Consider the following 130,085-nt stretch of genomic DNA (forward strand, 5'->3'; position numbering starts at 1 on the left):
CCTTCCAAGCTCATGCTACTAATGGACTTCTTGAAGTCTTGTTTTCTTTAGCTTTCCAAATCCTACAATTCAGCCCGATTGCATCTACCAACAAATGGCTCATTCCAATACTTTCCAACAGTACCAAAATCTCACTTGACACTCAAAATGGGTGTGGTAAGTATTTGAGCTAACAACCTCTTAAAGATCTAGAGATGGAGAGATAGGATTTGAGGAAACTACAAGGAAATGTGTAGGTGATTGTGAGTATAACAATCTCTAACTCTCAAGTGTATTTGCTAGGATTTTCTCTCTGAAAAGCACTCTTTACAGTTCATGGGTAATGAAAGTATTTATAATGTGGGTAAAGAATTTGGTAAAGCAACTTAACTTTTTGCCAAACAAAAAGTTTCATGGGTACTTTGTGGGATGGCTCTTCTCGTGAAACACTCGTGAACTTGACAGTTTAGCATGACTCTTTAGCTTCCAGTCATATGCTTCACACATGGCCTTTTTGCGGGTTGCTTCTCGTGAGCTAGTCGCGACTTCCACTGATTCACCTCTTGAACCTTGATTCTTCACTGATCTCTCACACTCATCCTTTACAAATAAACCCACATATATATAAGGAAAATGATTAAAGAAATTAAAATCAAATTTGGCACGGAATTAAAACCAACACAAGTTAGTTGGAAATCACAACTTTACAGATTAGACAATGCTCAAGGTGCTATAAGTCAAAATATAAGAAAAAGGAAGTTGCAGGTTCAAAAATTTAAAACATGCCAAGTTTGACCGATCGAGAACAAAGCTCGATCGATCGAGAGATGAGTTCTACAGAATTTTAATTTCAGCCCAACAGCCCATTGGCGTAGTAGTTGATTAGGGCTTCAAATTTATTTCACATAGTATTTAAAGGAAACCCTAAGACACGTTTTAAGAAGATTTTGGAGGTATTCATATGAGATCTAAAGGGTACTGTGCCTTTTCATTTCAAAGTCACTACCAAAATTCTATTTATTCATCTTTAGAACCGGTAGATCTGAAGTTGCAGCAACAAGATCATACATAGCTGATAATTTAAACATTCAATGGTGGTCTTGGAGTCTCAAACTAGAGAGTTTGTGTTGCTAAGCTTTTGAGTGGGTTCTCAAAGTTACAAATGTGAGAATTTGTGTTCAACAAATCCAAGATAGAAGAGTCCATGGAGTCGGAGCTGCATATGGTCGTGTTAGTAAGTTCTACAAGAAGTACCTTTAGATTTAGGATTTAAATCTACTGTAATCTTCTATTATGTCATAGTGGATTTGTTTATCTTGAGAATAGTTAAGTTAAATCATCTCCAGGATTTTACCTTGAAACAGTTGGTTTTATTGGATTTCTTAGGTAATCATATCGTTGTCTTATCTATTTTTCCGCATTGTATGATATGATCTATTACTATTTAAACTAGATCTCATAATTAACCTAAGTAAACACTTGGCTAATATATTAAATTAAACAATCTATTTTAAGGGTCTAAACAAACAAACAAATTTACACTTTATTAGCCCAAATGCAGACTATAGATGGGTGCTGAAACATAGTTTGAAACATCCAAAAATGTGAAGTCCAAAGTAAAACTTGTTAGGAAGGAAAGCATATCACAAGCTAAACTTAATGATAAAATTTAAAAACAACTACAGGCAAAGCCAGTTTTCCAACTAATTTGTGAAAGACAAAAGGCCTAAGGAAATTCCCAATAGTTACAAACAAGACTACAATTCCAACAAAAGTTGCGGTGCCTCTCCAAACATCACGGAAATATACAGTCCTCAAGGATGCAATATTTTTATTCCACCAGTTGCCATAGTGCTCATTAAGATCTTTAGCAACATCATGGTAGCAGGAATTTTTTTCCACAATTTCTTGGCCAAGTTTGTTAACCATTTGGGCAACTGCTTTATAGCTGCCTAACGAGTGAGCAATAATCTTTTTTTCAACAAGCAACTCCGCATCTTCTCTAGTGTTTATAAGAAAATCCAATAGCACAATATAATTGCAAATTTAAGCTTCAAATGGATAATGACACTGCTCGAGGGCCATGAGGTTCCGGAAAAGGTCTTCTGTTCCGTGATTTATCACAAAGCGTGGAACCACCAATCTAGTTTGCAGACAGTCCAAGCACCAAAAGCATTTTAAGCATGGTAAGCAATGCAAGAGCCATGAGCAATTGAATCTTGGAAAAATTTCTGAGAGATTTGGCTTCTCGACTTGAATGTCAAGTAAAACTTTATCTGCTTGATTTTCCTTACGTACCTGGAATTTCAATCCCCGTGTCCAACTTTGTTGCACTATGTAGATGTTCAATAATGCTTCCAGTTTCCAGGTTCCTGGGTAAGTAGAAATATCTCTGCAAATCAGTAAAATGTTTTACTTCCTTCTCAATGGGTTTTTTCTGGTCACCCGGAAAAAAGTAATTACAGGCAAGGTTAATAAAGGACTTATGAATGCTTGTAGACCTTCCAATGTGATGATGTAACTCGTCAAGAATGAAAAATGGAAGCTGATTCTCAAGTAATATCAAGTCATGCTTTATGCCTTCGTCTAGCCATGGTTTACTTAATATATAATCATCCTTTTCATATTCTTGCCTTGTAGCAGTCCTCAAGAAGAGCTCAATGATAAAGATAGAATCCAATAGAATCATTTTCACGAAAACTTTCTTTTCGGGCATATTGGTATTGACAAGTAATAAAATATATCATTCCCCACTACTCTTAGCAAAACTAAAAATGTATCTAGTATGAAATTGACTCTTTAGATATAAAAAACTAATTAAAAAAAATATTACTAATAATACATATTACAATTGCGTTTATAAAACAAAGTTTATAAAAATTAAAGTTGATAAAATACTATTTTAATTCAACTATGTTACAAGAAAAATTAATTGGATCAGCAATATTAAATTAAAAATAAAATATTAGCAAAATTTGAATACAAAGACTAAATTAGTAATTTTGTATCCTAAAAATCAAGAAAAATATATTTTAAATAATATATATATAGTTAAATAAATATTATTTAATTTATATTTAAATATTAAAAAAATGCTTCTCTTAAAGTTGTCCCCATGTGCCTTAAAGCACGTTGAGCAGGCCCTGATTTAGCCCGAGTTAGGGTGCGTCCGTGCGGGTCAATTAGCGAATCATTTAGTTCGTTTGTATGCAGTCAAATATTTGGGTCTAAAGCCCACTAATAAGATGAGAAATTTCAAGCACATAGGTTTTGGGACATCTATTTCTTGGGCTTTGTTTATGCCCCACCCAAACCTTACATTAAGTGGCACTTTTTTAACATGCTGGATCACGGAAGTTTGCCACTAAAATAATGTGCACGAATACAAATAATGTCTTCCACTGTTTGTGTTGTACATTTTGTGCATCAATCACAACTTATCGTGTGTTTGAATTTTTTTCATTTTATACTTTAATTATTTTACAAGGAATGTCAAACAAAGTATATAACAAGTTGTAATCAATGAAGTATATGGTGGAATACAAACAATTAGACAGGTAATTTGTAAAATAATGTTATAATCACAAACTATTTTATAAAATTTTTACAAATGTGACTAGTTTCTTATTGGTTTTCATTTAGATCCACCATTAATATTTTTTTTTTATTTACCAATAACCACTCATCACATCCGTGGTTTGTAAAATTGTTTGTAAAAAAGTTTGCATCTCTATCATTATTATAATTTGTATTATTGTTGGAGGATATAACTCTTTTAGAGGCTAAAACTTATTAGCCCAAATGCAGACTATGGATGGGTGCTGAAATAACCTTTGAAACATGCAATATGTAAAGTCAAAAGTAAAACTTGTTAGGAAAGAAAGGATATCACAAGCTAAACTTAATCACAGTTATTTTCAAAAACAACTACAACCAAAGACAGATTTCCAACTGATATTACAGTACCATAGTAAAGGAAACTTATTTGTGATAAGCAAAAGGCCTAAGGAAATTGCCGATAGTTACAAGCAGGACTATAATTCCAACGAAAGTTGCGCTGCCTCTCCAAATATCACGGAAATATACTGTTTTCAAGGATGCGATATTTTTATTCCACCAGTTTCCATAATGTTCATTAAGATCTTTAGCGAGCTGGAGGTAACACGAATTTTTTTCCAAAATTTCTTTGCCAAGTTTGTTAACCATTTTGGCAACTTCTTTATTGCTGCCTAGCGAGTGAACAATAATCTTTTTGTCAACAAGCAACTCCGCATCGCCTCTAGTGTTTATAAGAAAATCCAATAGCACGATATAATTGCATATGTAAGCTTCTTTTGGATAATGACACTGCTCCAGGGCCATGATGTTTCGGAAAATGTGTTCAGTTCCATGATTTATCTCAAAGGGTGGGATTACCAAGCTAGTTTGCATACGTTTCAAGCACCAAAAGCATTTCAAGCAAGGTAAGCAATGCAAGAGGCTTGAGCAATTGAAGCATGGAAAATTTTTCAAGGGATCCGGGTTCTCAATTTTAATGTCAAGCAAACGTCTATCTTCTACTTCTGATGGTTCTTCCTTCCACTTCTTGAAATTCAATCCTGCCGTGTCCAGCTTTGTTGCACTATACAGATGTGCAATAATATTGTCACTACTTTCCAATTTGGGTGAATAGTAGAAATATCTTTGCAAATCAGTGAAATGTTTTACTTCCTTCTCTTTGGGTATGATCTTGCAATTGTCATTGTGAAAAAAGTAATTACAGGCAAGGTTAATGAAGGACTTAGGAATGCTTGTAGACCTTTCAATGCGACGATGTAACTCGTCAAGAATGAAAAATGGAACCTGATTCTCAAGTAATATCAAGTCATGCTTTATGCCTTCCTCCAGCCATGGTTTACTTAATATATAATCATCCGTTTCACATTCTTGCCTTGCAGCAGTCCTCAAGAAGAGCTCAATGATAAAGATAGAATCCAATAGAAACATTTTCACGAAATCTTCCATTTCGGGTAAAGAGATCTCTTCTGCATAACAATGGCGGATATTCTTCTCTCTTTTCTCAATGATGTTTGCCAATTCCTTCTGGCCAATACGAGTTCTCTGGGAAAAGAATTCCTTGAAATATCTTAGTTTCAAACTTTCCATATTCTCCAGTTCCTTCTTGTGGTCCTGTTCCTTGTTGTTGTCCTGTTCCTTCTTCTTGTGATGAACAGGGCCTATTGAAATAAGCTTTGGAGTGTAGGCTTCTTTCTTTACCTCGCGCAGTTTGTTGGGGACCATGTAGATGCAACACTTGGAGTGCCGCCGGGTACGCCTGACATCTTTAACGTCAATGATAATCTCTGAGCATTCAACTTCTTTTCCATATGAACAATCAGCATCACTGCTAGACGAGGACATCTTTTTCTTATACCAGGTTCCTTTTTTCCTAATGATAAACAACAATCATTAGCATAAGAATAAAATCACTAAACGGTCTAAACCCAAACTTATTCCAAGAAGCACCATTTGGAATAGCTTCTATTATGACCATCAGAGTTTTTATTGCAAAAGATATGCAATCCTCTGTCTCACAATTGTAGGATATACAAACTATTAAACAGAGGATACATAATACAAATCCCCTGTCCTCCCTTTTGTATTTCATTTTATGTTCCACCAATCAAGGTATATTATATGTTTGATTATTATTATTTTATTTTAAACGTTTATTATTTAGTAAGGAAAATAGAACAAATAAATGATAAATTGTAATTGGTGAAACATAAAATATAATACAAAAGATGAAACAAAATTTGTATTTTGACAATACACATGTGAAACATGAGATAATGTAGCATTATGACAACTTGTCTAAGTTCCATCCCAACCCCAACCCCATATACATATCTTTTGTAGTTATCACATCATCATCCGAACACACAGACCAAGATTGAAAGATAAATGTTTAGGCAATTGAATTAAAATATACACATACATAGCCAAAGTACCTTTTATATAGGGGTGACAAATAACAGATTGAGTTCTACTTAGTTACGAAACTAGGAATCACTTAAATAGGCTAAGCTTAGGCAAGACACGGTACATGGCTTTAAAACTTAACATAAGTAATGCATATGATAGGGTAGAATGATGATGTTTTATTGGGCAAACAATGAGGAAAATAGCTTTCATGCAAACTCGATCTCTCTAATCATGGAATGTGTTACATGATTATGTAACCTATTTTTTACTAATCAATACAGATCCAAAGGGGTATATCAAACTTTCTAGAGGCCTAAGGTAAGGGACATGTATGTTCTTGTTGTGTCAACAAGCATCTTCAGGGTTAATTTAAAAAACAAATGAGAAGGTGAACTCTCTAGGGCGTTGCAATTAGTAGGTATGGACCAAAAATCTCACACCAATTCTTTATTGATGATAATATTCTCTCTTGCCGCCGGAACGAGGTAGAAAATACATGAGATTTCTATAGGACTATGAAGAAGCATTGGACCAGAAGATGAATAGAGACTAAACATTGACATTCTTCAGCAAGAACATTTAGAGGGACATCTGGGAGAAAATATAAGTTGAGTTTGGCATCTAATGAAGTAAAAGCCTGGACAAATACTTAGGCTTACCCACACTCATTTGCCACTCAAAAAGTTGAATATTTTTCAAAGATAAAAGAGCCCGTTTGAAAAAGTTAAGGGATGGAAAGATAAATTGCTATCACATACGCAATAGAATATTCTCATCAAAGCCATAGTTCAAGCAGTCTGTACATATGCCATGAGCTGTTTCAATCACTCTTAATTCTTTATGGTGATCAAAAATGTTTTGTGGTTTACAAGAAGGGTGAGAGGAAGATTCATTGAGCAAAAATGGAGTGCATAGCGTGCCTTGAAATGGAGAGGTCGAATGAAGTTTAAGGACCTAAGAGCTTTGAACTCAATATTCATGCTTTGTAGTGGTTAAATCACTAATTCTCTCAAAAGTATAAGCTATTGAGATATGATCAAATTTAATAATTTAACCACATATTTCTAACACTTCTCTTTATGTGTGAATTCAAACTCCCTTTTAATAAGTGAGGTCTAACAAGTAGGATTCAAATGGGAGGTAGAGGGGAGAAGACATAAATAGAAGTTAGGATTTCTTGCTTTGATATCATGTTAAATAACTGATTTCCCCAATAGTTTAACAGAAACCAAATGCATCCTGCGTGTGGAAAACCATCATTGAAGCTCAAGATATCATAGTCAAAGGATCAAGCTGCAGGAGAATCAGGAACGAAAATGATTTAAAATATGGGGGAGGGGTAGGGGGACAACTAACTACCAACACCCACGACCTATAGAGTTGCTCATGACAAGAGTCTTGTAACATAATTTGCACTATTTCATGCATAAAGTGTTTAGGAGTTTAAGGAGGAAATCATTCAAATTGCAAAATTAGAAGCATATTACAATTATCTAGAAAAATATATATATATTTGTCACATCTAATGGTATCTTTTTCTATCTTTTCCGAGAAATATAAAGATATATATATATATATATATATATTTTTTTTTTTTACAAGAAGCACAAGTCTGGGCCCTAAGAGCAACCGCCTCAGTCCGTGCAAAATTCTTGTCTATTTTGCAAAAAAAAAAAAACATACTTTTACTATTTTACACACTCATTTTTACAAAACACTCACGTCAGTTTATCTATTTTATCATCTATTTTATTTAAATAATAATATTTCCTTAATTTTTTATTATATCAAACAAACCACTACTCACATGACCCCACCCACCTTTTTCTTTCTTTGCTGTGAGAAGAAGACAGATGAGAGAGCAACATGACGGGAAGAGAGAAAAAAAAATTAAAAAAATCATTTACATATGAACAGTAACCATGCATATATGCATAGTTACTGTTTATTTGCAAAGTAGTTTTGTATATTTGCACATTTTTACTGGTATTGATGTGGGTGTTTTTTGAATTAAAATATGCAAAACTGAGCACTTTTTGTGTTTTGCAAATTTTTGCAACCACTGATGTGATTGCTCTAATAGATGATGTAGCAAGCATAGGATATAGTCATGAAATCCTTACCACATAAGGCAGAAACAATACTGAATACACCATAAACTCAAGATTACCGAATGGCAATCTGACTTGGGCTCAGACTCCACATAGGATTTTCATGGAAAAGAGCGCATGTCAAGTTACCATGGAGATAATGTATGGCGAAGACGAAGTTCGAAGTTTTAAAAGAAAGAGGGCGAGCAAAATGGCAAGCCCAACTATATATGTGAAAAACTTCACTTGGAATGTGCTAAAACTATGCAGAGAATATCAATTGAGCAAGTAGATCAGAATGAAAGATTCAGTTCATTAAATGGACTAATCTGTAAAATGTTCCCTTGTTCTATACAATGAAAACAGAGGCTACCATTAAGTTACATAAGTAACTAGCCATTAGAACATTAATAACAGCTTCTAACAAACTACTTATTTTCAATTGGACAAATTTTCCGGATAATTCAAAAATCTTTTTGGTTTTTATGAAATCAAGGTGATATTTGGAGTTTCTACTTAATTCTTATCTAGTTTTTTTCCTTCCTATATTCTAGGGTGTCGTGCCCATATACTATGTTAAAGAGGATATTTCACTTTACCTTCTTTATATTTAATCCTTAAATTATGAGAATGAATATTTTATCCCCTCTAAATTATTCCCTGTATAATACTTGCCTCCATAAATTATGAAAGTGTCCACTTAGCTCCTAAATTTTTAACTATGTACACTTAGCCCCCCATCCGATGGATAATAATTTAGTGATGTGAGCTTGTATTCTCATATTTTAAGGGAATAAGTGTATAAATAGTATAGTTTAGGAGAGTAAAATGTGTACTTTCATGATTTATGATAGAAGGTATAAAAAAGATGTATAGTAATAAGTGTACATTCTCATAGTAGATAAAGTAAGTGTAAAAAGGATACTGTTTAAGGGTGTAAATTGTAATTTCCTACATATCATATTAAATTATTGTGATACCCAAAAAAAAAAAAAAAGAAATTAACATTTTTCTTTTCCTTAATTGTATTTATCGTGTAAATTGAAATCAATCCTTTTAGTAAATAATGGAAAATAATTAAAGTGACTGAACTAATTGATATCCACACATATCTACCTCCAAAAAAAAAAAAAAAAAAAAAAAATCTCTTAAACCCTTTTATTATTATTATTATTTTTTTTTATTTTGTGTGTGTTTCCGCGGGGGGGGGAGGGAGAATAGCGTCTCCTAAATTAGAATTTTGAAATATGAACTCAATTACTTACTAAATTATAAAAAATAAACTAAATTATCAATTTTTGGTGAACTTTATACTGTAGAACAAAATTAAAGTGAAACGAAGGAGTAAAGAACCAGCCACCTGCAAATTTTATTTAAACAAAAATAAAGTGAAAGGATGGAGCAAAGAACCTGCAAATTGTACTTGAAAGAAAATGCTTCAGCCTTCTAAACTTGACTCCAAGAAACAGCAGAATATGATAGAGATCATGTCCAACGAAGCAAGGCTAAGACTATTTGAGTCTCTCACTTCTCACTCATAGCTTAAACTCACTCATCTAAGAAACAATCTTCTACTTCTGTACACTTCATATAGCAATTCTGAAAACCTTCTTGCCCTCCTATTTATTGAGTGAACCACCCCAACCCTTATTTTCTCTACGTCATAACCATGACGTCTTTTCTGACAAACATACAACTGTCGCATTTACTTGTCATTACTTTGTGCATTATTTTTATTTTATTTTTTTTTTTTTTTTGAGAAAGTACTTTGTGCATTATTGGTACCAACTAACAAGCACCATTGCCATTGCCATTGCCTTTTTTAATTCAGGGCAACAATTATTAAGGTTGTTACTATTCAACTTCACAAGCTGGCCTGTGAAAACAAACAGTCAAGATGAAGGACCACACACAAAGCAAACGTTGTCTTGACTTGTTTTTAGTCTTTGTGACCTGATTTTTTTTTTTTTTTTTTTAAAGTAAACATCACACGACCTTATTCACTTATATCTTAATCACACAGAATGGTAGCTAGAAGCAGGACCCGGGAGTGACCTATAAGAGAAATATACATGTCGCATTATGGATGCGTTTGGTTGGGGGCTAAAAAGTCAGTGATTAAAAATATGAAGGAGATTAAAAACTGGGTGATAGAAGAGACCTTAATTTTTGCTCATGATGTTTGGTTTCCAGGTTGAAAAGTTGAGGAATGGTAATTTTTTTTTTTTTTTTTTTTTATTGAGAAGAAAAATCAGATGATAAAAATTTATTTGCATACTCCTATTAGATTAAAAAAAAGTAATAAAATATTTTTATTAGAAAATTATGTGTGGATAAGAATTTCATTAACAAAAAAGCGAAGTATAAAAACCCACAAATGAGGAGGAAAAAAACCAAAACAGATGAACAAAAATTTTAAAAAAAAAAAAAAAAAAAAAAAAAACCAAAATGAGAAGCAACAGAGAAGGACAAAAATAGAAGAAGAAAATGACAAAAGTTAAAATAAAAACAAACATATATTTTATGCATAATTTTAAACTACAAAAACTAGCAATTTAAACAATTAATTGATAATATAACTATTAATCTTTAATTTTCTAGAAATTTTACAAGCACGAAAGATATAACAAAAAGATGTAATCCAATGGTGAAATTCTCAAAATTCATTTCCAATAAAAAGATATTGAGTAAGGTTATAGTTTTAGGCTACAACCAATTTTGTAACTAGACTTTGTCATTTTCTCTCCAATTTCCCCACCACCTAAAATTATCCCAACTAAACAGATCCTAAAAGATGCATGCACACATGAAATACACATTTAGTTTCACATGCTTGCAACATGATAGGCTATGTTGTGAGTGAATACGTACCATTGGTGCACCAAGACAGAATTATTGAAGTAATACCTTCAAAAAAAAAAAAAAAAAATTATTGAAGTAATTAGGTACTCACTCCACCTCCCCTTCCTCTACTATTTTTATTTATCTAAAAAAATCAACAAACGTAATCAGGTATACAAGTTGATGCAAAATTTATTGCGACAACAATTTGTTTTTTAATCCAATAGTTATAATAATGGGAGAAGGGCACGAGGGAAACAAAAAATGGTGTGAGACTCCAACAAAAAACAAAAACTTAGCATATTGGCAATTTCAAAACCAACTACAAGCAATGCCAAACTTACAACTAATTGATAATATCACTGTGGGGCCAGAGAATTTGTAATCCCAGCCCACTTTCCATTAGGGCCCAAGGCCCACGCCAAGGAGAGGTATTACCGAGGACATGCAACGAAAGTCCAAATGGCTTAGAGATATAGCCGATGACAATCCTGTCCTTGGCATCCCAAAACCTAGAAGGAAGGGACGGCAGGCCATCAAAGGCGGCCCCCAGAGCTCTCCCAGAAGAAAGGGCGAGTACATTGTAGGGGCAGTTCAAGGAAAACTGTCACCTCCGCATTGAATATGCCAACAAACGTCCTGGCTGACTTAATGGAGAAAGGACCCCTGAACAGTGCGGCGACGAAGAATAAGGGAAAGGCTGTCATTACTGCAATTAAATACTCTGTGCCTGACAGAGCCATACTCTTCAGTTTTTACAACCACCCCCAACTACTTTGGGTATAGGCTGATAAGACAAGTATCAGCCCTATAAAGCTGAACCTACACGTGGACGTTCGAGGGGAGAGAAAAGCTAATATAAAAAGGAAAATGATGTATCGCCAAAAAGGGGGGTAGCACAAAGGGATAATAAGAACATAAAACTCCTCGGACGAGGGATAAGAACCAGAGCCACTCAGGTCGTGCCGAGGAGAACGTTTTCTTGGACAAACTCAGTTCACCTCTATGCGACCATCATGAACACCATGACTAACAACTGTCTGATGACCAAGGTCTAGCCTTTTAGCCCACTCTTTACAAATTTATTGTTTGGGCCTTCAACGTTTGAACCCAATACACCAATTTGGGGTCGTTACAAATTAAGTCCTTACAATCACAATAAAAATAATTAAATATTAATCTTGAAGGAAAAAGGCCTAAGGAAATTCAAGATAGTTACAAGCAGGACTATCGTCCCTAAAAACTCGAATTTGTGTGAAAACATAAGAGCTGTTTAGACCCCCAAATTAAAATTACAACTTGGTTGATTTTACTTTAACTTAAACTAAGTGCGGAATAAAGTAAATGCGAGCGGATAAATAATATAACTACTCTAAACCATATTCATCAAATCACAACAGTAAAATGAAAACTAAAAGAGCAGGGAAGAATAATGCAAACACAAGATAACAAGCCGATGCGTTATCGAAGAGGAAACCAAAGAACTCGGCAAAAAACCTCTCTGCTGCCCTCTAAGCGGTAAATTGATCCACTAGAGAATAAGTTGGAGTATACGAATAATAAAAGATCCTCCAAGCCTAGTCTACCCCATGTACTCGAGCCCTTCAAGCTCCTACTACCAATTGACTTAACGAAGCCATGTCTTTTCTAACTCTCCGGATCATGCAATTCAGCCTGATTACATCAACCAAACAAATGGCTTATTCCAATGCTTCCCAGCAGTACCAAAACCTCACTTTACACTCAAGATGGGTGTGGTAAGTGTTTGAGCTATCAACCTTTCAAGGATTTGAAAATGGAGAGGTAGGAGTTGAGAAAAACTATAATAGATTATGTAGAAAATTGTGGGTATGACAATCTCCTACTCTCAAGGGTAATGACTAGGGTTTTCTCTTTGAAAAAACATTCATTAACATATGTGAGTGATGTGGGTATATATAGTGCGAGTAGAGATATGGTGTATCAAATATGACAAATTGGCAAAACAGAATATTTCGTGGGTATCTCGCGGGAAGGCCTTACTTGCGAGACACTCACGAAAACCAGCTGGCGCCATCTGTCATGACTTTTCACATTTCAATAATGTGCTAAGCTCATGCTTCACTTCGCGGGAAGGCTTCTCGTGAGCTACTTGCAAAAACTTCTTTGGCCTTCAATTTGCCTTGAGTTCTCGCACTTTCTCTCATACACAACCCTTACAATGAAATTCTACATGAAATACATGGTACAAAAGATTGAACAAAATTACAATTAAATTTGGCACAGAATTAAAGCCAACACAAAATAGTTGTAAATCACAACTTTACAGTTCCTATAAAAGTTGCAGTGCCTCTCCAAATATCACGAAAATATATTGTTCTCAAGGATCCCATATTACGATTACAATCGTTGGCATAGTACCTATGGAGACTTTTTGCCTCAGCTCGGCCAATAGCTTGCTTGTAACCGATTTTGGCTTGAATCCCACATCGAAAGAACCCCCCCCCCCGCGACCCTCCTAGTCGAAATCGATTCACTAGAGAATAAAGTTAGAGTACACGAATAACAACAAACCCTCCAAGCCTAGTCTATCCCATGTACTTGAGCCTTCCAAGCTCATGCTACTAATGGACTTCTTGAAGTCTTGTTTTCTTTAGCTTTCCAAATCCTACAATTCAACCCGATTGCATCTACCAACAAATGGCTCATTCCAATACTTTCCAACAGTACCAAAATCTCACTTGACACTCAAAATGGGTGTGGTAAGTATTTGAGCTAACAACCTCTTAAGGATCTAGAGATGGAGAGATAGGATTTGAGGAAACTACAAGGAAATGTGTAGATGATTGTGAGTATAACAATCTCTAACTCTCAAGTGTATTTGCTAGGATTTTCTCTCTGAAAAGCACTCTTTACAGTTCATGGGTAATGAGAGTATTTATAATGTGGGTAAAGAATTTGGTAAAGCAACTTAACTTTTTGCCAAACAAAAAGTTTCGTGGGTACTTTGTGGGATGGCTCTTCTCGTGAAACACTCGTGAACTTGACAGTCTAGCATGACTCTTTAGCTTCCAGTCATATGCTTCACACATGGCCTTTTTGCGGGTTGCTTCTCGTGAGCTAGTCGCGACTTCCACTGATTCACCTCTTGAACCTTGATTCTTCACTGATCTCTCACACTCATCCTTTACAAATAAACCCACATATATATAAGGAAAATGATTAAAGAAATTAAAATCAAATTTGGCACGAAATTAAAACCAACACAAGTTAGTTGGAAATCACAACTTTACGGATTAGACAATGCTCAAGGTGCTATAAGTCAAAATATAAGAAAAAGGAAGTTGCAGGTTCAAAAATTTAAAACATGCCAAGTTTGACCGATCGAGAACAAAGCTCGATCAATCGAGAGATGAGTTCTACAGAATTTTAATTTCCGCCCAACAGCCCATTGGCGTAGTAGTTGATTAGGGCTTCAAATTTATTTCACATAGTATTTAAAGGAAAACCTAAGACACGTTTTAAGAAGATTTTGGAGGTATTCATATGAGATCTAAAGGGTACTGTGCCTTTTCATTTCAAAGTCACTACCAAAATTCTATTTATTCATCTTTAGAACCGGTAGATCTGAAGTTGCTGCAACAAGATCATACATAGCTGATGATTTAAACATTCAATGGTGGTCTTGGAGTCTCAAACTAGAGAGTTTGTGTTGCTAAGCTTTTGAGTGGGTTCTCAAAGTTACAAACGTGAGAATTTGTGTTCAACAAATTCAAGATAAAAGAGTCCATGGAGTCGGAGCTGCATATGGTCGTGTTAGTAAGTTCTACAAGAAGTACCTTTAGATTTAGGATTTAAATCTACTGTAATCTTCCATTCTATCATAGTGGATTTGTTTATCTTGAGAATAGTTAGGTTAAATCATCTCTAGGATTTTACCTTGAAACAGTTGGTTTCATTGGATTTCTTAGGTAATCATATCGTTGTCTTATCTATTTTTCCGCATTGTATGATATGATCTATTACTATTTAAACTAGATCTCATAATTAACCTAAGTAAACACTTGGCTAATATATTAAATTAAACAATTTATTTTAAGGGTCTAAACAAACAAACAAATTGACACTTTATTAGCCCAAATGCAGACTATAGATGGGTGCTGAAACATAGTTTGAAACATCCCAAAATGTGAAGTCCAAAGTAAAACTTGTTAGGAAGGAAAGCATATCACAAGCTAAACTTAATGATAAAATTTAAAAACAACTATAGGCAAAGCCAGTTTTCCAACTAATTTGTGAAAGACAAAAGGCCTAAGGAAATTCCCAATAGTTACAAACAAGACTACAATTCCAACAAAAGTTGCGGTGCCTCTCCAAACATCACGGAAATATACAGTCCTCAAGGATGCAATATTTTTATTCCACCAGTTGCCATAGTGCTCATTAAGATCTTTAGCAACATCATGGTAGCAGGAATTTTTTTCCACAATTTCTTGGCCAAGTTTGTTAACCATTTGGGCAACTGCTTTATAGCTGCCTAACGAGTGAGCAATAATCTTTTTTTCAACAAGCAACTCCGCATCTTCTCTAGTGTTTATAAGAAAATCCAATAGCACAATATAATTGCAAATGTAAGCTTCAAATGGATAATGACACTGCTCGAGGGCCATGAGGTTCCGGAAAAGGTCTTCCGTTCCGTGATTTATCACAAAGCGTGGAACCACCAATCTAGTTTGCAGACAGTCCAAGCACCAAAAGCATTTTAAGCATGGTAAGCAATGCAAGAGCCATGAGCAATTGAATCTTGGAAAAATTTCTGAGAGATTTGGCTTCTCGACTTGAATGTCAAGTAAAACTTTATCTGCTTGATTTTCCTTACTTACCTGGAATTTCAATCCCGCTGTGTCCAACTTTGTTGCACTATGTAGATGTTCAATAATGCTTCCAGTTTCCAGGTTCCTGGGTAAGTAGAAATATCTCTGCAAATCAGTAAAATGTTTTACTTCCTTCTCAATGGGTTTTTTCTGGTCACCCGGAAAAAGGTAATTACAGACAAGGTTAATAAAGGACTTATGAATGCTTGTAGACCTTCCAATGTGATGATGTAACTCGTCAAGAATGAAAAATGGAAGCTGATTCTCAAGTAATATCAAGTCATGCTTTATGCCTTCGTCTAGCCATGGTTTACTTAATATATAATCATCCTTTTCATATTCTTGCCTTGTAGCAGTCCTCAAGAAGAGCTCAATGATAAAGATAGAATCCAATAGAATCATTTTCACGAAATCTTTCTTTTCGGGCATATTGGTATTGACAAGAAATAAAATATATCATTCCCCACTTCTCTTAGCAAACTAAAAAGGTATCCAGTATAAAATTGACTCTTTAGATATAGAAAATTAATTAAAAAAATATTACTAATAATACATGTTACAATTGCGTTTATAAAACAAAGTTTATAAAAATTAAAGTTGATAAAATTCTATTTTAGTTCAACTATATTACAAGAAAAATTAATTGGATTAGTAATATTAAATTAAAAATAAAATATTAGCAAAATTTGAATACAAAGACTTAATTAGTAATTTTGTATCCTAAAAATCAAGAAAAATAGATTTTAAATAATATATATATAGTTAAATAAATATTATTTAATTTATATTTAAATATTAAAAAAATGCTTCTCTTAAAGTTGTCCCCATGTGCCTTAAAGCACGTTGAGCAGGCCCTGATGTAGCCCGAGTTGGGGTGCGTCCGTGCGGGTCATCTAGCCAAGCTTAAGAATAGACCATCTCGCTTGACGGGTCAATTAGCGAATCATTTAGTTCGTTTGTATGCAGTCAAATATTTGGGTCTAAAGCCCACTAATAAGATGAGAAATTTTAAGCACATAGGTTTTGGGACATCTATTTCTTGGGCTTTGTTTATGCCCCACCCAAACCTTACATTAAGTGGCACTTTTTCAACATGCTGGATCACGGAAGTTTGCCACTAAAATAATGTGCACGAATACAAATAATGTCTTCCACTGTTTGTGTTGTACATTTTGTGCATCAATTACAACTTATCGTGTGTTTGAATTTTTTTCATTTTATACTTTAATTATTTTACAAGGAAAGTCAAACGAAGTATATAACAAGTTGTTATCAATGAAGTATACGGTGGAATACAAATAGTTAGACAGATAATTTGTAGAATAATGCTACAACTACAAATTGTTGATGTGACTATTTTTTTATTGGTTTTTATCTAGATCCATCATTAATATTATTTTTCATTTATCAATAACCACTTACCGTATCCGTAGTTTGTAAAAAAGTTTACATCTCTATCATTACTCTAATTTGTATTATTTTTGGAGGATATAACTCTTTTAGAGGCTAAAACTTATTAGCCCAAATGCAGACTATGGATGGGTGCTGAAATAACCTTTGAAACATGCAATATGTAAAGTCAAAAGTAAAACTTGTTAGGAAAGAAAGGATATCACAAACTAAACTTAATCACAGTTATTTTCAAAAACAACTACAACCAAAGACAGATTTCCAACTGATATTACAGTACCATAGTAAAGGAAACTTATTTGTGAAAGACAAAAGGCCTAAGGAAATTACCGACAGTTACAAGCAGGACTATAATTCCAACGAAAGTTGCGCTGCCTCTCCAAATATCACGGAAATATACCGTTTTCAAGGATGCGATATTTTTATTCCACCAGTTTTCATAATGTTCATTAAGATTTTTAGCGAGCTGAAGGTAACATGAATTTTTTTCCAAAATTTCTTTGCCAAGTTTGTTAACCATTTTGGCAACTTCTTTATTGCTGCCTAGCGAGTGAACAATAATCTTCTTGTCAACAAGCAACTCCGCATCGTCTCTAGTGTTTATAAGAAAATCCAATAGCACGATATAATTGCAAATGTAAGCTTCTTTTGGATAATGACACTGCTCCAAGGCCATGATGTTTCGGAAAATGTGTTCAGTTCCATGATTTATCTCAAAGGGTGGGATTACCAAGCTAGTTTGCATACGTTTCAAGCACCAAAAGCATTTCAAGCAAGGTAAGCAATGCAAGAGGCTTGAGCAATTGAAGCATGGAAAAATTTTCAAGGGATCCGGGTTCTCGATTTGAATGTCAAGCAAACGTCTATCTTCTAATTCTGATGGTTCTTCCTTCCACTTCTTGAAATTCAATCCTGCCGTGTCCAGCTTTGTTGCACTATACAGATGTGCAATAATATCGTTACTACTTTTCAATTTGGGTGAGTAGTAGAAATATCTTTGCAAATCAGTGAAATGTTTCACTTTATTCACGATGGAGAATTTCTTTTCACCGAAAAAGTACTTACAGGCAAGCTCAAGAAAGGAACTACGATCTTCTGGAAACACTCCAATGTGATGATATAACTGTTCAAGAATGAAAAATGGAAGCTGATTCTCAAGTAATATCAAGTCATGCTTTATGCCTTCCTCTAGCCATGGTTTACTTAATATATAATCATCCTTTTCATATCCTGACCTTGAAGCAGTCCTCAAGAAGAGCTCAATGATAAAGATAGAATCCAATAGAATCATTTTCACGAAAACAAAATCTTCCTTTCCGGGTAGAGAGATCTCTTCTGCATAACACTGGCGGATATTCTCTTCGTTTTTTATAATGATGTTTGCAAATTCCTTCTGGCCTTTCCAGGTCCTCCGGCAAAAGAATTCGTTGAAATATCTTAGTTTCAAACTTTCCATGTTCTCCTGTTCCTTCTTGTTGTCCACTTCATTCTTGTTATGATGATCCATGTGGTTCAGTTCCTTGTTGTGATGTACAGGGCCTATTGAAATAAGCTTCGGAGTGTAGGCTTCTTTCTTTACCTCGCGAAGTTTCTTGGGGACCATGTAGATGCAACACTCGGAGCACCGCTGGGCAGGCTTAGCATTTTCAACGTCAATGATAATCTCTGGGCATTCAGGTTCTTTTCCATGTGAAGAATTCGTATCACTGTCCATCTTTTTCAAATGCCAGGTTCTTTTTTCCTAGTAACAAACAAACAACAATCATTAGCGTAATAATACAATCACTAACCCCCAAACTTATTCCAAGAGGCATCATTTGCAACAGGTTCTATTATGACCATTAGATTTTTTTATTGGAAAAGATATATGCATGCATTCTCTCTCTCTGCATAATTGTGGGATTCACAAACCATCATAGGGAGGAGGATACATAATAAAAATACTTTGTCTCATTTTTTGTATTCAAATTTATGTTTTATCATTTATGGTATACCACATATTTGATTTTTTTTTTTTTTTTCATTTTAAACATTGATTATTTTATAAAGAAAGTCAAATAAATATATGAATAGCTGTGATTAATGAAACATAAAGTAGAATACAAAAGGTGGAACAAAGGATTTGAATTTGAGGATAAATGTATCTCATGCACGAGTTAATATAGCATTATGACAATTTCTCTAAGTTCCATCCCAATTCCAACCTTATATAAATATCTTCAAAATGACTTTTATTAGTCTTTTTCTTTTGCAGTTATCACATCATCATCCGAACACACAGACCAAGATTGAAAAATACATATTTAGGTAACTAATTAAATCGCACATGCGCTCACACACATATATGGCTAAAGTCCCTTTATATAGGGGCGACAATTAAATAGAAGATCGTGTTTTACTGACATACGAAACCAACAATAACCTAAATAGGCAAAGCTCAAGCAAGACAAGAGTACATGATCCTAAAACTAGACATTAGTAACGCATATGATAGGGTAGAATGATGATGTTTTATTGAGCAAACAATGAGGAAAATGGCCTTCCATGCAAAATGGATCTCTCTGATCAAGGAATGTGTTACGTGATTAAGTCTGTATCCTATTTTTTACTAGTCAATACTGAACCAAAGGGGTGCATCAAACTTTCTAAAGGTCTAAGACCGGCTGACAGGGTTAGTTTAAAAATCTCACACCTATTCTTTGCTAATGATAATATCCTCTTTTGCCATACAACCGTGGACGAGGTAGAAAATATAGGAGATTCTATAGGACTATGAAGAAGCATTGGGCCTGGAGGTGAATAGAGACAAAACTTCAATATTCTTCATCAGGAACATGTAGAGGGACATCCGGGAGAAAATACAAGCTGATTGAATTTGGTATCCAAGGAAGTAAAAGCCTGGGCAAATGCTTAGGCTTACCCGCACTCGTTTGCCACTCAAAAACTGATTTCTTTTCGAATATAAAAGAGCCTATTTGAAAAGGTTAAGGGGGGTGGAAATAGAATTTGCTATCAAATACGGAATAAGATATTCTCATCAAAGTTGTAGTTTATGTTGTTCTTACGTATGCTGTTGTGCAACAACGAAAGCTCTAACATCAATTATTACAATTTGAGGTTAACATAAATGCATTCACATAAACAAAAAATAAAAAATATCCATAAGAGACAACATTATTTAACATGGCTCAGCCAACTCCATGCCTACATCCTAAGGCAATACCGACAAAAATATCAATTATCAATGATATGAATTACAACAACATTAATTAATACTCACAACTCACACTAACAACACTCACAAAACTCACCAAAATAAAATCACAAACCCAAAGCCTGTATACACCCAATAACTCTCACACAGCACAAACTCAAACAAACTCTCAACACACAATCACGGTAATCTTTCAACACCAAAAATCTACCAAATCATTGAAGAAATTCACACATGCTCTTCTAGAAGTTTTTCGCATCTCCCCACATAAGAGGAACCTTATTAGACAAAAGCCTCCAAATTCTTTGCAACAATGCTTATTTATAAGGCTTCAATCATACTCCTTGGTGGACAAAGAATACCTATTACTTCTTTAGAAATACTTTTTCATTCTATGTCAATGAAAATCCTTGTCTTCCACACCAAGAAAAAACCTTTCCTTCTATGCCAGAAAATCTAAACCAAAAATAAATAGGGATTTGAGGCAATATTCAACATATACCATAAGTTGTTTCAATCACCCTAAATTCTCTATGACGAGCTAGTAATCAAAAACTTTTTGTGGGTTAGAAGAAGGGTGAGAGGAAGAGTTATTGGGCAAAATGGAGCACATATTGTGCATAGAAATGGAGAGGTGGCATGGGGTTTAAGAACCTAAGAGCTTTGAACGTAATTCATAGTTAGGGATTAAATAACTGATTCTCCCTAAAGTTTAATTATAGTAAATTTAATTAAACCACATACTTCTAACACTCCTCTTCATATGTTGACTCAAAACACCCTTTTAATAAGTGAGACTCAATGTCATATTTTAAATGAAAGGTAGAGTGGAATAGTCAAAAATAAAACTCAAGATCTCCTGCTCTGATACCATTTTGAATTACCAATTTTTCCAATAGGTTAAACTTTTGGTATAGGTGAATTCTGTAAAACACCTACACCTTACTATACTCCAAGCTCTCAAAGCTAGGTACTTCGCATCATGCTCCTTCATGGCAGTGTAACAAAATCCAAATGCATCCTATGAGTAGAGAAGCATCCTTGAAGCTCAAGATATCATAGTCAAAAGATCAAGCTGGGGAATCAAAAATGGAAAATCATTTAAAAATGTTGGGGAGAGGGGACAACTGACTACCAACACCCACAACCATAGAGTTGCTCACCACCACCGCCTTTGCTACATGAAGCACAAGTCAGTGCCCTAATAGATGATGCATCAAGGATATGATCTAGTCATGAAATCCTTGCCACACAAGGCAGAAACACGACTGAATACACCATAAACTCAAGATTACCGAATGAAAAATTGATTTGGGCTCAAACTCCACATAGGATTTTCATGGTAAAAAGAACATATCAAGTTACCATAAAAGTATGGAAAAGACCAAATTGAAGGTTTAAAAGGGACTGGGCGAGCAAAATGGTAAGCATGAGTTCCCAACTATGTGAAAAGCTTCACTTGGAGTGTGCTAAAACTATGCAAATAAGATCAATTGGGTAAGTACATCAGAATGAAAGATTGAGTTCGTTAAATGGACTAATCTGTTAAAAGTTCCTTTGTTTTATATATTGAAAACAGAGGCTACCATTAAGTTACATAACTGACTAGCCATTAGAACATTAATAACAGCCTCTAACAAACTCAAACAAACTGCACCAAGAACCCTAGGCAATTACAATCTAACACCTATACAATTAAAAGCATGTGAGACGCATATGACTTCTTAAGCTATTTACAATGTAAGATACTAGAAAAATGGACACAACCTGTAGCTTTTGTAGAGCTCCTCAAGAAATAGCTATCATACATCCCATGCGTAATAGTTTAGGAAAGTAAACTTATATTCTCATTGTTAGGTTTCGAGTTTGTAATGTTGGCAAACCATGACAAAAACTAAGTCTCATTAGTTTAGAATGGTCTACATTGAAATCCAAGACAAAAAATCTCAAATTCGAGATGAAAAAAATGAGTTACAATCTGTTTCATTCAATTGGTACTCGATCGATCGAAAGTCGCATATCAACAAAAAATCAGCAAACGCAAAAAGCCCATAATTTGACCATTTGAAACCCAAATAGCAAGCTGTTTTTTCTAGTAATTAAAAGACATTATAAGCTAACTCTAGAGAGGGTTTTTAGAGTTTTTTTAGATAGATTAGAGTGCATTTTGTGCCTCTTTTATATCTAGGGTTTTGTACCCAAAAAACTCTCTCATATCTTCTATTGGTATTATTTCTTGAAGAACTTCAAGATCCGATATTGTAAAAGTTGCTGCTTTCTCTAGTCATCAAAGGTGCTGATAATCTAAACCTTTAAGGGTGGTCTTGAAGTCACAAACAGAAAAGTTTATGTTTTTTTATCACAAGTGTGAGTGCTTGTGTTGCAAAGGCCTAATAGAGAAGGAGCCCGTGAATTCAGAGTTTGCACGTGGTTGTGTCAGTAAGTTCTACATGTGGTAGCAATAAGATGTTAGTGTTCTAAGTCTTATTGTAAACTTTGATTCTCTATAGTGGATTTGCTTTTTACTTTGAGGATAGCTAGGTTAAATTCTCCTCAGGTTTTTTACTGGTTTTGTTTTCCTAGATCATCATATCGTTTTGTTATTTATTTTTCCGTTACTTTGTATGATATGATTGTTTTGTTTTAACCTAGATCTGAATAATAAACCTAAGTATTCATTTGGTTAATTAATTAGGTTAAACAATCTAGTTTTCAGGGATCTAAAAACTAACACTCATAATTTATAAGTTAAGTGTAAAATGAATATAGTTTAGGAGAACAAAATGTGTGTTTTCATAATTTATATGAGGGAAGATCTAAAAGAGTGTATAATTTGGTAAGTATGCATTTTCAAAGTCTAAGGAGTAGGTGTAAAAAGGGAATAGTTTAAGGGGATAAAGTACAATTTTTTATATTAAAATATTAAATTAATGAGATACCCAAAAAAAAAAAAAAGTAACTTTTTTCTTCTCATAAATCATTTTTATCACCCATAGGGTCTGTTTGAATAGAATTTATTTTGCTGAAACTGAAAACTGAAAATACTGTAGCAAAATAATTTTTAAATGTGTAAATAATGCTGTAGGACCCATTTTAATGAAAAAGTTAATAAAAAGTGGAGTTTGTGAGTCCGTGAACAGTGCACAAATGCACTGTTCACAGTTGAAAAATCAACAAAACCGACTTTGAAAAAAAAAAAAAAAAAAAATCTGAAAACGCACAAAGTTGAAAACGTGGACGTGGACGTGCTATCCAAACTGCACCATAATTGAAGTCAGTCCTAATTTCTAGGGCAACAAGCCGACAATAATAAATTTTAGTAAATAATTGAAGTGACTGAACTAATTGATATCCACACAAATCTACCTCAAAAAAAAATAATAATAATAAAAAATAAAATAAAATAAAATACATCTCTTAAATCTTTTTTGTGTAGGGGTGGGGGGGAATAGCGTCTCCTAACTCCTAATATTTGTTAGAGGAAGTTTTTAGTTGAATAAAAAATCGACATTATAATATGGTTTTAAAACTCGGACCGTTCAATGAACCGAAAAAGAAAAAGATTTAAGGTTTTTAAAATTGGACCAGGATTGAACTGAAATTAAACCGTGATAACGTCATAATTAATTTAATAATTATTTAAAATATAAATAAATATATTAAATTAGTATAAGTGAAAAAAATCAACTAAAATAGTCCAAATAAATATAGAAATCTAATTTTCAAATGTCTTTTTTATATCATAACTTTCATAAGGCAAATAAAAAATATTAAATTTTAAGCAAAAATAAAATTTTTTTTTTTTTAATAAAACTCAATATTGTACTCTTTTAATCTTTTTATGGGAACTTATATCTAAATTATCTCAAGTTATGCTCAAGCTCATTTGAGTACCCAATAAATTGTTTTATGCCAAAGCCCATTTGAATATTCAACTAGTTATGAAAATTTTTAAAATAAAAAATAAACAGAAGCTAAAGGAGTGGACGAATAAAGCATTAAAAAATTGACTAAATAAAGAACAAAGCCAAGTAAAATTTTGAAAAGAGTGGTTGACAGTTGACACTTGACCGCATGTATTTAGTTAAATTTTCAAAATAAAAAAATAAACAAAAGCCAGAAGAGTGGCCAGCCAAACCATTCAAAAATTGATTAAACCCAATAAAATTTAAAAGAGAGTGGTTGACAGCTTGTATTTAATGGGAGACAGAATGCAAGTTGTCAATCATCTTCAAAGAGACCGGAAGACTCTAGAGTTTAAAGGAAAAACGCAGAAGGGAAAAAAACTGCAGAAACGACAAACGAAAAAAACGCAAAGAAATGCAAAAACAGCAGTCGGCAAAAACGCAGAGAGAGAGGGCGAGCTAGACTGAAAAGAAGAATAAGAACAAATAGTAGTGCGATCTCAATGTCTAAGGTTGAAGCTTCATCAATGGTTGAGCTGTAACTCTGTAAGTACCCAAAAAAAAAAAAAAAAAAAACTCTGAATCACTGAACCTGCAAGAACCGTGACAACCCGTGAGGTTGAACCACGGTTCACTGAGTTTTTCATGCCAGTTTTTGAAGTTAAAAAAAAACCGTTTTGATGAACAGTTTTGGTTAACACGGTCGAAACCTTACGTTAAAATTTTGAAATATGAACTCAATTACTTACTAAATTATAGTAAAAAAAATAAAAAATAAACTAAATTATCAATTTTTGGCGAACTTTATATTGTAGAACAAAATTACAGTGAAACGAAGGAGTAAAGAACCAGCCACCAGCAAATTTTATTTAAACAAAAATAAAGTGAAAGGATGGAGCAAATAACCTGCAAATTGTATTGGAAAGAAAATGCTTCAGCCTTCTAAACTTTACTCCAAGAAACAGCAGAATATGATAGAGATCATGTCCAACGAAGCAAGGCTAAGACTATTTGAGTCCCTCACTTCTCACTCATAGCTTAAACTCACTCATCTAAGAAACAATCTTCTACTTCTGTACACTTCATAGCAATTCTCAAAACCTTCTTGCCCTCATATTTATTGAGTGAACCCCCCAACCCTTATTTTCTCTACATCATAACCATGACGTCTTTTTTGACAAACATGCAACTGTCGCATTTACTTGTCATTACTTTGTGCATTATTGGTACCAACTAACAAGCACCATTGCCATTGCCTTTTTTCTCAGGGCAACAATTATTAAGGTTGTTACTATTCAACTTCACAAGCTGGCCTGTGAAAGCAAACAGTCAAGATGAAGGACCACACACAAAGCAAACGTTGTCTTGACTTGTTTTTAGTCTTTGTGACGAGAAATATGATCCACACACATGACCTGATTTTATTTTTTTTAAAGTAAACATCACACGACCTTATTCACTTACATCTTAATCACATAGAATGGTAGCTAGAAGCAGTACCCGGGTGTGACCTATAAGAGAAATATACATGTCGCATTACGGATGCGTTTGGTTGGGGGCCAAAAGGTTGGTGATTAAAAATATGAAGGAGATTAAAAAGTGGGTGATAGAAGAGACCTTCATTTTTGCTCATGATGTTTGGTTTCTGGATTGAAAAGTTGAGGAATAGTATTTTTTTTTTTTTATTAAAAAGAAAAATGAGATGATAAAAAATGTAGTTTGAGAAAATTTATTTGCATACTCCTGTTAGATTAAGAAAAAGCAATAAAATATTTTTATTTGAAAATTATGTGTGGATAAGCATTCCATTAACAAAAAAGCAAAGTATAAAAACCGGCAAATGAGGAGGAAAAAAACCAAAACAGATGAACAAAAATAAATATAAAAATTAAAAAACCCAAAATGAGAAGCAACAGAAAAGGACAAAAATGGAAGAAGAAAAAGACAAAAGTTAAAATAAAAACAAGCTTATATTTTACGCATAATTTTAAACCATAAAAACTAGCAATTTAAACAATTGATTGATAACATAACTATTAATTTTTAATTTTCTAGAAATTTTGCAAGCACGGAAGATATAACAAAAATATGTAATCCAATGGTGGAATTTCCAAAATTCACTTCTAATAAAAAGATATTTTGAGTAAGGTTATAGTATTAGGTTATAACTAATTTTGTAACTAAACTTTGTCATTTTTTTCTCCAATTTCCCCACCCTCTAAAATTATCCCAACTAAACAAATCCTAAGAGATGCATGCACACATGAAATACGCATTTAGTTTCACATGCCTGCAACATGACAGGCTCTATTGTGGGTGAATATGTACCATTGGTGCACCAAGTTAGAATTATTGAAGTAATGCTTAAAAAAAAAAAAAAAAAAAAAAAGAATTATTGAAGTAATTAGGTACTCACTCCACCTCCCCTTCCTCTACTATTTTTTCTTTATCTAAAAAAATCAACAAACGTAATCGGGTATACAAGTTAAAGCAAAATTTATTGGGACAACAATTTGTTTTTTAATCCAATAGTTATAATAATGGGAGAAAGGCACGAGGGAAACAAATTGTGAAGGATTTTCACAATTCGCTCCAATACTAATGGGCTTGGTCTGCAATTAAATGCTATAAATGATTTATGCCCCCTCATCCTTCACCAATTGGTCGTTGGGTGGATTGGTAAGGGACACGGTCCGACAAGTGGTATCAGAGCCCGGTCATAGGTTTGAGTCGTTGGAGCCGCATTGTGAGGGAGGGATTGTGAAGGATTTTCACAATTCGCTCCATTACCAATGGGCTTGGTCTGCAATCGAATTCTATAAAAGATTTGTGCCCCCTCATCCTTCACCAATTGGTTGTTGGATGGATTAGTAAGGCACACGGTCCTCTAACTCTTTGTGATGAGATGAAAACCATTATCAATAAATTTTTGTGGGGTTAGATGCAGGTTGAAAAAGAACAATTAATACACTAGTAAAAAAGAATGAATTTATCTAAATTGGGAGAACAAAAAATATAGAGAAAACCCAAAAATCTCATAAGTATAATTGTATAAGTAATAAAACCGAACATGTCAATTAAGGGAGTAGCAAGAATATGACTTTAAATAAAGCATAATGAAGTCAAAGAATACATATGAATTTTGAAACTAAAACTTTATTTGTTTATTGTGGAAGCACAGGTAAAAGGAAGATTCATTGAGAGAAATTGAGTACGTTGTGTGCACGAAATGGAGAGGTGGTGGCATGGGTTTTATGGACCTAAGATTTTTCATCCAACTCTCCTAGCAAAGCAGGGGCGTTGAATCCTAAACAACACCAATACCTTACTAAACCGAACTTTAATGCTAAGTACTTTGCATCGTATTGCTTCTTCATGCATGGAGGCGCAACTGAAACCAAATGCATCTTATGTGTGGAAAAGCATCCTAGAAGCCCGAGATATCATAGTCAAAGGATTCAGATGGAGACTTGAGAACAAAAGATCAATGAAAATATTGGGGGATTACAGGATACCAACACGGAAACACCCACAACCTACCGAGTTGGCTCACCAACCATAAGCTTTGCTACAAAAAGCACATGTCAGTGCCCTAATAAATGAAGCAACAAAGACGTGGAAATACGATCTTCATGAACTCCTTACCACACATGGAAAAGCCTCCTAGAAGCCAGGGATATCATAGTCAAAACTGAATATACTGTAAAGCTCAAGATTGTCGAATGACAAGTTGATTTGGGCTAAAGACTTCACATGGGATTTTCACGGTAAAAGGTTCGTATCAAGTTGTCATGGAGAAATATATGGTAAAGAGTAAAGACCAAACTGAATTGCCTAAAGACCCAATTGCTCAAGATTGACCCAAAAGCCAAGTCAAGGCCATTTGAAGGGCCCATCACCATTGATTGCTTATTTCGTGATCCAGAAAATTTAGTAGAGTCTAGAGGAACCGTTTCAATTAAATAAAGGCCTAGTTACCCAAGAATAGACAAAAGATGGAAAGAATTCAAAGAAACAAGTACAACCCGAAACTTCCCCTCCAAAAAACAAAAAAAAAAAGTACAACCCGAAACTAACCCATCACCATAGAGTAATTATTTTCATGACCCGACAAATTTAACAGGTTTCGGCTTAAAGACATAACCCAATAGGAGCTGTGAGAGAGAGGAGAAGCATATAATAGTTTCCTATGTAGCATAAAACCATGTAAAGGCATGCGGTGACTGGTACAACTGTACAAGAGCCAAGTGTCATCTTATTATCCAAAGTTTTTTTCTTTATCCATTAACACACTTAATAACCATCTGCTGTCATCTGCCACCAGCAGCCATTGGGTTCACCAAATGCAAGCCAACACTCTTACCTTTTTCTTAAATAGTGACTAAGGGGTCGTTTGAATATAACCTATTTTGTTGATAATGAAAATTAAAAATAATAATAATTTTTAAATATATAAATAATGTCGTAAAATTCATTTTTAATTAAAAGTAAGTAAAAAGTGAAATTTGTAGGTCTATAAATAGTGCACATATAAACTGTTCATGAAAGACTTGATCAACAAATGTGGCTGAAGATAAATAAATAAATAAAAAGAGAGGAAAACGCAAAAAGAGGAAAACGTTGACGCGCAGACGCGCTATCCAAACCTAACCTAAATGTGGCCAAAGTTTCCGATGAGAATTTGAGCCTTATGGGCTTGACCCATGGATTTCCACCTAAAAAGCAAGCATAAAAGAGCAGCAAACGCTCTGCAAAGGGTGAGCTGCAAATGCCAATGTTCCTACCACTCCAAAGGAACTTTCACACCCATTTGGGTTAGAAAGGTCCAATACTCATGCCCTAAAATTTAGCAACTCCAATATCGACTATATTTCATTTAGCAGCAAAATCTAGGTGCCATTCCTTTGGCTTCATCATCATTCCAAACCAAAATAATATGAAAATCACCTTTTGCTTGTACGAACTTGGCTACATAATTTGAAGATGAAACAAATAATTGTCAGCCACAAGTCCATTATTAGTTGCTAGATGCCGCACAAGAGTTTGAAGCATGGAATGGAAATATTATTTATAAAAACCAAACTTTAGATCTTTATTTCTTGGTTCTTTTTCTTTCCTTTTTTTAAGGGTGAAAATGATGAGGTGAGTTACGTTTTGTCTATAAGAGCATTAGCCGGTTTTTACAAAATATCTCCTTTTACCCTGAAAAGTTAACTTTATCATACAACTTTACAAAATACTCATCATTCTAACTTTTATATTCCTATACAACCTATTAAAATAATATATATGCATAATAAAATATATAATTCAAAACAATAAAAAATAATATTTTAATTTTGTGGTGAGCCAAGGAGAAAGAGAAAGATAAGATGTTTTTGAGGTGAATGAATAAAAAATATTATTTTAATTTTACAAGAGCAACAATAACATTATAAATTTAGAATGGTAATTAGAACAATTGCAAAACCGGGTACTGGGCAATTATTATGCTTTGACACTAAAATATAGCATATGAAAGACCGAGTACTGATACTCTTTAACATAAATTACCTTAAGTAAATAAAGCGACAATTTTCATATTACAAATGGTAAATTGATTTCGGCCTAACGCCTAGGCACAAATGGGTAAACTACAATTACCTCATAATAAACTTTACAAGCTAATTGAAGTTATTGAACTACTGATATCCACACATCTACCTTCCAAAGAAATAATAATAATAATCATGCGTTTTCTGATACTTGTTAAAGGAAATTAGTTGATTACAAAAACACTAAACCGACCTTGCAAGGCATGGAATTAGCTTGGTCTAGTGTTCTTGTGCACCAAACCCAGCCCTTACCCGCAGGGAATATTTTTAAAGTAATACAAAATATAAACTCAATTGAATTACAAAATATCAATTTTTAACTTTATCTTGAAGAACAGTAAAGTGAAAGGATGAAGTAAACAACCTGCAAATTTTATTTGAACAAAAATAAAGTGAAAGGATGGAGCAAAGAACCTGCAAACTTGATTTGGAAGAAAATGCTTTGTATACTTGATTCCAAGAAACAGCAGAAGCAAAAAACTAAGACTCTTTGATTCTCTCTCTCCTCATAGCTAAAACTCACTCATCAAAGAAAATATCTTGTACTTCTGTACACTGAATAGCAATTCTTAATGCTTTCTTGCCCTCTCATTTATTGTGTGATCCCTCTATCTCTCTCACTCAGGGGTAGCACAAAACACGTCATAGTTATGGCGTCATTCTCACAAACTTACAACCACCTCACCTGCCATTAATTTTTTATTTTGTAACAAGGACCATTGCTCTTGTCTTTTTTTCTGAAGACAAGAATGATATATATGGTCAGGGCCAGTCCTAGGCCTAGGCTAGGCAGTCGCCTAGACCAACGAGAAAAAGGCCCTAAATTTTGGGGCAAAAACTGAAATATATATATATATATATATATATTTATATATATATTTTAATATTTTTTTTGAGATATAAGAAAAAAAAAAAAATTTACATTTTTCTTCCACTTTTAAGTAATTCTAAAAAATTTAGTAACATTAAAAATAATACAATTTTAAATATATGGGGCTTATAAATATGTGTCACTAATTATAAGAAATAATTCAGATAGAAAAATGTTAAAAATACTATAAATTTTACTTCAAAATTTTTACAAATTAATATGATTTATGGACGTCAACAACCTATTAAATATATTTTTAAATTACTTTTTATGATTGATGATACATTTTTATAAGTCTCATATTGTTAAAATTTATAATATCTCTAACATCATTCATTCAAATATTTATTTATTATCTTCTTCAAATGTTACTAATTACATTTATTGCTATATTGTTTGTAAGTTTTTTTTGTAGTAAACTTTTTTATAACTTCAACATTTCTTCAACCAAAAAAAAAAAGCATATTACAAAATAAAAAAAAAAATGAATTTTTGTTATAAAAAAATTATGATAGTAAAAATTAATTAAAAATTATTTAAATAATAACCAAAAAAAAAAAACTCAATTTAAATATATCGTCTTGACTCAAAGTTTGTTTGGGCCGCCCCTGTATATGGTGTCTATTTCAGGTTTCAGCTTATAAGCTGGCTGGCCAAAATGGTCAAATATGAAGGGCCATGCTTTTTGGCTGATTATAAAGGGTCATACTTAAAAGATAACTTGCTTTTAGTTTTTATGTGATAAGAAGGGACAGGGGATCCACTCACACAGGACCTAATTTGTTTTTGGGTAACATCACTTGACCTGATTTACCCCATTTACTTCCAGCCTTTTTACACACATTGGTATAAGTGAAATACTTGTCGCATTCATAAAAGTAGACATGGCAAAACGGGCGGGTCGGGTCGGGTTCGGGTCGGGTCAATCGGGTCACAGGTCAAACGGGTCACGGGTCAAAAACGGGTCATTTTAAGCGGGTTGAAATCGGGTTCGGGTCAATCGGGTTGCGGGTCGGGTCGGGTTGGGTCGGGTTGACCCGTATTTTTCACATGAAATTTTTTATTTTTTTTATTTTTTATTTTTTATTTTTTTTATAAAGAAAACAATATGTATTTGCCATTTGGATAGTTATGCAACATATTACTTGATGTAAAATGCATTATTTTGAATTCACTACTTATATCAAGAATAAACTCAATTAAACTTATTAATATTTATTCAATAATTTTAAAATTATACAAATCCTAACATTGCTATCTAAAACAAAACAACACAAAGATAAGTAAAACAAATATACAAGTTTTATTTTTACACAATATCAACATTCCAAAAAAAAAAAAAATTACAAATGACTTATTGGATAACTCATTTGATAAAGAATAAAAACATATATGAAAGTTACAATTTTAAAAATTAATTTTATAATCTATTATCAATTGTGGTTGACACTCTATTTCAATTTGAGATATACATTAAAGTTTGATTGCTTACTTATTTATACCTAGTCTCTTTTATGAAGATCATATCATTGTTAAGCAGCACACATTCCAGGAAATATCATAATTTATTTTGAAAAGCTGTTTATTTTGAACATAAATTGTTAAAAAATAGATCTAAGCATTCATAATTTATGCTAATTTGATACTTTGGCTTTACTATTTTCACACTTGTGAATGTGTCTCACACATATCTACAATTTTAAATCTGTTTTTAACTTTATTGTAACCAGATTATCTTAGCATGTACTTTGCTATTTGATATCTAAAAATCTTTACTCATTACAGAATGCTCAACCATTTATTTTTCAATTAATTTGCATGCAGTTATGTAAATGTATCAATTGTTTCCTTAAAACTCATAATAAACAATTAAACTAATATTGTCTTAATTTCACTATTTTTTTTACCCAAAAAAAAAAAGTTTTAAAAAAATGGTTCGGGTTCGGGTCGGGTCGCGGGTCGGGTCGGGTTGACCCGCACAAAACACGGGTCGGGTCACGGGTCAACCCGTTTTTGCTTCGGGTCAAAAAAATCGGGTTCGGGTCGGGTATTTTTCGGGTCGGGTCGGGTCGGGTCAGAAAATTCTGACCCGTTTTGCCATGTCTACATAAAAGACGCATGCTCACATGAAACACACTTTTTCCTTTTTTTTTTTTTTCTTTTTTTTTTTTCGTGCAGATATTCTATATATATATATATATATATATATATATATTTTTATGTTCAAATTTCACAATATGCATTAACTTGGACATTAGTTTGAAACAGTTACATCTCTAAGCACTTGACATTCAATAATAGGTGAAGTATCCTCAACCCAAATTACACAATCGGTCATAAGCTTGGCATTTCTAGCCATAAGGTAAGCTGCTACATTGCCTATCCTATGAACATGGCTGACCCTTCACACATGGACATTATGCCCCCAGCGCTTAAATCCTTCTATTATCATCTGAATAGAGCTTCTTTTTAGAGGGGGGGGGGGGGGGGGGCGCTACTACCTGACAAGGCATTTGTCACCATTTGCACATCTCCTTCCAGCACAATACTCTTTAGCCCGAGGTCCACTGCTAGTAGCATACCTTCCTTAAAAGGCTTTTGCTTCCACTTCCAATGCCCCTAAAGGTAGTTCCAACTTCTTGCTCATCATAACCATGATTTGGCTCCTTTCGTTTCTAATTACAATCCCAATTCCACAGCTACCCGACTCCTTGAATACTGCCCCGTCTACATTTACTTTATACCAACCTTCACATGGAGGAGTCCATCTCCCTATTCTCAGGGGAGCTATCTATCTTGGGACAACATTCTCACGTGCTGAACTCATCAACAAACGCTTTAGCTTCAAGCACAATAGTCTTTGCTTGCTTGCATTTTCCTTCAAATTTTGTAGCATTTCTGTTTTTCCAAATGCACCAGGCTGTAGTAGCTAGACACTCCCAATCCAGTCCTCCCAAAACTTCCACACCATATCAATGAAATCGCGATGAGGATTACTGAACTTGGGCAATGAAAGCTTGGATTCCTTCTAAACAGCCCTAGCCAACTAACAATCCCAAAAAGCATGTCCTGATGATTCTACCTTCCCATACAGCACGCACTCATCCTTCTTGATAACTTTTCGGAGACTAAGGCAAAAATTTGTAGGAATGATGTTCTTACAAGCCCTCCACATAAAGTTTCTGACTTTACTTCAACAGTTTAACCCTCAAATAGTCTTCTAGAATTCCCTTCTCTTTCTCAAGTTTGACTCCTCACCCCCTCCAATTCTCCCTTTACTTTCCACTAGCCAATTGTAAGCTACATGGTAGGCACTTCTCACTGTAAAATTACCCCTCTGTGTCCAAGCCCATACCAAAGCATCATCCGGAAGACTATGGCTGATTGGGATGCTTAAAATAGCCTCCATTTCATAAGGTAAGAAACTATTTTTCACCAAATTTATATCCCAACCTCCTATTTCCCGATCTAGTAAATTTTCCACTAATTCACTTTCAAAATTTTGGGGCTGAGGACTTACCACTTTGAATGAGTTTGGGGTTGGAATCCACCTATCTGTCCGTATTCTTGCGCTTTGCCCATTCCCTATATTCCATCTCAAGCCTTGACCGAGGACCTCTCTCGCTACCACCAAGCTCCTCCACATATACGATGTTTTTTTACCTAACTGAGCCTCCATGAAATTGGTCTGCAAGAAGTACTTAGCTTTAAGCACTCTGCGAGCAAGAGATTCTGAGTTTTGGGTGATCTACCACCCCTATTTTGTAAGCATCGCTAAATTAAAGGCCTTAAGATCCTTAGAACCCATCCCCCCATCAGCTTTTGGTATACACATCTTCTCCCATGCTATCCATGCTAACTTCCTTTCCTTATCATGCTGTCCCCACCAAAAGTTTCTCATCATAGAGTTCAGTTCATTGCACAAGGAATCCAAGAGCTTGAAACAATTCATTGTATACGTTGGGGTAGCTTAGGCAGCTGCCTTTATAAGGATTTCATGGCCAGTCGTGGTCAACAACTTTCCTTTCCAACTTGCAATTTTTCAACCAACCTGATCCAGGATACGGTGGAAAGCTTTCTTCTTCCCCTTCCCCACTAAAGGGAGCAGCCCCAAGTATTTCACATGCTGGTGGAAGATCTAGGCCCCAAACATGTCTTTCACTTCTTCTTTAACCTCCACACTTGTGTTTTTACTGAAAAAGAGAGAATTCTTCTCTCTATTTAGCTTCTGCCCTGACTCTCTTTCATAATCCTTAAGGATTTTTGTGACTCTGAGTCCTTCCTCCGTAGAAGCATTGCAAAAAACTATACAATCATCCGCAAATAGCAAATGAGAAACCAATGGTGCTTGCCTACACACTGATATACCTTGAAGATTTCCCCCATTCTCATCCCTTCTAGCATGGTCAAAAGGCCCTCAGCACAAAAGAGGAAGAGATACGGAGAAATCGAGTCCCCTTGCTTAAGCCCTTGTGTTGGAACAATTCTGCCTTTTAATTCCCCATTTATTAACATTGAGTATGAAACCGTGGTCACACACATCATCATCAAGGAGATCCACCTTTCTTGGAAACCCAATTTACACATCATTGCCTCCAAATACGCCCATTCTACTTAGTCGTATGCCTTGTTCATGTCTAGCTTAATTGCCATCAGCCCCTTTTTTCCTTTCCTCCTCTGATTTATATGGTGCATTATTTCAAACGTTACAAGGATATTGGCTGTGATCTGTCTCCCTGGTACAAATGCGTTTTTGGCATCACTGATAACTTCTAGAAGGACTCCTTTCAACTTGTTAGCAAGCACTTTGGATACAATTTTATATATAACGTTACACAAGCTAATTGGCTGAAATTCCGTTATCTTTTGGGGGCATTTAACTTTGAGGATCAGACAAATATACGTACTATTAAGCCCATTTGGCATAATACTTGTTCGAAGAATCTGGAGGACATAATCAACAACCTGAGGACCAACAACATCCCAATATCTTTGATAAAATATAGGTGACATACTATCTGGTCCTAGAAACTTTGTTGGATGCATTTGCTTAAGGGCTCGCCATACCTCTTATTCTCTGAAATTCCTAAGCAGATCTTCATTCATTACATCTGACACCCTCCTGTCTATTGCACCAAGACGGACCCCGAAGTCTACTGGGTAGTTTGTGCTATAAATCTCCTTGAATTATAATTCTTTAACCGGTTTTTTTTTTTTTTCCTTTCTTTACTATAGGATATTGTATGTGTATTAAATTTATGGGCTATACAATAAAATGTAGCCTTCTAAGAGCATTCCCATCTGATAATTCCATCATATTCTATTTTACCATCTCAAAAAGTTACTTTATCAATTATACAATACCATTTTACAATACACTCAGCATCCCAACTTTTATTTTACCATATTACACATTAAAATAATATATCTATACAATAAAATAATATATCTACATAATAAATTAATATATTCTGAAGAGAGAGAGAGAGAATGAGCCAGTGGAGAGAGAAGGTAGATTTTTGTAGGTAGAATAAAATAATAATTTTCGGATTTAGAATGTTGCTACAGTATCATTGCAAATTTGCAATGGTACTGTAGCAAAATTGCAAATTTTTTTTAGCTTTAGCAGACCAATCGTTGATATTTTTTTGTGCTGAAATGATAAATCTTGGCAAAATATGGCATGACCATGCCAGCTGCGAATGCTCTAATAAACTATCCTTTTTAATCTTAAATTTGTAGTGCAGCAAACAAACAATAATATATTTATTGAACTATCTTATACCCTAAACACGCTTTCCAATGAAAAAAAATCATACGTCTCCTAATACTGTTTAAAAGGAAATTAGTTTTTTATAAAAAAATCAAGGTATATTAAGGTATGTGTTTTTAATTAAAACCCCAAAGTACATGATGCAAAGTACAAATATTAAGTCAGTTAAATTCTAAATTATCAAGTTTTGGCAAACTTTATCTTGTTGAAGAATGGAGAAAAAACCTGCAAATTTTGTTTGAACAAAAACAACAACAACAACAACAAACAGAATAAGCATAACAAACTTCACAACAATGACATTTTTCCGACAAACATACAACTATCTCACCTAGATGCCATTAATTTGTTCATTAATAATAGGGACCATAGCCATTGTCTGTTTTTGTTTTGCTGAAGAAAAGAATGATTAATCACTGACCACCTAAGGGGTGTGATTCAATGGTAGGAAGCTCTCGTTGCTGCATCACACACACTTGAGTGAGTTATGGGATTAGAGTAGTAACACGCCCCATTAATACTTAAGTGATACCCATGGTATTAATAATTCCCATCACGGGGCACAGGGACAATAGTGAATCCACACGGAGACCCCCTTATTTTAGTCAGCAAAAATAAAATATTTGAATAATGTTGTCACTTTCAAGTTTCAACTTCATAAGGTGGCCGGTGACAACAGTCAAATATGAAGGCGCACGCCCCATGAATGATTAATGTTGTCTAGACTGGCTTTTGGCCTTTGTGTAGTGACCTGAAGAAAACAGGATCGACTAACATATGAACTGATTTTTTGGGTAAACATCACAAAGAAAACGGGATCCACTCACACATGACCTGATATTTTTTGGTAAACATCACATGACTTGATTTACTTACATCCTATTCACAAAGAATGGCAGCTAGAAACAGGACCAGTCTCAATTATCTCACCTACTTTCCATTACCATTGTCTTTTTCTTTTTTTATGAAGACAAGAATGATGCAGTGCCACACGTCAAAATCTTGTAGTTGGTGGGTGGGATTGACTTGCTTCGTAGCTTGACTTGCTTTTAGACCTCTATGTGATAAGAAGTGAAACATGATTCCCTCACACATGACCTCATTTTTTTTTTTTTTTTTTTATTAACACATGATCTGGTTTACCTACATATTAATTTGTTCACATAGAATGGTAGAAAGAGGACCTGAGTCCGTCCAATAGAAGAAAGACTTGTCGCATTAATAAAAGGTGCATAATGCACACGTGAAAGATGCATTATGTTGTTGCACATGCCTGCCATGTGATGGGTTCTTTTGTGAATGACCATGCACCATAGTGCATAGGTGCACCAAATTAATATTATTAATTTTTTTTTTTGAGAAAATATTATTGAAGTAATTAGGTTCTCAACCCAATCTTCCCTTCCTCCACTACATGCATCTATTTATTAAAAAAAAAAATGTAATTAGGTACTCAATTTAATGCAAAATTTATTGTGAGGACAAGGTTTATTAACTTTATATATTTAGTTTTAATAATACAATAGTAAAAACAATGAAGAAAGGGATTTGAGCTATGATTCTTTTAATAAAAGTGAACAAATTATACTATCAAGTGACATGTTACTTTTCTTCTCAAAAGACTAAAAAAAAAAGAGGTTACATGTCACTTGGCTATAAGTCTCACTTTAGTCACAGTAGTTGACATCTTTCTTTTTGGGGGTTATTAAAATTTACAGCTTGGTAAAAGATAGGGCTATCCAAACTCAACTGATACTTGCCATATTGACAAATTTGTTAGAGCCTAATCTGCTTAATGTGGGGTGGCCTACTTCGAAATTTGACAACTTCCAGGTCGAGGATGGGTCATTACAAGAAAACTCAAATCCAACATATTTGACCAATCTCCCCCCTTAGACATCGTGATTCTTTGCCAATATGAAAGTTTCTCTATTTTCTTTCTCAAGATTCTAGCTAAATCTTGATTAGATCTGAAAATATTTCAATATATTTAAGAAATCTTGATAGATCTGGGGATCTTGGCCAAATTTGGTACTCTACCTTTTGTTTGCTCAAACTTTGTTGAAGGATCAAAAGGTGATACAAGGTTGATTAGACAACCTCCTTACCCTTATCTCTATATGAGCCAAAGGGACGAATGAGCTAGAAGGCAAAGACTCGAGGTACATTAAAAAAAATTGACTCTTTTTGTATATCAAAAAAAAAATGTTACTAACAGTACATTTACAATTGCGTCTATAAAAATAAGTTTTTAAAATTTAAATTTAATAAAATTCCATTTAATTTGACTATGTTATAAAATAAATAAAGTTAATTAGCAATAACATCAATTGAAATGGAAATATTAGCATAATTTAAATATGAAGACTTAATTAATAATTTTGTATTACAAAAAGTAAGAAAACTATATTTAAATAAAAAAATATATATCAAAAAGTTTAAATAAATATTATTTTATTTATATTTAAATAAAAAATAAAAAATGTCCCTCTTAATGCTGTCCGTTGGGCCTCAAAACACATTGTCGCGACCCTACTTTAACCCGATTTTGGTGAGAGTTATCTACCCAAGCTACGGATCATATATCAAGACTGGTCATTTAGCGGCTCTTTTAGTCCGCTTGCATGGAGTCAAATATTGGGTCTAAAACCCTCTAATAACTAATAATGGGAGAAATTTTGGGCATGAAATTCCATACCCGTTGGGTCTATTAATTTCTTGGGCTTTGTTTACGCCCAAACCTTACATGAAGTGACAATCTTTTTAATGTGCAGGAGCATGGAAGTTTGCAAATAATGTTGCACAGTATGGCACTGAAGTGAAATAGGGGATGAAATTCTTTATTAGGGAACAGAGGGTGTGTCCATGGTATTGTTGGAGGATATAACTCTTTTATAGATTAACACTTTATTAGCCCAAATGCAGACTATGGATGGGTGCTGAAACTAAGTTTGAAACATCCAAAATGTTGAGTCCAGAGAAAAACTTGTCAGGAAGGAAACGATATCACAAACTAAACTTAATGATAAAATTAAAATACAACTACAGGGAAAGCCAGATTTCCAACTGATTTGTGAAAAAGGCCTAAGGAAACTTATTTGTGAAAGACAAAAAGCCTAAGGAAATTCCCAATAGTTACAAATAAAACTACAATTCCAGCAAAAGTTGCAGTGCCTCTCCAAACATCACGGAAATATACTGTTCTCAGGGATGCAATATCTTTATTCCACCAGTTCCCATAGTAGTCATTAAGATCTTTAACGACATCATAATAACAGGAATTGTTTTCCACGATTTCTTGGCCAAGTTTGTTAACCATTAGGGCAACTGCTTTGTAGCTGCCTAACGAGTGAGCAATGATCTTTTTTTCAACAAGCAACTCCGCATCTTCTCTAGTGTTTATAAGAAAATCCAATAGCATGATATAATTGCAAATGTAAGCTTGAAGTGGATAATGACACTGCTCGAGGGCCATGAGGTTTCGGAAAAGGTCTTCTGTTCCGTGCTTTATTACAAAGTGTGGAACTACCAATCTAGTTTGCAGATGGTCCAAGCACCAAAAGCATTTTAAGCATGGTAAGCAATGCAAGAGCCACGAGCATTTGAATCTTGGGAAAATTTCTGAGGGATTCGGCTTCTTGACTTGAATGTCAAGTAAAAATCTATATGCTTGATTTTCCTTGCACACTTGGAATTTCAATCCTGCCGAGTCCAACTTTGTTGCACTATGTAGATGTTCATAGATTTTTCCAGAATTCAGGTGGGGGGGAATGTAGAAATACCTCTGCAAATCAGTGAAATGTTTTACTTCCTTCACAATGCGTATTCTCTTTTCTTCGGGAAGAAAGTAAGTACAGGCTAGTGTAAGAAATGATTCATGATTGCTTGTAGACCTTCCAATGTGATGATGTAACTCGTCAAGAATAAAAAATGGAAGCTGATTCTCGAGTAATATCAAGTCATTCTTTATGCCTTCATCTAGCCATGGTTTACTTAAGATATAATCATCCTTTCCACATTCTTTCCTCTTAGCAGTCCTCAAGAAGAGCTCAATAATAAAGATAGAATCCAATAAAATCATTTCTACAAAAGCTTCCCTTTTGGGTAGAGAGATGTCTTGTGCATAACAATGGCGGATATTGTCTTCATTTTTTTGAACGATGTTTTCAAATTCAGCCTGGCATTTCCAGGACCGCTGAAAGAATTCCTGGAAATATTTTTTTTTAAGCTTTTCCATTTCATTCAATGCAACTATGTCGCGATGAACAGGGCCTATTGAAATTAGCTTTGGAGTGTAGGCTTCCATCTTTACCTGACGAAGTCTCTTGGGGACCTTGTAGATGCAACACTCGGGGCGCCAGTGCGGTTGCTGGATGATAATTTCTTTGCATTCAAGTTCTTTTTCATGCTTATCCAAAAGAAGTTCTTTTTCATGAAAAGAATCACTAGAAGTGGTTGACGTGGCCATCTTTTTTGAGTGACAGGTTCCTTTTTCCTAGTGACAGACAAACAACAATTATTAACACTAAACCTAAAACTTATCCCAGGATACCATTTGCAATAACTTACATTTTGATATGACAAATGCATCCCCACTTTCACAATGTGTAGATCAAACACAATTGTAAAATTCACAAATTGTCCCAATAAAGATACATACTTGATACATGCAGATAATATAGCATTATAATGATACCTGCTCCAAGTTCCAACCCTACCCCAATCCCATATAAATATTTTCTTTTGCAATTATCACATCATCATCTAGACACAATGGCCAAGATGGAAAGATAAATGATTAATTAAGCAGTTATATAACGTGTGTATATATATATATACATACACTGGTGTTTGGCTTTGGTGGCTTTTGTCTACACACTAATTTGTATTCTCTAAATCTTTTAGTGAACTTTCTTCTTCTTGTTGCCCACGGATGTAGGCCTAAAGTCAAACTATGTAAATCTTTTTTTTTTTTTTTTTTTTTTTTTTTTTTTTCGGTAAACAAAGTATGTAAGGGCCTGTTTGGGTAAGGATTTTTCATCACTCAATTTCCATCACTCATCACTCATCACTCATAACTCATTACTCATCACTTATCACTCAATTTTTCACATCCGTTTGCCTTCATCACTCAGTTTTCATCACTCACTATTTTTCACACTATTTGGAGGGCCCACACCTGTCACGGTACAGTGTTTTTTTTTTTTTTTCACTAGCAGCTTCTTTTTTTTTTTTTTCCCTCCTGGGTTGGCTGTTCGGTCTGGGTTTTTTTTTTTTTTTTTTTTTTTTTCACTAAGTTTGGTGAGTCTAGGTACTTAAAAAAAAAAAAAAGCCAACGCCAACCCAGAAAAAAAAAAAAAAAAAAAAAAAAAAAAAAAAAAAAAAAAAAAAAAGCCAACGCCAACCCAGAAAAGAAAAAAAAAAAAAAAAAAAAACAGCCAACGCCAACCCAGAAAAGAAAAAAAAAAAAAAAAAAAAAAAAAAAAAAAAAAAAGTCAGAAGGTGGTCAAAAGTTACGGCTGTGGGTCCCTCATGTGTGTTTATTTACAGAAATGCCATTGAGTTATGAGTTATGGAAACTGAAAACAGCCTTTTGTTGTTTTCAGTTTCCATAACTCATAACTCAAAAATCAGAGAATTGAGTGATGGAAACAGAGTTATCGTTTGGCTAAACAACCTTTTTGCTATGGGTCCCACTATTTTTGAGTTATGAGTTATGGAAACTGAGAATTGAGTTACGGAAACACTTAAACCAAACAGGCTCTAAATCTTTAGTATTCTCTTTTGTGTGTTTTGTTTATATATCTTTCTAATAAAATAAAGAATGAAATGTAGGGTATATTTCTATTGTTTTTTATGTTTTTTTTTTCTTTTTCTTTTTCTTTTTTTAATGTATTATTTTCTGCTAATGGAATGTTCTAACAAAAGGAATTTACTGGTAAACTAAAATATTTATGATTTGACCAAGATTTATGAAGCACCAAATAAATACCCGAGAACATTGAGAACGTTTTTAAGAAAATATTTTACGCCACACAAAACATTGTCTTAATATGTTTTCATCAACTTAGGTAATATTTGGAGTTTCTATATGATTCTTTATCTACTCTTTTTCTCCACTTTTCTTTACTTTAGGGTATCATACGTGTATTAAATTTATGGGATGAACAATGAAATGTAGCCTTCTTTTCGTAACCATCCTTTTCAAACCTAGCTTTGTAGTGCAACAAACGGACAATAATAGAGGGGGAAATTACTTTGATATATGTGGTTTAAAAATTGTCATTTTAAACACTATTAGTTACCATTAAAAAAGAAACACCTTTTAAGACAAAAAAAAAAAAAAAAAAAAAATGATCAAACAGCCTCTCAAGAAAAACTCTCTCACCATTATGAATTATAGAATCCAACATCCAAAAAATATCCAGAAAATTGAAGGCGATTTGAGAATGGAAGGATACCAGGGCCAGGAGCAAAAAAGAAGATACAATAATTTCCTTATACTCTATTGGAAGGATTCAAGGCTTGTGAATATTCATTTATATGTTTGGGTTAATGATTCGAAGGTATATCTTGTCGAACAATTGAAATACATAGGCTACAGAGATGCAAAAAAGGGCATCAAAAGCCGCAAAAATAAATAAATAAATAAATATATATATATATATGGGCTGCAGAACTTCAATCACAATTATGTGGACCCAAAAAAAAAAAAAAAAAAAAAGAAGAAAACCTAGAAGAACTCAAAAACAAATCCAAGCATCACAATAACCCACAGCCAAAAGAACCCCAAATCTTCACCACTAATCTCCATCCACACCTCACGCCGACCTTAGACATCTTGGGTCCTAAGACGAGAACTAAAAATAAAACATTTTTTATACTTATATATTAATTAAATTTATGTTTATTTAATAATTTTATATTATAATATATTTCATTTAAAATCTATTTTTCTTGCAATTGTTTCATTTCATTATCTTCTAACTCTTTTTGGTGAATTTCTTGCTCATTTGTGATATTTTTATCTAAATTTTGTGTTATATTTTGTTTATTATTAATAACAAATTTTGTTTATTATTAATAACAAATTTATCCATTGGTCATTTTTGAGACTTAATTTTTCTTCTTTTTTTCTTTTTTTAAGTTTTTCATATCTAGATGCATATTTTTTAGTAGACATTTCTAATCAAACAATATATTTATAAAAACTAAAATAAAATATAACTTTCAAATATGGAGCAAATGAGAAATAAAACCTGATTTATATAAAAAATATTGTTGTAATTTCACCGAACAATAATAAGTTTTTAGCAATCTTAACTTTCATAAATAAAAACTTATTCAATATATTACCACTAACTAAAAAAAAAATTATATATATATATATAAACACATGATTAAAATTTAAAAAATAAATAAATAAATAAGCACAAGCATAACCAAAATTTATGCACAACCATAACACAAGGCTTATTAATAAGACCCACTCACAAAAAAAAAAAAAACAAAAAACAAATCTTATCTATAACCCCAAAAAAAAAAAAAAAACCAGGCTTTATTAAAAAAAAAAAAAAAAACTTGAAGGCCCAAAACTGACAAACAAAACTAGGGCCCAATCTTATTATCTTAACAAGAACCAATGAAGAGAAAGCCCAGTCAAAGTGCCCAAATAGGCAAATATTTATACCTGAACGGCTGAACAGAGTCTCTGTTACAGAGAGGCGGAGAGCAGTTGAGAGAGGCAGAGAGCAGCCTGAGCAGAGAATCAGAATCACAGAAAAAATGAGAGAGGCGGTCCAGCAGTCCAGGCGGAGGAAGCTTGCTGCCTTGCTTGAGCTGTTGAGCAGATGAGAAGTGAGAACAGTGGAGAGAATCAGAGAGAATGAGAGACAGAGAGAGGCGGAGAGCAAAGAGAAATGTAAAATTTTTAGGGTTTTGAGTCGTTTTATTTGTTTTGATTTGTGGTTAATATCTTAGACCGGATTTGTAATTTGTCTGGTTGATTTTTGGTTTGTCTAGAGGATAATAATGTTATTTTTGGACAATAATTTTGTTTAGAATCAATGTTTAATCGGATTTATCAAAAATTTTGGTTTTTTTGGTTAAAAGAATGCGACATATTTTTGTAATTCATTTGAAACTTTTTTTTATTTTTCCCGCCCCTACTACCCCTTCTTTTCTAAAATTTTGGGGCCCATCAGCTTGGGAACCTTAGGCAATTGCCTAACTCGCCTAAGGGAAGGGCCGGCCTTGCACACCTCCAGCCAATCACTTTGACCCACTAAGAGCATTCACACTAGATATGAGATATGTGCTCAATGCTAAATATTTGGTACATATCCCACACCAAACCCAATTTTAGTCCATTTAGTAGATGTGTGATATTTTTTTTTTTTTTTTGCAACATTGAACAGTATGTGGCATTTGCCACGGTACAGAAGATATGTGTTATATTATTTGTTATTTGTTTATTGTGTTGATGATTAGTAAATATTATTTTAATGTATAAAATTGAATTATAAAACATCTTATAAATAGAATGCGGTAAAATAATAAAGTAAGCATTTGACATGATAAAATGACATAATTTTTGAAACATCTGTTACGGATGCTCTAACAAATGGTTGGTTGTGAGGTAAAGACAAATAGAGAGAATGAAAAAAAAAACTCCCACTCGCTCACTCGTAAAAGGATTAATTTGAGGCTGGAAATTGTTGCATTCTTGTAATTGTTACCAGGTAGAATTTGTGGTTGGTATGAGAATATTAATTTTTTAAAACCCTTTTTAACTTTAGATCTTTATTTTTTGGTTTTTTTTTTTTTATGTGAAAATAATGAGGTGGTAATTACCCCATAATAATAGACATTACTAGCCAACTGAAGTTATTGAACTAATGAAACCCACACATCTACTTTCCAATTAAAAATCATGCGTTTCCGAATACTTGTTAAAGGAAATTAGATTAGTTGATTATAAAACACTATAAACCAACCTTGCAAGGTACAGAACCAGCTTGGGTCCTGTGCTCTGGTGCATCAGACCCAAACCTTTACCCGCAAGATATATTTTTAATTAAAATCTTGAAGTACAAAGCACAAAATATAAACTCAATTGAATTTTTGGCTAACTTTATCTTGAAGAACAGTTAAGTGAAAGGATGAAGTAAACAACCTGCAAATTTTATTTGAACAAAAATAAAGTAAATGGACGGAGCAAAGAACCTGCAAATTTTATTTGGAAGAAAATGCTTGTACACTTAACTCCAAGAAACAGCACAATTCATGTCCAACGAAGCAAGGCTAAGACTCTTTTGATTCTCTCTCTCCTCATAGCCAAAACTCACTCATGGAAGAAAAAATCTTGTACTTTTTTACACTTGATAGCAACTCTTAAAACCTTCTTGGCCTCCTATTTATTGTGTGATCCCTCTCTCACAAACAGCAAAGGCACAAAATACGTCATAGTTATGGCGTCATTCTCACTCTCACCTGCTAGCCATTAATTTGTTAACTAGTAACAAGGACCATTGCCATTGTCGTTTTTCCTGAAGACAAGAATGATATATATATGTGTGTTGTCACTCTCAACTTATAAGCTGGCTGGTCAAAATGGTCAGATATGAAGGGCCACGCTTAAAAAATGACTTTTTTTTGGGTAATCAACTAATCATTAAAAAATGACTTGCTCTTAGTCTTTGTGTGAAAACAAGAGAATCAGGATCCACTCACACATGACCTGATTTAATTAAAAACGTTAGAAACAAACCTTTCAAGGTATATTTTTTAATTAAAATCCCTAAGCACTTGTTCCAAATTACAAAATATGAAGTCAATTAAATTACTAGAACAAACAACCTCTTACCAAACTGGCTTCGTAAAAATACAAACAGCCTCTTACCAAACTGGTCCTAAGTCTCTCTCTCTCCTCAAAGCTAAAAAACTCACTCAAGATCGCAGAAAAAATATTGTGCTTTTGTACACTTGCAATTATTAAAATCTTCTTGTGCTCCTATTTATTGAGTGATATTTCCCTCTGTCCCCCTGTCTCTCAAACAGAACAAGCAAATGTCTCAAAAAACCAAAAAACAACAGCTACAATAACAACATCAACAAACAGAGCAAACACAACGAACTTCATAACTATGACATCTTTCTGACAAACTTACAAGTTACGACCATCAATTTGTTCATTAGTAACAAGGACCAATGCCATAGTCCTTTTCTTTTTTTCTCTCTCTGAAGACAAGAATGATTAATGACCACCCAAGAGGTGTGGTTCAACCATAGTAAGGGGCCGTTTGGATTGAGTTTTTTAATAACTCAATTCTCTGTTTCCATAACTCATAACTCAAAAATGGTGGGACCCATAGTAAAAAGGTTGTTTGGCCAAACGATAACTCTGTTTCCATAAATCTGTTTCCATCACTCAATTCTCTGATTTTTGAGTTATGAGTTATGGAAACTGAAAACAACAAAAGGCTGTTTTCAGTTTCCATAACTCATAACTCAATGGCATTTCCGTAAATAAACACACATGAGGGACACACAGCCGCAACTTTTGACCATCTTTTAACTTTTTTTTTTTTTTTTTTTTTCCGGGTTGGCGTTGGCTGTTTTTTTTTTTTTTTTTCTTTTTCTTTTTCTTTTCCTGGGTTGGCCGTTCAGTTTTTTTTTTTTTTTTTTTTTTTTTTTTTTTTTTTTTTTTTTCCTGGGTTGGCGTTGTTTTTTTTTTTTCTTTTTTCTTTTTCTTTTCCTTTTTTTTTTTCTTTTCTGGGTTGGCGTTGTTTTTTTTTTTTTTCTTTTTTTCTTTTTCTTTTTCTTTTCCTGGGTTGGCTGTTCGGTTTTTTTTTTTTTTTTTTTTTTTTTTTTTTTTTTTAAGCTTCGGTGAGTTGGGTAAAAAAAAAAAAAAACTACTGTACTGACTGACAGGTGTGGGACCCATGAATAGTGTGAAAAAATTGAGTGATGAAAATAAAAGTGATGTTGCCAAATGAGTGTGAAAAAATGAGTGATGAGTGATGAGTTATGAGTGATGAGTGATGGAAATTGAGTGATGAAAAAATGTTACCCAAACAGGCCCTAAGTCATCGTTTCCTATCATTCGTGCTTGCAAAAGTTGTGGGATTTGAATAGTGACACATCTCATTGTTACTCGAGTGATACCGGTAAATATATTACTCATTATCATCACAAAGCGTAGGGATGCTGAGTACATACCGGAAAAAACCATTTTTAGTTAGAAAAACAAAATTAAAAAACAAAAAATAAAATAAGAAAGAAGAAGAAGAATGATTACTGTTGTCACTTTCAACTACATAAGTTGGCAGGTAAAAATAGTCAAAATGATGGGCCACACCCCATGAATGATTAATGTTTTCCTGACTTGTTTTATTATTTGTATAGTAACTAGAACAGAAACAGGATCCACTCACACATGACCTGAATTTTTTTTGGTAAACATTACAAGACCTGAATCACTTGCATCTTATTCTCAAAGAATGGTAGAAAGAAACAGTACTAGAGTCTATCCTGGGCAAAGGGAAAAGCAAAGAGAGTACAACAGAGCAAAGGGAAAAGTAGCTCCACACGTGGAACATTGGTTTGATGTGTCCATCATATTGATAGAGGTACAGTACTTCTTTTTTTTTTTTTTTGGTTAAGACAGTACTTCATCATCACACTTCATCACCCACTCTACATATTCCAATGAATATTTCGCCACACGATGTGTGAGTTTCTCTTCTTTTTTTTTTGTCTTTTGTCAGGTTCACGTGGGAAAGGTTCATAGAGGTACAGTACTTCAATGACTTTATGCATGTAGAGTCCTCTTCTGAAAGGGCTGTGTCAGAAGGGCACATGCCTTGTGGGTTGAAAAGTGTCCACGCATTTCGACACGCTTCATCATCACCCACGCTACATATTCCAATGAATTTTTCGCCACACGATGTGGGTTTATCTTTTTTCTTAATCTCGAGTTCCAAGCAGACTTATTTAATAGAGTTTGGTTAATGTGTGCTAAGGGCACACACTACTCATTTTTTAAAATTTTTTTTTTTTTAAATTGTTAATATTTTTGAAATTTTTTTTCAAAAATAAAAATTATTATGTACCTGCACACATTAACAAAATCCTATTTAATATATGGACTATGTTAATAGGTGTCAGTCAGCATCTATTAATAAATCAATTATGGTTCATTTATGATCTATTACAAATCCCACTGCATGGAAAATTAATGAAATTTTTACTTTTTAGCTGTAATTTTGTAAAAAATAATTTGACTTTTTCTATCTAAACTGACACACATTTAATATATATTCAGTTTTTTCCATATCCCTAAAAAAACGTGAATACTTTATTTTAAATTTTATCACATTAACGGGTGCTATACAACAACCGTTACCAGCACCCTTAATATATTTCTAAAAAAAAAAAGTAGACTTATTTAATATAAATTTTTTTTTTAATATTTGAGCTTGATTGATAGAGGAATTTGAGTAATATTATTTATATTTTTTTGAAGTACGTATAGGTAAAAAAGTGTATAAAAATACTATGATATTGTTTAAAAACTAAAAACATATATTTAAGATGTTCTACCAAATAAGTTCTTGATTTTTTTAAACTTAAGTAAAAAAAAAAAAATGATAAAACACTAATAATTTCCAAAAATAAAAGTGATAATACACTAATAATTTCCAAAAATAATGATATTGGGCTATTTTTGCCGTCTATCTTGTTCAAAGAAATAGTCACATTCATAAGAGATGTGTGCCCACATAAAACACAGATTCAGTTGCACGTGCCTGCCACGTGATAGGTTCTATTGTGATTGAATGTGTACCAAATATAGGTGCACGAAGTTACTTTTATTGAGGTAATTACTAATTAGGTCATGTTAACAAATTCCTTTAGGACACTCATTAATAATTCATTTTAAGAAAATTTTGATACCACTTTTATAGGAAATAGAAAAAGCTGTCAAAATATTAATTACATTTTTTTTTTTTCATTTTCCATAAAAATTTTCTTTAAATAAATTATTAATCAGTGCCTTAAGGGCACTCGTTAGCATTTTTCTTACTAAGGGTTAGGTACTCAACCCCACCTTCCCTTCCTCCAACTAATACCAATTATTTAGAAAGAAGCACTTGAGTCAATGCAAAATTTATTGCGACTAACAATTTTATTTTTTAATCCACTTATTTATTTGGAATTTATTAACATGTGTTTTTAGAGCATATATTAATAAATTATTATAAAAAATGAAAAATAATTAACTATTTTGACAATTTTTTCAATTCTCTATAATAATATTTTTAAAATGAATGGTTAATGTATATCTTAAGGACATACATTAACCGGATCCTATTTATAATAATGGAGAGACTGATTTAAACACTAATTTTTCTAATAAAAGATAACAGAATATTATTCAACTAAGTTACACATATGTTGGCTACAAGTCTCTCTTTGGTCACAGATTCACAGATCACAGTAGTTGACGCCTTCGGTAAAAGTTTGCCCCTAGGAAAACGTGATGAGAAAAATGAATGTAATAAGTACAATAACTTCAGGAATTCGTACATGGATAGCTTGATGGGCGAAAATGGGTAAATACCCATAAAAAACAAACTATCTAGTTAATAGGCTCCGTTTACAAACTATATATATTTTTAGCAAATCGAGTTTCAAAGACTCGATTTTGAGCCCCTAAATCGACTCTTTAAGCCTCGATTTTCATGGGTTGTTCTGTCTGATGTGGCAGTTTGTCCAGATGGCGTCTACATGGAAATCGAGTCTTAGAGACTCGATTTCCAACCCAAAAATAAAATATTAATGACCCAAAATGCAACCCAAAATGCAGAAACCGCGGAAAAAAAAGGCAGAAAGAAAGAAAAAAAAAAAGAAAGAGAAGAAGAAGAAGAAGGAATGGCGACACAGGCCGCGTGCGACAGATCCAGGCCGGCGACCCAGGTCGTCGCGCGCACCCAGGTCGCCCCGCGCGACCCAGGTCGCCCCGCGCGACCCAGGTCGCAGCGCGATCTGGGTTTTTTTTTTTTTTTCTTTCTTCTCTTCGCGGTGCGATCTGGGTTTCTTTTTTTTTTTCCTTCTTCTCTTCGCAGTGCGATCTGCGTTTTTTTTTTTCTTTTTCCTTTCTTCTCTGATGAACACATTCTTCTCTAGTTTTTTTTTTTTTTTTTTTTTCCTTTCTTCTCTGATGAACGCGTTGTTGTGGTTTTCCTGCTGCCCTTGTGGTTTTTTTTTTTGTTTTTTTTTTAAATGTAAATCGAGTCTTTGAAACTCGATTTTCATGTAGACGCCACGTGGAAAAAGTGCCACATCAGACAGAAATAACCCATGAAAATCGAGCCTTAAACGCTCGATTTAGGGGCCCAAAATCAAGTCTTTGAAACTCCGTTTGCTAAAAATATATATAGTTTGTAAACGGAGCCTATTAACTAGATAGTTTGTTTTTAATGGGTAGTTACCCATTTTCGCCTAGCTTGATGAATAGAAAGAAACAAAAGCTCAATAGTGTCTACATAGTAAAAGACCTTTCTCAAGACGTTCAGGGGCATGTTCAAACAAGGTCAAAGACTGAAGAGGCGATACAAGGTTGATTAGACAACCTCCTTACCCTTACCTAGAAGCTAGATGAGCTAAAGGTACAGACAAATTTAAGATAGATTTTAATGATTTTTTTTTATATCTAAATAGTTTTTATTTAACTTTTAATATTTCCTCCTGTTTATAACTCATTTTTCTTGCTTTTTAAGATTAAACAAAAAAATGTTATAAAGTTTTTGTATATAGGTTTTATCAATTTTTCTTTTACAAGTTGTTAGGAAAATTGACTTTCAATGGTTATTTGATACATTCATTCTAACTCATAATATATATATTTTTAAAGGATTTCAATTGGCTCAATATTTAAGAAGACTTCCTGAAGATATAGAAATGATGCAACCTCTCCCCTCGCGCGCGAGAGCGAAAGAAAAAATTTTGGATGAGACGGACACATGCGCCTATTGTCTCACTAACATGTGAGACCCACAGGATACCTTCTTCACCCAACACTCCCCACCCTACACCCCACACACACACACACAGTTTTTTTTAAAAAAAGAAAAATTAGCTTTTTGTTACCTTTTTGTTTGTTGAGGTATTGTGCATATTAGATTTCTTCAACCATTCAAATTAGTTAGTTAGGCACGTTTTCAAACAATTTAGAAAACTAACATCTCGAATTTTTGAAACTCGAGATCCATATTAGAATTCGAGTCTTAAAGACTCGCTTTAGATCTCGACTCTTTAAAACTCGAGTTTCATGCCAAAAAAATTTAACCTATAGTGGCGTTTTTAAGACTTACAGTGACGTTTTAAAACCCTATAGCGACGTTTTCCTGCAAATTTTTTTTTCCTAAGTACAGGTTTAAGGAGTCCTATAGTGGCGTTTTTAAGCCCTATAGTGACGTTTTATAGACCTATAGCGGCGTTTTTTGCAATTTATGAAAATCGAGTCTCTAAAACTCGATTTTCAGCGCAATTTTTTTTCTCCAAATCGAGACTTAAAAACTCGAGTTCCATCTGGAACTCGAGTTTTAGATACTCGAGATGTTATTTTTCAAAATTGTTTTGAAATATGACAATTAACTAAATTGTTTAATATTTATTGTTATTTTAAAAAAAAATTCTTGTTTGTTTAATGGAGCCTTGAAACCTTCAAAAAGAAATTTAGGATAAGGCCTAGCTCTAAGTGGCTTAGAACATTATTATTAACGGTGCTAAAATGTCATATTGTTATTTTTGACATTACCAATATGGGTGCTTTTAGGTGTTGTCATTGAGCCAGCACTGGTACCAATAGGGACTGTTGAACCCTGTTTAATCTTCTGGGACATCCCAGAGCAAGTGGATCATTAGTCTGAGGTTACTAATTAACGATGTTCTGTGACCCGTAATTGGTCTGTCAAAAATTAGTCTGTAAAGAAACTCTTATACACTCTGACCAGCAGAAGAATGCAAGTATTGGTGTAATACAATCTGATGTTAAACTGAAAAGGGTATATATAACTCATATATATATTAGGGAACACAAAACACACAAACTTTACTTCAGGAAAAATAAGAACTCTAGATCGGTACTGAAACAACGTTTGGAACATCCAAAATTTGAAGTACAAAGTTGAACTTTTTAGAAAGGAAATAATAACACAAACTAAACAGATTCACAAATTCAAAATCAGCTACTTGTAATGCCAAACTTCTAACTAACATGATAATATTTCAGAAACAAAACTTAAATATGCTTGAAGACAAAAGGCCTAAGGAAATTCATGATAGTCACCACAAGGACTATGATCCCAACAACAGTTGCTGTTCCTCTCAAAACATCCCGAAAATATACTGTTTTCAAGGATGCCATATTTTGATTCCACAAGTTACGGTAGTAACTATTAAGATCTTCAGCAACATCATGGTAATAGGAATTTACTTCCACAATTTCGTGGCCAAGTTTGTTAACCATTTCGGCAACTGCTTCGTTGTTGCCTAACGAGTGGACAATAATTCCTTCCTCAACAAGCAACTCCACATCGTCTTTATTGTTGATAAGAAAATCCAATAGCAAGATACACATCTTCAGTTTTGTTATCTACCACAAAGTGTGGAACTACCAAGTGAGTTTGCATACGCTTCAAGTATGGAATTTTTTTCAAGCACGGTATGCAACGCCAGAGGAACCATGAGCAATTGAAGCATGGAAATATTTTTGACAACTTATAACACTTCTGGATTTGTACGTTAAGTAAGCTTCTCTTTTTTTCTGGTCCTTTTTGAGTTTGGAATATCAATCCCGCCATCTCCAGTTTTGTTGCACTATGTCGATGTTCAATAGGATCTCCAGGTTTCTGGTTGGGTGGTTTGAAGAAATATCTCTGCAAATCAGTGAAACGTTTTACTTTCTTCTCATCGCATATTTTCTCCTAGCTGTTAAAAAAGTACTTACAAGCAAGCATTGAAGGGTCATACTTTTTAGCTGAATATGGAGGGCCATACTTAAAAGATAACTTACTTTTAGTTTTTATGTGATAAGAAGAGACAGGGAATCCACTCACACAGTATCTGATTTGTTTTTTTTTGGTAACATCACATGACCTGATTTACACTCATTTATTTGCATACTTTTCACACACATTGGTATAAGTGAAATACTTGTCGCATTCTGGTTGGGTGGTTTGAAGAAATATCTCTGCAAATCAGTGAAACGTTTTACTTTCTTCTCATCGCATATTTTCTCCTAGCTGTTAAAAAAGTACTTACAAGCAAGCATTGAAGGGTCATACTTTTTAGCTGAATATGGAGGGCCATACTTAAAAGATAACTTACTTTTAGTTTTTATGTGATAAGAAGAGACAGGGAATCCACTCACACAGTACCTGATTTTTTTTTTTGGTAACATCACATGACCTGATTTACACTCATTTATTTGCATACTTTTCACACACATTGGTATAAGTGAAATACTTGTCGCATTCATAAAAGACGCATGCTCACATGAATCACGGGTTTTTTTTCTTTTTTGGGTGCAGGGATTCTATCCTGGATTTTGTGGTCTTTATTAGAAATATAAAAAATATTAAATTTTTTTTTGAGAAATATAAAAAATATTAATTAAACTATAAGGTTGTTGGTCGTGAAACATGCATAAAATGCCAGAGGGTAGATTTCATTGTGAATGAATGTGTACTATAGGTGCACCAAAATGAGTAATTTAGGATTATTGAAGTAGTAAAGTATAAACAAGTTAATGCAAAATTTAATGTGACTACAAGACTCTTTAGTCACAATATTTGAGTTCTTTGTTTTTGGAGGTTGTAAAAATTAATGGGAGCACTATTTATTTCACACACACTATCACACAAGTAGTAAATATACTCACATAAAAAAAAAAAAAAAAAAAGTAGTAAATATACTCACAAAAAAAAAAAAGAGTCTAAAATTGTAATTGCAAATCATGTTTTACATTGTTTTTTGTGAGTGTGTATACTATATGTATGATAATATTTTCCCAATTAGTAGTCTATTTGTATGGTTGCTAAAGATTTGGCTAGGATTTTACAAAGCATTAGAAACCTGAAAACATTAAAAATGTTTTAAGGAAATTATTTACGCCATGCGAATATTACCTATTGGATTTTTTTTTTTTTTTTTGGGTTAAATTTCAATAACCTATCAAACTTCAATGTTTTAAGGAAATTATTTACGCCATGCGAATATTACCTATTGGATTTTTTTTTTTTTTTGGGTTAAATTTCAATAACCTATCAAACTTCAATGTTTTAAGGAAATTATTTACGCCATGTGAACATTACCTATTGGATTTTTTTTTTTTTTGGTTAAATTTCAATAACCTATCCTGAAGTTTGAGTTAATACCAACTAGATTCAAGACATTGAAAAATTGAACAATTTGGTCCCTAAAACTAATTTGGTCACTAAACACCATTAGTCAACCCTCTCTTCCCTCTCTCACCTCTCTAATTCTCCCCTGCCCCTTTATTCTCTCTCTTGCACCTCTCTTCTCTCTTTGTGTGTACATCAAACCTAGCCAAACCCATACCAAATTAGCAAGATACATACACAGATTTTGACTAATGAACCCATCAAATTATTCTCTTGTACAAAGCCAAACAAAATCACTACATCACCACCATTGTTAGTTTGTCACAAACCTACCACCACAAACAAGTCTTACACATCACTGATTTAGGCACATATGCACAATATAAACCCTAATAGCCAAGCTCAAAAAACCTAGTATCCTGTTTTACAAACTCAAATCAAAATCGAAATCACTAAATCCCTACTGCCAATAAAAAGCTAAATTCCTAAATTAACAAAACCAAAAACCACAAAAAAGAGTTTTTGCCATAAACAAAAGGAGAAAACAAATGAGGAAAATAAAGAAGAAAATAAGAGAGAAATAAAGAGGAGAAGGCATTGGCTAGTGGTTGTGGTGGTGGTGTTGAGCTCAGTTGCCATTAGTGGTGGCATGGACTACGCGGAGTTCGGTAATGATTGAACTTAAAGATCTAACAGAGAGAGCAACTATGGTGTTGGCTTGTGGAAGCTGTGGCCTGAGGTTTTGGGAGCTGATAGTTTATGGTTAGGGAGAGGGATGAGAAATGTTGAGATGAGAGAAAAGAGAGAAAGATGGAATAGAAGAGAGAATCTAAGAGAGGAGTGAGTGAATAGTGGGCTAAATGACTAACAGATTTGGATAGGCTTATCCGTGTTTAAGGAGTAAATTGAATTTAAGGGATTAAATTAATCAATTTTAAAATATATTGAACCTAGTTGGTGTTAGTCCAAACCTCAAGATAGGTTACTGAACTTACCTCTTTTTCTATTAAATCTATGTGATACTAGGAGTTTCTATATAATTCTTTAACCATTTTTTTTCCTTACTATAGGATATCGTATGTGTATTAATTTTATGGGCTATACAATAAAATGTAGCCTTCTAATAAACTATCCTTTTCAATCTTAAATTTGTAGTGCAGCAAACAAACAATAATATATTTATTGAACTACCTTATACCCTACACATGCTTTCCAATGAAAAAAATCATGTGTCTCCTAATACTATTTAAAAGGAAATTAGTTGTTTATAAAAAATCAAGGTATATTTTTTAATTTTTTCTAAAAAAAAAGGTATTTTTTTTAATTACAGTTACAATTATCTCACCTACTTTCCATTACCATTGTCTTTTTCTTTTTTTATGAAGACAATAATGATGCAGTGCCACACGTCAAAATCTTGTAGTTGGTAAGTGGGATTGACTTGCTTCTTAGAGCATCTCCAATTAGCTCTTTAAACACAAAATCATCTCTATTATAGAGTGTAAACCCACAAAATATGTCTCCAACAGGCTCTCTATATCCTGAATTTTTTTTTTTTTTGGGCTCATGAACAGTAGCTCATCAAGTCTGATGGGCTACTGTTCATTCTTCAAAATATTTTTTTTTTCTATTATAATAATAAGGTATTGAATAAAAAAATGTTGGAAGATGTGTAGTTGTTAAAAAAGAATAAATAATGAATGAAGAATAATATTTAAATAAGATAGAGAATCTGTTGGAAAGTATATTTGAAAAAGTGGATAGCTAAAAGGTAAAAGCCACTGTTCATTCTCCAAACAGTACAAAAATTTGTCTAATTTGCTGGAGATGCTCTTACGTAGTTTGACGTGCTTTTAGAGCTCTATGTGATAAGAAGTGAAACAGGATTCCCTCACACATGACCTCCTTTTTTTTGTTTATTAACACATGACCTGGTTTACTTACATCTTAATTTGTTCACATAGAATGGTAGCTAGAAACAGCACCTGAGTCCATCCAATAGGAGAAAGACTTGTCGCATTAATAAGAGATGCATAATGCACACGTGAAACATGCATTCTGTTGTTGCACATGCTTGCTATTTAATAGTAGGGCCATAAATGAACCAAGTCGTTTATAAATAGCTCGGGCTTTAAACAGCTTGGGCTTGATTCGATAAAAAGCTCGTTCATGTTTGTTAGTTTATAAACAAGCCAAGTTTAAGCTTTAGTTTTAGGCTTATTTAATAAACAAGCCGAGCTCATGTAAAAAATATTGTTCGTGAACAAGCTTGTGAGCACCAAGACTCGATACAAAAGTAACAAAACAAGTTGAGCCTAAACTTATTTATGAGTTTGGTAATAAAATTGATATGAGCTTGACAAGTAAACTCATATCCTTCCAAGACTATAATTAATTATAAGTTGAGATCACTCATCTAAACCAAATAGGCTAGATAACAAATTTGATATAAGCTTGATAATATACTTGTGTTGGATCTCAAGCTCAAAAACATGATATTGAGCTTGAGTTTGGACTTGATATTGAGCTCGAGCTTGGCTTGACCAATGAATCAAGCCGAGCTCAAGCTTTTATACATTATAACAAGCTTAAGCTTAAACATTATTTGCAGGCTCGTATCAAGCTCAAGCCAAGCTTCAACATTCTACTTTTGCTATCGAGCCGAGCTTGAACATTCACTACTCGACAAAGCTCGGCTCGTTTACAACCCTATTTGATAGGTTCTTTTGTGAATAAATATGCACTAAAGTGCATAGGTGCACCAAGTTAATATTGTTGAAGTAATTAGGTACTCAACCCCACCTTCCCTTCCTCCACTACAAGCATCTATTTAAAAAAAAAAAATGTAATTAGGTACTCAAGTTAATGCAAAATTTATTGTGAGGACAAGGTTTATTAACTTTATTTATTAATTTTTAATAATCCAATAGTAATAACAATGAGGAGAGGGATTTGAACTATGATTCTTTTAATAAAAGAGAACAAATTCTATTATTAAGTGACATGTTACTTTTCTTCTCAAAAGACTATAAATAAAAATAAAATAAAATAAAAAATAAAAAACTTACATGTCACTTGGCTATAAGTCTCACTTTAGTCACAGTAGTTGAAATCTTTGTTTGTGGGGGTTATTAAAATTAATAGCTCGGTCAAAGATAGGGCTGCCCAAACCCAATTGATACTTGCCATACCGACAAATTTGACAGAGTCTGATCTGCTTAATGTGGCGGTGGCCTACTTTGAAATTTGACAACTTCCAGGTCGAGGATGGGTCATTACAAGAAAACCCAAATCCAACATATTTGACCAATCTTCACCCTTAGACATCACCATTCTCTGCCAATATGATAGTTTCTCTATTTTCTTTCTCAAGATTCTAGCTAAATTTCAATTAGATCTAAAAATATTTCAATATATTTAAGAAATCTTGATAGATCCAGGTAGATCTTGGCCAAATTTGGTACTCTACCCTTTGTTTGACCAACTCCGGCCACTCACCCATTGAGACCCAAGTTGTTAGAACTACTACTCCTTCCAATTTGACAATGGGTTTCATTCTTTCCCACTCAAAGTGATTGGGTTGAGCACATATCTGACATAGACCGACACATGGGCACCCCTAGTTAAAGACATATTTGAAGAAAAACTAAGCAAAGCTTGAGCTTAGAAGTGAAGCAAGTAAAACAGATTTACAGAGATCAATAAGAAAAGAAAAGAAGAACAGAGAGAGAGAGAGAAGGAATTAAGAGTGAGAGGAAATGAGAGAATTTTAGAAGAAATGCTTGCTTAATCAATACAAAGTACAAAATGGTTCTATATATACAAACAGATTGACCTCATAACTGTATAATTACAGTTCCTTAAATCACGGAACTAATACTACAAAATTAGGGAAACAATTAAGCAAAACAACTGACTTTCCCGCCTAAAGCTAACCAACTCTAAGTCTCCAAGAGTGACAGCGTGGCATAGGGTCATTAATCCAAATGATGTCATATAGATATACTTTGTTTTGATCTTTGAAAAAACTAGCCGTTTTTGTAGAGTTGTGTAGCAATTTTAGCTTGACAGTGGACTAAGGTTTAGCCTTAGTCTCAACATACCCCCTCAAACATGAGGCTGAATCAACCAAGAGTTTGCCGCGAAGAAACAAGAAAGGAGGCCCAGGTAAGGGCTTGGTGAGAATATCAGCATTATTATCCTTTCTAAAGATGAATTTAATCCCTAAATCACGCCTAATAACCTTCTCTCGGACAAAGTGATAATCAACTTCAATGTGCTTGATCCTATAATGAAACCAGGATTAGAAGCTAAGGCAATTGCAGAGATGTTATCACACCAAAGGACTAGAATGTGATGAAGATACAAACAAAGCTCCTTGAACAAGGTACGAAGCCAGGACAATTCAACAACTGTCGAGGCCAAAGCATGATATTCTGCCTCAGTGGAAGAATGAGAAATTGTGGACTGCTTCTTGGAGGACCACAAAATTGGATTGGAGCCAAGGAAGACCAACAAACCAGTTGTAGACTTCCTATCAGAAGGGTCCCTAGCCCAATTTGCATTCAAAAAGGCTGAAAGAGTGAGAGGACCTGGAGAGAGATGTATGCCAAAATGTAAAGTGCCTCTAACATAGAGCAGAACACGCTTGGCAGCCTCCAAATGGGTAATTGTGGGATGTTGCATAAATTGACACAATTGATGGACACTAAAGGCCAAATCAGGACGAGTGAAAGTCAGGTATTGTAAAGCCCTAATCATACTCCTTGTATTCAGATGGATCAGATAAGCAAGTGCTAGTGTAAGGGGTAAGTCTGTTGGAAGAGTAGGAAGGGGTCTTAGTTGGCTTAGCATTCTCCATGTGAAATCTGTGGAGAATATCAGAGGCATACTTAGATTGACATAGAGTCAGACCAAACTTAGTAGGCACAATCTGGATCCCAAGGAAATAGGAAAGAGCACCAAGATCTTTCAATTCAAAAGAATGGCTAAAAGTTGCAACTAGATGTGAAATCTGGGGAGGATTATTCCTTGTAATAATTATATCATCCACATAGACAAGTAGGTAGATGGTGGTGTGAGAATTGTGATAAATGAAGAGTGATGAATCTGCTAAGGAAGTAGTGAAACCAAGATAAAGGAGCTGATGAAGGTAAGTAATGCCTTCTCCTTAGATTTCCAAGTGAGATAATCTGGATGAAGAATAGTTGTCATTGAACTTGAGAGATCCTTAAGAAACTTCTCTGGAACAAGTTGAGCTTCATCAAGAAGTTCAATCACATTGAGTAGGTCTCTAACACCATTGAAATCTGGTGCTTCCAAACTATATAGTTGGAATTGTCAAGCTTGACTGTCATCATATTTGACATATTTGATAATTGCAACAGTGGCTAATTAACCAAATTCATTTGAGAAGTTGATGTTGATGGAGACATAGTAGAGGATGAAGTTGTTGAAGTTAATGTTGCCATTGTTGCGTTTGTGCTAGCTGAAGCTGTGCTAGTAGGGATCGTAGGCTACTTTGATACCATGAAGAAAAACTAAGCAAAGCTTGAGCTTGGAAGTGAAGCAAGTAAATCAGATTTATAGAGATCAACAAGAAAAGAAAAGAAAAGAAGAATAGAGAGAGAGAGAGAGAGAAGGAACTAAGAGTAAGAGGAAAGGAGAGAATTCTAAAAGAAATGCTTGCTTAATCAATACAAAGTACAAAATGGTTCTATATATACAAACAAATTGTCCTCATAACTATATAATTACAGTTCCATAAATAACAAAACTAATCCCACAAAATCAGGGAAACAGTTAAGCAAAACAATTGACTTTCCCGCCTAAAGCTAACAAACTCTAAGTCTCCAGGAGTGACAGTGTGGCATAGGGTCATTAATCCAAACGATGTCGTATAGATATACTCTGTTTTGATCTTTGAAAAAACTAGCCATTAACTAGCCGTTGGTGTAGAGTTTTGTAGCAATTTTAGCTTGACAGTGGACTGAGGTTTAGCCTTGGTCTCAACAATATTGATATAGCTTTTTAGCTCAATAGTACTGTCTACAAAAGTAGAGACCTTGTTAAGGCATTCTAGAGCATGCTCAAACTTTGTTGAAGGATCAAAAGGTGATACAAGGTTGATTAGACGACCTCCTTACCCTTATCTCTATATGAGCCAAAAGGACGAGAAGGCAAAGACTAGAGGTATATTTAAAAAAAAATTGACTCTCTTAGTATATTAAAAAAAAAAATGTTACTAACAACACATTTACAATTGCGTCTATAAAACTAAGTTTTTTAAATTTAAATTTAATAAAATCCTATTTAAGATTGACTATGTTATAAAATAAATAAAGTTAATTAGCAATGACATCAATTGAAATGGAAATATTAGAATAGTTTAAATATGAAGACTTAATTAGTAATTTCATGTTACAAAAAATAAGAAAATTATAATTTGTAAGGTTGAATTTAATCAACCATCTTGTTGGCTTTATTCCGTGCCAATTTGCTTGTAATTCAGCACTTAGAAACCTTGTATTTTGGTGGGAACATGTAAGGGTAGTGTGTGAGAGAGTATGAAGAAATGCTCAAGAATGTGCATTGAAGTAGGAACTTGCGACTAGATCTTGTCGGTGGCTCGCGACTGGCAAGCCGCCAGATGATGCACATGAGTGAAGCATGCAGAGAAGCTGAACCGTCATGCCAGCTGTAGCACTACAGGACAAAAAGTCCAAACTGGCCATTTAGTTAGCTCACGGCTTGGACTCGCGACTCAGTCAAGTCGTGAGGCCAAGTCGCGAGGCCACTCTGTTATGGAGAAACTGACTCTTCGCATTCCTTTCTCACTCTAGTATAAATACCCCTTATACCAACGAAATATTGAGAGCTTCCAAAGAGAATTTTGAGAGAGAAACCCTAAAGAAAAACAAGATTTCATCCATAATCTTTATATAGCGACTCTTCAAATTTCTCAACTCTCACCCTCTCTATTGTTACATCCTTGAGAGGTACATTAGTCAAAACCTTTTTTCACCATACCCATATATGTGAGAAGGCTATTTGGTACTTGGGAAGCAGTTAGGAAGGGACCAATTGATATTGGTTGATACAATGGGGCTATAGCGGAATCCGGTAAGCTAGAGAAGACAAATGTTCGACGTAATCTCGTTGGAGTAGGAGCTTGGAGGGCTTAGGTACACTGGGTAGATTAGGCTTGGAGGGTCTTTTGCTGTTCATATATCCCAACTTGATTCTCTAATGGATTATTGACCGCTTGGAAGGCAGTGGAGAGGTTTTACACCGAAAACTTCGGTTTCCTCTTCGATAACACATCGCTGTGTTGTCCTTTTGTTTGCATCTCTCTTCCCTTAATCTTTGCCATTTAATTTCTGCTGTGGATGTGATTTTATTTGGTTTAGATTATGTTATCAATTCTGTTTTAACTTATTTACATTTTCCACACGTACATTGTTTGTTGATAAGCTTGAATTAATAATTTGTAATTTGGGAGTCTAAACGTTCAAGGGTGTTTTACACACTATTTGAACATTCATAATTAAATAAAAAAATATATATCAAAAAGTTAAAATAAATATTATTTTATTTATATTTAAATAAAAAATGCACCTCTTAAATCTGTTTGTTGGGCCTCAAAACACATTGAGGCGACCCTACTTTAGCCTGAGTTTGGTGAGAGTTATCTACCCAAGCTTAATACGAATCATCTAGCTAGACTGGTCATCTAGCGGCTGTTTTAGTTCGCTTGCGTGGAGTCAAATATTGGGTCTAAAGCCCCTAATAACTAATAAGTGGAGAAATTTTGGGCATGAAATTCCAAACCCATAGGTGGCCCGTTGGGTCTATTAATTTCTTGGGCTTTGTTTATACCCGAACCTTACATGAAGTGACAATCTTTTTAAAATGTGCAGGAGCATTGAAGTTTGCCAATAATGTTGCACAGTATGGCACTGAAGTGAAATAGGGGATGAAATTCTTTATTAGGGAGTGTGTCCATGGAATTGTTGGAGGATATAACTCTTTTATAGATTAACACTTTATTAGCCCAAATGCAGACTATGGATGGGTGCTGAAACAAAGTTTGAAACATCCAAAATGTAAGTCCAAAGTAAAACTTGTTAGGAAGGAAAGGATATCACAAGCTAAATTTAATCATAAAATTTTAAAACAACTACAGGCAAAGCCAGATTTCCAACTGATATTACAGTATCATAGTAAAGGAAACTTATTTGTGAAAGACAAAAGGCCTAACGAAATTCCCAACAGTTACAAACAAGACTACAATTCCAACAAAAGTTGCAGTGCCTCTCCAAACATCACGGAAATATATTGTTCTCAAGGATGCCATATTTTTATTCCACCAGTTTCCATAGTGCTCATTAAGATCTTCAGCGACATCATGGTAACATGAATTTTTTTCCACAATTTCTTGGCCAAGTTTGTTAACCATTTGGGCAACTGCTTTATAGCTGCCTAACGAGTGAGCAATAATCTTTTTCTCAACAAGCAATTCCGCATCTTCTCTAGTGTTTATAAGAAAATCTAATAGCACAATATAATTGCAAATGTAAGCTTGGAATGGATAATGACACTGCTCGAGGGCCATGAGGTTTCGGAAAAGGTCTTCTGTTCCGTGATCCATCACGAAGCGTGGAACTACCAATCTAGTTTGCAGACGGTCCAAGCACCAAAAGCATTTTAAGCATGGTAAGCAATGCACGAGCCACGAGCATTTGAATCTCGGAAAAGTTTCTAAGGGATTTGGCTTCTTGACTTCAATGTCAAGTAAAAATCTTTCTGCTTGATCTTCCTTAAACACCTGGAATTTCAATCCTGCCGTGTCCAACTTTGTTGCACTATGTAGATGTTCAATAATGCTTCCAGTTTTCAAGTTGGGTGGATAGTAGAAATCTCTCTGCAAATCAGTGAAATGTTTTACTTCCTTCTCAATCGGTATTTTCTTTTCTCTGGGAAAAAAGTAAGTACAGGCAAGTTTAAGAAATGATTCATGAATGCCTGTAGACCTTCCAATGTGATGATGTAACTCATCAAGAATGAAAAATGGAAGCTGATTCTCAAGTAATATCAAGTCATGCTTTATTCCTTCATCTAGCCATGGTTTACTTAATATATAATCATCCTTTTGACATTCTTCCCTTGTAGCAGTCCTTAAGAAGAGCTCAATGATAAAGATAGAATCCAGTAAAATCATTTCCACAAAAACTTCCTTTTTGGGTAGAGAGATGTCTTGTGCATAACAATGCCGGATATTGTCTTCATTTTTTTGAACGATGTTTTTAAATTCCATCTGGCATTTCCAGGTCCGCTGAAAGAATTCTTGGAAATATTTTTGTTTAAGGCTTTCCATTTCCTTCAATGCATCTATGTCATGATGAATGGGACCTATTGAAATTAGCCTTGGAGTGTAGGCTTCCATCTTTACCTCACGAAGTCTCTTGGGGACCTTGTAGATGCAACACTCGGGGCGCCAGTGGGGTTGCTGAATGATAATTTCTTTGCATTCAAGTTCTTTTTCATGAAAAGAATCACTAGAAGTGGTTGACGTGGCCATCTTTTTTGAATTACAGGTCCCTTTTTCCTAGTGACAAACAAATAAACAAACAACAATTATTAACACTAAACCTAAAACCTATCCCAGGATACCATTTGCAATAACTTCCATTTTGATATGACAAATGCATCCTCACTTTCACAATGTGTAGATCAAACACAATTGTAGAATTCACAAATTGTCCCAATAAAGATACATACTTGATACATGCAGATAATATAGCATTATAATGATAACTGCTCCAGGTTCCAACCCAACCCCAATCCCATATAAATAGCTTCTTTTGCAATTATCACATCATCTGAACACATGGGCCAAGATGGAAAGATAAATGATTAATTAAACAGTTATATTACGTGTGTACGTGTGTGTCTATATATAAATACTGGTGTTTGGCTTTTGTGGCTTTTGTCTACACACTCATTTGTATTCTCTAAATCTTTTAGTGAACTTTCTTCTTCTTGTCGGCCACAGATATAGGCCTAAAGTCAAACTATGTAAGTCTTTAGTATTCTCCTTTGTGTGTTTTGTTTATATATCTTTCTAGTTCTCTTTGTTTCTATTATTTATTTTGAAAATATTTCTAAAGCTCATTTTCATTATCAACATTGTGTTCGAATGTATCTAAAGGCACTTTGTAGTTGTACAACATATTTGTAAAAGATATTATGCTATTACCTAAAATTGGTACATGTGCTTCTGCTATGAGCTATTTTGATCACCTCTAACTCTTTGTAATGAGATGAAGACCATTATCAATAAATTTTATGGGTCAGAATCTCAAGTTTGATGGAGAATCTCGGTCTCGGCAAAGCTTGCAATGGAGCCTGTCGTGATTGGACAAGCTCAATTGCGGAGAATCTCGATCTTGGTAGAAATGGGTTGTGTGGGTATTGATTTGGGTTGAGATTGGTAATGGGTTTTATGTGATGATGGGCCCAGTGACTGTGCTGATTATGGTGTTTGGTGGTTGGGGTTGTTTAGGCAATTGTTCTTGCTGGTAGGGGTAAAGAAATATATTATTTTATTATTATGTTGGGTAAAATAAAGAATGAGACGTAGGGTGTATTTCTATTGTTTTTTTCTTCCTTTTAGTTTAATTTTTTGCTAAAGGGAATGCTCTAACAAAAGGAATTTACTGGTAAAGTAAAATATTTATTATTTGACCAAGATTTATGAAGCACCAAATGAATACCAAAGAACATTGAAAACGTTTTTAAGAAAATATTTTACGCCACACAAAACATTGTCTTAATATATTTTCATCAACTTAGGTAATATTTGGAGTTTCTATATGATTCTTTACTTTAGGGTATCATACGTGTATTAAAGATGGACAATGAAATGTAGCTTTCTTCTTTTCATAAACCATCCTTTTCAATCCTAGTTTTGTAGTGCAACAAACGGACAATAATAGATGGGTGGTTTCCGTTAGACAAACATAACCCATTATTAGTTACCATTAAAAAAAAAAAACACAAAACTTTTAAGACAAAAAAGAAAAATGAAAAAAAAGAAATGAAAATGGATCAAACAGTCTCTCAAGAAAAACTCTCTCACCGTTATGAATTATAGAATCCATCATCCAAAAAATATCCAGAAAATTGAAGGCGATTTGAGAATGGAAGGATACCAGGGACAGGAGCGAAAAAAAAAAAAAAAAAAAATACAATAATTTCCTTATACTCTATTGGAAGGATTCAAGGCTTGTAAACATTCATTGATATGTTTGGGTCAATGATTCAAAGGTATATCTTGTTTAACAATTGAAATACATATGCTACAGAGATGCAAAAATGAGTATCAAAAGCCGCAAAAAAAGAAAATAAATATGGGCTGCAGAACTTCTAAAACAATTATGTTGACCCCCCAAAAAAGAAAAAAAAACCCTAGAAGAACACAAAAACAAATCCCAGCATCACAATAACCCACAGCCAAAAGAATCGCAATCTTCACCACTAATCTCCATCATTACTAGCCAACTGAAGTTATTGAACTAATGAAACCCACTCATCTACTTTCCAATTAAAAATCAAAATTAAAAATCATGCGTTTCCTAATACTTGTTAAAGGAACTTAAAATAGATGATTATAAAACACTATAAACCAACCTTTGCAAGGTACAGAACCAGCTTGGATCCTGTGCTCTTGTGCATCAGACCCAAACCTTTACCCGCAAGATATATTTTTAATTAAAATCTTGAAGAACAAAGCACAAAATATAAACTCAATTGAATTACTAAATTACCAATTTTTGGCTAACTTTATCTTGAAGAACGGTAAAGTGAAAGGATGAAGTAAACAACCTGCAAATTTTATTTGAACAAAAATAAAGTAAAAGGATGGAGCAAAGAACCTGCAAATTTTATTTGGAAGAAAATGCTTGTACACTTAACTCCAAGAAACAGCACAATTCATGTCCAACGAAGCAAGGCTAAGACTCTTTTGATTCTCTCTCTCCTCATAGCCAAAACTCACTCATGGAAGAAAAAATCTTGTACTTTTTTACACTTGATAGCAATTCTTAAAACCTTCTTGCCCTCCTATTTATTGTGTGATTCCTCTCTCACAAATAGCAAAGGCACAAAACACGTCATAGTTATGGACTCATGGCGTCATTCTCGCTCTCACCGACTAGCCATTAATTTGTTAACTAGTAACAAGGACCATTGCCATTGTCGTTTTTCCTGAAGACAAGAATGATATATATGTTGTCACTTTCAACTTATAAGCTGACTGGCCAAAATGGTCAGATATGAAGGGCCACACTTAAAAAATGACTTGCGCTTAGTCTTTGTGTGAAACCAAGAGAATCAGGGTCCACTCACACCTGACCTGATTTAATTAAAAACATTAGAAACCAACCTTTCAAGGTATATTTTTTAATTAAAATCCCGAAGCACTTGTTGCAAATTGCAAAATATGAAGTCAATTAAATTACTAAAACAAAAATAAATTATGGAAGGATGGAGAAAAAAACCTGCAAATTTAATTTGAACAAAGATAAAGTGAAAGGATGGAGCAAAGAACCTGCAAATCTTACTTGGAAGAAGATGCTTCTATACTTAACTCCAAGAAACATCACAATCTGACAGAGATCTTGAGCCTTAAAGTCTCTCTCCCCTCAAAGCTAAAACTCACTAAAGATCGAAGAAAAAATCTTGTGCTTTTGTACACTAGCAATTCTTAAAATCTTCATGTGCTCCTATTTATTGAGTGATACCCGTCTGTCCCTCTGTCTCTCAAACAGAACAAGCATAAGTCTCAAAAAACCAAAAAACATAAAACAGCAACAATAACAACATCAACAAACAGAGCAAGCACAACGAACTTCATAACTATGACATCTTTCTGACAAATTTACAAGTTACAACCATTAATTTGTTCATTAGTAACAAGGACCAATGCCAGAGTCCTTTTTTTCCCTCTCTGACGACAAGAATGATTAATGACCACCCAAGAGGTGTGGTTCAACCATAGGAAGTCATCGTTTCCCTATCATTCATGCTTGCAAGAGTTGTTGGGTTTGAGGGGTGGCACGTCCCATTGTTACTCGAGTGATACAGTATTACTTATTGTCATCACAAAACGTTGGGTTGCTGTGTCCATACCAGGAAACACTATTTTTAGTTAGAAAAAAAACATTAAAAACATAAAATAAAATAAGAAAGAAGAAGAATGATTAATGTTGTCACTTTCAACCAGGTGAAAATAGTCAAAATGAAGGGCCACACCCCATGAATGGTTAGTGTTTTCCTGACTTGTTTTTAGTAGGTATTTGTATAGTGACTAGAACAGAAACAGGATCCACTCATACATGACCTGATTTTTTTTTGGTAAACATCACTTACATCTTATTCTCAAAGAATGGTAGATAGAAACAGTACTAGAGTCTATCCTGTTCAAAGAAATAGTCACATTCATAAGAAATGTGTGCCCACATAAAACACACATTCAGTTGCACGTGCCTGCCACATGATAGGTTCTATTGTGATTGAATGTGTAGCATAGGTGCACCAAGTTACTATTAATGAAGTAATTACTAATTAGATACTCAACCTCACCTCCCCTTCCTCAACTAATACTAATTATTTAAAAAGCAGCACACAAGTCAATGCAAAATTTATTGAGTCTGACAATTTTTTTTTAACCCACTTATTTATTTGGGATTTACTCATGTGTGCTTATAAGGTATATAATAACAAACCATTTTAGAATTTTTTTATAAAAAACGAAACAATAACTAACTGTTTTTACAGTTTTTTCAAATATTTATAAAAATTTTCTTAAAATAAATAGTTAATATATACTATAAAAGCATATATGAACCCTATTTATAATAATGAAGGGTTTGAGTTAAACTCTTATTTTTCTAATAAAAGATAACAAAATATTATTTAACTAAGTTACACATATCTTGGCTACAAGTCTCTCTTTGGTCACAGACTCACAGCAGTTGACATCTTTGTTCACGAGGCTTGTTAAAACTGATGGTCCTTGGCAAAAGTTTGCCCCTAGAAAAACATGATGAGAAAAATGAATGAACAAGTACAATAACTTCAGCAATTCGTACATGGATTAGCTTGATGAAAGACATAAAAGCTCGTGTCTACATAATAAGAATGTTATTAAATATGTTTATTTTATTGAAACTAAAAAATTATTACTAAAAATACAGTAAATAAAGGTAAAAGTTAATTAAAATAGTACACCAAAACTTATAAATAATATCAAAAAGTACAATAAAACTCATAAATAATAATAAAAATAAACTAAATAATAAAATAATTTTTATTTTTCAACCTATCCAAAATACAAACTAAAAGACCTTCTACAGGCCAAAATGGGTAACTAACCCTAATTTTCCAACTATCTAGTTAATGAGCAATGTTAGCAAACTATATTTTTCACTAGTATCTTGAGTCTAAGAGACTCGATTTTGACCTATAAATCGAGTATCAAAGACTCGATTTTTATGATCTAATCATGTCTGATGTGGCATCTTTTTTCACGTGACAACCATCTGAAAATCGAGTCTCTAACACTCGATTTATAAACCAAAAAAATTAAAAAAGAATTGAAGTCTCAGAGTGAGAGAAAGAGCGACCCAAAAGCTCCCAAGCTCAAATACCCATCTTCAACCCAAACCCCAAATCTCAAAAACCCAGTCAAGCTTAGTAGCCCATCTTTCGTGGACGAAGTAGGGCCTCGCGCGCGGCTTGGGACTCGTGCGGCCCCTAGGGCTCGCGCCGCCCTTGGGCCGCGTGGCCCCTGGGTTGCGCATCTGGTGGTTGCGGTGGTGTTTTTGTTTCTTGGATTGAAGCATGAGAAAGAGAGAGCAGCCTTTTTGGGTTTCTTTTCTTCTTCGGCTTCATTTTTTTTTTTTTTTTTTTTTTTTTTTTTTTTTTTTTTTTTTCTGGCTCCTAGCTCTGATTTCTTTGGTATTTTATCTTCTTATAAATCGAGTCTTAGAGACTCGATTTCCAGGTGGATGCCACGTGGAAAATGTGCTAACTCAGACACGATCAAAACATGAAAATCGACTCTCAAAGACTCGAGATGTTAGTAAAAAATATAGTTTGCAAATATTACCTCCTAACTATATAGTTGAAAAATTATGGTTAGTTACCCATTTTGGCCCTTCACCAAGTTGTAGTAGTCCAAGGGCATGCACAAAACTTTTTTGAAGGGTCAAAGATTCAAAAGGCCATACAAGGTTGATTAGACAACCTCCTACCCTTATCTAGATGAGCTAAACTGCTAAAGGTACAGACGATATAGGAGGAGAAGGCTAAGGACCAGTCAGGAATAGTTCAATACATTTGCCGTATAGATTTTTTTTAATATCTAAATAGTTTTTATTTAACTTTTTATATTTTCAGTGATTATTTGGTACATTCATTCCAATTCATAATAATTTTTTTAAAAAAATTTAAAATTTTCAATTGTATTAGATTTCTATAGGCTCAATATTTATGAAAACTTCCTAAAGATCCACACAGATATATATAGTTTATTTTTTTCTTTTAAAAAAATTAGCAATTATTCTACCATTAATGGAGACTTGAAACCATCAAAAAGAAATCTAGGATAAGGCCTAGCTCTAAGTGGCTTAGGTGTTGCGGCGGCACTGTTACCAATAGCATTGGTGGCTCTATGTTCAATTTAGGGTGGTCACAAGACCACTCTGACCTGAAAAAAAAATTTATTATATATAAATTTTAAAAATATATAATTTTTTAATCCTCAAAAAATATTTGTGACCACCTTAAATTTTTTTTTAGGCTCAACATATTTAAATTTTGGACAAAATTTAGTAACAAACTTGATTATAAACTAAGATTATAACTCTACTCAATTTTGTTTATTTATTATTACACGTGAATTTTGACAAATCCATAAATAGATTACATTTTCTTTTTATATCTTTCATATTTGCAAAATTTCAAGAAGATAAAAAATTAATAGTTATGTCATCAATCAAATATATAAATTTTGAGTTTTTGTAATCTAAAATTATACATAAAAAATAAATTTATGGATCAAAAGTAAATAATATATGATTGACATGAAATTTGACATGTGTTTTAAGAATATATTGAACATGTAGTTCAATAATTAGATTTACAAAATATGTGGCTATGTTAATTAATTTATTTAATGAAAGTTGTAACTTTAGGGTATAATTAAATTTATAACCAAATTTTGTCCTTAAATTTTAGTCCCCTTAACAATATATTCGGTTCTTACCAAAAAAAAAAAAAAAAAAATCCTAAGAAATTTTTTATAGAAATGTAACTTGTAACATTGGTAATGTGTTTTAAGAATATATTGAACATGTAGTTCAATAATTAGATTTACAAAATATGTGGCTATGTTAATTAATTTATTTAATGAAAGTTGTAACTTTAGGGTATAATTAAATTTATAACCAAATTTTGTCCTTAAATTTTAGTCCCCTTAACAATATATTCGGTTCTTACCAAAAAAAAAAAAAAAAAATCCTAAGAAATTTTTTATAGAAATGTAACTTGTAACATTGGTAATGAGACTATCATGCAAAAATTTTAATATAAAAAAAAAATTGTAGAAAGAAATTGTAAGATTTTATGTATTTGTGTGTGTGCTTCTTTTTTTTTTTGTTAGATCAATATAAGAAGTTCTCTTTTAATTAAATTTTGTGTAATTTAAGTTTCTTAATGACCACTCTAAAAAATATTCCTAGACCTAGCCGCCCCTAACCAATAGGGATTGTTGAACCTGTTTAAGTCACCCCATTTAATTTTCTTGGACATTCCTGAGCAATTAAGTGGATCATTAGTCTGAGTTTACTAATTAACGATGTTCTGTGACCCGTAATTGGTCTGTCAAAAAGTATTTTGTAAGAAACTCTTATACACTCTGACCAGCAGAAGAATGCAATTATTGGAGTAATACAATCTGATGTTATAGTGAAAAGGGTATAAATAACTCTGGTATATATTAGGGAACACAAAACATACAACTTTACTTAATAAGAACTCTAGATCGGTACTGAAACAACGTTTGGAACATCCAAAATTTGAAGTACAAGGTAGAAATTTTTAGAAAGGAAATAATAACACAAACTAAACAGATTCACAATTTCAAAATCAGCTACTTGCAATGCCAAACTTCTAACTAACATGATAATATTTCAGAAACAACACTTAAATATGCTTGAAGACAAAGGGCCTAAGGAAATTCATGATAGTTACCACAAGGACTATGATCCCAACAAAAGTTGCTGTTCCTCTCCAAATATCCCGAAAATATACTGTTTTCAGGGATGCCATATTTTGATTCCACAAGTTACGGTAGTAACTATTAAGATCTTCAGCAACATCATGGTAATAGGAATTTACTTCCACAATTTCGTGGCCAAGTTTGTTAACCATTTCGGCAACTGCTTCATTGCTGCCCAACGAGTTGACAATAATTCCGTCCTCAACAAGCAACTCCACATCGTCTTTATTGTTGATAAGAAAATCCAATAGCAAGATATAATTGCATATGTAAGCTTCTTTTGGATAATGACACTGCTCAAGGGCCATGAGATTTCGAAAAAGGTCTTCAGTTTTGTTATCTACCACAAAGTGTGGAATTACCAAGTGAGTTTGCATACACTTCAAGTACGGAATTTTTTTCAAGCACGGTATGCAACCCCAGAGCCATGAGCAATTGAAGCATGGAAATATTTTTGACAACTTATTACACTTATGGATTTGTACGTTAAGTAAGCTTCTCTTTTTTTCTGGTCCTTTCTGAGTTTGGAATATCAATCCCGCCATCTCCAGTTTTGTTGCACTATGTCGATGTTCAATAGGATCTCCAGGTTTCTGGTTGGGTGGTTTGAAGAAATATCTCTGCAAATCAGTGAAATGTTTTACTTTCTTCTCATCGCATATTTTCTCTTCGCTGTTAAAAAAGTACTTACAAGCAAGCGTAAGAAAAGAAGCTTGATAGCCTGTAGACGTTGCAAAATCTTGATATAACTCATTAAGTATAAAAAATGGAACCTGATTCTCGAGTAATATCAAGTCTTGCCTTACACCATCCTTTAGCCATGGTTTACTTAGTATATAATCATTTTCTTCTTCCTTAGCATCACTCCTCAAGAAAAGCTCAATGATAAAGATAGAATCCAGGAGAATCATATCCACAAAATTTTTCCCTTCAGGTAGAGGGATCTCTTCAGCATAACAATGGCGGATCTTATCTTTGTTTTCTTCAACGATCTTTTCAAAATCTTCTTGGATTTTCTTAGTTCGAGAAAAGAATTTCTTGAAATATCTTTTTTTCAGAGTTTCCATGATCTTCATGTCCTCTGGTTCCTCCCTGTTGTGATGAACAGGGCCTATTAAAATAAGCTTTGGAGTGTAGGCTGCATTCTTTACATTGCGAAGTCTTTTGGGGACCTTGTAGATGCAACAATCCGGGTCCCAATTAGGCTCCCTAAATAGTGATATGTCAATGATAGTCTCTTCTGCGTAACTGGTAGGCATGGCAATCTTTTCCTAGTGACAAAAAACAACAATCATTATTCATTAGCACTAGAATACAATCACTAACTCCAAAACTTATTCCAAGAGGCACCATTTGCAGCCAATTCAGTTGAAATCGAAACCAAAAAGAGTTTAGATCTAATAGTTTAGAGAGTGCCAAGGAAATCTTACATAAAATATAAAAGGAGAAGTTGAGAGAAAATTTAACCAAGAATCCAAATTAGATTCTAATTGCACCCGAATTTTAGCTCAAGTGTGATTCTCATTATTATATTAATTAATTGTGTATCAATTATATTTGCATGCAAATTCATGTATTTAAACTTATAAAATATAGACAAGAGTCTTGTAGTTTAACTGTCACATCCTAATATTTTTAATAAAGATATTCATGATTCAAATTTCCCAAAACTCTGACTATCAATGTATCCAAAAAATCTTAGAAAATATGTACGCATCACAATTATTTCATGAGAAATTCCGTAACATCATAATTACAATAAGTGATGATATGTGCACTATCTTGTGCTAAGAAATGTAAAGAGTCCAAAAATCTTCAATAAATAAGTAACTTCGATATTAGGAAGCTACAAAATCACGTTAGTATAAGAGAATTATTCACCTATTATTATTATTATTATTATTTTGAGAATAAATCAATAACATAGTGTGCATATGTCAGGCAATGTTTAGAAAAAGGTCCTTACACTATGAAATATTCGTATTTTCTATAATAAAGTTCAAAATTATTTTTTGAAGAAACAAAATTTATAATTCTACCATGTATTTTTTGGAAATTAATCAAGCATTTTTCCTCCTATTCTAATTAAATTTACATTTGTGGCATTGGCTCCATAGTGACTGATCATTATCATTAGACTACGACACCAATTGGTTTTTTTCGTTAAGTAGGCACCTATTATTATTAAACTATTTGTGCTACTATTATACAAGTGAAGGGCAGAAAAAAATAAAATAAAATAGATATACAAACAAACAAACAAACAAACAAACAAATCAAAAAACATTAAATTTTCCACATCTTTCCAATTTCAATAGTTTTGAGCATGAATAAAATTCTTTACGGTCATGATAAGAAAATCTTTCATGTTAATAACTCATAACCATAATGCTTAATATTACAAGTTTACAACCTGAGAGAAAGATAGATCCTATCGAGTAATAAAAAGTGTATATTTTAAGTTCGCATACTTCAAATTCAAAGTACACTAATGATATGGACTTTTGAACTTTTTCTTTTACTCTAGTTTTGTTTTGTGCCAATTAGACTTAGTGTTAGATGGTTAGTAGTATAGGCATATAGTTATAGATGTTTTTGCCTTTTGATTTTTTTTTTTTTTTCCTTTCAATTAACTATTATTTAAAAAAAGAAGAAGGTAAATTGGAGCATGGCCACTGCCACTTGGTGGATACTAAATGGCTAGGCATGGTGCAGTGTTTTTTGTCTTTATATCTATTCACCTAACACCTTGGCATATAGTTTAAATACTTAAAAAAAAAAAAAAAAAAAGACTAGATCACTATTTAGCTGGGTCAGGTTAGCCCGTAAAAAAAAAACAGGTCATAAATTGACCCTTTTTTACTCGGGTCAAAAAGTTCACCTTTGACCCGAGTCAACTTCCATTCTGCCATGTTTACCTGAAAGTACAGATTTAGGAGACACATACTGCATACCGTAGTTGATATTTTCCTGGTTGATCAAACCAACCACGACACATACCGCATTTGATATTTTCATGGTCGGAAGAATCAAAGGCCACCGATTTCAAACCCAGAACTTGGATCTCTCTTCTTCCCCAAGAGAGTTCTCCTTACTAAATTTGTCATACATCTGAGATCATTAGAGAGAAGAGTAGGCCTTGACCGATTTGGTGGAGGTGTGTGTAATTGGTTTATTGGGGGTGAAGGTCTATTGTGGTGGTCGACAATGTTACAACGACATAGAAAAAGAATTGCATTGAGAGAGAAAGAGAATGAGTGGAAAGGTTTTGGAAAAGAAAGAAAGAAACAGACTTAGTGGTTTATAAACTCTTTCAATTTTATCACGCCAAAGATCTTTTGACTTTCAGAAAAAGTTTCCCAATTTTCTCATAGAAGAAAGACTTTGAATTTGAATTCCCCTACTTATTAGAGACCCACCTCGCAAGGTATATTTTTTTAAAACTAAAATCCCAAAGTTTACATGTTACGGAGTATGAACTCAATCAAATTATTAAATGATCAATATTTTGGCAAACTTTATCTTGAAGAACCAAAAAAAAAAAAAAAAAAGTGAAAGGATGGAGCAAAAAACCTGCAAATTTTATCTTGAAGAGAATGCTTGAATACTTAGCTCCCCTGGGACAGTGCAGTCAACTAGAGATCATGCCTGATGAAGCAAGCTTTTGGATTTGGATCTCTCAATTCTCTATTCGGTCATAGCTAAAAACTCAATCACAATAGACAATATCTTGTACATTGATAGTACTTCCTAAAATCTTCTTGCGCTCCTATTTTATAGAGTGATCTCTCACACGACACATAGAAGTGAAGATGTCAAAGAGCCAGTCAAAATCAAAATTTAAGGAAGTTTTATTAATGATTCAATTTTGTCGGGTTAGCATTTTTGTATATTGTAATGCAATGTGAAACGAAGACTTGCACAGTTGCAGTAATATATAGTTTGTTCTTTAATTTAGTCATAAGGACCATTGCCATTGTCATTTTCCAGAAGAAATTTACTCCTCTCACATGAGGGGTGGACCCCATGATGAGGCCCACTCCTCATAGGGAGCATTGCACTCGAAATGTCCAATAACTTCCCTTTCCAAGAACCCAACAATGGTTAATTTAGTGTCACCACCAACTTATCTACTGGATCCTAGATGGCCAAAAGTCCAAGGTCTTTCCATTGATATGGGATTGACTTGCTTTCAGAGTCTTTGTGGGACAAGAAGAGAACTCACACATGACCTAATTTACTTTACTTTTATATCTTATTCACACGGAATTGCAGAAACAGGACCCAAATTCTCCTCTATAAGATATAATTTTTGTTTGCCGAATAAATGATTTCATTAGAAAGAACAACGAAACAAACACAAGGACAAGAGCCAAAAGGGGCTAGCACATCTCACGCACTCGATTTCACATGCATGCCTTATGATTGGTCCCATTGTGTTTACCAAATGGTGGACCAACACTACAAAAAAAAGGTCCTATAGTCGCGTTTTTAAAACGCAATTATAGCTCATAAAAACATGGCTATAGGACAATTTGGCCTATAACCACGTTTTTTTAGGCCAGGTTTTCAACTGTAGCCTAAAACCCGTGACTATAGACCTGAGAGGTCTATGGCCGCGTTTTTTAAACGCGGCTATAGGACATACTTTAGAGGACAGCTACAGCCACATCTTAAAAATGCAACTATACCCCTTTTTTTTTGTTTTTTATTTTCCTAGCCAGATGGCAAATGCATTGGATATATATGTATTTTTTTTATTTTATAAAATGGATATATATGTATTTATGTATGTAATACAGCTTTTTTGAACTATAACAAAATGAAGATTCTGAGTAAAACATAACCAAATGATGAGGGTTAAGAGCAAACGTGGAAAAGAATAACATAGATGTGTGGCTGTAAGAAGATTTCTTTAAAAAATAATTAAACTTCAGTTTCTCAGCTGGGGGGAAAAACATTGATAAGCATATATGTGACAAAAAAACAAAATCTAACATTCTAACTAATCTTAGTACTTTGAGTTAGTATCTTGCCCTCTTCTTGGAGTTATCAGAAAATTTTAACAAAAACACACTTACAGTGTGGAAGGGCACATTGTCCTTGCCCATAAACTGATACAACTCTACATCTTCAGGATTCTTCCACCACTTCTCCCAGTCAGGTGTGTGGCAAGAAGTAATAGAAACATATCCGATAGGCGCATCAAACCAGACATAGAAAACCTATCCACAACAAGTAAAAAAACGTGTCAATTTGCCAAAATTTGAGATAAAATTTGAAGAGGCTAGCATGAATTCAGCATGTTCATCTATCAACATGTAGAGTTGGAGGATGGAGAGAGTGCTTGCAGAGTTGTGTGAAGGTGTTTAGAGTGTGTGTCCTTTTTGCTTCTTCTTTTTTGTACTTTCTACGTTCATTAAAATATGCATGTAAGCTTCTAATTATGAACAAAAATCCAAAATTTATAATCAACTCAAACTCTGGGGCATATAAATAATTTCATTAGAACCTAAAATCTCCACAGAATAAGATTTTCAAAGATGGTAAGAACTTCTTTATTATTTTAATAAATAACACATTTCTTCCAACTGTAATTCCATTAATGCAATCAGGAAGTACCATGATTTCTAAGTACAAACAATTGCTTCCATGACCCATGACCACATGGGAATTAATGTTTTGGGAGTAAGTTTAACATCCATGTGACATGAAATGATAAAGGTTGTAATTATTTTGTTTGACTCAAAATCACCAACTAAATTACTAATAACCCCTTACAGTGAATTGAAACCATAATATATAGTGAACCTAGCTATATATAAGAAAAGCATGCAGGTCTCTAAAATGTGTTTGGGATTAGGTTTTGTTATTGGGAAGTTTATTTGTTGAAAGTTGACAAAAATACTTATAATTGTAAAGCAATCTTTTGAGAAAGAAAGAAAAAAAAAAAGAAAAAAAAGAATTTCAAATCCAGAACTGGAATTCCATGTCCCTCAAAAGTAAGTCATTGTAAAATTACAAACCTATTTATATACTTAATTCAACTACGGTACCAACAGATGTATCTTAAATGCAAAGTGATGATAAAGTGGGCAAGTAAACAACTCTAATTACATATTATAGGAGGTGGATTCCTTCAGAACTACTAATTCACTTGGAAATTATAGTTGAAGAAAACTTATATATATTTTTTTCTTAAAATATAAAAATCCAAGAAAATTTCAGCAATTTGGTGCCGCCACTTGGTGCAATCCCAACGTCTAAACCCAACTTTTATTATATATAATATGATTTTATACTTAAATATTTTATAAATAGTAATATTTTATATTTTATAAACTTAGCTTATAGCTGCGTTTTTTAAACACGGCTATAGGTCCTTCTTAAAAAAAAAAAAATTTGGCTGGATCTATAGCCACATTTATGAATGTAGCTATGGCCTTAACCTATACCCGCATTTTTAAAACGTGGCTATAGGTTAGCTATAGCCACATTTTTTAAACATGACTATAGGTCCCCCTTTAATATATATATATATATATATATATATATATATTATATTGTAAGGTTGAATTTAATCAACCATCTTGTTGGCTTTATTCCATGCCAAATTTGCTTGTAATTCAGCATTTAGAAACTCTGTATTTAGGTGGGAATCATGTAAGGGTAGTGTGTGTGAGAGTATGAAGAAAAACTCAAGATTGTGCACTCAGCAAGGGACTCACGACTAGATTTTGCGGCTTGCTCGCGGCTTGTAAGTCGCCAAAGGATGCACACGAGTGAAGCATGTAGAGTAGCTGAACAGTCACGCCAGCTGGAGTACTACAGGACAAAAAGTCCAGTTTGGCCATTTAGTTAGCTCGTGACTTGGACTCGCGACTCAGTCAAGTCGTGAGGCCAAGTCGCTAGTCCACTTTGTTTGGGAAAAACTAACTTTTCACATTTCATACACACACCAATATAAATACCCCTTATACCCACAAAATATAGAGAGTTTCTAGAGAGAATTTTAAGAGAGAAACTCTAGAGAAAAACAAGATTGACTCATCCACAATCTTCATCCTTTGATTCTCCTAATTCCTCTACTCTCACCCTCTCCATTGTTACATCCTTGAGAGGTACATTAGCCAAAACATTTTCTCACTATACTTATATCTGTGAGGAGGCTATTTGGTGCTTGGGAAGTAGTTAAGAAGGGACCAATTGATATTGGTTGATGCTATGGATTATAGCGGAATCTAGTAAGCTAAAGAAGACAAATGTTCGGTATAACCTCGTTAGAGCAAGAAGCTTGGAGGGCTTAGGTTTACTGGATAGATTAGGCTTGGAGGGTCTTCTGCTGTTCATGTATTCCAACTTCATTCTTTAGTGGATTATTGACTGTTTAGAGGGCGACAGAGAGGTTTTACGCCGAGGATTTCGGTTTCCTTTTCGATAACACATCGTTGTGTTGTTCTTGTATTTGCATCTCTCTTCTCTTAATCTTTGCCATTTAATTTCTACTGTGGTTGTGATTTTATTTGGTTTAGATTGTTTTATTAATTCTGTTTCAGCTTATGTTCATGTTCTGCATATATATTGTTTGATAATAAGCTTAAATTGATAATTTGTAAATTAGGGGTCTAAATGTTCAAAGTGTTTTATACACTAATTGAACATTCATATATATATATATATATAGATATATTTGGCTGGACCTATAGCCACACTTATGAACGTGGCTATAGACTTAACTTATAGCCGCATTTTAAAAACGCAGCTAAAATCACTTATAAATGTGGCCATAGACTTAACCTATAGCCACAGCTAAAAAAAACACGACTATAGACCTGCATGTTTTGTAGTGCAAACTTGTGGTTAGGATTATTGAAGATGTTTAGGTACTCAAATTAATACAAAATTTCTCTCTCCCAAAACATACATTATGAGACATCTTGAATGATATTATAATCACCATGCTATCCCTTGAGCAATTATAAGTCTCTCTTTAGTCTTTAGTAATAGGAGTTGAGGAATGTTTGCTTATTGGATGATTAAATTAGTAACGTTTGCTAAAAGTTTCTTAAAGGCTATAGATTGATAATTATTCTAGATATTAAGTAAAAAAAAGTTTGCCTACAAACTTAATTTTAGCCTAGGCTACAACTTTCACTATAAAAATTAACATAGTTATATATTTTTAAAATTTAACTATTGAATTATATGTTTTTTATATTTTTAAAACATATATAAAATTTCATGCTAATTAGATGTAATTTATTATTGGATCTATAAACTTATATTTTATGCATAATTTTAGACTACAAAAAAATTGAAATTTAAATATTTAGTTGATGACATAACTATCGATCTTTGATTTTCTGGAAATTTTATAAGTATGAAGGATATAAAAAGAAAATGTAATCTAGTAGTAGAGTTTTCAAAATGCACATCCAATAAAAAAATATTGAGCGAAGTTGTAATTTAAAACTACAACCAAATTTGTTACCAAACTTTTTCTTGTTACTTATAAACTTTCTTGGGACAGGCTTGATCTTAGGATTATTCATCCGCTACTGTGAATATGGCTCCACAAGGCTCTAAGCACAAAGAACAATGGGCAACTATTACTTTTTAAAAATAAATAAATAAATAACCCATGCAATTAAAATTCCAAGTCCGACAAAGTCAAAGTCTCAAATCCGTTCTTTTCCCTCAAACTATTTATGTTAAGATCAATTATGGTCCAAAATCAAGGCACAAAGTTGTCGAAAAGCCCAAATATCTGTAAGTAGGTATTTACAGGACAAATAATTGAGCCTATTAGGATTTGAATGTGCAAAAATTTGGATTTTCAAAATCTTATAAGAAAACTTTAAAATGATAATATCTCAAAGATTTTTATTTTATAATATATATATATATATATATATATATATATATATATTCTAATGTACAATTTTATGACAAGAATATCAATTTAGCTTCTTTTTTCTTTCATTGCATTTAGAGTCAAAATTTTGAACCCACTTAGAGCAATCTCCTTGTTAGAAGTATTAATTTTTTTTTGAGAAAGTGTTAGAAGTATTAATTAAGTGATTAAATTTACCATATCCCAATAGTTTAAGACTTTGGGACATTTGGTAATTTAACATAGTATATATCAAAGTAAGAGATCCTGAATTCAATCCCTGTCTCTTCCACTCTACCTCCCATTTAAATTCTCACATGTTGGGTCTTACCTATTAAAAGGTAGTTTTGGCCCAGTTGTGAGGGCCTGTCATAGTCTTGCCTCTTCTCTCTCAATCATTTTCCTTTTTAGGAAAAGGTAAAGGCATGTTTCCCACCACAGTGATTATAGACTTAGAGCATTCGCATCGGTCCGTCTAAAATTTTTCATCTATTTTAACATAACAATCTACTTTTTCCATTTTACACAAGCACTTTGCAAAAACACTAACTTCAATTTTTTTATTACACACTTTATTTTCTTTAAATAATTATTTTTTTATTCTTTTACCTACACTCATTAAAACACACATTCTCTCTCTCATGGCAGCAGTGAGCTCTCCATGGTAGTGGTGGGTTGCGTCTTAGGTTGATTTGGGTATTTCCAAATGGCTTTTTTGTTGTGTTTTATTTTGAGTTGATTTTGTTTTGGGTTGATTTTAAGTTGGATTTGTGATGAGTTTGAGTTGATTTTGGTTTGATTGTGTTTGGATTATGTTGATGTTGTAGTGGGTTGTGGTGTGGAGGTTGGTTGTGGTGATTGGTGGATGTTTCCCTCTTCTTCTTCTTCTTCTTCTTAATTTGAATTTGAACATTGAAGAGAGGGTGAGACCTAAGAGAGAGGGAGAGAGAGAATTTTACAATTTACAAGGCAAGAGAGGAGAGAGAAATTTTTTTTTTAAAATAATCAAATAGAAAGATGCGATAATTGTGTAAATATACACAATTACTATAGTAATTTTTTATATGAATAGTGTTATAGATAGATTGATGTGCGTAGTTTTTGAGCAAAAATATGTAAAACTAAACACTTTTTCTATTTTGTATTAATTGATGCAAGTGCTCTTAGAGATCCATACATTGAGAAAATCTTCTCTCTCAATCATAGTCGTGAACTCAATAATCTCTCCAATCAAGAAATTGTTTGACATTACTACAGAAAAAGTTATTTTTACAAATGCTCATTTTGCCATAACTTTGTCACGATTTTGACCACACACTATTGAGTGGTTGATTATTACTTTAACATTAATTCACAATTTTTTCTCCATTATTTATAGTCTACGACATTAGAATCATGGCAAAAACAGTCGTGTTCCTATATTTGGTAATGAATTTCTAAAGAGTTTTGGGATGTAAAGTGATAATAGAGGACAAATAAAAGTATTTTGTATTTTAGAATTATTTGATATAAAATAAAAATGCTACTAATTTAGTAATTTTGCTAATTTATTTTATAAATAATTTTTTTCAAATTCAAATCTAAATAATTCATTTAATGCCAATATTTATTCAATTATTATTAAGTGAAATTAATAAACTATAAACATTTAAACCTAGTTTTGAACTAAACGTAAGATTTTAACTTCTATCAATTAAACCATGTGATTAAATAATTATTTCAGTAGTGTCATCCATAAGGACTCCCTAGTCTTTTGTGGGAATACTAGACAATTGAAAGGAAGCGCACACGAGAGTTGCCATTCAAACTAGTTTTTAGAAGTGAAGTAGTGATTTTGACTAAGCTAATTAACCAACCATGAGATGTTGGATAAGAAGGCTTCATCACATTCGTGGAGCATAGAGGGGTGTCCAAGACCCGCCAACTAGGACTGTAAATGTACCAAGTCGTTCATAAGTAACTCGGGCATGACTCGATAAAAAGCTCATTCATGTTTGTTTGTTTATAAACAAGCAAAGCTTAAACTTTAGGTTTAGGTTTGTTTAATAAAAAAGCTGAGCTCAAGTAAAAAATATTGTTAATGAACAAGCTCGTGAACACCAAGGCTTGATACAAAAGTAACAAAACAAGTTGAGCCTAAGCTTATTTATGAGTTTGGTAATATAATTAATATGAGCTTGACAAGTAAACTCATATCTTTCTAAAACTTTAATTAATTATAAGTTGAGACCCCTCATCCAAACAAATAGGCTTGATAATAAACTTGATATAGGTTTGACAATATACTTATGTTAGATCTCAAGCTCAAAAGCATGATATTGAGCTTGAGTTTGGGCTTGATATTGAGCTCGAGCTTGGCTTGACTAATGAATCAAGTCCAGCCAAGCCGAGCTCAAGCTTGAACATTATTTGTAGGCTCATATCAAGCTCAAGCCAAGTTTGAACATTCTATTTTTGTTATTGAGCCGAGCTTAAACATTCACTACTTGACAAAGCTCGGCTCATTTACAGCCCTACCACCAACTATAACCCACAAACCCAACACCAATAAATTTGATGACTCTAGTGGTCGATGATGGTTCTCCACCATCTAGAATTGACTCTTGTGGGTCAATTGGCAAGTCTCTCTTAAAACCTGACAAACCCGAATTGGTCGTGAATAAGCCTTAATCAGGCAAGGTCTAAGAATTTCGGCAAAGTGTCTAGTGAAATCTAGCGATATCCACTTACTCTATCGTCATTTTCAACCCATTTTGACGGCATATCTAGTTGATATATATCCATCAGATTCGATGAGATCTTTACTAGATCTGATTGAGATCAACACCAGATCTTTTTTTAGATAGGTGAGTTTTCGAACCTCTCTCTTCCATTGCTGGTTTCAACCAAACTGCTCGCCACCAACGATACTCCAATTCTTCTGACTAGTTGCCCTTGCCAATTGGTGCAAGGTCTAATTTTTCTCCACCCGATCTAATTGGGTCAATTGCAAGTTGGGCATAAATCCACCCTAAACCGACTTGTGAACACCTTGAGCATAGAGCATCTAAAAAATTATTAACATTAAATCATCCAATATGTCCATAATTCCTTTGCAAATGATTGAAATGATTACTTTCAAAAACTTTAATAGTGAAGGTGTTTTCCATGCATAAATAGGCCATGTAAACTCTCGAAGAAAAAACAAAGCGTGTTGTATCATGAGATTGGACAAGCAACTCATGAGATTGACCAAAACTTTAATAATAATAAAATAAAGTAAAATAAAATAAGAAAAACATCATTCCTTGAAGATATGGCAATTCATACATAAAGCATTAGCATATAGTTTTTACAAAATATATCATTTTACCATCTCAAAAACTACTTTATTTATTTTACAACTTACCTTGTTAAATTACTGATTGTCCCAAACGCTTATACTCTTAGGAAATGACAAATTGAATCACTTAATCATAATTCTAACACTCCTCCTCACTTGTAGGCCAAAACTTTCCCTTAATAAGTGGGGGCTCAATAAGTGAGAATTTAACATTTTAAATAGGAGGTAGAGTAATATCAGGGATCGAACTTAAGATCTTCTACTCTGATATCTTGTTAAATTATCAATTGTCTCAAAAGTTTAAGTTTTGGGAACAATCGGTAATTTAACATGGTATCAGAACCAATTACCACCTCGAGTAATTGAGTGTAGCTCATTGAGTATGGAATCAAATGAGTTGTGGCTTTGTGGTTGGATCCTGGAGGGGGTGACCCAGAGGCTAGATTAAAATAACTGATAGGTGAGTGGAGCCACCAAAAGGAAAAGGGCTACCATCAGGTCAGTGTTGTTAAAATGAGCCGTTGTGGACGTTAGCTGCAAAGCGTCGTGATATGTTATGATCCTAGTATATCACATAGATTAAGTATATGTTTAACCATGTGTTTATAAGCTCTTAGGCACCCTCCCCTTACAAGCTGGTTTTCTAGGATGAGTTCTAGCCATGAGTTCCTAACATCCCAATTCTTATTTTTCATATCATACTTAAATTCTATTTAATTTTTTATTCATTTCATTCTCTATCTTCCTCACTGTCTCTCTCTTCACTTCACTCTCTTTTCCTCACCATTTCTCTCTCTTCATTCACACTCAAAACCAATCACCACCTCCACAATCAAAGCCAACCAACAAGCAATTGAATGTTTCTGCTCGTGTACTACTTGTTGCTTCTTGTAATTTATGCAATGGCCTTTGTGTGTGTGTGTGTGTGTGTGTGTGTGTTTGCATAATTATTCATCTGCAAATCAACTTTGCTTTGTGTAATGTAACGGCTATGGCCTTTTGTTATTTCCTACATAACCTGCTAGTTTGCAAATCAATTTTCTTAGTTCCACTGATGGTCTTGTCTTAGGGTTGTTACATATTTGTATTTCTTTTCAACAATGAAATTTCTACCTCTTCTCTCAAAAAAAAAAAAAAAAAAAAAAAAAAAAAAAAAAAAAAAAAAAAACCAACCAACAACTTAACCAAAACCCATCCAAGAATCAAACCCACTAAAAAAAAAATCCACATTGATCAAAAGCAACAAATTCATTGCAATCAAAAGCCAAAACAATATAGCCCCAGCAGCCACCACCGATTTGCAACCTCTACCCTGATCTCCACCATTAACCCACCACTAACTCACAGTGATCTCCATCGCAAACCCACTGCGAACCCACTCAATCTTCACCCACAAACACAACAAATACCCACCAATGCAAGACCCACCACCACCGTGAGATTCAATACCACTAAACACAGCATATACTCATCACCACAACTACGACAAGATTGATCTCCACTTGGTCTGTGGGCATTGCACCGCCTAGAGGAATTTTGGCACTAGATCGAAGAGAGAGGTTGAGAGTTTGGGGTTGGAAAGAATGACCACCGCTCACGATGGTTGTGACAGAGAGAGCAAACAAGAGAGCAAAAAAATCAGAGAAGAGAAATGAGATACAGAGAATGAGACAGAGAGTGGGAGGAGAGAGAATAAATTAATTAAAAATTATACAATTGTGCTACAGTACCCTCATACATATAAGAGGTTACTGTAGCACAATTGTAAAAAATTTTACAATTAGAAGCCCGAATAATGCATTGATTTTGTGTTTTGATGCTAAAATATAGCATATTTTTACAATTGAAAGCCCGAATACTGATGGTCAAGATTGGACAAGATTTAATGAGCATTTTTATATATACTAGTCATAGATCCACGCGATGCGTGGGAATAAATAAATATTCTGTAATTGTGGTATAACGTATAAATTGTTATATAAATTTTGAGGAAGATAATTTGTTCTTCCTATAAATTAAACAATTTCTAAAATTATTTTTTGATATATATATATATATATATATTGAGGTGGTCCATATGTTTCTAATTTATGTTATGGTACGTTCAATTTTTTTTTTTCTTTTCACAACTAAACTCTTTAAATTTCAAATATATTATTCAATTTTCTCATTCTTTTAAAGGAGATTATCATGATAATCAAAACATATCACAAAATTACACATGATATTACTCAAATAGTTAACAAACAAATTCAAATAGATAGCAAGATTGTATTTTGATATAAATTCAAATTCTAACTTTCAAAATAACTAAGTATTATGTCAAACAAAAGCTATATAAGAGAGAGAGAGAGAGAGAGAGAGAGAGAGAGAGAGAGAGAGAGAGAGAGAGAGAGAGAGAGAGAGAGAGAGAGAACACAAAACACACATTACCAAATTGTATTAACTCAAAATAGTGTTATAAAAATATAATGATTCATCAACAGTGGCATGATCTAAGAATAACTAAGTATTATGTCAAACAAAAGCTATATAAGAGAGAGAGAGAGAGAGAGAGAGAGAGAGAGAGAGAGAGAGAGAGAGAGAGAGAGAGAGAGAGAGAGAGAGAGAGAGAGAGAGAGAGAGAGAGAGAACACAAAACACACATTACCAAATTGTATTAACTCAAAATAGTGTTATAAAAATATAATGATTCATCAACAGTGGCATGATCTAAGAAAAAGGAAGATTTAAGTAAACTTTGATTTGATTTTTAAAAAAGTGTAATGCTACAATGACAAACTATTTTACAACATTTTTACAAACTATTGTTGTGAGCAACTTTTTTTGGGTTTTCATTTAGACCTACTACTAACATCACTCTTTCATTTACTAATAACTACTCGCCATATTAGCAGTTTATAAATTTTTTTGTAAAATTTTTTTTGTCTCTAGCATTACACTTAGAAACAAGAGTAATTCTATGACCACAAACTATTTTACAACATTTTTACAAAATGATGATGTGGCCAACTTCTTATTAGTTTTCATCTAGATCCACCATTAATATCACTTTTTCTTTTACCAATAACCACTCACCACATCAACAATTTGTAAAAAAATTTTGTAAAAAAAGTTTTGCATCTCTAGCATTACTCTAAAAACAAAAAACATATAGGTGAAGAAAAAAACATAAAAGTGCTACATTGTGGGAGGCAAACAAATCATTCTTATTTCTCCCACCATTTTAATAATTATTCACTATATTAAGATCCTTTAATTACTTCTTACTCAAAAAAAAAAAAAAAAAAAAAAAAGCTCCTTTAATTACTTCATAAATATTTTTATTCTTATTTCCCAATAATTTTTTCCCTTAGTAACCTAAAAGGCATGTTATGAAAAATGAAGATTTGTTAACATAAAAGGCACAATCTAAAAAAAGTAAGATTTAATAAAGTTTGATTTGATTTAAAAAAAATAAAAGTGTTATATTGAAGGGAGACAAACAAATCATTCATATTTCTTATTAGAAATTACAATTGGTATTTGTGTTTCGATCTGGCTTGATATCATGTGTAAGGACTTGATTTGTAACGACCCAAAATGATATTGGGTTCGTACGTAAACAGGCCCAAACAATATAATTTGTAGAGCGTGGGTATTAAGAACTAGATTAACTTTCGTAGAATGAAAAGATTCACCCTCACGTATATTGAAGGCTCAGAGCGGGCACAACGTTCGGTTTTTTTCTTGTAATAGATATAGTTCTTTTGCTTTTCATGTTTTTCTTCTTCAGTATTTGCTTTTATTTTTTTCTCTTTTTTTATGTTCCGATCCCCCTCTCTGCATGTTTTTCTTTCAGTTTATATACCACCCTCTGTGTTCCATCCTCACAACACACGTGTAGGTTGGGTTCGGGGGATTTCTTTTTGTCCCATCTAGCGCCTCTTGGAACTTCCTATGGGCAGCTGTAAGGCTGCTTCATTACTGTTCAGGCATCACCTCCACATTAATGCGGCCAGAGAGTTGGTTGAGAGGCAATTAATGCGGAGGCAGCTGTAATTGTAGATATTTGTTTGCCTTTTCTTTCTTACCCTTGGTCTGTTATCCCATCTTCAGTGGTGACATAATTCCGAGGTCCGATTGTAACAAGACTGCGTCTTGATCGTCCTCGGACGCATACTGCCGAGGAGTATGGTGTCCTCGGACGAATACGGAACTCTACTTTCGTGATATTGACTATCCCCCCTTCGGTAGTTACCCTTACAACCTGACTTGGGCCTCCTCGGACGGATTTGCATCCTCGGATGGGCCACAGGCCCAACGATCCTGACCTTAATGGGCCTGTTGATTGACTGGCCCCCATATCATGCTTTGATACTAAATAATATAGTAATATATTTTAGGTGAGCGCAAACCAGCATTGACCCCAACTTTACATATATGTGAACCTTCTCATATAAATATATATATATATATATATATATATATGTGAAAATTAATAAAAGGGACTTCACTCTCTTCTGCGGTACCCAATAGCTCCCAAAAGACATAAAAGAAACTCAAATAGTGGTTTAATTATGATTAAACATACAGTAATTTCATAACTGATTTATGTAGTCCATGCCTATTAGGTTGTCTTATTGGATTTTCCTATGAACTTCTGATGGCTCTTGATCTCCTTCAACAACAAAAACAACATCAATCTTACTTTAGGTTTGTTCCAGAGGGTTTGAGAGGAGGAAGGGGTGTTTTGGGATGTTTTTTGAGCTTGCTAGAACAGAGGGGCTGGCTTGCTAATCCAACATCTTGGACCACATAGTGAGAAACACTTCCAGCATATGCAGGCACTTTGGTCCATTTTGTTCCACCTTGAAGAAAAGTAAACCTCAAAAAAGGCACCCTTGTATTCTAATTTATTACATTTACTATACTATCACTGAACAATGTTTTTTAGCAAAAAAAAAAAAAAAAAAACCCCCCAAAACATAAAGGTGTATGTGCCTCCATGTACACTTTCAGTGCCCATACAATTCTAATCCATATTAAACATAATAAACTAATGAAAGTTCCACTAACACTATCAAATTTGAGCAAAATATATTTAAAAAAAAAATATGAAATTAATGGCCCATTCATGTAAGTGAGAAAATAGAAAGATATTAAGAGTAGTGGAGAAATGAAAAGGTAAAAGGGATGGGTAAAGGTTGGAGAAAATGTAATAATAAATTAAAAAACTAATAAGAAGAAGAAGAGTAAAAAAATAAAAGAAAAATGATTGGAAATAAGTGGGTGATATGGCTATTAATGTAGCTCAACTAGAGTATAGCAACAGTAAATACTACACTTGAGCTTATATATAGAGATTATAAAAGTTATATCTAAATCTGCCTCACATGATTTCAATATAGTTATGGTCACAAACTTTAACCATCTCACCAACACGCCATTAATTTGTTGTCACTCTCAACTTATAAGCTGCTTGGCCAAAATGGTCAAATATTAAGGGCCGCACTTAAAAATGACTTGCTCTTAGTCTTTGTGTGAAAAGAAGAGAAACAGGATCCACTCACACATGACCTGATTTAATTAAAAACATTAGAAACCAATCTTGCAAGGTATATATTTTAATTAAAATCCCGAAGTACACGTTGCAAATTACAAAATATGAAGTCAATTAAATTACTAAATTATCATGTTTTGGCGAACTTTGTCTTGTAAAACAAAAATAAACTATGGAAGAATGGAGAAAAAAACCTGCAAATTTAATATGAACAAAGATAAAGTGAAAGGATGGAGCAAAGAACCTGCAAAAAAAACATCACAATCTGATAGAGATCTTGAACCATTAATTCTCTCTCTCCTCATGTCTAAAATTTACACATCAAAGAAAAAATCTTGTACTTTTGTACACTCATAGCAATTCTTAAAATCTTCTTGTGCTCCTATTTATTGAGTGATCCCCCCCCCCCCCCCACCCCCTCTGTCTCTCTGTCTCTCAACCAGAACAAACACGTCTCAAATTTACAACCATTAAAGTTGTTCATTGGTAACAAGAACCAATGCCATAGTCCTCTTTTTTTTTTTTTTTTTTTTTTTTTTGCGTCTTGAAGACAAGAATGGTTAATGACCACCCAAGGGTGTGGTTCAACCATAGGAAGTCATTGTTGCCCCCATCGCATGTGCTTGCAAGAGTTGTGGGATTCAAGTAGTAACATGTTTCATTGTTACTCTAGTAATATGTAATTATTTATTGTTGTTATAGAACGTAGGGTCGATGAATCCATAAAAAAAAAACTATTTTAGTTTAAAAAATAAAAAATAAAACATAAATAAAAAAAATTAAAAAATAAAGAAGAAGAATGATTGATGTTGTCACTATCAACTTCAAAAGCTGGTAGGTGAAAACAATCAAAAAGAAGGGCCACACCCCATGAATGATTAATGTTTTCTTGACTTGTTTTTAGTCTTTGTATAGTGCCCAGAACAGATACATGATCCACTCACACATGACTTGATTTTTTTTTTGGTAAACATCACAAGACCTGAATCACTTACATCTTATTCTCAAAGAAGGGTAGCTAGGAATAGGACCAGAGTCTGTCCTGTTCAGAGAACCAGTTGCATTGAACTAGTTGCATTCATAAGAGATGTATGCACGCATAAAACACACATGATAAGTTCGATCTACTGTGAATGAATGTGTACCATAGATGCACCACGTTAGTATTATTGAGGTAATTACTAATTAGGTACTCAACCCCACCTTCCATTCCCCACTAACACTAATTATTAAAAAAAAGAATACTCGAGTCAATGCAAAATTTATTGCAACTGACTATTTTTTATTTTTTATAATACAGTTATTTATAATAATGGAGAGAATGATTTAAACTTTGATTTTTCTAATAAAAGATGACAGATTATTATTCTATTAAGTTACACATATCTTGGCTACAAATCTATCATTGGTCACAGCAGTTGACATATTTGTTCATGGGGTTGTTAAAATTAATACGCCTAGGTAAAAGTTTGCACCTAGGAAAAAATAGTGAGAAATATGAATAAACAAATATGATAATTTCAAGAAGTTGTATATAAATAGCTTGAAGAAAGAAAATGATAGGACTATAATTTTTGTCATAATTTTTGTTACAAGTTGTTCATGGGGAAAGTCGTGAGTAGTCAAATAAAAGTGATGGATCGACACGAGTCTACAATTCCACCACCCACAACTTGGTACATTCTAATTGATTTCAATAATTATTTAGTACATTCATTCTAACTCATAACAAGTTTAAAAAATAAAAAATAAAACAATAATTTATGATTTCAGTTGTATTGGATTTCAATTAGCTCAATTTTTGTGAAGAACGAGCGCGTGCGCGCGCGCACACACACATATATATATATATATATTTTTTTTTTTTTTTCCTTTTAAAAAAATTAGCTATTATTCTACCATGTTTGGATTTTTTTTTAGTATAATTTTGGGATTTTTGTTTTTGGTTTAATGAAGACTTGAAACCTTAAAAAAAATGTAGGATAAGTGGGGCCTAACTAGGCATTGAGCCGGCACTAGTACCGATAGGGAGTGCTGAACGTTAGGTTTGAATTCTTGCGGGACCACAACAGAGACATTAGCCTTCCATTTCTTCCTACGGGGTAGGAAGTGGATCATGGCATGAGGGTTGAACCTGGTTAAGCTTAAGTCACCCTATTTAATCTTATGGACATTCTCTGACCCGTAATTGGTCTGTCAAAACTTATTTTGTAAGAAACTTTTAAACACACTTACCAGCAGAAGAATGCAATTATTGGTGTAATACAATCTGATGTTATACTGAAAAGGGTGTGTATATATATATAACTCTTGTATTTGGGAACGAAGAGGATACAACTTTACTTTTGGGAAAATAAGAACTCTAGGTCGGTGCTGAAATAACGTTTGGACGTTGGAGCATCCAAAAGGTGAAGTACAAAAGTAGAACTTCTTAGAAAGGAAACAATAACACAAACTGAACAGATTGACAATTTCAAAATCAACACTTGCATTACCAAACTTCCAACTAATATGATAATATTTCAGACACAAAACTTAAATATGCCTGAACACAAAAGGCCTAAGGAAATTCATGACAGTTACCACAAGAACTATAATGCCAACAACAGTTGCAGTTCCTCTCCAAATATCCCTAAAATATACTGTTTTCAAGGATGCCATATTTTGATTCCACCAATTGCGGTAGTACTTATTAAGATCTTCAGCAACCTCATGGTAATAGGAACTTTTTTCCACAATTTCATGGCCAAGTTTGTTAACCATGTCGGCAACTGCTTTATTGCTGCCTAGAGAGTTAACAATAATCCCTTCCTCAACAAGCAACTCTACGTCGTCTTTATTGTTGATAAGAAAATCCAATAGCAAGACATAATTGCATATGTAGGCTTCATTTGGATAATGACATTGCTCGAGGGCCATGAGATTTCGAAAAAGGTCTTCGGTTTTGTTATCTACCACAAAGTGTGGGACTACCAACCGAGTTTGCATACGCTCCAAGATTGAAATCTTTTTCAAGCAAGGTAAGCAATGCATGAGCCATGAGCAATTGAAGCATGGAAATATTTCCGAAAAGCTATTTCCTTTTTGGATTTGTACGTTAAGCAAGCTTCTCTCTTCTTTTTGAGTTTGGAATATCAATCCCGCCATCTCCAGTTTTGTTGCACTATGTCGATGTTCAATAGGATCTCCAAGCTTCTGGTCAGGTGGATGGAAGAAATATCTCTGCAAATCAGTGAAATGTTTTACTTCCTTCTCATCGCATATTTTCTCCTCGCTGTTAAAAAAGTACTTACAAGCAAGCGTAAGAAAAGAAGCTTGATAGCCTGTAGACGTTACAAAATCTTGATATAACTCATTAAGTATAAAAAATGGAACCTGATTCTCGAGTAATATCAAGTCTTGCCTTACACCATCCTTTAGCCATGGTTTACTTAGTATATAATCATTTTCTTCTTCCTTAGCTTCACTCCTCAAGAAAAGCTCAATGATAAAGATAGAATCCAGGAGAATCATATCCACAAAATTTTTCCCTTCAGGTAGAGGGATCTCTTCAGCATAACAATGGCGGATCTTATCTTTGTTTCCTTCAACGATCTTTTCAAAATCTTCTTGGATTTTCTTAGTTCGAGAAAAGAATTTCTTGAAATATCTATTTTTCAGAGTTTCCATGATCTTCATGTCCTTCAGTTCATCGTTGTTGCAATGAACAGGGCCTATTGAAACTAGCTTTGGAGTGTAGGCTTCTTCCTTTACCTTGCGAAGTCTTTTGGGGACCTTGTAGATGCAACACTCGGAGCCCCACATAGGCTCCTGGAGGACCTGGACTGTGATGTCAATGATAATCTCCTCACATTGAAGTTCTTTTTCTTGTGAAGTATCAATTACACCGTTAGGCATGGCCATGTTTTCCTAGTGACAAACAACAATCATTAGCACTAGAAAACTTACACCAAAATTTATTCCAAGAGGCACCGTTTGCAGCCAATTTCAATCCACATGAATGAGATTATGTTTTCTAGATCAAATAGTTTAGAGAGTGTCAAGTAATTTATAATTTTTATATAATATATAAAAGAAAAAATCTTGAGAAAATTTAATCAAGAATTCAAATTATATTATAATTGCACTCCAATTTTGTATCAAGAAAAATAGAGATAAGGAAAAAAAGAAGAAAGGTGCTTGTGTGTTAGAGAAAAAAGGAGAAGAGTGTTAGGTGGGGGTAGGTGTGAAATAATAAAAAAAGTGAAAAAAAATATTTTAAATAAAATAGAGTGTATAATAAATAAATTGATATGAATGTTTTTGTTAAGTGTTTGTATAAAATAGAAAAAATGGATTCTTATACTAAAATAAAATGAAGATTTTAGACGGACTAATGCCAATGCTCATAGAACCATTTTCATAACAATAGTTAGAACCATTGAATAATTTTGATAATATATAAAATGATGTAAAATATTTTTGATCAAACGATAAAAGAGCATTTATTTTTGGGAGTTATTCCAAATGTCAATTTGTAAATTACTTATTTTTTTTTGTAGGTTATCCATATAGTATTTATCAAAATTCAAAGGTATAGTTTTTTTTGTAACTTTTACCTTAAATATATTACAATTAGATTATTTGCTAAAAAGTTAAGACAAAAAGTAGAAGGTAAAACTCTTTTCAACAACTCCCATACTTTTTTTTCATAATTATCTAACGTAGTAAACTATGATTGGTTATTTATTATTTTTAGATAGATCTATTATTTTTTCTCAACCATTTACAATTAAAATGTGAGGTATTTGAGCCAAAAGTTATCACTAATTTTGTGATCTAAATTTTTTGTATTTTTGGACAAAATGCAAAAAAATAAATAAAAATTTGATTTGACTCAACTTTGCTCACACGGACTGCTTGTACTTCTAATATGACATTATTATCATTAATATATTTGAGTTAAAAGATAGGATAATTTAGATTTTTCTTTCTTTCTTTTTGAAGACTAAAATCTCAGTTCTTTTCTTTTTATTCTTTACAAGTATTTATATTGACGAAGTAACCATCATGCTAAGAGTGTACTAGAGTATAATTTGGCTTTTTTTTTTTTTTTTTTTTTTAGTGAAAAGATAGAAATAATTTAGCATTATTGATCTTTCAATATATGTGAGGAATTTTATTTTAAATTAAATAATTTATTTTTTTTAAAATGAAAAAACTTGTTTCGTAATAAAAAAAAGAAGGAAGGAGAGGAGATGGTTGTGAGAAAGAAAAAAGTTTTTATCGCTAAAACAAAAGAAGGAAAATTAAAGGTATAAAATTAAATCCATTTTTATAGCTAAAACATTACAATTAAATCTTGATAAATACATTGTAAAAATTTTACCAATTAGAAAAGTTTATCCTCCATAGTAAGTTATTGTACAAATAAAAATAAATTTTAACAGAGCAAAGGGATAAAAACAACACCAGAATAAGAACAGTATAGATCAACTAAAATGCCAAAAAAACACTCATCAAAACTTGATATTTTCATGATTAGAAGAATTAAAGGCCACCGACTTCAAACTCAAAACTTGGATCTCTCTTCCTATCCAAGAGAGTTCTCCTTACTGAGTTGTTCATACATCTCAGCTCGTAGGAGACAAGAGTAAGTCTTGAACAATTTGGTGGCTGTATGTGTAATTGACTTATGGGTTTTAGGTGAAGATTTGTTGTGGTGGTCGAAAATGTTGCAACAACATAGAAAGAGAATTGCATCGAGATTTGGAGAGAATAAGGAAAAGAGGAAAAGAAAAACCACGAGTCTGGTAAGTCAGTGAAAATTTCCAATTCTCCCATAGAAAGAATATGAGTTCGAATCTACCAAATTAAAAGAGGAAATTAGTTTAATTAGTATAAAAATATTTAGAGACCCACCTTGCAAGGTATTATTTTTTAATTAAAATCTCAAAGTTTATATGAACTCAATTAAATTAGCAAATGATCAGTTTTTGGATAAACTTTATCTTGAAGAACAAAAAATAAAGTGAAAGGATGGAGTAAAGTACCTGCAAATTTTTATCTTGAAAAGAATTCTTGTATTCTAAACTCCAAGGGACAGTAGTGTCAGCTAGAGATTATGCCTGTTGAAGCAAGCTCTGCTAATTTGGATCTTTCACTCTCTCTCTGCAGTGCTCATACCTAAAACTCAATTATAAAAGAAAATATATTGTGCACTTGATAGCACTCATTGGGCTCCTATTTATAGAGTGATCTCTCTCTCTCTCTGAAAGCTAAGAATACGTCATGCTCATAATGACATTATTCTAACAAGTCTACGGGAGTAATTTTTTACCTAATAAAGCACCAAAACTTTGGTCCCAATTATAACATGTGCATGGTACGATGTCGTCGATGTGGCTAGTAATTTGACATTTTCATATAAAATTATTATTTAAATTTTTATATTAAAAAATTATAACTTATTTTACTGTTTATATTCTTTTACATAGACGGTTAGTCTTTTAATATCAGCTTTAACTTTTAGTTTTTATCTTCTATATATATATATATATAGCTTTTTCAAATCATACTTTTTTCAAAAAAAAATTCACTTTTTCTCACTTTTTTTTTTTTTTTTTTAAGGTACAGGTATAATTTAGTATATTTTTAGTAAAAATTTTTTAACAAAAAACTGAATAAGCTTTTCCCAAATAAAACACTTAGTTATGACAAAAATTGTGATATTTGATGTGATACTAGAATTTTTGAATTTAGTCAATTTACAAACATATCATAATCGGTATTTTTCACCTTTTTCCAGCTTTAAAGTTACAATTAAAAAAAAAAAAAAAAAAGATATGGCAATCAAATTTTATGGAGCGTTTATGAATAATATTTTTCAAAATTTTTTTATATTTATTATTCATTTATATTTTATACTATAGATTAAACAAATATGTATAAGAGCATCGGATGCAAAATCTTGCAAAAAAAAAAAAAAAAAAACCTTCATTTTACACATTTTGACCAAAAAAAAAAAAAAACCTACATCAGTGGGTGTAAAATTGTGCATAAATGCACAATTGCTACAACAACTGTGTATAGATGCACGGTTACTGTAACACTTGCATTTAATATTTTAGTAATTTTTTCTCTCTCCTTGGCTTTGTTGCTCTCGCTCTCAACTCACTCTCCTGCTCTAACCAAAGAACCTCACTCTCCTTTTTTCTCTCACTCTCACCTCACTCTCCTGCTCTGACTGAAGAACCTCACTCTCCCTTTTTCTCATTTGATCAAATCATCTCTCGCCATCATTGCCGATAGCCATTGCCCTGATCTCTCGCCTATCAGAGAAACAAAGTGAAATTCGAAAGCGTACCTCCTCCATTCCCTGAGAACGAAGCCTTCCTCAAGCTCCATCTCCATCGGAGGGGGCAAAATCAGACCGTCCGATTCAGGAAACCCTCCATCGAAGTCCTCACTGATTGCTTCATCAGTGTAAATCTCCAAGACTGGCTACGATGCGAACACGTCATCTCTGATGGAGAAAGAGGTGTCATTGGGTTGAGTAAACGAGTCGGGAAACGATGACATGGCTGGCTGGGTTTTGATTAGTGGGTTGTTTGATCTCGTTGTTTGATCGCCGTTGGGTTGATGATCGCCGCTGCTCTGATCATTGATGGTTGCTGGGTATTGAGTCAAGAATGAATATTTTATTGAATAAATGTGTAGTTAGAACAGACAAACTGATGCAGGTATTTTGTAAAAGTGAATGTGTAAAATAAAAAAAATAAAAACATATTTTTCCTTACAAAATGGATAAAAATTATGCAATCACTGATGTGGATACTCTAACATTATTAAAGTCTATGTAACAATAAACTTACTCATGCAAATAAGTACAATTATATTAACTTTACATGAACAACAGTGTAAACCTACAATCCTACACTTTACAGGACTAGCATTACTTTTATGCAACGTGAAACTTGCACTAATATGTTCATTAGTCATTCCTACCACCACCAACACCAACAACAACAAAAGTTCATTAGTCATATTGAGGACCATTGCTGCTGTAATTTTCCCGAACACAATAATTAACGTGCGATTGACTAAAAAAAAGCAAGACTTGCTAAAGGTGACTTTGTGTACGACAAGAAAAACATGGTCCACAGTACACTCACACCTGACTTGACCGTTTACTTTTACATCTTTTTTTGATCACCCATTGACCCCGTCCAGGTAAGTTTACTTTTACATCTTATTCACACATAATTGAAGAAACAAGACCCAGCAATAAGTCTTTTTTTAATATATATTTATATATTTTGGGTGAATCACCCCAAAAGTCTTTTTTTTTTTTTTTTTTTTGGAATGTTTTTCTGAATGAGTTACCCAATAAGTCTATCAATGGTAACAAATGCACACTCGTTTAGATAGATGCACATGCTTGCCAAATGATTGGTGGCATTGTGATTTTTTTTTTTAACGGGACTATTATGAATATTGAATGCATACAAAAGGTGGACCAAACTTGTAGTTAGGATCATTGAATTAGTTAGGTACAATAGTTAATACAAAATTTCACGTGACCACTAGTCTTTTCTTTTTTTCTTTTTTCTATTTTTGTTAAGATAAGAAGTTGATAAGAAATAGGTGATTTACTGCTCTCTTTTTCTTTTTCTTTTTTTTCTAAATAAGAAATATGATAGTTATGATAATTTTTTTTTTTTTTTTTTTTAAGTTTCAATACATAGCATTCGCTCTTGATAATAGCTCTTTATCATCAAACCAATACACCAATTAGTTTTTTAGTATAGACAGAGATTGAATCATAAATCTCTTATTCAACCATCAGAAATTTTACTAATTGAGTTAACTAGAACCCACATAATTATGGTAATTATTATGATTATGTTTGTATATAAAATTATTTAACATACCGTTTGAATAAGATAAGACATGGCAAGGTAGGGTATAAAAATATGAGGTTGTATAAGAAATCATTATAGAATTCAAACTCAATTAATTAATACAAACACATGCTCGCTGATGTACAATTTTATGACATGATTTCAATTTAGTTTGCAATCTTTTGTTATGGTATTAGAGCCATAACTTTGAACCCTCTCAGAGTAATCTCCTCACTACAATAGCTCTGTTAGGTTCTAAAGTGTAGGACTTTATGTAATTAGAACTCTAATTTGTATTGTTGGCAAACCATGATCAAAACAATGTGTTTAGAAGTGTTTAAAGCTAGCTCAAAGTTGTATGTCAATGTAAAGTTGGAATCGAGTGTAAAGCAGAAAACACTGTGGCTTTCGACCTGGCTCGATCGATCGAAGCTTAGGCTTGACCGATCGAAGCTCGGGCAGATCGCTTTTCTGCAGAATTTTCCAACTCAGCCCTAAGTGTTTTAAAACGTTTTTTTGGGTTTCTTACTTGTACTAAGTATAAAAGACAAACCCTAGCCACGTTTTAGTGTTGCTCATAATTGCGGTTTGTGTAAATCTCTTGTGAGATCTAGATGAGCTTTCCTTTACACAAACTTAGGGTTTTCAAGGAGGAGATATTCTCTACACCTTGATGATCAAAACAGTTGCTGCCATTAAAGCTAAAAGAATACACAAGCGGGGGTGCTTGTAGCTGGTGGGAATCCAAGAAAGAAGGAGTCCGTGGATTCGGAGCTTGCACGTGGTCGTGTCAGTAAGTTCTACTGGTTGGTAGCATTAGGAAGTCGAGCGGGGGTACTTGTAAGTCCTTTTGTATGAACTTCGATTCTTTCTGATAGTGGATTCAAGTTTACCTTGAGGATAGCTAGGTCAAATCCTCCCTAGGTTTTTACCGGTTTGGTTTCCTGGGTGATCATATAGTGTATTATTTATTTTCCGATGCTTTGCATGATTTGATCTTTATTATTGTGATAACCTAAACTTGTTTAATTGGACTAAGTAACAACTTGGCTAATTACTTAGGTTTAATCAATTGTTTAAGGGGTCTAAAAACTGTCAAGTGGTATCAGAGCGGGTAGCTCTTTTGTTGTTGATCCTTTGATCACTGAGCTGATCCTTGACCCCTGTTGTCATGGAACACGGACACTCTCTAGTTATTCCTCCTCACTTTGATGGGAATAATTATGCTTACTGGAAAGTAAGGATGAAAACCTTCCCGAAATCCATTGATGAGAGGGTGTGGAATTCCGTTGAATACGGATGGGAGAAGCCCACTACTCCTGTTAGTGAGTGGCAAACTTCTCAGAAAGAAGCAGCTTCGTTTAATAGCAAGGTTATGAATGCGATTTTTAATGCTGTTTCTATAGAGGAATTTAAGAGAATCTCGAATGTTGAGATCGCTCATACTGCTTGGAATATCCTCCAGACTGTGCATGAAGGCACAAAGGCTGTCAAAATAAATAAATTGCAGCAATTGACTTCTAAATTTGAAAGCATTAGGATGTCTGATGATGAATCTTTTGATGAATTCTATGCTAAACTGAATGATATTGTTAATTCTGCTTTTAACTTGGGTGAAATCTATGATCAACCTAAAATTGTTAGGAAGATTCTTAGATCTTTGACTGAAGACTTTAGACCCAAGGTAACTACCATTATTGAAAGCAAGGATGTGGACTCCATCCCTGTTGATGAGCTTGTAGGATTTCTTCAATCCTATGAGTTGGATCTACCCAAAACTACCAAATCCAAATCAATGGCTCTTAAGTCAGTTGATGATGTTGATAGTGGTAGATTTGATGATGAGTTCTCTGCTACAGAGATTGCCTATCTTGCCAAGAATTTTAGAAATTTTCTCAAGAATAACAATAGAAAGGCAAGAGGCACAAACACTGTTGAACCTAGAAATTTTAGGAAGTATGATCCCACTAAGGTTAATAACAATGATAAACCTAGAGAAAGAGTAGGTCAGTCTTCCAATAATTCTTTGGGCTCTCAATATTTTGGATGTCAAGGGTATGGACACTTGAAATCTGAATGTCCAACCTACTTGAAGTCTATGGGTAAGGCTATGGCTGTAACCCTTAGTGATGGTGAAGTTTCTGATCATGATTCTGATTGTGATGAGAATGGAAACTTCATTGCTTTCACTGCTACTGCTGTAGTTGATGAGAGCATATCTGTTGAAGAGAACCCTTCTGATGGGGAACTCTCTGAAGATGCAGATCTTCAAGAGGCCTATAACAAACTTTGCAAAGTTGCTGCAAAGGATGCTATGAATGTTGAACTTGGCCTAAAGAAAATTGAATCTCTTGAGCTTGAAAAGAAAAATTTGCTTGTTAAATTGTTTGATGCTAATGACCTTTTGAACAATGTGAAAACTGAAAACATGCTCTTGCTTGATAAAGTTAAATCTTTGGAACTTGATTTATCTGTTACTGGATCTGCTAGTTCTAAACTTGATCAAATGCTGAGTGTTCAAAAGTCGTCTTCTGACAAAACTGGTTTAGGTTATGTTGATAGCATCTGTGTGTCTGCTCCCCATTCCACTAAGTTTGTTCCTTCATCTTCTTCTTCTGAACCTTCAGTGAGTGAGATAGTGAGTGAGACTGTCAAACCCTCTATGAGTGAGGTTGCTAAACCCTTAGAAGGTTCATCATCTAGGAAGATTAGGGTTGATCTGAAAGAATCTAAGCCTAAGAAGCCTACCCTATCTAAGGACAAGACACATGATAAACCTGCATGGGTTTGTCATTTTTGTGGAAAGACTGGACACATACGTCCAAATTGCTACAAGCTGCAAGCTGCAAAGAGAGCAAACAAACCAAAAGTACCTGTGCCTCAAGCACTTGATCCTATGGTACTCATTGGTGATTTGGTAAAGGCTTTAAACCTTTATTCCAATCCTGGAGTTGGTAATCATTCTCAAGTGAATAAGAACTCCAATGCTCGTGGTGCATCTAAAAGGTTTTGGATGCAAAAGACTCGACCTAACTGAGTCTTTCTAACATGGTCCTTGTGCTTCATTGCTCTACCCTTTGTGACCATTGTTCTTTGGTTTTTTTTTTTTTTTTTTTTTTTTTTTTTTTTTTTATATATAAAAAATAAAAAAATAAAAAAAAAAAAAAAAAAAAGGAAAAAGGAAGCACATTTTGTTTTTGCACTATTCTTCTTGGTTTTTGAGAACAAGGTTGGTCAATTTATTTTCACATAACATGTCTATTATACCTTGTTTAGCCTTGATGAGCTTATTTATTGCACTTTACTAGTTGAAGATTTGTAGTGCATGTTGTGTGGGAAAGATGTGTATGGTTTTTGATTACTATGTCTTAATCTTAAAGTCACATGATTTTAAATGTTGGACTTGAAATTTTAGAGAAAGGCATAAATAACCATCTCACCATTGTTTACTAGCCAATCATGAACACCTTAGTGCATATCATAAGATTTTGTGCTCGAGAAAGTGTAGCACATGCACAAAAAGAACATAAAGTGAAGCCTCGGTGAAAGTGCTTAATTCTTAAAATCTAATTGGTGTGTACTATTAGGCTTGATGCCAAACTCACATAAACTTAAAATTGGAATGTATATTATGAGGCATAAATACAAGAAACTTACATGATTGCAAGCTTATGATCTAGGAGATGTGGGAGTTATATGATGTAATTCTTTAGGTGATAGTCTCTTTTAAATCCTTTGTGATGAATTTTGTAGACTTTGTGATTGATTGCTATTCACATATCACCTCACATGTATCTCATGTCTTTGCTAGTCGCACACACTACACGAGTTACTCGTTGCTAAACATTGTACATGTTATTGTGTGTTTATGGTCTGACCAACCAAGTTTTTGCAATCATTTTGAATTATGTGCAAACTAAATTTGTTACCTGAAAATTTGTGGGGAATGCAAAATTTTGTTTTTGGGAATATTGGGCTTAAAATTCTTGTTTGGAAAATCATATCATCTCATACTCATGCATTTTTGTTCTTAAATTTCAATGCTTTGAGTTAAATCTTTTTGTTTTTCAAAAATTGTGTTTTTCCAGAAAAATTTGGTGAGCCTCTGCTTGATTCGATTGGTCCATTCTGTTTTTTCGACCGATCGAAATTTTTAAAATTTTAAAATTTTTGAGAGAGGGAGTCTCTGTTTGTTTCGACCGGTCGAGGCTGATTTTCGACCGTTCGAAACTCGTATATCAGGTTTTTTTTTTAAAAAAGTTGAATTGGACTTTTTCAAAGTCACTATTCAAACTTTTTCAAACATTTCTCTCTCTCTCCGCGTTGGCTCTTGGCTCCACCATCAAATTTTTGTCGTTTTCCTTCAAGATTTTTGCAAGGTTTTTGTCCTTAGAAGCCGGTAAGACCCTTTTGCCCTTCTTTTTCAAGTTTATTTCTTGTTTTCATGCATTTTTCATGCATTCTCATGGGTATTTTCGGCATCTTCAAAATGTTTGGGGTTTTTGATAATTCAAGCCAATTCTTGTGTAATTGATCAATGGGTTTTTGTGTCATGATGTTATATTGATGTTCCCTATAGTTTAATTTGATCAATTTGGTGGTTTTTGAAAAATTGAAAATTCTAGGGTTTTGAATTTGATCCGAATTGGGGATTTTGTCAAATTGGTTTAAATTGATGAAATTGGCTTCTCCAATTGATGTAATTGGTCATTATTGTTGTTCTTCCATCATGTGTAATGATCAATTCGTCAATTTTTTTAAAATTGATCAAGTGGTTTCTATATTTTGGGGTTTTTGTGTTAAAAATCTTTATATGCAAGCCAATTTTGTACTTTGAATCTTTTTGACTCAATTCACTGCACTAGCACATGCATCATGACATTTAAATTTGTTCATGCATCATATAGATTTTGTTTCTATTTTTTGTTTTTGTTCTAACTTGCAGTCTGCCCTTTTTTTTTTTGTTTGTGGTTTTTGTTCTTTCGCTGTGGTTTTTGTTCTTTCGCTCTGTGTTTTGATCCTTATCTTAGCACCATGCTTAGGAAAACTAAAGCTCATAGGACCACTTCCACTTCCTCTGAGTCTCCACCTAGTGTTGAGCTGTTTAAGAATGATAAGTGTAGAGAAGCCTATGACACCTTGAACTGTAGGCATAAGATTTGGTCTGAGTGAGCTGTTGTGTTAGATGCGCTGATCCGGCCATTAGGGCCAATTTTGAGTCTAGGGGTTGGTTGCCTCTTGTAGAGATAGATCATCCACCTCCGACCGTCCTGATTAAAGAGTTCTACTCGAATCTCTCTTGCCACATCTATGATTCCAACACCCTTGTTAGGAGTTGGATACAAGGTGTAGAGTTCACCATTACCCCTGACGTAGTGGCTGAGGCTCTTGGGGTGCCGGTTGTTCGGGATGCTGACTATCCCTATGATAAGTCCCCCTCTTTAGACGTTGTCATGTCTTACATCACTAGGTCATCTATCCAGTGGGGTTCTGATCCTCGGATCACGTCCGCTGAGCTTACCGAGACAACCTATCTCTTCTTTAGGATTGCGTGTCATTCCTTGTGGCCTATCTCTCACTTCCACACCATCCCTTTAGAGCGATGTGTGTTTTTGTACGCCTTTGTTTCTGGAGCGTCCATCAGTTTTCCTCACTTGTTCCTTCATTCTTTGAACGAGGTTCATAGGAGTTCTGCCATAGAGCATGCACTGATTCATCCTATTTTCATTCATAGGATTTTGCTCTACTTAGGTCTAGATGATTTTCCGTTTGGTGAGCCTGTTCATGTGATAGCTCCCATAGGTGCCACATTTCTTCGTCAGAGGGCTGCTCAGTTGAGAGGTCCTCCTCCTCGTCCTAGAGGTGCGTCATCTAGTAGTGTTCCCCCTCCTCCCTCTTCTACAGGTACAGCTGCTGCTGAGACTTCAGGTGCTGCTGCTGATGCTGATGCTGCTGTTCCTCCACCGACTGCTTCGGATGATTCCGACATCCGTCGCACGTTGGATCATGTCTTGACCATTCAGGCGGCTCAAGGACAGATTTTGGTGGACGTACTTGATGAGATCCGTGCCTTGCGTGCGGAGTTGGCGCAATTTAGACCACCTCCCTTTTGATGATGGATATCTTATTTGCCCTTTGGCATTCCATCACAAAAAGGGGGAGTACTTGTAGGTTTTTGCTTTTAGGGGGAGACTTTTTGATTTTGATTTTGGTTGGAGCTTGTAGAGTTTTAAATTGTATCTAGGTGCTTCACTGTGTACTTAACATTTTTAGCTCTTACCTTGTTTTTGTTGGGATATTCATGTTAGGGGGAGTTTTATGTTTTTGTTGGTACTTTATTTGTTTCTTGTTTCAAACTGCTTATTGATTTATATTTATGAGTTATTTATTGATATATGTCTTTATTTGTGTGTTGTTTGAAATCAAGAAGTTATTTTGTTTACTTGTATTATTTCCACACATGCGGTTATGCATTTTGTTTAGTGTTTCAGGAAATATATAGGTTGGTTCAATTGAGCTGCTGTCTACACTTGCAATTGATGGATAGTAGTTAGGATTGAATTTGATTTATGAGCATTATTTTGTAAAGGGCTTTTCATTTTGTAAACTTTGAACTTCTAAGTTGTGTTTTGTCACGGATTGCCAAAGGGGGAGTTTGTTAGGTTCTAAAGTGTAGGACTTTATGTAATTAGAACTCTAATTTATATTGTTGGCAAACCATGATCAAAACAATGTGTTTAGAAGTGTTTAAAGCTAGCTCAAAGTTGTATGTCAATGTAAAGTTGGAATCGAGTGTAAAGCATAAAGCACTGTAGCTTTCGGCCTGGCTCGATCGATCAAAGCTTAGGCTCGACCGATCGAATCTCGGGCAGATCGCTTTTCTGCAAAATTTTCCAACTCAACCCTAAGTGTTTTAAAACGTTTTTTTGGGTTTCTTATTTGTCCTAAGTATAAAAGGCAAACCCTAGCCACGTTTTAGTATTGCTCATAATTGCGGTTTGTGTAAATCTTTTGTGAGATCTAGAGGAGCTTTCCTTTACACAAACTTAGAGTTTTCAAGGAGGAGATATTCTCTACACCTTGATGATCAAAACAGTTGCTGCCATTAAAGCTTAAAGAATACACAAGCGGGGGTGCTTGTAGCTGGTGGGAATCCAAGAAAGAAGGAGTCCGTGGATTCGGAGCTTGCACGTGGTCGTGTCAGTAAGTTCTACTGATTGGTAGCATTAGGAAGTCGAGCGGGGGTGCTTGTAAGTCCTTTTGTATGAACTTCGATTCTTTCTGATAGTGGATTCAAGTTTACCTTGAGGATAGCTAGGTTAAATCCTCCCCAGGTTTTTACCGGTTTGGTTTCCTGGGTGATCATATTGTGTGTTATTTATTTTCCGCTGCTTTGCATGATTTGATCTTTATTATTGTGATAACCTAGACTTGTTTAATTGGACTAAGTAACAACTTGGCTAATTACTTAGGTTTAATCAATTGTTTAAGGGGTCTAAAAACTGTCAAGCTCTTCTATAGAACATTTTGTCAATAACAAATATCCTCTAATTGTCAATAACTCTCATAGTCCTGCCTCTTGTCTCTCAAGTCTCAATTATAGACTTAAGAGTTCCAACAAATGTTTCCCCTATAGAGCTTTAACTATATAGTTTTAGTTGTACAGCTTTTGCGATCAAGTGTTATGACTTAAGAGTGTTTGGCAAACTACAGTGGTAAAGTTCTTTACAATTGATAGTTGTTTGGTAACCAATTGCTAAAGAACTTTTAAATGTGAGGAATGACACCAAAGAACAATTTTTTTTTTTTTTTTTGTAGAACTATTTGAGATACAAAAAAATACTACTAATTGTAGCCTAAGTGGAGTTATAGTCTTAAGTTCAAACCAAGTTTGTAGCCCAATTTTATTCTTTTATAAATACAGTACTTATTTTCAAAATTAAATAGAAATAATTCATTTAATAGCCAATTTTATCAATTGAAATTACAATAAGCTCCTAACATTTGAACCTAGTTTAAAACAAACAATTAAATTTCTAATTTCTTTTTGGGTAAATTGCAAATTACACCCCTAAAGTTTGGAGGTGATTGGATTTTATACCCTCAAATTTCAAAATTTGTATTTCACTCTGACGTTTTAGAATTAGGATTTTAGCTCATATATTTCAAGATATCTCAACCATTATAACTTTGATTTTGACCCATAAGCAGTCGTTGGAAAGGGAATTCGATGCTATTCACAATGAAACTAGTTTCAACCCATTCCGATGGTTGGATCAAAATTAGGGTTTCTAGTGCACTCGAGAGTCATCTTCAGGTTAAAGTTGGTCAAATGTGACTAAAATCTTCAAATAACTCAAGTTTGATATAAAAATATTTAAAATATATATATATATATATATATATATATTTTGGAGTGATTTTGACCAACTTTGACTTTTGGTCAACCTAAGGTTGATTACAGGCATTTTGGACATTTTAAACTAAATATGTATTTGAGGGCTTCGATGCCCGAATGTGTTGTGCCACGTCAATCTAGATATTTTCGTAGTCCCACAGTGAAAAATTGATATTTCTGGAATTTCTTTAGTCCTACATGCAAATTGATGACAAACACAATACAGTATGTACACTATTCAAATGTAAAACTTGTTATGTGGAGGTCATACATTAATCAGTGCATAGAATCAATTTTCTAGTCCCAATGACCACCAACACTCTACAAATGATAGAGAAAAATTAAATTTCCTTCAATTTATAATGAAACTCAATACCAAAATATCGTTATGTTTATGTTTATTTTTTTTTTCTAAATCATTTTCCCATTATTTAATAAATAAACATTTTATTTCAAACATTTTTATGAATTCCATACATCTATTCTTAACAAACTAGGAGATTTAGGACATAATAACAAGATCAGTTGAAGCTAAGCAATTGAGAAAAGTGTTGTAATTGCAATATAGGAACGCAATAATCCTGCTATCTCACAATAACATGGAATATCCAAATGAGAGACAAATTTCCCAATTCCATGCAGGATCCCAAATATATTGATCAATCTCTCCCTCATATTGGTATGTCTCTATTCAGATATATAAAGCATACATGAAGTGGTCGATAATTCTGAGTCAATTCCTTAAGTATTCGGCCTAGTATTATAATTCGTTGGTTATATTCCGATGAAACTAATATGGGGCCACAAATTTGTATAAAATTGAAAAAATATGGTTACCTTTCGTCTAAAAGTTTTGTTCATATAAATACAGCCTGTGGAATTAAGAATAGTTTTAGCCGCAATATAAAAATGAATCGTATTAGTGATATTCCCATTAAACAGATTGAATATCTTCACACATGTAGATCATCGAAAGCGAGATAATACCTATGTCATATGCGATATTGACAAGATCTACTATGGCTGAGCAAGATAAAAACTATAGTGTTGTGTTTCCTATTGCTATTTGAAGGTGATTTTTATTTTTTATTTTTTATTTTTTAAAAAAGAAGATATATTTAGTCAAAAAAAAAGTTTTTAAAAAATGTAAATTGAAAACATTCAAAAGGCTTTAATGGGTGCAATTTACTAGTCACCATGTGGTCACATGTTAATTGATTCATTGATTCACTTCCTAATACATCACAACGATCAACACCCACACAATGGTGGTGCGTGTTTCATTTTTCTGCAATCTCTAATAATAATTTATTTTTTTTAATCTTTAATTATATAATACTTATAAATTTTTTTTTAGACATTTTAGGAATTCTCAAACCTATTATCCACCCAAGACTTCAGCAATGGAGAGTTTTATCATATCAATTAATTAGTTTTTTACTGGAAAGGAGAAAATTATTTTTGGGCATAGTCAAAATGATTATTATAATCTGTAGGGACATGATTTTTAGCCCTGGCCCAAAATGTATGGGATACTGGCCCAGTGAACCCAGTACAATAAATTTGTAGAGAGTAGGTAGAAGAACTAGGCTTTAGTGAATGGGATAAAAGTTATAATGAGTTTCCATGACAATCAAACAGAATCGAACCAAGTTTGTGCAAGAAAGTTTGTCCTCGGCACAATCCGAGAAGCTCTGTTTTAGTATATATTGGATGATAATGGTTACAAGAGTTGTTGAGATTGCTACAATGCTTTCTCTTCTCCTTCCTTTCCCTCTCCGATCTCTGGGGTCTCTCCTCTTATTTATACTACATATCTTCCTTCATCTCTACCCTACACGTGGATAGTTGATGGTTTATGCTGATACTTGTCCCATCAGCCCCCTCTATAGGTCTTCTGGGGTGGTTGTAGGGCTGCATTAATACTGTGCAGAGGTCACTTCCTCATTAATGTGGCCAGGGAGTTAGCTGGGGTGCATTCAATGCGGTAACAGTAGCTTTTCCCAAGATATTTTGGGATTCTTCTCTGTCTTTTGTTCTTGCAAGGCTTATCCATATTTCCAGAACTTCATGGATCACACCTCTAGATGGCAGGCATCCTTTACGGACCTCGGCCTTGGCTAGCCGAGTACAAATCCATCCTCGGCACAAACTTCTAGGCCATTATGTTCAATATTGTATTCCTTATCCACTAGCATGGGTTTCCTTGGCTATACTTATCCATCCTCGGACGACCCCTTATCCTCGGCTTGGGCCTTAAGCCTAAAACCCAATTGTATGATCTGGGCCCATGACCCCACATAATCAATTAGGTAAATTTTATTGTGATTAAATATGCAAGATTTGAATTCATCGTACCTTATTCATATATAAAATGTTAACAGTATATTTGAGGATTTTTCCTAAAAATAAAAAAAATAAAGAAGAAGAATGAGGAATTGAAAACTTTAGAAAGGAATTAAAAGGTGAAACTTGAAGGTTACATGGAGGTCACACGTTAATTAGTGCATAGAATCAATTTTCTAGTCCCAATGACCGTCAATACTATACAAATGATAGAGCAAACCTAAATTTCCTTCAATTTCTAATGTAAGTCAAGACCAAAATATCGTTATGTTTATCATTATCGATATGTGTATGTTTATTTTTTTCCTTCTTAATCATTTTTCCATTATTTAATAAATAAATGTTTTATTTCAAACATTTTTATGAATTCTATACATTTATTTTTAGCCAACTAGGAGTTTCAGGACATAATAACAGGATCAGTTGAAGCTATTAAGCTAAGCAATTGAGGAAAGCGCTACAAATATAGGAATGTAACAATCTTGCTATCTCACAATAACATGGAATATCAGAATGAGAGACAAATTTCCCAATTCCATACATGATCCCAAATATACTAATCAATCTCCCCCTGATATTGGCATGTGTCTATTCAAATATATAAAGTATACATGAAATGGTTGATAATTCTGAGTCAATTCTTTAAATTATTTGGCCATAGAAGAGATTTCAAAGACCCTGTTGAGGCTAGAAGATATAAGAAATTGTTGGGTAGCAATACAAAATAAAAGGATGAAAGCATCACTAGAGTCATTGTCATTATTACGAGGAGATAGCCTCTAAGGTTGAGCAATGCACCAACCACGAACATCAACTAAGTGGGGGCAATCTCGAATGTAGCTAATGTCCTTTTTCAGGAAGTTCGAATAAAGATGGAACATATAAAAAAAAAGTCTAAGAAAAAAGTTGTAATAAAAATGATAAATTGAAAACATTCAAAAGTCTTTAATGGGTGCAATATACATTGTGGTCACATGTTAATTGATTCATTGATTCACTTCCCAATGCACCACAACGATCAACACCCACCTAATGGTGGTGCGTGCTTTATATTTTGTAATATCTAATAATAATGAAAACAAAACTTCTGCTTATGTTTATGGATTTTGTCTTCTTATTAATCATGTTTTTTTTTTTTTTAATATTCAATTATATAATACATATAAATTTTGTTTTCGAACATTTTAGGAATTCTCAAACATACTATCCACCCAAGACTTCAGCAGTGGAGAGTTTTATCATATCAATTAATTAGTTTTTTATTTGAAATGAAAAAATATATATATATATTTTTTGGCATAATCAAAATGATTATGATTATTTGAATTCATCTTACCTCAATCATATATAAAATGTTAACAATATATTTGAGGATTTTTCCAAAAAATAAAAGAAATAAAGGAGAAGAATGAAGAATTGAAAACCTTAGGAATGAATTAAAAGGTGAAACTTACAGTTTATGTGGAGGTCACACATTGATTAGTGCATAGAATCAATTTTCTAGTCCCAATGACCATCGACACCCTAAAAATGATAGAGCGAACTTAAATTTCCTTCAATTTCTAATGAAAGTCAACAATATATTAAGGATAAATAACAACCCCTCATTTCAGGCAAAGATATTTATGAAATATACAGCAATATTGATACATAAGTAATTCCCAAGCCAATCAAAGGCAGCACCAAAAGCTGCAGCTGCGACAATTATAAACCTTACATCTATAATCCCGAATTCTTTCGCCATGTACCATTGTGCTTGAGGCAACATAACTATAAAAAAAATCAATAAATAAATAAAATATATAGTCGCTGGTTAAAAATCAAAATTAAAATAATTAAATACTAAATTGATACATGAAAACTAAAACTAGCATCTATCATGTGTTAACAAAAATTGAATAAAATTCAAAGCTTTCTCACATCTTATTTTAAGCTAAGATCAACTCTATATACATAAAAAGAAAGATTAAAATTACCAATTTTTAAATGCAATGTACGAACTTATTTTAAGCTACGATCAACTATGTGATTGTCTTGCAAAAGATGATTCTACTAATTAGGAAGTGCCACTAGTTTTATTATGCCTTCATCTAATTCAAAAAAAAAAAAAAAAAAAAAAAAAAAAAAAAAAAATCATGTAATATTCAATGTGTCAAAATTCACATCCAATAAAAAAAGATTGAATCGACTCTCTATATTAACAATTAATGTTGGGCCAGTAATCTCCTATCTCTCTTTTGCAATGCTACTCGAGAATTGGACATCCATAGAATTTCAATTTCTTTAGTAATTAAGTATTACTTAGGTAGTCTGGTAGAGACTTACAATTGCCCCACCACCAAATTTCCAATGAATAAAGGAGGCATTATTTTTATTATTGAAGTATTATTAGTAACAAAAACATTAGCACTATTATCTTTTTCTTCTTCATCTTCTTCTATTGTTCCTCCCATCCCAATCCATTCTTCCTAGTTGTCAAAACCCTCAAATGTGAGAAATTTATGGTTTGGGAATATGATGATGTCTTTGTTGTTTTTGTTTTTGGATTCTAATTCTTCCATGTCTATTCTTGAAAATTCATCTCACACCTTTCAAATCATTGGAGCGTACCCTATCCCAAATCCTTCGAGCAATGGCAGCTTCCCCAAAGGAGGCAAACATGTTACTACATTCAAAAGGCTTCAATCAGTGCAATTTACCAGTCACCTTCTGGTCACAGGTTAATTGATTCATTGATTCACTTCCCAATACACCTCAATGATCAACACCCACCCAATAGTGGTGTGTGCTTCAATTTTCTACAAATTCTAATAATAATGAAAAAAAAAAACCTTATGTTTATGCATTTTTCTTTTTCTTAATAATTTTTTAAAAGTCTTCAATTATATAATACATATAAATTTTGTTTCAAACATTTTATGAATTCTCAAACCTATTATCCACCCAAAACTTCAGCAGTGGGGACTTTTATCATATCAATTAATTAGTTTTTGATTAGAAAGGAGAAAATTATTTTTTAGCATATTGAAAATGTTTATTAGTTATTATTAATTAGGTAAATTTTATTGCAATTAAATATGCAAGATTTGAATTCTTCTTACCTTATTCATATATAAAATCTTAACAGTATATTTGAGGATTTTTTCAAAAAATAAAAAAAAAATAAAGAAGAAGATTAAATAATTGAAAATCTTAGGAAGGAATTAAAAGGTGAAACTTACCAGTTATGTGGAGGTCACACATTAATTAGTGCATAAGATCAATTTTCTAGTCCCAATGACCATCAACACCCTACAAATGATAGAGCAAACTTAAATTTGCTTCAATTTCTAATGAAAGTCAAGACAAAAATATCATTATGTTTATGTTTATTTTGTTTCTTCTTAATCATTTTTTTCCATTATTTAATAAATAAACTTTTTATTTCAAACATTTTTATGAATTTTGTACATTTCTTCTTAGCCAACTAGAAGATTCAGGGCATAATAACAGTATTAGTTGAAGCTAAGCAATTGAAAAACTGTTTCAATAATGTTATATCCTAGGGCATTGGCCTGGTCTCTTTGTATTATCTCTAGTCACCTAACACAGCTAGCTACCATCTATACTGCACTTGATTGCGTCACCTAGGGTGAGATATGCAACAACCCATAGGATGGAGGGTTGTTGAGTAGATGCGAGGTCACTCCTGCTATGGTTCAATCGGGTGCACGGTGATGGTTCTAGGCTTTGACTAGCTAGGAGTTCTTTCTGGCTGAAAGGACATACCATCAGGTTATGGCGCCTTTAGAGTACCTAGAGATCCACCTCATTAGATATCCTGCCCTAATATGAACTTAGATGACCCTGCCTATGCAATAAGTTCATTTAAGGGCTTCCTTACAGTGGCTACAGATTATGCCACTTGGTTCTTAAAGTCATCCATTGAATTCATTATAGATGATTGCCCTGTAAGCAGGGGTAGACTGCTTAGGGGTATAGCATATGCTCAGCGGGCTTTAGAGGCCCGATTAAGATTACATGTGGAGACCTTAAAGGCTCTAGCGAGAGATCTTGGGAGCATTGCTGCCGTCAAAGACATACGTAGGAGGAGATTTATAGGGTTCTAGCTCAGGAGAGGGTGCAATAGCAGAGAGATCATGAGAGCCAAATTACCACTATTGAGCGAGAACGGAGTTATCACATTTCCCAAACAGCCTTACTCTAGGGATATATTGTTGTCCTAATGTAGACACCTCATTTTGTACCCAATTAATAAACTTTAGTTCCTGGTCCCAATGATGAGCTTGACATGTTTACAAAATGTAATTGAAGTTACTTTGATAGTTTGGAAGTAATCACAACTTAAAAGTGCTCAAATTGCTTTGAAAACGATGTTGAAAAATGACATTTGCTCATTGTTTTGGCCATAACTTTTGATCCACAAAGAATTTTTTAGTGTGGTTTATTGCATTGGAAAGTAGACATCCTAGGATTTTATTTGAATACAATTTTTGCCTAATTTGGACTTCAATTAAGTGAGTTACGACTGTTTCATGTTAGGTAATTAGAGCTATGCGTATGCATGAAACTTCATGTCTACATAGGCACAAACCTGCAGATCTTTAGTTTTTAGGGCCCAAAGCCTCCCTCTTTGATGGGGCCCGGCCCCTAGACCCTTTGGAACGTCCAAAACCCTAAAAATAGGCTTGAAAAACCTAGTTTAAACATATAAATACATCCTTATGCCTCCAAACTCAAACCATAGAAAGAGAGAGTTGATTTTTCACCTAAAATTCTCCAAAACACTTTTCTCACTTTGATTTTCTGCATACACAACCACCATGAACGTTTTTTGGTTCTTCAAAGCCTCTTTCTAATAGTCTTAAGACAGAAACTACTTTCTAAATCCTTTCAAAACCCTTTTCAAAACAATCTTTTCAAAAACGTCTTTTTATTTTGATTTGTTATCACTTATGAACTATTAAAATAATTTGATTCCTTTGATTGTCATTTGATCTTGTTGTGTAGGCACTGACAAGCCGGTTAAATATCAATCAAGTTTGTCTTGTTGTTATTTTTAGTTAATTTATATGTTATTCATGCTTAGAAATATGTTTTGTTTTGTTTGATTTTATTTTATTTTGTCTCATCATGTTTTAATTGGAAGTTGATCTGATTGGATATATTAATGAACATGTTTGGATGTGTTAAGTGTTGTTCTTGTTTGTTGTTAGATCTAATGCATGATTAGGAATAAGTTTTTTTTTATATTTTATTTTTAATTTTGTTGATCTTTGATATCTTTGTTGTTAGTTTAAGTTGTTTGGTTATATATTAAAAGTATGTTAGGTTTTGTTTGAGTGTTGTTTGTTGCTTGCCTTAAAACTGTGTTTCTAGGCGTGTATGCATGTGCATACTTATGTATGCGTATCCATCCTCATGCCTAGAAATGCAAATTTAGGGTTCTTGCAATTTTGATTGCTTTGCTTAGTTTTAATCCTCTATTTAAGTCTTGTTGAGTCTAGTTTTCACATGTTTAGGTTTAAGGTTAGTAGAATAACATATTTCACATGCTTGGATTGATAGATTGATAATTATGGTTTATATCTTGGATAAATCACATGAACATGCATAATTATATGAACCTGCATTTGATTGGGATGATGGGCATGATATGGTTTATGAACATGATGAATATACTTGGTTAATACCATGATGCATGCTTGGATGTTTGGGATATGCTTGATGTTAATGCCTTGTTGATGCTACTATATTGTGATATGCTTGCTACCTTGGATGAGATGAGATAGATGTATGTTAGGATGTGTGTATGCCATGATAAATGTATGTTAGGGTTTTGGGATGATTATGCCATGTCTTGTGTGTTAGATGCATGTTAGTGTGTGTGAGAGCATAGAAGTGTTGTATATACCTTTAATAGGTTTAAGACATAAGACATAATAAAAAGAAGCTAACCTTAGGGTTAGGTGGTTTTGGGTGCCTAACACCCTCTTAGGACCGTATCTTAACTCCGAACCCATATCTCTGGTAGTAAGATAAAAAATGTCCTTCTTCGAGAGGACACTATATATATGGTTCCTAGATCATTACAAAAACTAGGTGGCGACTCCCTCCGTTGTGTCCATACCTGATCGACGAGATAAGGGGACAAAGGTTGCATGTGCCTCCGGTGCCCACTATGCCTGATTTAGATCCTCCGATACAAAGATACGCGCTAGATTATATGCCAGTTCCTCTAGGTCTGGCTAGAGGTTAGGGATATACTCCGATCCCTAATTGGGCATGACGCCTTGCATCTGGACAGGCACCTTCTTAGACCCTTGGATGGGCCCTAGGCTCTTCGGCTGGTCGAGCTGGTCCTTTGTGTGGTCCTGCTGCTGATGATGATATTGGCAAGGGCAGTGTTGAGCACTTCATAAATGACTCAGTCAAATATGATGACTCTCCCTAGCTTAGCCACCATTGTTATACCATGATCATGATGTAGCCCCTGCGCAAGCATTTTTACTATTTTCCTATATTCTTTAGACAATGCCTCTTGATAGGCCTGATATGTATGTATTATTGCCCCATAGTAGGCCTGGATATATGTATTATATTGCCCCATAGTGGGCCTGGACTGTATTTGGACATTGCCTCTTGATAGGTCTCAGATGTATGTATTATTGCCCTATAGTAGGCCTGGATTGTATTTGGACATTGCCTCTCGAGAGGCCTTAGATGTATGTATATCAGTTTATGTAGCATTTATGGGCTTGTTACACCATGCTTTTCATCTATAAATTGTCGCATCCTGAGGATAAACGATTAGCTTGCATTAGCTTGTGCTCCATATTAATCTTTCATCTGCTTACATACCATGTCTTCCATCTTCTTGTATATTGTATCGCATTGTATCCCAATGGATTTACTGATAAATTTTAATAAAATAAAGGGGGATTCACTGGGGAAAATGGAATGGAGAGATCGTATAAAAAACTGCCCCAGTGTAGATTTTATGTGGTCTTAGACATTAGAGAAAACACTCTTGGCAGGACAAACCCAATATTGCTGTCAAAGCCTTGATCTTGAGCATACCAAGTTATAGAAATTGACCAAATTGCGCAAAATAAAACTGCCCTAGTGTAGATTTTGCGCGGTTATAAGCCAAGGAATTAGCTTAGAGCAGAATCAAACTCGTACTAGATGATCATACCATGATGGGCTCCTCCAAAATTCTGAACATAAACTTCCCCAAAGGGATCTTCTCAACCTCACCCTACGACAAAAAACATTGACCCAGCTATCCATTGAACCGACTAGTTTTCAAAAATTCCTCGAAGGAATTGCATGTAGGAATTAACTTCTGCGATCTTCATATCAACTTGGATAAACCAACATTAGAAAGGAAACGGCCTTAGCACAATTCTGACATATATCCTGAAGATGTGGGCTGAACCAACCCCTAAACTAGGTAAATCGGGCCCTACCAATGAGGTTCAAGATATTAAGAGGTAAAGGATGAGACGCACAAAAATAAATTGCCCCAGTATAGGTTTTGTGTGGTCTTGCCTTGCATGAAAAACACTCGAAATAGGCTGGTTCGCTGCTGAACCACCTGAACACCATTATTAGTGCAAAAACCGAGGGAATTTGAGCTTCAAAGCTATTCAAAACTTCCCATTTTTCAAATTTGATGATCAAAAACATATAGGGATGTGCCAAATGGCCAAAATGGGCCGAGGTTCAACTTTGGCATTCATATGCCAAACTCAGCAAGATTGCCAGAGATTTCAATTTTGATATTGCAGGGTTGCTTTGTACCCATTCCTCGAATGATTCGATTCTCCTCACCGGCTTTGGGAGACTATGCCAAGCGGTGTTAGACTGTTTGGGCCATGTTTAACTTGCTTGAGTCTTTTATGTTTCTTTTCATTTTTGCACATGACCCATGTAGTTAGTATTCCACCATGCATGGAAAGGTCCTTCATAAATTGCTAGGCAATTATATATGTGAGGCCTTCCACTTTTGGGTTTTTAAAGCATAGTCTAGTTTGTAAGGCATGCTTAAAAATGGAAAGAATGTGGAAATAGGGATGTTTATGTATGTACATGGATCATCAGATGATGTTTATGTTTATGATATATGTTTTTGGAAAAAAAAAATGACAAATGCATTAAAAGATAGAAAGGCACAAGACAAGCATGTTTAATGAATATGTGTGCAAATACTTGGAAATGCAAGAACATACAAATATTATGGTAAATGTAAGTCTATGCATATCAATATCTCAAGTTCCAATAGATACATCCTGTTTGATAGGCCAAGAATGTATTGAGCCCTTTGGTAAATTAATCAATTAGTTAGCCAAGTGAATTAATTAGATTCAATTTCAGGCAATAAGCGTGGTAGCACAAACAAATCACCAACTAAATTAAATGCAGTGGAAAATAAATTTGACATAGGTGATTTGTTTACGAATGAGAAAAACCATCGAGGCAAAACCTCATCGGTTGAATTTAAGGTCACCACTCTTGAGAATCTACTATTATCAAAACAAGCGGTTACAAGTAAAAGGAATCCCAGTACCTAATACCAACCTATAGTTGAACCCTTACCCCAATACCCAATTGGACTTATAATGTAGCGGCAATCTCTCCTTTCAATGCACAACTCCCAGTACGTGAATAACTAATGATGCACGAATACCAGTACGTGACTAACACACCAACTTGAGGAAGATGTTGGCTGCAAAGTTCTTCAGTTCATCCAACAATGAAGATCAAGAAACTCCTTGGTTACAAACTCCTTGGTTACAAAACCTTTGGCGCAAAGACTCAGTAGCTTCTCGAGAGAATATGATGAACTAGGGAAAATTGTCTCTGGTCATAATATGCATGTATAATCACTTTGCATCAAGTTGCATCATCTGTGATGGCCCTTAAAATAATCCTTATATATGTTTAGGGTTGTGAGAAAAAAACCCTACACAAATACACATGGATATGCGTGAAATCAAATTAGGAAATTCTAATTTCATAATTCTCGACAGATACAGCTTCTGTCGAGTTACTGTCGAGCTTCAGCATTAATCCTCGATAGACATGATTCTGTCGAGCTATTTGTTGAGCTTTAATAAACAGCACTTCTTCACTTGTTTCTTGGACAGATTTGCATGGCTTCAATACTAAACTTGAACTCTTGTTCCTTGAAGTACTAAACCCATCTTAGATCTACCAAATTACAAGTAAAGTGCGTTTTGTCAAAGGATTAGCCAATATACATAACATATGTCTCTAACAATTCTCACATATGTCCTAACACTGTTCTAGACAAATATTTTCCATTCCCATAGGGGTATACCTTCCACTGGTGTATGCCATAAAATCCTTAGCATAAAGGGCCATTTACATTCCAAACACAGAGCAACCTTCAGAAATCCTAGGGCACCCTTATATCTTCATCTTGAAAAAGGTGTCATCCTTCTAATCTTGATCTCAACCCAAAGCAGATTCAAAGAATTAACTGATTTTTCTTTTATAATGTGACCGGGCTAGAATTGGCTGCTTGCGTACCTCCACTAGAAAGGATCAGGTCATCACGTAGTGCAACTGACATTATAAATTTTTGCCTAGAACATCCTTTCAAGTTTTCAATCTAGTAGGCTCCCCCACATTCTATATTTTGCTTTTCTTTTATGTAGATCTCCCTTTCAGGTTTTTAATTACCTTTTCGTATTTTTGTATTTTTTGAATGTTTGTTTTTGTTGTTTTTTTATTATTTTTTTTTGAATACATGGAAAAATAAAAAGGGTTGCACTTAGGAACTCCATCATGCAAAGTACTGTATAACAGCATCAGAATTGGTGGGCATGTTGAAATCATGTCCATCCATGTTGGCTAAAATCAAGGCTCCTCCAAAGAATGCCTTCTTTACCACATATGAGCCCTCGTAAGTTGGGGCAAATTTTCCTCTATGATTAGGTATAGCTTGGTTGCGCTTCTTCAAGACTAAGTCACCTTCTTCAAAGACTCTCGGTCTAACCTTCTTGTTAAATGCTTGCTCTACACGGCGTTGGTACAACTGTCCATGGCATGTTGCAGTCATGCGCTTTTCATCTATCATGTTCAATTGTTTATATCGGGACCAAGCCTATTCAACTTATGACAGCTCCATCCAAGACAAAATTATGAAAGACAGGATCTCTACCTCTGCTGGAAGGACGACTTCCATGCCATAAACCAAAGATTACGGGGTTACACCCGTGGAAGTACGAACAGAAGTGCGATAGGTACACAACGCAAATGTCAAATACTCGTGCCAATCTTTATAGCTATCTGTCATCTTCACTAAAATCTTCTTTATATTCTTGTTGGCTGCTTTTACTGCGCCATTCATTTGAGGGCAGTAAGGAACCAAATTCCGATGCTCAATCTTAAACCACTGACAAAGCTATTTGATCATTTTTCATTCAAATTTTTTAACTTAATTAATTAACCAAGTTGATACTTAACATTATTATTCAGACTTAGGTTACACACATAAAAATATATCACTTAATGTGGAAAAGTAAAGAAGATAAGCAATATGATGACCCAGGAAAACCAATGAAACCATCCAGTTTCAAGGTAAAAAACTTGGGGAGGATTTAACTTAAACTATCCTTAAGGTAACAAATTCACTATGATAGAATTGAAGTTTTACAATAGACTTTTCCTTAAATCTAAAGCTACCTCTTATAGTACTTACTCATGTGACCACACGCAACTCTAAATCCACAAGTCTTCTATTTGAATTTATCAAACACAAACACCCACGTTTGTGACTCTGAGATCCCACTCAAAATTTTAGACCACCAGCAGTTGTTGATCTTGCATGCATCAACATCTACAACACCAGATCTTGATTTTATTCAAAGAATATTGCTGGTAGAAGATTTTTGAGAGTTTTGGGTACAAAAACCCAAGATCTACAATTGAAGGCACAAGATGCACTCCTCTCTCTCTCTCTCGCTCTCTCTCTCTATCTCTCTCTTTCTCTCTCTCTCTAAAAATCCCTTCTAGGGTTATCTTATGATGTCCTTTAATTACTGCAAAAAATGGATCGCGATTTGGGCTTGAAATGGTCAAGTTATTGGCTTTTTAATAGATCTCAATGATATAAAAATTCAGCATACAATGTGTTTTCACATGTCAAGGCATTTTAAACTCAAATTAACAGCAAGGGCAAAGAAAATATTTGCACATTTATTATCCACCATATCTCTTTAAAAATTCTCAATTTTAGCAGTTCACACATTTGGAAAAATATCATATCAATTTTAAAATGTACAGAACTCAAAAATTAATCAATCAATTTTTAGATTAAGTTGAGTACCCAATTTAGCAAAGTGTATGCGTGTTGTGTGTGAAACCAATGAGGGATATGACTGCAAAAATGCAAGATAAATAAAGAAAATAATGCAATGCATGTGAATCTTATCACAAATAATGCATTAAAAGACTAGTCGATCAAAAATCTAAAAACTAAAAATTTTCCAATTTCAATCGGCTGAACATCAATCAAGTATCGATCAAGAGAGGGAGAGAGTTTTGAACACAAAAACTCACAATTTTGATCGGTCTAGGGAGACCTACAATAGGTCAAAGCAGTTAAAAGTTTTAAAACTCAAAAATCTAGAAATTTTATGCAAAAAAAAAAAAAAAAAAAAAACTTTAAGAGTAGTTTTTGAGACTCAATGCATATGCACATAATCCAAAAAAGTTTTAAAAACATGATGCCTCTTTAATGCAAATATCAAAGCCAATCAAGAAGTTAAAAACAAGATTTTAAACTTCTAAACACATTTTTCTTCAAATTCATAACCAAAACAAAAAAATTGTATTTGCACATTAGTTCATATGAAATTAAAGATGGCCAAATTAGACAACACACAATCATATGTACAGAATTTAGGAAATATTTGCATGTAGTTTGTGCAACTAGTATGTGTACAAAGCACAAAATAGGTGATATATAGAGAGTAATCAAACAAATTTTCTACATCATCAATCACATTGATTTGAAAGTGACTATCACCTAAAGAGTTACATCATATAACTCTCACATCTCCTAGAAAGCATGCTTGCAATCATGTAAAAACATTTTGATTCTTTTTGCATTTTCTTTTTCTCTTGATTTTTTATATATTTTTCATTTGAGCACAATCAAAGATATCATGCATGGGCATATAGGAGATAGAAAAGAAATACCCTTGTTACACATATTTTCTTTTGAAGAACACCTCATTTTATCTTACTATGTAAGTGCTACGCCTTACTGAGTACAGCTTTTATGATTTGCACACAGGTGTTCGTGATTAGCGAGTAATAGTGGTAAGATGGTTATTTATGTCTTCCTCCAAGGATTCTATTCCTTACGATAAAGAAATGTGACATCAAAGTCAATATTATTTGTTTAAAGACTATGAACAACTCACACAATTAAGGTGATATATAGACAACTCACACAAAATAGGTGATATATAGATAGTAATCAAGCAAATTTTCTAAATCATCAATCAAAGTGACTATCACCTAAAGAGTTACATCATATAACTCTCACATTTCCTAGAAAGCATGCTTGCAATCATGTAAAAGCATTTTGATTCTTTTTGCATTTTCTTTCTCTCTTGATTTTTTATATATTTTTCTTTTGAGATCAATCAAAGATATCATGCATGGGCATATAGGAGATAGAAAAGAAATACCCTTGTTACACATTTTTTCTTTCTTTTGAATAACACCTCATTTTATCTTGCTGTGTCACCTTACTAAGCACAATTTTTATGATTTGTACACAGGTGTTCATGATTGGCGAATAACAGTGGTGAGATGGTTATTTATGCCTTTCCCCTAAGATTCTAGTCTTTACGATCAAAAAAATGTGACATCAAAATCAATATCATTTGCTTAAAGACTATAAATAACTCACACAATTAAGCACTACATAGCACAAACTTGCTAAGTGCAAAAAATAGCTCATCAAAGCTAGACAAGGTACACAATCATGAAATGTTAATTTCATTGGCCAACCTTAATTACACACTTGGTGGTGTGTAATACAAAAAAAATAAAAATACTTTTTGAATTTTCCTATTGCTACGATGAAAAAAAAAAAAAAAAAAACACATTGTGCTAAATGAAAATAATGCAAAAGTAATGCATGACAATACTCAACTAAGCTATAGAGGGTACACAAACAAGAAATATCAATTTCTTAACTAACCCATAAGTACATGTACAATCTAGTACATACTCATCCAAAATAAAAAATAGTTTATGCACATAGTTATACACCACATACTTTTCATGTTTCTCCACAACGTCAAGTATGTTCTAAGTCAAGAGAGAGATATTATAATTCATGTAATCCTTAAGAAAATTAAAACTAGATACAAAATAAAATATTTTTGTCTTTTTTAAAATTTTCAATGTTTTCGGATTTTTTTTTTATAAACAAAATAACCTAAGAAAATAAAACAACCAAAAACCGAAAGAAAAGAAGGCCACAAATAATTGAAAGAATTATATCAAGAACAATTAAACAACACTCACCTTAGAAAGTCTTTTCTCATCCATACACATGAGTGTTTGGCTTTGTAGGTGAAAAACCATGAGAAGCAGAGTGTATTTGAGGAATTACGCAATTCTTTGAAGAAAGACCAAAGTCTTGCCATTTCCTTTCACAAGCCAAAATGTTTAAATTTTTCAAAAACATATAGAACGACTTATCAGGACTTATGGAAAGAGAAATATCATCACATATCCTAGACTGAAACACAGAATGCTTAAATTTCAATTTATGACAGTTAGGACGTATGTGACCAGATACACCACAAAACTGAAATATAGGAACAAATTTAGGAACAACAATATTCCTAACAACAGATCTAGTCTCAGATTTTGGTTTTTCCATCAACAAAGAACTATTTGGTCTAATGTGACTAACAACACTACAAAGGTGACAGGTAGGCACAAAAACATATTTCTTTTGTACTCTAGCAGTAGGTTTAGACCCGGGTTTAGAAATTTCAATGTCCACATCAGAACTTTTACCTTTGTCTAACCTAGCAAAATAAACCTTTTCTTTATGATTCCTATTAAAAGGAAGAATATAAATTTTGTCAGCTTTAGGCTTAAGAGGAAAAAAATAGAAACAAACCTGTTATCAACAAGTTTGGTATTAGGCAAATTTTCAAGTTTAGCTTTAGACTCAACTAACTTTTTTTTCCAAACTTTTCATCTTTTCATCCTGAGAGGAAAATTGATTTTTTTAGAAATTAATTTTTTTATTAGATTCATCCAATCTCACAATCAATTCCTCTTTTTCAAAATTAGCCAATTTTAACTCTTCCTTGAATTTTTTAGGAATTTTCAAAGATTTATATAATTCCTTACGAAGAGTTTCACAAGCATCAATAAAATCAATAGAAGCAATAGTGTCCTTTTTATTCAAATTATCATAGACATGAGTAGAAAGACACTTAAAATTATCCATGACAGCAGGGATCAAGGTTCTCACTTAGAACGTTAATCCAATTCAGAACGAACCCGCTTTGATACCACTTGTTAGTTTGTTTAGACCCCTATACACTCAGATTGTTTAACTTAATTAATTAACCAAGTTAATGCAAAAAAGTAAAGAAGACAAGTGATATGATGACCCAAGAAAACGAATGAAACCATCGAGTTTCAAGGTAAAAAACCTGGAGATAATTTAATCTAAATTATCCTTAAGGCAACAAATTCACTATGATAGAATTGAATTTTTGCGGTAGATTTTTCCCTAAATCTAAAGCAACCTCTTGTAGTATTTACTCATGTGATCATACGTAGCTCTGAATCTATGACTCTTCTATCTGAATTTGTTGCACACAAATACCCACATTTGTGACTCTAAGTTCTCACTCAAAACTTAAGACCATCAGCAGTAGTTGATCTTGTATGTAGCAACTTCTACAACACCGAATCTTGAGTTTCTTTAAAGAATATTGCCGGTAGAAGATTTTTTAGAGATTTGGGTACAAAAACCCTAGATCTACAATTGAAGGCACAAGATGCACTGTTCTCTCTCTAAAATCTCTTCTAGGGTTAGCTTATGATGTCCTTTAAATACTACAAAAAAGGGATTGCGATTTGGGCTTGAAACGGTCAATTTATGGGCTTTTTATGTTTGCTAATTTGCGACTCTCAACCGATCGAACAACAATCAAGAGCAATCGAACAACAATCAAGAGAACCAAATTGCAGCTAACTTTTTTTCATCCTAAACAAGTTTTTTTTCTTGGACTTGAAAGTACACCATTCTAACTCAATGAGACTTACTTTTTGTCATGGTTTGCCAACACTACAAACTCAAATCCTAATACTATCTTTGGTTAATAGAAAATGTATGACTTATTTTCAGAGATTTTTTTCACTAATTTTTTTTGGAAAATAATTATGTCTTACAACAAACTAAATAAGAAAAATTAGGAGATTACTTTTCAACTCATTTATGGTTGATACCAAACATTGAAAATGAGATAGTTTTATAAAAAAAAAATATTTTTTTGGAAAATTAGTCATTTTCTAAAAAAGCATTATCACCAAAACAATTAGAGCGTCATATGAAAAAATCTTAGATCTTTCAACTGTGGTTTGTTAATTTATGAAACTTACACTGATGGCCCAGATTGCCTGCTTAGAAGATTAAAAAGAAGAAGTGGTTAATGCAGACCAGGAAAAGCAAAAAACTTTCCCTGGACCCTGACACTACTGATTAGCTTGGCGCCGTTGAGTCTTTTTGTTTACTGGGAAACACACCCAAAAAAAAGCCGTGTTTGGCTTTGTTTTCCAGCAACTAAAATTGGGTGGTGATTGAACTGTTTGTTATTGTAATGTTTCAATGGATCGTTATGTTTTGAATCAAAATCTACCATGTCATTTTACTTGTGTTTCTTTGACCTCATCATTTTAATGTCTTCAACTTAAACCATCTTACTCCTTTTATTTAAAGTCCGGCTGTTTCTTTGGTTTCAAGCATTAATTCTGTTAACGTATATTATGTTATGGGCTTTAGGCCCAGCTAGGTTCTTGTGTAGCACACTTTACTTGTACCGCACACATATGTCTCCTATATTAAGGCACTGATGTATATTCTTTGATTAATGAAATACAATACAATCATTCAGTATTTCTAATATGGTATCAGAGCCATTGCTCTAACATTCTTGTGTCTTGCAATCCTGTCTTTGTTGGTATTTTCCGCTGCCTCGACTTCTTCGATCAGTAAACCTTTTCTATGCCCTTAGAGGTGCCAAGGTTGAATCTTCACCGTCAGAAGCTCGATCACCGCCACCAAGATCACTGCCTCCGTTAGGTCTTCCACATCAGACCTTCGATTAAGACATAAGAAATATCAATGTGTAGATTTTCAACCGATCTACACATAGCCGCTGGAATCATCATCATCTGACCTCTGACGCGCCGCCATGCGCCGGTCAAAGATTTGGCCGCTATTCCACGCGCCATCTGTGTTGCTTCGATCATCTCACCGCCGCAGTCATCGGAATCTTCTTGCTCCAATCTACATCACCGGCGAAGAATCGGCATCATCAGACGTCCCATGCGCCCTCACGCGCCGACAGAAGTTTCGGCGAAGATTGACCACGCGCTCACGCGCCCCACGCGCCGCTGGGTCATCTGCTGACGTCATCTCTGCCACGTCATCATCTACGTCAGCCCTAGCTGACGTCATCCGATAACGTCATCTTGCTGACGTCATCACTGGAGTTGACCATTGACCGTTGACTTTGACCGTTAACCGTTGACTTTTCTGCTGAGTTGACTTTTTGCAGTACAGGTGCTCCTTACCCAATTTTTTGCGTAGATTTCATTTTTGCAGTCTATTTTTGCATATTTTGCTTCAAAATGAAGAATAAGGACAAGTCTTCTTCCTTTTGCAACAATCGTCACCGACAATCCAACAAACGTTTTTGCAATTTTTGTAAACGTTTTGGCCATAATATTGAGACTTGCTATCAACACAACAAATCAGCTGGTTCCATTTCTGCTGCTACTGTTGCTAACACTGAGAGTGTCCAACCTATGGCTCCCGTCTCGGCAAAGTCTCAGTCTTCTGGATCCATTTTCACCATTTCCAGAAATGACCTTATAAATATCATCGCCAATGTCATTCGTATGGTTGGTAATGCATCTTATTCCTCTTCTCTCTCAACTTTATCTGGTATGTCTCCTACCTCTTGGCTTATGGATTCTGCTTGTTGCAATCACATTACACCTCACTCGTCCTTATTTTCTGACTTTAAACCTGCACCGCACCCTCTTAATATTCGCACAGCAAATGGTTCCACAATGTCTGGTCATAATATAGGTTCCGTTACGACCTCCAATCTCTCAGTTCCTGGAGTCTTTAATGTTCCTGACCTTTCTTATAATTTATTTTCTGTTGGACAATTAGCTGAGTTGGGTTATCGCATTATCTTTGATTATTCTGGGTGTATTGTGCAGGATCCGAGGACGGGACGGGAGCTTGGGACTAGTCCCAGAGTTGGGCGTATGTTTCTCGTGGACAACCTTCGTCTTCCACTTGTTGCTCCTGTTTCTGTTGCTGCTGCTGCTATAGCTTCTTCAATTCCTTCCCTTGCACTTTGGCATGCTCGACTTGGTCATGCACCTTCCTCTCGGGTACATCAATTAGCTTCTAGAGGTTTGTTAGGTTCAGTGTCAACAAAAAATTTTGATTGTGTTTCATGCCAATTAGGAAAACAACCAGCTTTGCCTTTCAATACTAGTGAATCAATATCCACTGATATCTTTGACCTTATTCATTCTGATGTTTAGGGCCCTTCCTCTGTCTCTAGTATTGGTGGGTCTCGATATTTTGTTGTCTTTGTTGATGATTACTCTCGCTATAACTGGATTTTTAATATGAAACATCATTCTGAATTATTGCAAGTATATTCTAATTTTGCAAAAATGGTTGAAACTTAGTTTTCCAAACGCATCAAAATTTTTCGATCTGATAATGCTCTTGAATATACTCAATATGCTTTCCAAGCTGTTTTGCATTCCTATGGCACTGTTCATCAACTAACTTGTCCAGGTACCTCTCAACAAAATGGTAGAGCCGAACGGAAACTTCGTCATATTCTTGACATTGTTCGTGCTCTCCTTCTCTCTGCCAAAGTTCCTGCTCCCTTTTGGGGCGAAGCTGCTCTTCATGCTGTTCATGCTATTAATCGCATTCCGAGTCCGGTTATCCAAAATCAAACTCCATATGAGCGTCTTTTTGGGTCATCTCCAGACTATCACCACCTTTGCTCCTTTGGTTCTGCTTGTTTCGTTCTTCTTCAGCCACATGAGCATAACAAACTTGAGCCTCGGTCAAGGTTTTGTTGTTTTCTTGGCTATGGAGAAACTCAAAAGGGGTATCGATGTTATGACCCTGTCTCTCATCGTCTTCGTGCTTCCCGCAATGTTGTCTTTTGGGAACATCGCCTCTTTGTCGAGCTTTCTCACTTTCGTGCCTCCCTATCTTCCTCCTATGTTTTAGATCTTTTTCCATATGAGGCACATATTCCTTCTGTAGCTGCTCCTGATCCTCCTGTAGTTGCTCCTGATTCTTTTGTAGACTTCTCTGTCCAACCACCAGATATCACTGATCCCTTTCCTAGTTCACCCTTTAATGAACAGGTGGAAGATGAACAGGTTGAAGACGAGCTACCCAACCCCAACCCTGAGCTTGGGTCCCCTGCTCCTGCTCCGCCTAAAGATCTTGCACAAGACATTCCACCTCGTCACTCAACTCGAGTAAGATCTATTCCTGCACATTTACTTGACTATCATTGTTACACTGCTCTTGCTACACTACATGAGCCTCACACCTATCGTGAGGCTTCCACTGACCCTTTATGGCAGATTGCAATGAAAGAGGAACTTGATGCATTATCTAAAAACCATACTTGGGATTTGGTGACACTCCCCCCTGGGAAATCTGTGGTTGGTTGTAAGTGGATCTACAAGATTAAAACTCGCTCTGATGGGTCCATTGAGCGCTACAAAGCTCGTCTTGTTGCAAAAGGTTTTACACAGGAGTATGGGATTGATTATGAAGAGACCTTTGTTCCGGTTGCTCGTATCTCATCTGTCCGTGCCCTCTTAGCTGTTGCTGCTGCCCGTAAATGGGATCTTTTTCAGATGGATGTCAAAAATGCATTCCTTAATGGGGATTTAAACGAAGAAGTTTATATGCAACCTCCTCTTGGTCTCTCTATTGACTCAAATAAGGTTTGTTACCTTCGACGTGCACTTTATGGCCTTAAACAAGCTCCACGAGCTTGGTTTGCCAAATTCAGCTCTACCATCTCTCATTTGGGTTACATGGCCAGTCATTATGATTCTGCCTTATTTCTTCGTCGCACTGACAAAGGCACTATTTTACTTCTCCTGTATGTGGATGATATGATCATAACTGGTGATGACCTTAGTGGCATTCAAGAACTCAAGAATTTTCTCAGTCAGCAATTTGAGATGAAAGATCTTGGACATCTCAACTACTTCTTGGGTCTTGAAATCACTCATTCTACAGATGGACTTTATCTTACTCAAGCTAAGTATGCTTCTGAACTCTTGTCTCGAGCTGGACTCACTGATAGTAAGACTGTTGATACTCCAGTTAAGCTTAATACGCATCTAACTCCCTCAGGGGGGAAACCATTGTCTAATCCCTCTCTTTACAGACGATTGGTTGGCAGCCTAGTTTATCTCACAGTTACTCGTCCAGACATCGCCTATGCTGTTCATCAGGTGAGCCAGTATCTGTCTGCTCCACGATCAACTCACTATGCTGCTGTTCTGCGCATTCTTCGATACCTGAAGGACATCCTCTTCCATGGCCTTTTCTACTCAGCTCAGTCTCCTCTTGTACTCCGTGCATTCTCTGATGCTGATTGGGCAGGAGATCCCACTGATCACAGGTCCACTACAGGTTATTGCTTTCTCCTTGGTTCTTCTTTGATTTCTTGGCGAAGTAAGAAACAAACCTTTGTGGCCCGCTCTAGTACTGAAGCAGAAATATCGTGCTCTTGCTGATACCACATCTGAGCTCCCTTGCCTACGATGGCTTCTTAAGGATTTAGGTGTGTCCACATCCTCTGCTACTCCTCTTTATTGTGACAACCGGAGTGCCATTCATATTGCTCACAATGATGTCTTCCATGAACGGACTAAACACATCAAGATTGATTGTCATTTTATCCGTTATCATCTTGTCCATGGTGCTCTCAAGCTTTTCTCCGTCTCCTCCAAAGATCAACGTGCAGATATCTTCACCAAGTCACTTCCTAAGGGACGCACTCGTGATTTGGTTGACAACCTCAAGTTGGTCTCACATCCACCTTGAGTTTGAGGGGGGTTGTTAACGTATAT

The 130,085-nt window shown here is 34.0% G+C and overlaps 6 protein-coding genes across 10 annotated transcripts; all 6 read right to left on the reverse strand.

The window, feature by feature from the left end:
• Positions 1-1,542: 1,542 nt before the first annotated feature.
• On the reverse strand, positions 1,543-16,152 carry LOC126723178 (UPF0481 protein At3g47200-like). The gene is made up of 2 exons (XM_050426479.1): positions 15,737-16,152; positions 1,543-2,277 (listed from the first exon to the last, which is right to left on the reverse strand). Exons 1-2 carry the CDS (start codon positions 16,127-16,129, stop codon positions 2,026-2,028), a joined length of 645 nt encoding a protein of 214 aa, XP_050282436.1. The 5' UTR covers positions 16,130-16,152; the 3' UTR covers positions 1,543-2,025.
• LOC126723170 (UPF0481 protein At3g47200-like) lies at positions 3,868-9,640 on the reverse strand. Its single transcript, XM_050426462.1, has 2 exons — positions 9,444-9,640; positions 3,868-5,407 (listed from the first exon to the last, which is right to left on the reverse strand). The coding sequence occupies exon 2, from the start codon at positions 5,377-5,379 to the stop codon at positions 3,961-3,963; it is 1,419 nt and encodes a 472-aa protein (XP_050282419.1). The 5' UTR covers positions 5,380-5,407; positions 9,444-9,640; the 3' UTR covers positions 3,868-3,960.
• Positions 16,153-17,337: 1,185 nt separating the features above from the next.
• On the reverse strand, positions 17,338-45,892 carry LOC126723171 (UPF0481 protein At3g47200-like). Of its 3 annotated transcripts, none has more exons than XM_050426465.1 (2): positions 45,720-45,892; positions 17,338-18,878 (listed from the first exon to the last, which is right to left on the reverse strand). In XM_050426465.1, exon 2 carries the CDS (start codon positions 18,849-18,851, stop codon positions 17,433-17,435), a length of 1,419 nt encoding a protein of 472 aa, XP_050282422.1. In that variant the 5' UTR covers positions 18,852-18,878; positions 45,720-45,892; the 3' UTR covers positions 17,338-17,432. The 3 variants fall into 3 exon arrangements, with proteins under 3 accessions (XP_050282422.1, XP_050282421.1, XP_050282420.1); XM_050426464.1 differs by lacking the exon at positions 45,720-45,892 and adding an exon at positions 30,265-30,515; XM_050426463.1 differs by lacking the exon at positions 45,720-45,892 and adding an exon at positions 25,163-25,625.
• LOC126723172 (UPF0481 protein At3g47200-like) lies at positions 39,501-68,181 on the reverse strand. 2 transcript variants are annotated; one of them, XM_050426466.1, is made up of 5 exons: positions 67,528-67,735; positions 66,841-67,319; positions 66,596-66,651; positions 64,356-64,511; positions 39,501-40,806 (listed from the first exon to the last, which is right to left on the reverse strand). In XM_050426466.1, the coding sequence occupies exons 3-5, from the start codon at positions 66,638-66,640 to the stop codon at positions 39,589-39,591; spliced, it is 1,419 nt and encodes a 472-aa protein (XP_050282423.1). In that variant the 5' UTR covers positions 66,641-66,651; positions 66,841-67,319; positions 67,528-67,735; the 3' UTR covers positions 39,501-39,588. The 2 variants fall into 2 exon arrangements, with proteins under 2 accessions (XP_050282423.1, XP_050282424.1); XM_050426467.1 differs by lacking the exon at positions 39,501-40,806 and having other exon boundaries at positions 63,048-64,511; positions 67,528-68,181.
• Positions 68,182-71,957: 3,776 nt separating this feature from the next.
• On the reverse strand, positions 71,958-76,046 carry LOC126723177 (UPF0481 protein At3g47200-like). The gene is made up of 2 exons (XM_050426478.1): positions 75,822-76,046; positions 71,958-73,519 (listed from the first exon to the last, which is right to left on the reverse strand). Exon 2 carries the CDS (start codon positions 73,505-73,507, stop codon positions 72,173-72,175), a length of 1,335 nt encoding a protein of 444 aa, XP_050282435.1. The 5' UTR covers positions 73,508-73,519; positions 75,822-76,046; the 3' UTR covers positions 71,958-72,172.
• A 16,423-nt stretch (positions 76,047-92,469) lies between these two features.
• Positions 92,470-96,217, reverse strand: LOC126723175 (UPF0481 protein At3g47200-like). 2 transcript variants are annotated; one of them, XM_050426472.1, is made up of 3 exons: positions 96,038-96,217; positions 93,381-93,914; positions 92,470-93,227 (listed from the first exon to the last, which is right to left on the reverse strand). In XM_050426472.1, the coding sequence occupies exons 2-3, from the start codon at positions 93,906-93,908 to the stop codon at positions 92,541-92,543; spliced, it is 1,215 nt and encodes a 404-aa protein (XP_050282429.1). In that variant the 5' UTR covers positions 93,909-93,914; positions 96,038-96,217; the 3' UTR covers positions 92,470-92,540. The 2 variants fall into 2 exon arrangements, with proteins under 2 accessions (XP_050282429.1, XP_050282428.1); XM_050426471.1 differs by having other exon boundaries at positions 92,470-93,914.
• Positions 96,218-130,085: the final 33,868 nt, after the last annotated feature.

This window comes from Quercus robur, chromosome 4, assembly GCF_932294415.1.
Source record: "Quercus robur chromosome 4, dhQueRobu3.1, whole genome shotgun sequence".
NCBI lineage: Eukaryota > Viridiplantae > Streptophyta > Magnoliopsida > Fagales > Fagaceae > Quercus > Quercus robur.

What these genes read in the sequence shown, in the direction of transcription:
- LOC126723172 (XM_050426466.1), bottom strand. Translation starts at nt 66,640, where the DNA reads ATGCACAAGAGCACAGGATCCAAGCTGGTTCTGTACCTTGCAAAG. An exon ending in TGGTTCTGTACCTTGCAAAG is followed by an intron (nt 64,512 to 66,595) that starts GTTGGTTTATAG and finishes GTTTGTCACTAG; the next exon opens with GAAAAAGGGACCTGTAATTC. An exon ending in TCCCCAAGAGACTTCGTGAG is followed by an intron (nt 40,807 to 64,355) that starts GTAAAGATGGAA and finishes AGACTTCGTCAG; the next exon opens with GTAAAGATGGAAGCCTACAC.
- LOC126723171 (XM_050426465.1), bottom strand. Translation starts at nt 18,851, where the DNA reads ATGGACAGTGATACGAATTCTTCACATGGAAAAGAACCTGAATGCCCA.
- LOC126723177 (XM_050426478.1), bottom strand. Translation starts at nt 73,507, where the DNA reads ATGCCTACCAGTTACGCAGAAGAGACTATCATTGACATATCACTATTT.
- LOC126723178 (XM_050426479.1), bottom strand. Translation starts at nt 16,129, where the DNA reads ATGATTCTATTGGATTCTATCTTTATCATTGAGCTCTTCTTGAGGACT. An exon ending in CAGCGGGATTGAAATTCCAG is followed by an intron (nt 2,278 to 15,736) that starts GTAAGTAAGGAA and finishes TTGAAATTCCAG; the next exon opens with GTACGTAAGGAAAATCAAGC.
- LOC126723175 (XM_050426471.1), bottom strand. Translation starts at nt 93,908, where the DNA reads ATGGCCATGCCTAACGGTGTAATTGATACTTCACAAGAAAAAGAACTT.
- LOC126723170 (XM_050426462.1), bottom strand. Translation starts at nt 5,379, where the DNA reads ATGTCCTCGTCTAGCAGTGATGCTGATTGTTCATATGGAAAAGAAGTT.